We start from the raw sequence: 126,620 nt of genomic DNA, 5'->3' as shown, positions 1-126,620 counted from the left end.
CTGAAATGGAGTGTTTTGCCTTTTTTTCAATTTTGTGGGTTTTTTTGAGGCACTTTTTTTTATTGGTTAATGCTTCTCTTGGGTTTACTGCATTTAAAGTTCCTTCCTGTTACTGCATACACACTTAAGTTTTTGACCTACTTAGGATAAATCTCATCATGTCACTGCATAGTCAGATCAGCATAAATGCCATCTAATCTTCAAACAATGAGCTTAAGTGAGGCACTTGTGCCCATAGGATGTGGACAAGTTTATAAGCTCTGGTATATTTCTTTGAAGTCTAACTTTTCATGCTCTTTGGCCATTTGTTAATATCACATCACTGTTCATGTTTTTGAGTTCAGAGTGCAATGCAACTCTAACAAAGGAAAACAAAGATTTGGAGGAGATGGGGAAAATTGTCTTGGAGACAAGAGGCAACCATATGTGCAATGAAGTGGATGACTTGATTTGTTCCTTTGCTAAATATGAAATAGATTCTGTACCAAATGAATTAGAGGTCATGTGAAACTTTGGAGTACAACCACACCAGTATAAAATTCAAGATTTTAAATTGAAACCCTGCAATCTGTAATAATTTTAAAGTATGCAGAATGATTATGCTTTAAGTCTGAAATGTAGGATTTCAGCTTTGAGTTACCACAGTATTTAGAACCAAGTACTGAAATGGGAAGCGGTTTCCTAATCCCTACCTCCTGCCCCCCCCCCCCAACCATAAAACTGACTTCATCGATTTTGTTTCAACTTCACCAGATATGTATCTCTTAAATCTCTAATATTTAATATTTCTTAGCTTTTCTGTATGCCTTTTGGTTTGGGGTTTTTTTAAAAGAAACTAAAATTTAAGATAATCCCTAGTTATCTTCAATCTTGTTTATCATGATTTAGAGCAAATGAATCCAAGCCTGTCAGAATTTAACAGATTAATATAAACACTGATTTTAAAATCAATGTTTTCATTGTCACAGATGTGCAACTGCATCAACAGTACAAGCTGTATTTCAGTCCTAACGCAGACCTTTGACATCTGCCAACCACACTAAAGTTGTTTTATGATTTAATTAGGGCCAAATGGGTAGTTGTCCCTATTGACAACAGTAAGAGGAAGTTGGGTGATTTGCATTTTCAGCCCAGGTGTAATGGTCCAGCATAAAAATTCATGACAGTTAAACTTATTTATCGTTTAACACCCAGGCTTGGGGTAGGAACGTAAATATTCCCGGAAGTGGCCATTTTCAGATGGTTGCATTTTAGTTAATTGAATGTTCATGCATCAATTTTCTTCCTGCACCCCTACATCTCCTCCCCCCCCCCCCCCCCAAAAAGCTAATTTGAGAAAGTCACTGAACTGAGCATATGCATAAGTGAAAGATTATCTTTCTTTTTATATGGTTCCTTTACTTTTTTTTCAGAAAAAGTTTAACCTAATATAATCTAATAACAAATCACCTGCTTTGATAGGGTGGCAATTTTTGTTACATGCATAGCTTTGTAGTAATCCCCATAATAAATTTGATATGGGTATTGATACTAATAAATGGGGAATTGGCTGGACTTGGTGACAAAAACATCAAGTTTTTAGTAGGAGATAAGGGTCAAAGCTACTGCCTTCACGTGCTGACAATGATTTTAAACGAATGACAGAAAATTTAACAACAGTTGGTTATGCAGAACAGACTTTACACGCATCACTTGTGCAAAAAGTTGAAAAGAGTAAATCTAACTTGTCACATAAAAACCTAAACTGAATATCATCAGCAAATAAAGAATACATGGAACAATCACTAAGAAAATATTTGAATAGGACATCCTCACCTACACGTCAGTGCAACTGCATAAAAAGACAAAACAAATTATATTACGTTATGCTGAATGTGACAAAATTCTTTTGTATTTCTGGGACAATTGTGATTTCAAACACACTACAGTCTGCACCCAATATTTTAGAGTAATTATGCAGTTAGATCTACTAACACATGGATCCATAGGGTGGTAAATAAAACCAGCACAAGCAACATTTGTTATAGTTTTATCAATCTAAATGTAAATGTAGGTGGTTTCGTATTTTAATTGTGCCTCAAAAGAAGGGCAGTGAAATGCCCCAGGTGGACATATTACATCTTATGCAGATGTCTGCAACACAAACCTCATCACACATACAAATTAGGACATCATAATTGTGGAAGAAGTATTATGTACTATGATCTTGCACCATCTCTTTTCCCCAAATCCCCATCCACGTAAGTATACATACAGATGCTTCCTTCACATGAAGAATCAGGATGCAGAGGAGGTTAGCAGACTAACACTAATTGTGCTGCCATTTCCACCAGATTACTGAAGCAGCTGCAGACTTAGAATGTCCCAGGACACCACAACTGTGTCATGTGTTGGAGCAGCGTTTGTGCTGTAAAGCAGTGAGTGGCGTCCAGAGGCCATTGAGATAACAACAGTGCTTAATGCTTATGCAACAGGCTCATTCCAAGAATCCACTTGCGACAAGTGTGGAATATTTGGAAGTGAAATTACTGGTCATACTGGACCTCCATTTTGCCATATACAAGATTAATCAGACCAATATGTGTCATTCACCAGAACAGATGATAAGGCTCCTCAAAATAAAATTCTGATGCTTGAATTGAGCAAGAGGAGTAAAACACTCCAGATACAATATGCTGCATACTTCTGGCATGCTGTGCTTTGTATGACTGCTTTCAAGAGATTGGAGTTGAATGAACACATGATCTATTGAGTGTAGACTTCTTGTTGTGGAGGCAAGGAACCACTGTTTATAAGCAAAAGTAAATGCAGGTTCATTGTTATTTCCTTTTCTTCTCTCTTTTCCTTTTGTACGATAAAAGTTGGTGTATTCAACTGTCTGAATGCATTGTAACATCAGTTGCTCCCACATTCAAGAATGACAACATTGTCTGCTCTGATGGACATTAGGGAAAGATTAGCATTCATTCTTACAATGTTCTAACATTGTAGGGTACTAAGGTAGCTTTTACGACTTCCTTAATGTTGAGGTTTCTGAGAGCACAAGTTCTGGTCGTGGTCATTGTCTGTCTGAGGTATCCTGACCTCGCGGCCACCAGTCAACATTTAGTCTTAATTGTATGTAATTTCTCATAGACTGTGAAATGTGCATGCAATGCTTTAGTAGGTTTCAAGACAACATAAATTTCTGCAGTCAGCATTTAAAAACTCTTCAAAGCATAATAATTTCCTTTGAGTCAAAGTTTGGACGTTAGTGGGTATTGGACATTGCTCCTTCAGAAACAAATGTACAGTTGCTTATAAAACACATCAGCAGAATGAACCTTTGCCCCCAGAGAATTATGCAGTCACAAATTAACATTTCCTCACACAATACAGTCATATGTGTGGAACATGAGTGGAAAAAGATTTAGTATGCTTCTATTAACTTTGTAAACAGTAACTGCCTCACCAAAGCAGAAAATCTTATCTGCAATCATGATCTCAAGGGTTGAAAGATGTGTGAAATCTACAAGTTTCTAGGAATGTTTTGAAAAACAGGCAATGCCTTGTCAAAACAACTTCTATCCACCTTGGGCTGAATGTAGAGGCTCTTAAGTCTGATATAACATAGTTATAGTCCCACACATTAAAGGCAGTCCAGCATAGAGGTGAGGATTGAAGCTGCATATATTTACATGTATATCACCTGTGCCAACTATATGCCCTCAGATTTTTTTTCTTATATTCCCACTACGCTGCAAAGATGGAGAGAAACTATTCTGTAGTGGAACGACTTGGCCTTGAAAGTTTGGGTAAATGACCCCAAAGGCATTTGTGAATGGACAGCCCAGACACAAGAGACTAGCCCATCCAGATTCAGGCTCATCCTCCTTGCCTGCAACTTCTATCGAGTTGGAGATTACAGGCAGGATGGAAATGGCGGGGATAGTCATCTCTGGAATGTTCTGGCAGAAAACTTCTGGGGGCTTGTTAGCACCAGCCTGTTTTCTTAAGGGGCAGGGGCACTTGATGAAAGGTCCAGATCCTTCATCTTTTTCTCACTATGCCATTGATACCGACTAACAACAGCTAAAGCACTGGACATGCAAGTCTGTGGACATAACCAGCAGCATTTGGGCACTTTGCTGAACCTGGCCTTCCAGGGTTGCATGGAGACAGCCAGATGCATTCAGAGTGAGCATAGTACTTAAAAAGGTGGTGCTCCAAACCTCTCTCCCATTTACTGAGTATCAATGACAAACCAGCCTGACGCTCTGTCTCTATCTTTGCACTTGTATGAAGTTATTAATGGCTGACACCACATGATCATATCCTGCCTGGAGCTTAGCAAATGCTTTTTCAAATAATGCCGTGCAGTCCTCTGAGTTCCAGCAATCTAGGGAGTTTCTTCCTGAACCAACTATATGACTATGCCAGTGATGTGTTCATTACATTCTGCTCCTGAGTCTAATCTAGATAAAATACTGAATGCTGTGCAAGTTCAGCATGTCTTTGGCAAATACAATGTTTTTTTGTTAAAATGGAATAGAATATAAAAATGGTGAAGTCTTGCTAAAATTATACAACTACAGTTTGACCACACCTGGAATACTGTGAACAGTTTGGTCCCCCCATCTAACGGAAGACACACGGGCATCGGATGAAGTCTATAAAAATAAAACGCACAATCTCTCTTGTCCCAAAACGAAAACAAAGAACTGCAGAGCTGGAAATATGAAGCAAAAATAGAAATTGCTGGACCAACAACAGGTCTGCTGCATCAGTGGAGAGAAAACAATTAATGTTTCAAGTCCAGCGACACTTCTTCAGAAAATCCAAAGAATTGCAAATACTTGAAATCCTTTTTCAGAACCTTCTTCAGCAATTTCTGTTTTTATTCCACGTGCCTCTTGTAATTCTTTTTGAGGACAGTTAAAATGTCTTATGATTTATTTTACATTTCTTATTCTTTTCGCGTTTATTAACATTTTTGTTCATCCACCTCTTTTCTGCTATTGGTTGATTCATTGGTTCTGTTGATTCTTTCCTACTTTTTTATATCAAGTTGCATAGATTGTGATTCTAACCTTATGTTAGTTTTGTCTTTTTTTTGTAGTGCAGTTTCCAGAGAAATGCTAAACCCACTCGGCTGAATTCCCATTAGCGGGAACCAGGTGTCCACATTTGCCTCGATCAAAGATGGCTGCCGTAACAGATGCTGCGGCCCTTGTCACGTGATCGGGACGGCGCCCGCGCGAGGCCGGGGGAAAGGGCGAATGAGTTGAACTGGTGTCGTTGAAGTGCGAGGGTTGCAGTCATGTCTTACAACTATGTAGTGACAGCGCAAAAACCGACGGCGGTGAATGCTTGTGTTACTGGTAAATATTTCCAATGTCGAAAGAATCGTCAGTCCCTCTTCTGCTCACTTCACCGGCCGGGAAAGAAGCTTGGGTTTTGGGGATGGAAGTGCGGTGGGTTCGGGCTGGTAGGGTCAGGCCTCAAGTAAGGCCTAGTCACAACATTGAACATAGTGTGTTAGCAGGTAAATGCTGTAGCACTCTTCGGAGCAGTTAGGAAGTCATAGTTGACGCCGTTCTTGATATTTATGCGACTTAATAATTGGTGCTAGATGTTAATATTTTAAATGAGCATTCACTGTAAAAAAACATATGATAAGTCCTTTTACTCTTAACTTCTAATTAAGTTAAGATCTTGGCATGTGGAGCATTTGCGGGAAATTTCTCTCCAAGACAAAAAATGAATGAGGTCAGTTCTTGAAAAATATAGCTACTTTTAATTTTCCTTATTGGAAGTCCAGATTATTTGTTTGGGTTGTTCCTAGTTATTTACTCAAATACTGTGCACTGTTGGAGTAGTAAATTGTACAGAGAACAGGGTAGTGAGGGTCTGAAATCAGACAACATAACACAAATTTCTTCCTTGCTGAATGTTGCTGAATAAAAATGTCTATCAATTGATTACCATGTTGCAAGAATCTATGGATGTCAGTAACCGTTTTATGTTTAAAGGGGGCATCCATATTTTGTGAGCTTAGATATTTTCTAACCACCCTGTTCAGATATGTTATTACAAACCTCTGAGCAGGTGGGACTTGAAGCTATACTGTGACTATTTGTAGGCAATCACGTTGTAATGTTTCAGGGCCATTCAATTACATTTTCTACCCATCTAATTTTCAGGTAGGGAATGCTGGAATTTTGGAATTGATACTTTCCTTAGCTTTTGGATGCGAAGCCTACTATTAATTCTTGCATTGCACCATTTCCCCTCCATCAGGTCTAACTTTTATATATGAGTTTCATTAACACGGTCTTCAAATCAATAGATGTACTGAGAGATTGCTTGAGGAACTTTATCATATTATTTCTACCACAAGGTATTTATGGACTTTGTGTGTTTTGCTATTTCTTTTAATTTAAATATTTTGCTTTTTTTTCCCTCTGTAAGGTGGTGACCTTTGTGCCAGTTTGTTGTATATTTAATGTTAAATCTGATATTTTCCATTGTGAGATGATTTGTTATATTTTTAAATATTTATTAAATATTATTTTTAAATAGGATACTATCTTTAGAATGGCTTAGTGGTCAGCAGACAGTATAGAGTAGGAGACCTAATGTGTCAGTTTTAGGGTTGACAAGGTGTGATTAATGGGATATGGCAAAGATAAGTGTTTTTGTCCCAGGCGTTCGCAGTCTGTGCGAACAATTTTATATGTACAGATAAGATGTAAAGATTTGACAGTCAATGTCAAAATGACAGTTGACGTCAAAAGTGTCGCTGTCGATGTGACACCCGCAGGGCTGAAGTGCCTGTTCCTGTACAGTGTTGTTCTTTGTTTGTTCTAAAACTACTGTGGAAATGTGAGTTGTGAGAAAGATGCAAAGAAGTTTCAGGAGGATTTGGATAGGAAAAAATGAGTGAGCAACATTTTTGCACTTAGAATACAGTTCAAAAAATGTGAGGTTCACCATGGAAAAGGAGAGTTTCTTAAATGGTGAGAGACTGGGAAGTGTTCAACTTAGAAAGGACTTTGGGTGGCCTTGTTCATGAGTCATTAGAAATGAAACACATTTTTGGAGGGGAGTGGGGCTGTGTGGAGAACATATTATGCAAAGTAACAGTTAATGAAATGTCTATCAATTGATTTCTCCGAAGGCCAATATTCTTAGGAAAGCCTTTAACAAAAATATTAAAGTTGAAATAAATGGTCTCCATAATCGTTTGGTCAAAATCCTGGAACTCACTACCGAATAACACATGAGCTGTAACCACACGAATTCAAGATCCATCACCTTTAGTCGGCAGCTGCGAATACACTGTTGATGCGATAATTGCCACTAATGCCCACTTCCTAATTTATGATTTTTTTAAGAAAAATCACCCGTTTCAGATTATAGGCCCAACTAGTTTAGAGTCTTATCAATAATCCACCATTATTGAGGGACCATAATGAAATATTTATTTCCTTGTCTGAAAGTGCTATGTGATATGAAGGCACTGTTCTCCAGTTCACAGCAGTGTCGAATCTCATTCACATTAAACATGGGCAATTTCTTTTACTGAGTTGCATCATGGCTGATTCTAAACCTTGTTCTTATCGTCATAGTCATACCTTTTCCAGCATGAGGTCAGAAAGGAGGAAATCCAATAAGATGTTAAGGAGGAGCAAGAAAGCTTATCTATGTTTTATAATAAGCTATGTAACCATACGAAGAAGAAAAAATAGAAGTGTATGCTGATTGGGTAAGGTAATGAGGGGTGCAAGTAAGTTTACTATCCTGCTGTCTTACTGTATTAGGCTACGCATTTGTCAATTAAGATAAGGCTCGTGAAGTCTGTGAAAATAAACAGATTTTTCATAGCTGTTTTTCTGGCGAGTTTTCAAATTATCACTTGATTTTCATTTGCTCTTTAGTGGAGTGCAGGGTTCAATTGAAGGGAAGTTTAAACAGATCATGAAAGTGGAATCAGTCTTGATGGAAGTAAGGAAAAGTAAGGGAACACAGTCACAGGTGGGAGCTGTCTATTGGCCCCTGCAGAGTTGCTTTGCAGGATAAAGTGTAAATCTGAAGATAATAGAGATGCGTATGAAGGCCCCTACAATTGTAAGAGGGACTGTACAATTTGTATATTAACTGGGCCATCAAGGTGGGTGGGGATAACATGGGCAATGAATTTGTAGGGTGCATCAGAGATTGCTTTGTTGGGTAGTTCATTGTACAACCTGCCTGGCTGTTTTCGGTCGAGCAATTTGTAATGAGGTGGGAATAATAAGAGACTTTTTAACATCAAGAATCATGTGGTATAATTTGAAATTTTGTTTGAGGGAGAGCAACTCCAATCTCAAACCAGTTTCCTCAAATTAAATAAGGGCATTTGCAGCAACCTAGGAAAATATTTAGTTCAGTAGACGGGCAGTAGTAGACATTTAGGCAGATATTCCAAAATGTTCAGCAAAGAACTATTCTGGAAGTTAGAAAGATCAGTCACAAAGACAGTCAAGGAGAGTATTTTATCCAAAATTACGGCATATAAAGTTGCATAAACTAATGCTCAGCTAGACCATTGGAAATTTTTAGGAACCTGATACAGATGACTAAAAAGGTGATAATTGAGCAAATTGATTATGAAAATAAATTTGTCAGAAATAATAAAACAAACAGAAAAGCTACTACAAGTAAATAAAAATTAGTAACCAAAGTAATAGTGGAACTCTTGGGAGGAGAATTCAGAAGGAACTGGGAAATAGCATATAATTGATACCAATATTTTCGCATCGGTGTTCACTATGGGCAAAAGGTATGAAAGATGCTAATGGATGGAACGATCTTGCAACAGTCCCTATCATGAGCAACGAAGTATTTGACAAACTAATGGTACTAAAGGCAGATAAGTCACTAGGACCTGATGGCCTGCGACCATGAGTTTTAAATAAAGTGACTAAAGAGATAGCAGAGACGTTTAATTATATTCTCTAACTTACTGGATTTCAAGAGGGTTCTAGTTGATTGGAAAATGTTTAAAGTCTCAACCTGTTCATGAAGGAATGGAGACAAATCAGGAAACTATAGGCCAGTTAGCTTAACAGCAAATGTTAGGAAAATGCTGATAACATCCAAGATGGTGGAGTAACAGTGCTGTGTGCTGGCAGACTCTTGCCCAGGGCTCATCTGCTTGCCGTTTTTATTTTTCTAAAGCACTTCATTTTTCTTTTTCTTCAGTGGGTTAGTTGATGGCATCACTGCAGCAGCGAGAACAGGCCATGCGCACGGTGGATGCAGCCTCCTGCTGGTTGGAGGCAGTGGCAGTTGTGGCACTTCTCGCCGTTTAGAGGTGATGGCAGTAGTAGCAAGGGCATCCTTGTTCAGGGCCAGCGACAGCAAAGCTCCTCCAGTGGAGGTGGCGATGGTGGCAAGGGAACAAGCTGGAGGAGGCTGGCCAGAGAGAGTCTCTTGGCATGGTGGCCTGGCAGCAGAACCAGGGACTCGTGGCATTTGCGAGGCGGCAGCTGCAACAGTAGCAGCGTGATATTCCTGGAGCAGGAACTTGAGTGACATCGAGGCGGTAGCGGAGCTGGAGACACCTGGTTTTGGGGCGAGTGGGTTTCAGCATGGGACTCAGTGATGGTGAGATGGGCCCAGTGGTGAAAAGATGATGGCTAAAGAGTGGCAACTCCTACATAGAGTTTGGCACAAATGGTGACAAGGTGGTTTAGGAGGGATGGCAACTCGGGTGTCGCCAGGTGAACAAGCTCAGCACTCATGGCGGAGGCAGTGGAACAATGACTTTCTGTTTTATCTTTTGAATAGTTTAAGAATAAAAATTAAAAATAGTGCGGGGTTATGGTGACAGTTAAAGCTTTTCACTATTTTACTGTTTTATTCACTGTAAGATGGATGTGACGAATCATCCAGTTCAATTCAGGCTGGAGTCCATTATTTGGGGTAAAATAGGACATTTAGAAAAGCCTAATGCAATTAAACAATTAACATGGTTTTGCAAAAGGCAAGTTCTGCTCAACAAATTTGCTAGAGATGTGTGAGGACATAAACTGCATGATGAGAAACCGGTAGATGCAGTGTATTTGGATTTCCAGAAGGCACTTAAGGTCAGATGGTCAATATAGAGGGTTGAAACTCATGGGATTTGGGGTAATGGATTAGTACGAAATGAGGATTGGTTAACACAAACAGAGAGTATGGATTTTTTTTTAATTTGGAAAGACATAACTAGTGGAGTGCCACAAGGATCAGTTATATGCTATCTATGATTTGGCAGAGAGGCATATTGTTATGTGACTACTGGATGTGAGTTTGCTCGCTGAGCTGGAAGGTTAGTTTTCAGCTTCCCTTCGGAGGCTCACTGATGATGTTACCTAGAATGGTGATGAAACGTCTGAAACTATCCTTCCAGCTCAGCGAGCAAACTCACATCCAGAACCTCAACCTGAGCTACAAATCTTCTCAAAACTCACTAGTTATGTGACTATGTTTGTATACAAAAATAAGAGGGCATTTTGTGATGACAATATAAGGATATGAGGAATCTTTAAGGGACTGTGATTTGTTGGTGTGCAAGAGCTTGGTAGATTGATGTGGGAATCATGAAGTTCCTACAGTGCGGATAAAAACCATTTAGCCCATCAAGTCTATACCAACTCTTCAAAGTGCTTCCTACCCAAACCCAGCCCCCTACCCTATCCTTATAACCCTACATTTATATGGCTAATTACATAGCCTGTGCACCCCTAAACATTATGGACAATTTACCAAGGCCAGTCTGACTAACCTGCACATTTTTGTCAATGTGGGTGGAAACTGAAGCCCAAAGGGAGAATGAGAGATAATGGGAACTGCAGATGCTGGAGAATTCCAAGATAATAAAATGTGAGGCTGGATGAACACAGCAGGCCAAGCAGCATCTCAGGAGCACAAAAGCTGACGTTTCGGGCCTAGACCCTTCATCAGAGAGGATGAAGGCCCGAAACGTCAGCTTTTGTGCTCTTGAGATGCTGCTTGGCCTGCTGTGTTCATCCAGCCTCTCATTTTATTATCCCAAAGGGAGAATGTCTGCGTGGAGTTTGCACAGTCACCCAAAGCTGGAATTGAACCCAGGTCCCTGGCACTGTGAGGCAGCAATGCTAACCACTGAATCACTGGCGAGCCCTCAAAGCTACAGTAAAGTCTGAGGTAATGCACTTGGATAGGAAAATCCAAAAGGAAGACAATTATTTAAATGGAGAGAGTCTTTAAAAATGAGGGAGCTGAGCATTTGGCATGAAATATAGTTAGTACACGTGTCCAGCAAGTAATTAAGGCAAATGGAATTTTAGTATTTATTGCTCGGAAGTTTGTCTTGTTGCAGCTTTCTAGGGTGGGACTGCACCTGAAGAACTATGCACAGTCTTGGCCCCTGCATTTAAGAAATAATACTTTGCCCTTGAAGACAGCGCAAATGCGATTCATTAGATAGATTAAAGCTTTCGTTCAAGGAATCAGTCAAGAGATGCTGAACAGGTTATGCCTTTTATTCATTAGTTTGGAAGAATGACAGGTGATCTTATTGAAACATAGACAATTTTGAGGGGCCTTGACAGAGTAGATGCTAAGGGGATGCTTCCAATGTGGAGTGGTGGATTCTTGAACTAGGGGAATGAGGTACATATTAGGGAGGCACTTACTAAGATGCAAAAAAAACTTCTTGTGAGTTGCAAATGAACTGAAATTCACTTCCCCAAGATATGTGGAGGCTAACTTTTTGAAATTATTTAAAGAGCAGTTCAACTCCCAGATTGATCAAAAACCTCTGAAGAACTGTCGTGAGAGAAGAGTTGAGGCCCGGAGCAGATTAGCCATGATCTTGTGAAATGTAAGGGCAGTCCCACTCCTGTTTCTTAGATTATTTAGCTTCTGTGCATTTAGTTAGGTAGATTCCATTCACAGCAAATCAGCTGTACTGAGTCCAGGTTAAACTTCAAATTTGGGTTATTCTTTGCTTAACAAACAGAATCTGAAGAAGTGACGCCTGATTGTTTTTCTCATTTTCACTTTATTTATACAGATAAATTTTGAAGGTTTTTAAAAAAAAGATTATTTGATACTAGCAGTGGCTTTCTTAGCAAGTTCACAAGATGTGATCTCACATCTGAAAACATTGGATTGCATTTATTCTAGGTCACTTCACATCAGCAGATGATCTCAATCTGCTGATTGCCAAGAACACCAGGTTGGAGATTTATGTGGTTACACCGGAGGGTTTGCGTCCCGTCAAGGAAGTGGGCATGTATGGCAAGATTGCTGTAATGGAGCTCTTCCGACCAAAGGTAAGGCAATACGTTAGGCATTGGTAATAATTTACTCAGATGTGTTGGACTAAGTTTATTCCCATAGATTCTATCACTGTTTCCCCTTTTGTCCCTCCTTTGCACATGCACTCTGTTGTTTCTTAATATAATTAGCATTTGTTTAGAAGTTAGATTTTCAACTGTGGAATGTTAAATTGTTTAATGGTCAGTATACATCAAAATGGTATCCAGTTCGATCCTCATTCCTGTCCATATCCACACTATATGTTGGAGTCATTGAATCAGGAGTGGGGGTATTAGCTGATTCGCCTTCAGTTTCCCCTAACAGCTTAGGTGATGAAACTACTCGCACGGTCGATTTAATGCTCTGCTAATTCTGCTAGTTTAGTCAAGGAATGGAAGTGATCCTGGAATCTACGAGTTACTAGGTAGATCAAATTGTTCTTTTAAGTAGGAATTTTTGAATTGACACAAGAGAAAAACATTTTTTGTGCATTAGACAGGAAGACTGTTTTCACATTAATTGGAGTGTGTGTCTTCCATACGTGCTTGTCATAGGATTATGTATTTTTAAAAACACTTTTAGTTGTTTGGTAATTTTGTTTCCCAACTTTAGGACGTATTTATACTCTCTTGTGTTATGGCGAGTGCCTGTAGAACCATACTCCAGCAAGTGTCAGTACCTTTACAAGAGGAGAGAAAATGGGAATGTATCTTGGCGCCCCCCACCCCCCAATGACCAACCAGCTCCCACTTTGCGGGTGACTGCAGCCAAAGCTATGGACAACAAATTAAATTAGACTGGACTCAGTACACCTTGCTGTTGATGAAAGCAGTGTGCTGGGTGTCAATTGAGGGATTTATAGTTCACTGAAGCAATTTATTTACAGAGCCACTGCTGTTTTATTAAACAAAATGATGTAACCATGTGCCTAATATAAATGATATCAAAAATTTTTTGAGAGGTGATAAATTTGTGGAAGACTTGTTTACAGTGAGGAAATAGATGGGTTGATCAGTGATAGATGGAATTTAAGTCTAGTGGTGAAGTGATGCTCTTTGAAAGAAGTAACAAGACAAGGGAGCACTCAATGAAAGGGAACTCAGGAACTGACGAGGTGCTCTTCCACCGATATTGACCTGTCTCGCCACCTTTGGGTATGATAGTTAAGGCATGCAGGACACTTGCCTGTGTCAGATGTGGCAAAAATATGAGCAGAGGGTTATGCTGGAGCTGTACAAAACTTTTGTTAGGTCACACGTGGAGTATTGTGTACAGTTCTGGTCATTGCACTGTAGGAAGGATGTGATTGCAGTAGAGGGGATGCAGAGGATTAACCAGGATGTTGCCTGGCATGGAACAGTTTTTCTCTGAAGAGAGGCTAGATAAGCTTGGACTGTTTTAAGCAGAGAAGGCTGAAAGAGCACCAGATTAAGGCGTATGAGATGATGATAAGCTTGGACAAAGTGGAAAGAAAAACAGCAGTTCCCTGCGATGAAGGGTCAGTAACATAGGGGCATAATTTTAAAGTCAAAGGTAGGAAGTTGACTGAGTATTTGAGGGAAAAACCTTTTTACCCAGAGGGTGAAGGGAATCTGGAATACATTGCCTGGGTGGGCAGTAGAGGCAGGAGATCAGATGCTTAACCATTTTAAAAGTTCTAGGATGAGCACTTGAAATGGCCCATAGCCTTGAATATTTATAAGTGTTAGAAAGTGACATTAGAAAGGTGGATTTAGGGAGGTCTTTGTCTGTGCATGTTGGCCAAAGGCATCTCCCGTATTGAATGATTCTTCTACGAGGGTAGGAGTAGGCTCAATCACTCAAACCCTCACTATCATTCAATATTGTTAATGACTGAGCTGTAACAGCTGTCTAGAGTGGAGATTCCAAAGGGCTGCCACCCTTTGAGTGAAGAAATTCCTCCTTGAGTCAATCCTATGTGGTTTGCCTTTTACTGAGACTCTGTTTAATTCTAGACCCCACAGCTAACAGAAACATTTTGCATTTATTCTGTTTATCACTTTGAGTTTTATAAGTTTCTATGTCACCTCTCTCTTCTGAACTAGAGAGAACATAGGCCCAGTCTGCTCAGGGCAGTTACATCATTACAGGGACCATCTGATGAACTCTGGCTACGTTCCCTCAGTGGCAAATATTCCCTTGTGTGGAAGGAGACCAGAACTGCAAAAATATCTTGGGGTGCCTTCTCAACTGTGATCTGTACAATTAAAGCAAGACTTATTTGCTCAAGTATTCAAATCATCTTGCAACAAATGCTAACGTACTGCTTGCCTTCTGAGTTGCTTGTTGAACCTGCATGCTAGCTTCTACTGAATATATCCTTTCTAAAAAAAAAGATTTGTCAAAACATGATTTTTCCTTCTTAAAACCATGTTGACTATCCAAACAAACAATTATTTTCCAACTAGTCAGTATATTCACTTTTTAATGATTTTGGCATTTCCCAGTTCCCTATTTTCTCTCTCGCTCCTTTCTTAAACCGTAGAATTCCATGTACAACCTGACAATCTGACAGTACTGTTGCAGGAAAGACGCGCACCAATGCATACACTATTTCTAATCATGTCTGTCTATTTTCTAATCAGCCTACTGGGATATTATGACGCACTTCTGGCATGGGGAACTTGAACCCATATCTCCCTTGTCCAGGGCAGGGACTTTACCACTAAGCTACAAGAGGGCCCTAATCATCTCTTTAAACATTGTAGGGTGAAGATGACCAGGTGTTAGAGATCTGTCAAATTTCAGTCCCATTTGTTCCTCCCAAACTACTTTGTTTTTTAAAAATACTAATTTCTTTCGGTCCCACACTTCTATCAGAACTATAAATCCTAAGTATTTCAGGGAAACTTCTTGAGTTTTCCTCTGAAGATGGACACAAGGTACTACTTCAAATTCTTTACCGTTTCTGTTGCTCATGGTAAATTTTATGATGGACGCCATTTGTCTTTGATCTTTTTACATAGGAGTTTTATCATCTATTTTTGCTTCTTGTTATTTTGAAATCATAATCTATTTTCTCCCATTATCAATTTGTTAAACCTCTTTTGAATTTTAGAATTTCTTCGGTCCTGAGGCTTGCATCTTTTTCTTTTGCAGCTTTGTACACCATCTTCTCTGGTCTGATACTATCTTTAATTTCCCTTTATTATACATGGGTGGCCCTCTTGCTTTTTCTGTTGGGTATTTGTAATCTTAAAGGGATTTTTTTAAACTAGGCATTAATTCTTCAGATACCAGGTGATATCCATCAAATTTTTCAGTGTATCTTCGAAACCACTGAAGCCAATTTCCTCTTCATACCTTTCTAATTGTCTTGGTTTAGGTTTAAGACCCTAGCTTCGGGTTAAACTGCATTTTTTTTTAATTTAATGGAAAATTCTGCCTTACTACGGTTTCTATTCCTTAAATGTTCTTTTACAAAAGTTTATAAGTTAGTCTTTTCTCGTTATGTAATACCAAATGATAATACAAGTAATATCATTACATGAGGTGATGTAATGGTATTATCACTGGACTGCTAACCCGGAAACTCAGATAACATTCTAACAACAGTACAGTGGCTCAGTGGTTAGCACTGCTCTTCTCAGGGACCCAGGTTCAATCCCACCCTCAGGCGACTGTCTGTGTGGAGTTAGCACGTTCTCCCTGAGTCTGCATGAGTTTCTTGGTGCTCCGGTTTCCTCCCACCTCCACACATGTGCAGGCTAGGTGGATTGACCGTGCTAAATTGCCCATAGTGTTCAGGGATGCCTAGATTGAGGTGGTAGGGTGGGAGGAGGAGGGGGAGAGGGTGGTTGAAGGCAGATGGGTCTGGGTGAGATGCTGTAAGGGTCGGTGTGGACCTGTTGGGCCAAAGGGCCTGTTTCCACTCTGTGTAGGGATTCTATGATAAATGTAAACTAAGCTGTGGCCTGGTTGGTTTGTATTACTCCAGAAAACTATCTTAAACCGATTGCAGGAATAATTACTTGGCAGTATTAGAGAGCATCAGAATGACCTATTATGTATTCAGATAAAAATTGCCTGTGATTACTATATACGCCTTGCTGTAATTTCCTGACTTATGCCATACCCTGCATTCACCCTGCTGTTTTTTGTGATTTATAGGCCACCAATTTACCTTTTGCTGTTTTTTTTTTGCTGTAGTCAGACCAATTTTAAATCCTGTTCTTCTGATTGGTGAGAGATGATCTCCATTCCACCAATACTAGGCTGTCTTATCAGTAGTACCCACCTTATCTTCCTTTTGCTTCTTCCTCCAAAATGTCCAATATCAGTACAGTTGTTATGGGAGATTTGAACATGCGGGTAGACTGGGAGAATCAGGATGGTACTGGACCCCAAGAAAGGGAGTTTGTAGAGTGCCTCCGAGATGGATTCTTAGAACAGCTTGTACTGGAGCCTACCAGGGAGGAGGCAATTCTGGATCTGGTGTTGTGCAATGAACCGGATTTGATCAGGGACCTCAAAGTAAAGGAGCCATTAGGAGGTAGTGACCATAATATGATAAGTTTTAATCTGCAGCTTGAGAGGGAGAATCGGAAGTGTCAGTATTGCTGTTGAATAAAGGGAACAATGGAGCTGTGAGGGAGGAGCTGGCCACAGTTCAGTGGTACAATACCCTAGCAGGGATGGCAGTGGAACAACAATGGCAGGTATTTCTGGATATAATGCAGAAGGTGCAGGATCAGTTCACGCCAAAGAGGAAGAAAGATCCTAAAAGGAGGCGGGGGCAGCCGTGGCTGACGAGGGAAGTTAAGGATTGTATAAAAATAAAATATAAGTAGTATAACATAGCAAAGATGAGTGGGAAGCCGGAGGACTGGGAAGCTTTTAAAGAGCAACAGCGGATAACTAAAAAGGCTATGCACAGAGAAAAAAATGAGCTATGAAGGAAAACTGGCCAAAAATATAAAGGAGGATAGTAAAAGCTTTTTTAGGTATGTGAAAAGAAAAAAATTGGCTACGACTAAAATTGGGCCCTTGAAGTCAGAAACGGGTGAATTTATGATGGGGAACAAGGAAATGGTAAATGAGTTGAATAGGCACTTTGGATGTGCCTTCACTAGGGAAGACACAAGCAATCTCCCAGATGCAGTAGTGGCTGAAGGACCGAGGGTAATGGACGAACTGAAGGGTATTTAGGCAGGAAATGGTGTTGGATAGACTGTTAGGTTTGAAGGCTGATAAGTCCCCGGGACCTGATGGTCTGCATCCCAAGGTACTTAAGGAGGTGGCTCTAGAAATTGTGGACACATTAGTAATTATTTTCCAAGGTTCTATAGATTCAGGATCAGTTCCTGCGGATTGGAGGGTGGCAAGTGTTGTCCCACTTATCAAGAAAGGACGGAGAGAGAAAACGGGAAATTACAGACCAGTTAGCCTGACGTCAGTGGTGGGAAAGATGCTGGAGTCAATTATAAAAGATGAAATTACGACTCACTTGGATAGCAGTAACAGAATAGGTCAGAGTCAGCATGGATTTATGAAGGGGAAATCGTGCTTGACTAATCTTCTGAAATTCTTTGAGGATGTATCTATGAAGATGGATAAGGGAGAACCAGTGGATGTAGTGTACCTGGACTTTCAGAAAGCCTTTGATAAAGTCCCGCATAGGAGATTGGTGAACAAAATTAGGGCACATGGTATTGGGGGCAAAATACTGAGTTGGATTGAAAATTGGCTGGCTGACAGGAAGCAAAGAGTAGTGATAAACGCGTCCCTTTCGGAATGGCAGGCAGTGACCAGTGGGGTACCACAAGGTTCGGTGCTGGGACTGCAGCTGTTTACGATATATATTAATGATATAGACGAAGGCATTAGAAGTAATATTAGCAAATATGCTGATGACACAAAGTTGGGTGGCAGTGTGAAATGTGAGGAGGGTGTTATTAGAATACAGAGTGACTTGGACAGGCTAGGTGAGTGGACGGATGCATAGCAGATGCAGTTTAATGTGGATAAATGTGTGGTTATACACTTTGGTGGCAAGAACAGGAAGGCAGATTACTATGTCAATGGAGTCAAGTTAGGTAAAGGGGAAGCACGATGAGATCTAGGTGTTCTTGTACATCAGTCAATGAAAGCAAGCATGCAAGTACAGCAGGTAGTGAAGAAAGCTAATAGCATGCTGGCCTTCATCACAAGAGGAATTGAGTATAGGAGCAAAGAGGTCCTTCTGCAGCTGTTCAGGGCCCTGGCGAGACCGCACCTGGAGTATTGTGTGCAGTTTTGGTCTCCCAATTTTGAGGAAGGACATTCTTGCTATTGAGGGAGTGCAGCGTAGGTTCACAAGGTCAATTCCTGGAATGGCGGGACTATCAGTTGTTGAAAGATTGGAGCGACTGGGCTTGTATACTGTTGAGTTTAGAAGGATGAGAGGGGATCTGATTGAGATGTATAAGATTATTAAAGGATTGGACACTGTGGAGGCAGGAAGCATGTTTCCGCTGATGGGCGAGTCCAGGACCAGAGGACACAGTTTAAAAATAAGGGGTAGGCCATTTAGAACAAAGTTGAGGAAAAACTTCTTCACCCAGAGAGTGGTGGATATATGGAATGCTCTGCCCTAGAAGGCAATGGAGGCCAACTCTCTGGATGCTTTCAAGAAAGAGATAGACAGAGCTCTTAAAGATAGTGGAATCAAGGGTTATGGGGATAAGGCAGGAACAGGATACTGATTGTGGATGATCATAACGAATGGTGGTGCTGGCTTGAAGAGCCGAATGGCCTACTCCAGCACCTATTGTCTATTGTCCATATCCTTTAAATATTTTAATATCATGTCTTGGTCACTCTACAGCCATGTCTACATGATGGCAATTTAATCCTAACAGTTTACTTCTATCTGCACTATCTATTCACCTCTTTTGTTGCAAATTCTCTGTGCATTCAGAGAGTGCTTTCAATCCTGCCTTTTTATTCAGTATTTTAGAATCAACCATGTTTTTATTCTATCTGAATTCTCTCTCTCTTGGGCTCCCACTCCCTGATAAGATGATTAAACGCTCCAACTGGACTGGCAAATCTTCATACAAGGATGAAGTCCCAATCTGATGAATGTGCCTCATCTTCCTTTCGCAATTTGCACCTGTCCAGAACCAGTCCTAACGCCTTCAAAATCTAAAACCTTGTATCCCACGGTAGTTTTTTCCATCTACATATTTTCATAATCTTAAATTTCAGTACTCACTAGCACATGGTGTAGGGAGCAGACATGAGATTACTGCCTTCAATGTCTTGCTTTTGAGTTTCTTACCATGTTCCCTAAATTCTATATGCAGGACGTTATTCCTTTTCTGCCTCTGTCATTGGTGTCAATGGGAGCCAAAACCTCTGACTTTGGCCTGCCTGAAGAGCGTCTTATAGCCTCACTGATATCCTTGGCCCTGGGACTAGGGAGGTATCTAGTACAGAAATGCTTGTTTGTTTCCCTTATTATCAATTTGCCAACCACTATTGGTATTCACTCTACGTTGCCACAACCCCCCCCAAAAAAAACCCGTGCAGCTGAGCCACCTGAAGTGCCACAAGCTTAGTTTTTGCTACATTCCTATGAACCATTGCCTTCACCAGTATAGGAAATTGAAAATCGTTTGAGTGATTTGATTTATTTTTGTCAAGTATTGAGATAAGAAAAATACTCGTTTGTGTGCTATCCAGGCAAATCAAACTATACTTAAGTGTACCAGGATAATGGAACAGAGTGTAGAATATAGTGTTACAGCTACAGAGAAGGTGCAGAGAAAGATTAGCTTTAATGAGAGGTCCGTTCAAAAGTCTGATAATAGTGGGGAGGGAAAACTGTTCTTGAATCTGTTGGTATATTTTCTACAAGCTTTTGTATCTTCTGCCCACTGGAAGAGCATATAACTAAGATGGGGGAAGTGTTCATTGATTATGTTAGTTGCTTTCTTGAGGCAGCAGGAGTATAGATGGGGTCAGTGGATGGAAGGTCACTTTGCGCGTTGGACTGGGCTGTATTCACAACTCTGCAGTTTTTTGCGGTCTTGGGCAAAGCAGTTGCCATTCCAAGCTGTGACGCATCTGGATAGGATGCTTTCTATGGTGCATCTGTATAAATTGGTAAAAATCATTGTGGATGTGTCAGTTTGCTTTCGCCTTTTGAGGAACTGGAGGTGTTGGCATGCTTTCTTAATCATAGCCTCGACGTGAACGGACCAGGACAGATTGTTGGTAAACTTTACTCCTAGGATTTGAAGCTCTCGACCATCTCCACCTGAGTACCTTTGTTACAGACAGGGGCGTGTCCTCCACTCCACTTTCTGAATTTGACCAGCTCTTTCGCTTTGCTGACATTGAGGGAGATTGTTGTCTTTACATCGTGTCACTAAGTTTTCTGCCTTTCCTGTTCTGCCTCCTCATTGTCTGGGATCCAACTAACTACGGTGGTGTCAACAGCAAACTTGTGAATGGAGTTAGAGCAGAATTTGAACCAGGAATATATGATATGGAGGTGCCAGTATTGGCTTGAAGTGGACAATGTCAGAAGTCACACAACACCAGGTTATAGTCCAACAGATTTATTTGAAATCACAAACTTTCAGAGCTGGGCCGCTTTGTCAATTGAAGTGAGAGAGAAGCACACAACACAATTATGGGCAGCGGGAGATCAAGGGTAGAAGATCAAAAGACCATACAAATAGTGAGAGTGGAGTGCCAAATAAGTCCCTGCCGGTGATCAAAAGTGTTAGACGGTGTTGTTAGGTTCGTTTTTCGGAGACCTTCACGGACTTGGTGCAATAGCAAGACACTAACCTGGCTACAAAAACACAATCATTTATTATTAAGCAAGTACAAGCTGTGGAGGATTGCTGTACTCAACCCGATACAGAGTGCTGAGTTCCATAAGCGTTCTCGCCGAACAGCGGACAGTCCCCGCTTTTTATACTTTATTTTGGCTGATACATAAAATAATTACTACATTTGGAACATAGAGAGCAGGATACAGCATTGATCGTCCATGAAGTGACTGATAACAACAGGATGCGATTTCAAGCTGCTGAAGTGTCTGGCTTGAACAAAGGTCACTGACCTGGCCTCTTCAGTAGAAACAGAAGTTTCACCCCTTTACAGAATTACAAACGTTTCCCACTCAATCCTATTCAAGCAGGAAGTTTAAGACAGTTTCCACATACCCCTGTGTGAGAAGATGAGCATAAAAATTAATGGGATGTTATCCCATTAACATCTCAATGTGAGTCAAGTGTTGACAGCTGAATAACAAACAAACAAAGGGAAAACCTTTCATCTGAAAATGAGGCAGGAAGATATTTACAGTAAATTAAAAATACTGTGGTGCTGGAGACAAACAAACTGACGGGAATAACATGATCACTATTAGATTCGCATGCCAAGGGTCTAACTAAAGTCATAAGTAAACCAAAACTGTACAAACTAATTCAAGTAAGGACGTGGTATCGATTTATCCAGGTGATGGTGAGAAAACAGGACAGCCAGGAAGATTTTACAGATACTAAAGTGTGATGGGGTCCCATGTTGCGTGACAGTCTTCATGGGTATGGAACTTGGCTATCAGTTTCTGCTTCGTGATTCTGCGTTGTGTATTTCAAAGCCTGCTTTGGAGAACGCATATCCGAAGATCAGAGGCTGAATTCCTTGACCGCTGAACTACTCCCTGACCGGGAGGGAACGTTCCTGTCTAGTGATTGTTGAGTGGTGTCCATTCATTCGTTGTCTCCATTTGTATGGTTTTGCTAATATACCATGTCTTGAGGCATCCTTGCCTGTAGTGTATGAGATAGACAACATTGGTTGAGTCACATGAATATCTACCATGCCCATGGTAGGTGGTATTCCCACGTGTAATGGTAGTATCCGCGTGGATGGTCTGACATGCCTTGCAGAGATTGCTGTGGTAGGGTTGTGGTTGATGTTGCCCTGAAGACTGGGTAGTTTGCTGTGAAAGATGGTCTGTTTAAGGTTTGGTTGTTTAAAGGTGAGAAGTGGAGATGTAGAGTTGATCTTAGCAAGATGCTTGTCATCGTTGATGACATGTTGAAGGCTGCAAAGGACATGACATCATCTCTCTGCTCTGGGGAAGTACGGGACAACAAGGGTACTCTGTCGGGCATATCCTGTATCTGTCTTCTGAGGAGGTGGTTGCAGTATTTCGCTGTGGCATGTTGGAACTGGTGATTAATGAGTTGATCATCATGTCCCGTTCTTATGAGGGTGTTCTCCAAAATCTTCAGGTTTTTTTTTGCGTTCCTCCTCATCTGAGCAGACCCAATGTATGCACAGGGCTTGTCCTTAAGGGATGGCTTCTTTAAGATGTTTAGGATGGAAACTAGAGAAGTGCAGTGATTTGTGGGCTTGTGGTAGCATGAGGTACTGAGGTGCATGTCCTTGATGGAGATGCATGTGCCCGAGAATGAGACTGGTTCTGAAGAGTAGTCCACGGTAAGTCTGGTGAGATGAACCTTGTTGAAATCACTATGTAATCGTTTCAGTGATTCCTCACCCTTAATCTAAAGTAAGAAAATGTTCATGTATCTGGTGTATAACGTTGGTCGAAAGTACTGTCCGGCAAAGAAGTGTCGCTCGAACTTGTGCATGAAAATGTTGGCATATTGGGGTGCAGATTTGGTCCCCATGGCTGTTCTGTGTGTTTGGGTAAAGAACTGGTTGTCGAAGGTGGAAGACATTATTGTCGAGGATGAGTTGTAGGACGGCATCTGGAAATTGGCAGTTGTTGGTATTGAGTATTGAGGCTGTGGCAACAATACAGTCATGGTCGGGTATGCTGGTGTAGGGTGTTGAAACATCAATTGTGACTCGCATTGCTCCTGGTTTGGCTGGTCTGTGGGTGCTGAGTTTCTAAGAAATCCACAGTGTTGTGATAGAAGCTAGGGGTTCCCTGTATAATGGGTTTCAAGATGCCCTCGACATAGCCAAAGGGGTTCTCTCTGAGTCCCGTTGCCGAATATGATGGGGCATCCAAGTGTGTTGGTTTTGTGGATCTTCAGAAGGCAGGAGTCTCCTATGCAAGAAGTATGCGGGATGAGAGTGCATAGGATATCCTGAGGGTTTGGATCAAAGGTCTTGATCAGTCTGTTCAGTTGCTGGGCCTGTTGTTTGGTCAGATTGGTAGGCAGATATGTCGTGTTTGAGGTTTAATTGTCAGTATGCTTCTTTGCAGTAGTCTGTTCTACTCTGTATGACGATGGCTCCTTCTTTGCTGGTTTGACAATGTTATGATTAGTCTTGAGAGCATGGATGGTGTTGCGTTGTGCTTGGGTCATGTTCTGCACTATCTTGTGAGCGTGGCTGATAAATCTGGCATTAATGCACCTCTTGATGGCTTGAGCACATGTCTTGAGCCTAGGGCAGCGGCCTGTTGGTCGGTCCAACTCTCTTCTTTGGCCATTGCACTGTGGATCTGTCGACTGTTGCAGTTCGTTGGTTGTCTCATTGGGCTCACTGCTGACACCTTGGGGCTTGTGGAAGAATTTGTGGAGCCTCAATTGCCTGATGATTTTCTGTGTCTGCCACCAGATCAGTAGGGTCTGCTCTGGTAGTAGGGCAGAAATTGAGCCCTTGGCTGAAAACTTTGTCATCCGTTTGAAGGATATGGTCAAACAATTTGATGTTGGATTTCCCTATTGGTGGTCCTGGTTTCAACCGTGGTACCAGAGGAGGCTTGGTTATGTCTGGTGGTGATGCCAAGTTTCTCTAGTTTCTTGTTCTTAGTGTTCATGTAGGTGGTGTAGTTCCATTGCCTCATCTACTTGGCAGTGTCTTGTAGCTGGTCCACTGTAATGTTGTACTACATGTGACCTCACCACACTGCTCTGTATCTGTAAAATCTTCCTGACTCTCCTGTCATCACCACCTGGATAAATTGTTATGATCTTTCTACCTTTAATGAGTTTGTACTGTTTTGGATTACTTATGACTTTGGTTTGGCTGTTGGCATGCAAATCTTGTTATTCCAGTCAGTTGGTTTGTCTCCAGCATCACCTCAATTTTTTTTGTAATTATCTGTCTGTCTCACTTAATTGGATTATAAGCAATCACTTTGCTATTCAGCTGTTGATATTTCAGTCACGTTGTCTAACACTTTGGATCACTGCAGGAACTTAGTATTTGGCACTCCACTCACACCATTCATATGGTCTTTTTGATCTCTCTGCCCTTGATCTCCCTTTCCCCATAAATTCTGTGTTCTTCTCACTCACTTCACCTGATGAAATGACTATGCTCCAGAAGCTTGTGATTTCAAATTAACCCTGTTGGATTATAACCTGGTGTTGTGTGACTTCTGACTTTGTCAGGAATATAGTAAGGAGTCGAGTACACTGCCTTGTGGGAAACCATTGTTGAGATTATTGTGGAAAAGATGTTGTTGCCTATCTTTACCCATTGTGGTTTACAGGTCAAGAAGTTGAGGATCTGGTTGCAGAGGGTGGAGCAGAGCCCTTGATGTTGTGAGTTTGGTTGGGATTATGGTGTTCAAGGCAGAGCGAAAATCAGTAAGTTAGAAGTCTGAAATAAGCATTCTTGTTATCCAGATTTTTCTTGGGATGAGTGTGGGGTCAAATAGCATCTGCCGTGGACCTGTTGCAACTGTAGTTGTAGTGGGATCAAGGTAGTATGAGAGGCCGGAGCTGGTGTGTGCCATGACTAGGCTCGTGAAGTTGTTGATAATGATGGATGTCTGAGCCATTGGGCGGTTGTCATTAAGGCATACTGGCTGTTTTTTTTTGTTTTTGTTCACTCTACTGGGATGATAGTCGCCTCCTTGAAGCAGGTGGGAACCTCCACATCAGAGTAAGGAGAGGTAGATGTCTGCAAATACTCCTGACATCTGGTCCATGCAGGATCTTAGTGCATAGCTGAGTTGGACTGACCAGAAGGCCGCTGCCCTAGGCTCGAGATGTGTGCTCTAGCCATCAAGAGGTGCATTAATGCCAGATCCAGGCCAGTTGTTTTCTGTGGGTTCACTGTCAAGAAGGTTGATCTGATAACAGTGACATCATTTGCTGATGATACGAATATAGGTGGATAGGCAGGTAGTACTGAGGAGGTGGGGAAGCTGCAGAAAGATTTAGACAGTTTAGGAGAGTGGTCCAGGAAATGGCTGATGAAATTCAATGTGAGTAAATGTGAGATTTTGCACTTTGGAAAAAAGAATACAGGTATGGACTATTTTCTAAATGGTGAGAAAATTTGCAAATCAGAAGTGCAAAGGGATCTGGGAGTGTTGGTCCAGGACACTCTAAAGGTTAACTTGCAGGTAGAGTCCGTAATTAAGAATGTAATGTAATGTTGTTGTTTATCTCGAGGGTTGGAATATAAAAGCAGCGATGTGCTTCTGAGGCTTTATAGAGCTCTAGTTAGGCCCCATTTAGAATACTGTGTCCAATTTTGGGCCCCACACCTCAGGAAGACATACTAGCCCTGGAGCGTGTCCAGCGGAGATTCACACACATGATCCCTGGAATGGTAGGTTTAGCATATGATGAACGGCTAAGGATCCTGGGATTGTACTCATTAGAGTTTAGAAGGTTGAGGGGAGATCGAATAGAAACTTAGAAGATAATGTAAGGTTTAGATGGGGTGGACGATGGGAGGTTGTGTGCGTTAGATGGGGAGTCTAGGACCTGTGGGCACAGCGTTAAAATTAGAGGGGGTAAATTTAAAACTGAAATGAGACGACATTTCTTCAGCCAGAGAGTGGTGGGTTTGTAGAATTCATTGCCGCAGAGTGCAGTGGAGGCCGGGACGTTGGATGCCTTCAAGGCAGAGATTGGCAAATTCTTGATCTCAAAAGGAATCAAGGGCTACGGGGAGAGTGCAGGGAAGTGGTGTTGAAATGCCCATCAGCCATGATTTAAATGCTGGAGTGGACTTGATAGGCCGAATGGCCTTACTTCCACTCCTACGTCTTATGGTCTTATGGACTGGGTACTGGTGCATCTGAGTCTCTCAGTGCAGAAAAGGCTTTCACTGACCTTCTGTTCAAAATGATCATAGAATGTACTGAACTTATCAGGGACGGTTGTATGGTTGCCAGCGATTCTGCTGGACTTCACTTTGTCGCCCATTACGTAGTGTAAACCTTTGCTCAATTGACATGTGTTTGTGTAGTTAATCTGGGACTGTATTGTTTGGTATTGTTTCTTGGCGTCCCCGATGACTTTGCAAAAGTCATATCTAGATTTCCTGTATAGGTCATGGTCACTCAACTTGAACATCTCAGACCTAGACTTCACTAGGGAGTGGATCTCCCAGTTCATCCATGGTTTTGGGTTGGGGAACATTTGGGTTAACTCCTTCGGCACGAAGTCCTCTACACACCTACACAAAAAGTCGGTGACAGTAAAGGCATGTTAACTTAGCTTTGTTTTATATGAGTTTTATCCATGTTTGAGAATTTCATACCTGTATTCAACAGGGAGAAGGCAAGGACTTGCTTTTCATTCTGACTGCAAAATATAATGCCTGTATTCTGGAGTACAAACAGAATGGGGAAAACATCGATATCATCACACGAGCTCATGGAAATGTACAGGTAAAAGATTTTATTTCTGAATCTTTAAATTATATGATAAATTGGAGTTATTTGGAGTAATAAAATACCCTCAGTCTTTTCGTGGGATTAGGATGCGTTTCAGCATTTAAAGTTGATGTAGGATTTACATGGACTGATCGGATGTGTGCTAGGGTCATTAAAGCAGTGTGTATTTAATTCCATATCCTGGCGCTGCACCATTTGGTGGCTTCTGTAACATCAGCAAATACAGGTCAACTTCTACACAACAATGATACTCAAGTGCCAACAGGGAGTTCAGGACTGCGGTTATATGACTTGATTATCTGTTTGAGTTAAAACTTTTTTCAGCTGTGCACAACAATACTGGGGCCTTACTGTTTTGGATTTGCTGATACCCAGATCACTTGACACTAATTAGATAGACACGTCAGCCTTATTTTTTCATGAATCCATGGCACACAATCTTGGTATTCTCGCCCTGAGATGATTTCACAAATACAAATGTGCTTCATTGAAATGTGTTTGTCAGCGTCTTATTATAAAAATAAGTAGTCAGTTTGACGCAGTTAAAACTTAATAAATGAGTTAGGAATGCTTGGTGGAAAATTAGCAAACTGTACTCATGCGATGAAGGCTATTTGTATTGCAGTGTAACATGTTGGATACTACTATTCCACTTGAGGAAGAATTACACATTTTTAAAATCCATGGCAAGTCGGTGATCTTTTTTAAGCTATTTAGTAAGTCTGTTTGGCAGTTACAGTTTTATCACTCAAGCGAAGTACATATTCTATTGGCATTTTAAATAAAGGAGGATTGGATGAGTGCATATTAGATAACAGTAAACTAAAATTCAAGAAGAGTTTTCTCTTTCTTTTGATTCCTGGCTGCCTGAAAACAAACTAGATGCTGGGAAGGCCAAAGTTTGCTGCAGACCATTCTATGATTTGAGATACTGAAGCCTAGTTTTAAAATAAAAATATAGACCAAAGATCCAAAATGGAAAATTTTTGCATCACGGTCTGTAGACTCTTCTGATTCTGTTTAGAGATTACAATCCGCTGGTGAGCAAGTAAAGTTGATTGCCACTACTGGGAGCATCAGAATCAACATTAACTCTGTTTGTCCACGGATAATTCTAGACTTGCTGAGTGTCTCCAGCTTCCTCTGTGTATTCAGTATTGATTGCCCTCTTCAATTGTATGTCTATTCCCAAAAACCTTGTGATCATTCTACGGATTATGTGACTGACTCTTTGTTCCTTTCAGGATCGTATAGGCCGTCCCTCTGAGACTGGAATCATAGGCATTGTGGACCCTGAGTGTCGCATGATAGGTCTCAGGCTGTATGACGGGCTCTTTAAAGTGATTCCATTGGATAGAGACAACAAAGAGCTAAAGGCATTCAATATCCGGCTGGAAGAACTTCATGTAATTGATGTGAAATTCTTGTATGGCTGTCAGGTCCCAACAATTTGTTTTGTCTATCAGGTAAGGGTCAAGAGTTTGTGGGAGGTGACCAAAACGTGTGGTGGTCAGACATCAGACGTTTACTTGTATTCCAAAAAAATAAGATCAACACAACAGAAACACATTCAAATATGGCAGATTTTAAATACAAGATATAGGAAAGCTTGTAATAAAAGAAGCATTTGAGCAGAACGTGAATGTTAGAGGAATAGTAATCCAGAGTCATGAGTTCAAATCCTACCTTGGTGGCTGTAAAAATTTAAATTTCCTGAATAAATCTGGACTAAAAGCTAGTGCCATTAATATTGATAAGAAAACTGCTGATTGTCATAAATACCAATCTGGTTGACTAACGTTCTTCGGTGATTGCAGTCTACAGTTCTTACCAGATCTGGGGGACATTTGATTTCAGATCCGTGTCAGTGTGGTTGAATCTACTGAAATGACCAAGCAAGTCTATCAAATTCGTTTTGCCTATAATTTTTCTTTTCTTGTGTGAATCCCTAGGGTCCAGTTGCAATGTCTGAAGCCGAAGTTAACAGTGCGAACTGCATGGGCAGGCCGTTCACTGTGTGAGAACATTGGGACAGTGACTTGCACAGCTTTTAGAGGAAACATTCAGTAGGAGAAGAAGCTCATGAACACATGCTGAAGGGCTATGGGGATGGATAAAAATGCTGGTCTTACACTGACTCTTCCTAATAATAAATAAGTGACATACAACATAAGCGACACTGTCATGTCCAACTAGTTCATTCCAGCTTATATCTTCCATTCATCCTTTTCCTGGATTTTGTATCTCTGTGTGACCTCCAACCAGTTCCTTTTTTATGCTTGTAGCCACCTCGTAATGAATCAATGCAATTCACTTCTACCAATCGCTGTATGGTCCTAAGTACTCACCACTCTAGGTTAAAAAAATCTTTTGATTTCTTTCTTACCTTATTGTTTGGTGATTATTTTGTATTGATGATGTTTAGGATTTGGTTTTTTTCCCTGCGTTTGATATATCAAAAGCTTCAATAATTTTAAAGATTTTGAGTGCCCCCCACCGCGTTCTAGTTTTCGAGACAGGAAAATAAAATCCTGCACTGATTCTTCATTGGTAGATTTGCCACCATATTTCTGGTATAATTCTTAAGTCTTTTTTTAAATAATAGAATGACTGGAACTCTATGCAGTAAACTAAACTAGCCTAAGATTTGCTGCAAGTTTTAACATAACTTTCAATTTTGTTCCTGTGGAAATAAACCATTGATCTTGATTTATGTTTTGAAAGGTCTGATTAACCTCTGCTGCTAATTTTATTGATTTGTGCACCTAAGTTACTTTGACCCAATTTGGCTTTTTAATTTCTCAGTCATTTGTAACCCTCTTATTTTTCTTGCCAAAATGTAATATTTCACTTTTATCCGTGTTCCAACTGATCTGCCATTTATACATCCACTTCTGAAGTTTATTACCGATGTTATGTAATTTGCTGCATCCTTCTTGGTACGAAACTCTTGCCCTACACATTGTTCAACCTTATCCATTAGTCTGTTGTATGATACCTCATCAAATACCTAACGAAAGTCTAGGTAAGTTGCTGCAACTTATTTACACTCAGTTCTTCACAAAATTTAATTAGGTTGGTCAAGCAAGACATTGCCTTTCGAAATTCATGTCTATTGGTTATATTTTTGAAGACACCATTTTCTAGCCACCATATTATCTGTGACTGTAAATAGACTGTCTGACATCCTGATGTGTGGACTTAAGTAGGAATTGTCCTCGAAGTTTAAACGTCTGATAGGCAATTCCCCTGCTGCCCTCGACCTTGTGCTAATGTTTCCGACTTTGACTTAACATTGGAGATTTTTGGACAGTTCTGCAATACTTGCCTGAATAGTTACCCAGGATGTTAGACAAAACAAAACCTGATGTGACATGGTGAAAACCCCTCTCTGACTCAGCCTGGCTCAAGTTCCACTCACAACTCACTGTACTTACTTTTTCAACACTTTAATCTTTTAAAATTTTACCTTCAAAATTCCCACACAGCAGCTAGTGCTGTACAATGGGGGAGTGACTTATTTTCTGTGGATTCTACTTTGCCTCTGAGTTTCCCAATGGATGCCATGTATTTCTCTGACAGCTGGGACCTGCAATTCCAAAATAAATGTGCTGCATCATTTCAGCCAATGAATCTTGCATGCAGTGGCAATCCATTCCTCACTGTCACTATGAAGATTTGAGCTGTGATGTTCTCCTGTTTAGTTGAACGATGTTTTGTTTTTTGACAATGAACGTTAAGCTGACTGGTCTGTGATTCCCTGGGCATGTTCTATCTCCTTTCTTAAATTATAGCTATAGCATTTGCTATCCACTAGTCGTCTCATAAATATCATTCTCTAATGAATTATTAAGTGCATCGTAATGCCTCTGATATCTTTTCCATAAATTACTCTGAAATGTGACTAACCTCAACTGGGGCTTTTATCCTGTTAAGCTTGATTAGTTTATTTCAGTTTTTGTTCTAATTGCAGTTACTTCATTTCTTGTCCTCTAATATTATGTGCACTAAAATGGTTTCCCTGATGAACACTGAAGCAAAGGAGTTATTCATTATCGCCTTATTCTGATCATGATTCTGGTTTTTAATTTTATTATAACTCATGTATATTATGTTAGTATAATATATTTACTATTCTCTTGTCCCTGGTGACTGTTCATCGTCCTCATTTGTTTTCTTTTGTCTTGTCCCTGACATTGTGTTTTCCACGTGCTTAGTATATCCTTATATATGTAGAGAAATGCCCTGAGTTTAACAGGTCTTTCTGAAAGATGTACAAGGTGGGAAATGGTGGGGAGAAAATGTCTTCGGTACAGTTGGAAGTGCTGTGCTGAGATTGAAGGTATTCTGACAAAGTAGAGTGAGTAAAGCTTTACTTTTGGTATAATCTCTGCTGTACATGATGTTGATATTTGAACCTGACTTTTTGACCAGTGTAAAATTTGTTAAGAAAATCCAATAACTTGTGTTTACTCCCTTTATAGTTTTTATTGCTCCAGTATTCTAGTGTAAAATAGAAAGGGGGAGACAACATTCTCACCCATTTGGTTCCAACCTTGCAGGCTGTTTTTTTTTGTGCTGAGCTTCCCACTGTCCTTGGAGACGGTTCACAGATGCTATGCATAATTAGTGAAGCGTGCAGGTGAAATCATCCTGAGACATCAGGGTTTTCATAACTCACTTCAATAATGTGCAGATGAGCAACCTCGTATTTTCCTTTTTTTTTGACACTGCTTTGCTTTCACTTGGTTTCTTTCTGACTGTGACCACGATCAGGAACTTGTCATCTTATTGTCATACTTTAAGATTCTATTCTAAACCTTCTGTATGTTTGTCTTTTAGGATCCCCAGGGCCGTCACGTGAAGACCTATGAAGTGTCCTTACGAGAGAAAGAATTTAACAAGGGACCCTGGAAACAAGAAAATGTTGAGGCTGAGGCATCAATGGTTATTGCAGGTTGATATTGTTATTAAAAATAGCAGTTGGGGATGTTCTGCTTTATTTATGCTTTGCATGCTAATGGGTGAAAGAAGTGCAGGTGAGATATTGGTCATCTTCCTCAATTTCATAAGTAGGGTTCGTAGCTGTACAAATATGTCCTGACCAAGTTAACACCACGTATATAAATCAATTGAGTTTGTACTTCTACCTTTTTTGAGACATTTTATGAAAATAGACACTAATTTTGTACTTCAGTTTCAAGATGCAGGCAGTCACCAGATGCCCAAGGCAAATGATCATTCCTTGTTGAATTCTGGTCAAATTACATTGCAAAATGTTCCTTTTGAGTGTGGCTGTACAGCAATTGTGAAGCTATCAACTGATGCTCTGAAGTTACCCCCATTAAGAAACACGAGTAGCTGCACAACGTTTGAAGATACTGTTTGCTGAAATATATAGACTGCCAACAGAAAGGAAGTATTTAAAGGAATTATCGCTTGTGAGCCTAGTTACCCACAAATACCTTAACAAAAATCTTGAAGGTGCTCATGGATTTTCTGGCAGAGGCCACGAAATTGAAATCAGGATCAGCAATCATGGTCAACTCTCACTTTCTCCTTGAGTTACTTACAACACCCTGTTCAGCCAGGTATCAATAAGAGACCCTCGCAGCTGATGTACTTAAATTCACTTCTGATTTGATTCTAATGGCTCAACTACCAGTAGTGCTTTTTTTAGGACAAATAAGATTTTAATCCTGAGGATTGTGAAACTTTGGAACTTTCTGTCCAGACATTCGTGGAGGCAGATAAGTTCTTAGAGGGCAAGGGATTTAAAAGTTACTGGGGTTAGATGGGGGATAGATTCACAAATGAATCTAAAATAAATGGAAATTTGAACTCATCAGCTGAGATGTTATTGAATGATCGAACATGCATGAAACCAGTTGGCATATTTCTCATTTGTGTGTCTGTGAAATATGCTGCATAATTTTCTTTAAAAGTTCATTAGCCTAACTTCTGGTAATTCTTAAATAGTTAAATGAAACTGGACAATATTGAGTAAAAGCTCAAATGGAAAGAATAATTACATTATACTAATAATTGATGTAGATGTGTTTTGCTTTCAGTTCCAGAACCATTTGGAGGAGCACTAATCATAGGCCAAGAGTCCATTACATACCATAATGGTGATAAGTATCTCGCAATTGCCCCACCAGCTATCAAGGTAGGAAAATAAGCATGACTGACACTAATTCCATGTGAAATAGTAGAAAATCTTTAAAACTTTAGATAGTAGTAGGTGGAGATTCCTCGGTCGATTGATCATAGCTTGATTATCGCACCGACTCTCTCTCATTTCCACTTTTTATGCATTTTAGATCTTTAGTTAGCAATCAGACAATGCTAATGTTAGCCCTTACGCCATAAACTTTTTTTTAGTGTCGCAACTTTTGTGACAGAAAATGTCGTTCAGAAGTCAAAGTTTGCAATATCGACAGATTTCCCATAATCTACCTTGATATTTCTTTAAAAATTATCTTATGGGACATAGGCATCACTGGCTGGCCAGCATTAATCCATCTCCTGTTGCCCTTGAGAAGATGGTAGTGAGCTTTCACCTTGAACTGCTGCAATCCATGTGCTTTAGGTAGACCCACAATGCTGCTATATATATTTCCAAGTCAGGATAGTGGGTGACTTGGGGAGCTTGCAGGTGGTGTTCTCGTGTATCTGCTGCTCTTGTCATTTGAGATGGAAGTGGCCGTGGAATTGAAAGGTGCTGTGTTAGAATTTTAGGTGAATCACTGCAGTGCATCTTGTAAATGGTACTTGCTGCTGGTGGAGGGGAAGGATGTTTGTGGATGTGGAGCCCCCAGATCCCTTTGTTCACTTATTAGAGCCATGCGATGAAATATATATTGCCCATCTGTACTCTTATGCCAAAATACTTAACCTCATTTCTCTACATAAAGTTCCATCATCAGTTTGGCTTTATCTGCAAATTTTGAAAATGAGCTCTCTATTTTACTATGCATCGTAGGTATAGTTTAAAAAGGTGGTGTAGCACTGGTACTATCTACTATCCTCACCTCTGGAAAAACCATTATTTGCTGCAAATTGCTGTTTTTTGCCTTGGAGCCATTTTTAAATTCCAGGTTGACATTGACTGTTTCATGAACTTCAGATTTGTCCACCAACTTTCAATATGGTCGTATTTCAAACACTTCCTTAAAAAAAAATCTATATACACCTTATTCATGTCCCTTCTGTTATTTCGATAAAGTATTAGTCTTTTATAAATCTGCTGACTCTCCCTAACATCAGCAATGAAAAGGTGACATTATTATATATCTGGGCTGTTCAGGGTGGAATTATGAAGTATTTCTTTGCGCAAAAGAACATGAAAGTTTAGAATTTCCCCTCAACAAAAACTGAAGACGTGGTCAGCTGAAAATTCCAAAGCTTGAAATGATATTTTTTTGTTCAGCAGGACACGTGAAGAGATATAAAATCAAGGCAGATAAATTAACTTTAGATATGGATCACCTTTGATCCTACCTGCTCTTCAGTTAATTCTAATAAATCAGTCAAACATGATTTCCCTTGTACATGATGATCCTGCCTGATGGTTATGATTTTCTAAATACCCTGCTGTTATTGCCTTTAAAATTGACTCTTTCATTTTCTGTATGATACACAGCAGGCTAACTGGCCTATGGTTGCCTGCTTTCTGGTTCCCTTTCTTAAACAAGTATTTCATTCTCAATTTTCTGATTCACTGGGGCCTTTCCAGAATCTGGGGAATTTTGGAAGATCATGACCACTGACTTTGAGGTCATTTCCTTGGTTGATAACAACATGACAGAAATGTAAAAGGTGACAAAGGTAAGGAGGTACACTTGTTGACAATAGAAACATTTACAGTAGGGACATTCAACTCACTTGCAGTTTCTTTAACAAACGTATTGTATTATTCTTGGAAGGAATTTTTAATTTTGATGTAATCATGGAATGTCAAAACATTTGTCATTAAGGCCTAGGAATGGTAGAAAAGTAGAGAAAGATACAATGAATTTAAATTCAAACAAATTAACTTAACTTGACAAAATATCCTTTCTCACCATTTTTCTTGAATTGAGGTTGGTTCCTTTTGAATTACAGTAGAAATAAATCTGTGAATTATCTAGGAAGAGTATGCAATTTAAGTGTTGGTTGTTACTTTGAATTAGGACTAATTGTCTTTTTGTTTTCTCTTCCTGCCAGCAAAGCACCATTGTTTGCCACAACCGTGTGGATCCCAATGGCTCCCGTTATCTTCTGGGAGATATGGAAGGTCGTCTGTTTATGCTGTTACTGGAGAGGGAAGAACAGATGGATGGAAACATTACTGTCAGAGACCTCCGTGTTGAACTGTTGGGAGAGGTCAGCAATGTAACACTACCCCTTTTAATGATCCTTTGTAGGTGTGTAACTTTGTTTGATACTGAAGCCAAGTATGTTGGGGATTGTCAGACCGTGATCTTGAGTGGCAGAGCAGACTCAGTTGGCTAAATGGCCTATACCATATGGTTTTATTTGATGTTATTTCGCACAGACTTGTACATTTAAAATATGATACTACGCTAAAACAGTGAATAAAATGTCTTATGAAAATATTGAGCATTCATCTGCCAGTATTTGCAGGTGCTAATTTTTCATCATCTCTTTAAGGCAAATCGGTAGAATTTTGTTCATGTGCTATTTATGTGGTATGTTGCATTAAGAGCAATTGTTGTGATACCAGAACTATCGATCCAGATCTTGTGGTGGCTCTAACACTCACATGTAACTCTATGGGTTTCTAATGCTGCTACATGCAAAACCTTGGACATTTCTAGGTTGTGCTCTTATCAGAAGCATTGCATGCAGTAGAATGAATAACTTCATAACGTGCTATACACAGTATATTAATCAAATGGTTTCATGTTAAATCTCACTTGTCCTTCATAGACATCCATTGCAGAATGTTTGACATATTTGGATAATGGAGTTGTATTTGTTGGATCTCGTCTTGGAGACTCTCAACTTGTCAAGGTAGATTATTCCACCATATTAGTTTCTCAGCCTGTCACAGGGTGTATCTGGTATTTAGATATAATTTTATTAATTTGACAAAGCATGCCTTTGGATGAATAACTGTGGCTTCAGTGGATGTTTTGTTGTTGTGAGTTTGTGGTCTTTTCATCTTGTATGAAGAAGGATGATAAAAAGCACTGCTTTCACATACTCCCTGTATCTGGTCCAAAACTAATAAGAGAAAGCCCTAGTGCAAAATTGCTGGTCCACTATCTGGGAGTTGTTTTATATGGAGTGGTGTGAAAGCATAACCTAATCGATATGTTATATTCATGGACATAAAAAGCTGTGCAGGAAATTGGAGTTTGCGGAGTTAATTTTTCTGTATCTAAATTGTCACATATAACGTCATGTTCTCCTGATGGATATTTTGTTACTTCTGACCTCTGTTTTCCCTGTTGAATTCACTGGTTCCTAGGCCTCTTTGACAGAGACATATAAAATGTAGACCTAGGATAATTGACCCTTTGATTTTCACTTCCTCACAAATAGGTTGGTCCTGTGCCTCTGGCATCTGACCATGGGGCCTGCTGAAATTGGGTTATAATTGTGTGGAATCCATGTATTCCTTCCACTAATTTTGATGCTGTAGAATGCTTCACACCTCTTTTCTGGAACAGTGGTTTTAAGGGGCCATGCTGATTTGCAGTAGGTTAAGATAGATTGAGCAGGTTTGTAGAGAACCCATAGTTCTGGACATGTGCGATACTTCAAGTGCAGAAACATATCGGTTTTCTTGAAATTGTACAAAAACCCATTTGTTTCACTTTAACGAGTGTATTTCAAAAGTAGAAATTCAGGATCTTCTTGTGGTTGCTCAGGATAATTTCTGACAATGATGAACGTGCAAATTACAGTGACAAAATACCTTCAGTGAAAAATATTCAGTTTAAATGTTGTCTTTGCAGCTAAATGTGGACAGCAATGAGCAAGGGTCCTATGTTGCTGGCATGGAAACTTTCACCAATTTAGGTCCTATTGTGGATATGTGTGTAGTTGATCTGGAAAGACAAGGACAGGGCCAGGTAAGGCAGACTGTTTTTGTCTACTGTTCTTGTCTACTGTTCTTTACAACTCTAACTACTTTTATTTTAAGCATTTCATCATTTAAGGGAAAGGTGAGCTGATCTGCACGGCATTTGCAAAGAACATGCATTAATGTAAAAATTTACCATTGCTTATTTCTAATGGTAAAGTGTGTTGACAAGCTTTTAAGGCACAGGATGTGGCAGAGTAGATGGTCAGAAACGCCTGAAAGCTGTCCTACATTTTCCTGGGTGCTGTTGTTGGATCATCATAGCTATGGGGTCCAAAGCCACCTTTGTTGTATTAGCTGTTCTCTTTTTAGTGATGTAGGGTTGGTTTTACTTAATTTCTGCGTGAGACTTGATGATGTTAGAACAAAGTTAGCCCTGAGAATATCTTTTGCTTTGCAACTCAGTGTTCTGCTATAATTTATTTTTCCTGCAACTGGAATACTTGTGTACTCTGCTATTACTCAGTGAGGCAGCTGACCTCATCGCTAAAGGGCACATGTGGATCGTGCTGGAGCAGGGTTGTTTGGCAGGTAGGCAGCAACAATTGGAATCATCCCTGGGATAGAGAGGGAGACAGTTGAGTCTTTAAGGAAACAACAAAAGACGACATACTTCTGTGGAAACAAAATTTATTTTCAAGTGGTTGGTTAATCAGCTGAATGTGATTTTAATTATCTGAGAGGAAATCAACCTACATTTCTGATCCATGCATGCATATGTGTGGACATCAGATGAAGACCATATTGGGTTTATGTTTGAGGTAGTTCATGGTTAAATAACTTGCGAACACACTGTCCAGATTCAAATATGAAGTGTGGCCATTATGTGAGATAGAAATGCAGCAAGTGTCCATGGATTGCGCCAGAGCCAAGTGAGGAGGGGGAGAAAAGCATGTTTTAATTTTAAAACACATCACTTTTTACTTAGTAAGTGGAAAAACAAATCTTAGCAACTTCAAATTTGTGTACTGAAACACTCAACATGGTTTAAAAACTCTTGACTGCTGAAGTGACGTTTTATGTGACTGATTGTGATCTTTCTCAATAAAGCTGGTTACTTGTTCAGGAGCATTTAAGGAAGGTTCTCTAAGAATAATTCGGAATGGAATTGGGATCCATGAGCACGCTAGTATTGATCTTCCTGGTATTAAAGGTATGTACTCAGATTATGAACCATCAAATAAAGGCATTTACTTTAACTGTGACTGTTCAAGTTTTGTGAACAGATCGGTGACGCATGATTTTGAGGTGTTTGTTAATTTTGAATTTTTTTTCCTCTTGAAAGAAGGTGCAGATCCTGTTTAGGTTGTGACTTGATGTGCTGTTACATACCTGTGATTACTTGTTAAGATTTGCTTTGCGAACGATTGGCCCGGATCAAGGACATGATCAATGTTACTTTCTGCCACTACCTGAAGTACATTCAGGCCAATCTTTTGGCTCAACTACTGTACCTGCTGTTACCGATGCGTTTTGCAAATTGTATGGATCAAAGTTGAGGGTGCAGTAGTTCGCTTTCACATTTGCTTAAAACAGTTTGCAGGAAGTTCTTCAATTGATTAAATAGAGGGGATCTAGTTAGACAGTTAGCTTTTAATGATTATTTGGGAGCTGATGAAGTAGCATTGTTGAAAAGCAAATTTTCAAAGATTTTGCAATGTGCATTGCCAAAGTTGGGTAATATTCAATGATATATTTCCTGCTATCGGTTGTAAAATTATACATTAATGCTGAGATTCATGCATGAAGATGGATGTTTTTTAAGGTACCAAAGCTTTTCTGCATATATCATGTAGTGATTTATTTGAGAGAAAATTAACAAAAGTGGATTTGTGTCCACCTTTTTAACCAGACTGCATAATTTTTTGAGTTATACTTTCTTGATTCTTGAGCCACAGAGGAAGGGTTGCATTTTTGGAAGTGCTGTTTATCATATTAGATGGTGTTGAAGCTTGGTCTACCTGTTTTTGGTTATTCAGTGGGCACACAAGCTCTAATCATATTGTTTCAGGATGATAAAGGAACAATCTTGGTTTCCAATCCTCCTTCAGCCAGTTGCATCAGCAAACAGCCTAAATTGTGTGCACAGTTAGTGTTCTGTTTGTTATTTGGGAGACGATTTTGACATGCATTGTACAATGCAAGTTTTGCTTCATTTCCTGATTATTCGGTCCTTAGGTCTGTGGCCATTGCGTTCTGATTCCACTCGTGACACTGATGATATGTTGGTCCTTTCATTTGTTGGACAGACTCGGTAAGGAGCTGTTTCATAACTGCTGCGCTTTCTTATTTTGTCCAGTGACTTCTGCTTTCAAATTTTTAACGCACTCAAATACTGTTAAATATGTGACAGTGATTAGTTGAAGTGATTTACCTTGCAAGAATTTTGGAATGGAAAGTACGATATCCAATGTTCCATACTGAAAATGAGACAAATGTTTACTTTTAATTTAGTCTCATTGGTGCTAATCTATTGAATGTAATTGATGGTCACCAGTGGTGCACAAATTTCCAATAGAAATTTAAATGGTAGTAAGTTTTTATTCAATCAGTCAAGCTCCAGTTTATTTTTCAATGTCACTTATGTTTTGTACAAAATCAAAACACTAAGCATGTATTTTGGAAGTTCCTAACAACAAATACGGATAAAAAGTCATTATTCACATCTGTTTCAGAGACTAAATATTGGCTGTAATTCTACAAAGAACTGAAAGGAAACTATTTATTTGGCACGTTTCCTTTTCATCGGTTGTTGTCTTTATTTTGTGGAAAATGCAAGGCTTTATAAGATTGTTGTTTTGGACTGTTTATTTTAATTCAAGGTAAGATGGAGTCATGCAAAATAGAAGATTTTAATTTCTACCCAACATAAACTTTGGATGGCTTGGGGTGGGGGGTGCATGTGTCACTGATGGCAGCAGCATGGCACTATCCAAAAACAATTTGCAAAATGTTCATAGCTAAAACAAAGGCAACAGCAGCAGAACTAACTAGACAGACTTTCAGAGATAATGGGAACTGCAGATGCTGGAGAATCCAAGATAATAAAGTGTGAATCTGGATGAACACAGCAGGCCAAGCAGCATCTCAGGAGCACAAAAGCTGACGTTTCGGGCCTAGACCCTTCATCTGCTTGGCCTGCTGTGTTCATCCAGCTTCACACTTTGTTATCTTAGACAGACTTTCAGCCTCTTTTCATTGTTTGTGAGAGAGAAGTCTCTCAGAAGGATACAAGACTGCAGTTAGAGTAGTCAACTTAGATGAGCATGCTGACTTTAAACTTCCAGGCAGAGTGCAGAAAGAAGGATAGTTTCGGGTTGAAGCAATCAGCTCTATTTTTCTCAAGACTCATGTAGACCTATCTAAAGGCCAGGATAGAGAATTTATTCATGTTCTTGCCAGATGAAGCTGAAACCTGAAATGTCTTTCAACTGTTGGTTAATGTTACAGACCAAGGCGATAGCGAAATGTGAACCAATTGAAATCAGAGTGTGAATTTGGGCTGTGCCATTTTAACCAATGTAGTTCTGTGCAGACCATTGTTGAAATGATGTATGCAACATGGGATTATTAGTTGTTTTATGATCGTAATAAGGCTTATCTTTTTTTAAGATATAATGTTAGTTGCCCTCTGCCCAGTGTTGAGGTTACATTACTTTTAGCCTATTTTGTTAAAAGTCTTAGTGCCTGAAAACATGTAAGCAGTTCCTCCACACAAACGTGTGATTGAGAATTCAACTGTCTGTTTGGAAGTTATCCATCCTTATGGGAACTAAATCAGTTTTTAATAAGTTAAATAGATCTTGTAGTTGCCCTTTTAGTTATCCCTTTTGTCTACATTCTTGTGCACATAGTACACTCTTCATGTGTGGTAAAAAGACAGTTCAGCTATCCTTGGTTGCTGAAAATACATGACTGAAACAGATTAGCTCCTCTTTTGTCCTCCACTTATCTAACTATTTCTGTGGAAGTAATTTCTTGCAACAGAACAAATGGGATTACAACTGTCTGAAAGAGTAATTGGAACCTTGTAGCTAGTGGTGGCTGAGTTAGATCAAATTTTAGTAAAAAATAAGTTGTCCTTACTGGAGTCTTGTATTCGATCTAAATTTGTGAGATCAGTGGTTAAATGTTCTGTTTCACGATCTTGGCATGGCAGTGGGCTCTCCATATGCCTGTCTCAAACCCAAATCACTACCATTCCAATTGCAACTTTGTGATTTGGTATCCTTGTTGAGCTGAAAATGAGCTGCAGTCTATTCTGTAACCTGAGGGTAGTGAGCCAACTGGAAAAAGAAAACAATCAGAAAAATTTGACTATCTTATTGCGCATAAATTTTCACTTTCTGCTCTGTATTGTTACTGTAGTGTGTTGATGCTTAATGGGGAGGAGGTAGAAGAGACTGAAATGCCAGGCTTTGTTGATGACCAACAGACCTTCTATTGTGGAAATGTGGCTCATCAGCAGCTCATTCAGGTGAGTGTGTTTTTGGATATAGTCTTTTGTCAAGAGGGGAAATGTATTTTATCTTGGATTTCTCTTTATCTGTACCCCCATTTTCTAATTTAGCATGGACAGTATCAGGCATCTAAAAGAAGAGTTGGTATGGCAGTACTTGAAGTTCTGTTATTCATGTAACAGGTTGTGTTAATAAGTAGATAAATATAATTAAACATAAATCTGCCATACGGTTTGAAATTCTTGCTATCTTAATTTATGCCCCATAAGCAGGATAAATTTAAACCAGCCAATGACTGCCCAATCGGCCTACTCCCTGTTAGCAACAAAATGAGGGTGCATGTTCAATAATGCTTTCAAGTGTACCTTAGCCACCCAAAATATAGTATGGATAGCTTCATCTTGCTCAACTATAGACCTCATCAAGCTTATTACAAATGTGGACATAGAACAGAATTAGAGAAGTCTGAGTGATTCTATGACATCAAGGCAGCATTTGACCAATGTGTAGCAACAGAGTGCATGAGTAAAGGCATTGGTGATGAGGCAAAACAGAAATTGCTGGAAAGGCTCAGCAGGTGTGGCAGCATCTGTGGAGAGAAATCAGAATTAACGCTTTAGGTTCCAGTAACCCTTTGTCAGATCATCAGGCAAAACCTGATTGGAATCCCACCCAACACAAAGTAAAATGGTTGTGATTCGTTGAAGCCAATCACTACAGGAATTTACCAGTTGCTATCTAAGCCCATTTACTCCAAGACCCTTCATTAATTGCCTCACCTTAATCGTAAGAATTAAAAGTGTACTGTTTGACAATTGTGTAGTGTGACTCCATTTGAAAATCTTCCTGAAGAAGCAGTACTTGAGTGCAACAAGACCTAAACAAGTTGGCTTCCTTTTCATTAGATTGGTTTGTAAGATATTTAATTTTTCTCTTGTTAATCACTACCTCTGCTTGATAACAATGTCCAGTTGGATTCAATAAAATGTTGTTATTTTGGTCCTCTTTAAAACATTAAATTTTGGCACTTTGGCTACATCTAATGTTGGTTGGGTGATTTTGCACACAAGACTGATACGTAAAGTGTCATTGCTAACACCTGAATCAATATCAGTACATCTCTTGTTTAACTCTTGTGTTAGAAAGCAGTAAGTTATAATGCTGAAAACTACATCAGTAGTATTGCCATTAATACTGGAACACTGTTGGGACATTAAACACTTGGAAAGTTGACAATCCTTTGTCATGCAAATATTACTCCACTCCAGTGCTTTGTGACAGAACTTTGCCCTTTGGGCCTTTTCATCATCATCGTCAAAATTTTTTTGTGTTATGAATGGTAGTTTTAGTGAGGTTGAGTAATTGACTTGTATCCCGTGTGTACAGTTCACTGTTTATTTTCAAGATGGAGTTCTAACATTTACTTGAAGTTTTTGCCTTTCAAGTGCTAATAATTGTTAATACTGTGCAGATAACATCTGGTTCGGTGCGACTGGTCAGCCAAGAACCGAAATCGCTGGTTAGTGAGTGGAAAGAACCAAACGGAAAGAATATCAGTGTTGCGTCCTGTAATAACAGTCAGGTTGTGGTAGCAGTAGGCCGTGTATTGTTTTACCTGGAGATTCACCCGAAAGAGCTCAAACAAATCAGGTAATCAACCCATTGCAATGGTGCCCATAGACTTTCTTCTGCTTTGCACACTATCCATCCTGTGACCCATCAATTTAAATTTGCCAGTTAGTGCTGCATTAGGATGGAGGATCGCTTTTATGATATATCCCATACCAAATAAAGAATTCAATTACGTTATATCACCCTTTTACATTGGCTGTAGTAAATCACTTAACAGACAATTTATTTCATACCTTGGATGTGTCTCTTCAACTTGTGATTTTCTGGCCAAGTACATAACTTGGTGTCTAATTTGAAATGGTGCAAACTTGTTCCTTAAATAAATAACTGACAGTAAGTACAGATTATCATTCTCTAATTCTGATCTTAATTTAAATCAGCATTTCAAGTTATAAGCCAGTAACACTGTGTATACAGCCTAATTCCGCGTTGCTTCCACTCCCCAAACTCAATAAACCTCTTCACTTTCAATCCATAACATGATGCTGTGTGGATTGGATTAACTGTAAGCATTCAACTTTTAAGGAAGAAAGTAGAATTTCATTACATGCTTTAATGATAAATAAATGTGAAAGGAAAGTATGAACAAAATGGCACTCATTGCTCTTCCATGGCTAGTGTAGCTCATTTGGGCAAGCTGTGTGCTCTACGTTTTGCTTTGGAATTTTCAATTTAATGTGTTCTCCTGATGACCTTTGTCAGAGAAGGTAAATCTGTGTGGGAGATCAAAGGGACTCTTGAATTTGTCTTGACTCTTGAATTTGTGCGAAAAACCTAAACCAATATAATTTATCTCCATTTTCAAAATAAAAAACTTTGTACTTTTTCTGACTATATGTTGAGTTTAGAGCACTCTGAGAGACAGGTAGTAGAAATTGACCAACTGCCTCTTTAAAATCCCACCTAGCTTTATAGAGATGGAGCATGAGGTTGCTTGCCTGGACATCACTCCGTTGGCTGAGAGTAGTAGTATGTCACCCCTCTGCTCTGTTGGGCTTTGGACAGATATTTCAGCTCGGATCCTCAAGCTACCATCATTCGAAACCCTGCATAAAGAAATGCTTGGTGGAGGTAAGAGATCGGCAGTACAATTTCCAATACAGCTGGGTTGTTCAGCTTTTAATAGTCTTGTGGTCTTAAAGTTATTTGTTTGTTAATCATTACAAGTAGCAATGAATTGTCACATTTTGATACCTCTTACGAAGAAATCAAGGTAAATAAAGTGGCAATATTTAAAACTTTGTTGTCTTTTGAATTAAGAGTACCTAAGTATTTGGCAAAGTTAGTCTTTATGAAACCAGTACTTTAGTTGAGTAGAAACATTTCTTTTAATCGTACATGCTGATTCACTTGCCCAGTTGAGAAGGTTTGGGAAGAGAGACAACATCAAAGCCTCCAGTTCACCATGGGCAAGAAGAATGCCATAAGCAATTTATTACAATGCAGAAAATTAAATGCCCGTTCTTGGGTTTTGCTGAGTGGATAGTGACAATCATCTCATGCTTAGTAGAATTTTTTTCTTGAGGGAACTATATGCAGTCTGTTTATAAAATATGATTGTAATAATAGTGTAATGAATAACCTTGTACATTATCTCTGGATTTTTATTCTTGGATTTCTGCTTTTGAGAAAGGTCAAAATACAACTTTATTATTGATTTGGTCTTTGTACATGCAGAAATATCCTCTCTTTCCATTCCAGAGTACAACTAATGTCTCTACTGTATTGTTCATCCGCTTCCTTTCATTTGTGCACAGTATATTGATGTTACAGCATTGAAATTAGCTAAAATAATAAACGCAGTACAGGATTTGGGAGGGAGGGAGAGTGGTGTGCTAGAACTGTAAGTTGAACTTCATTTTTGGTTTAATATCAAAATGTATATTTTTCTGCCTGATGTAATTATAGGTGATCCTTGTCTGCTGTTGGTTGTCTTTGAAAATGTAATTCCCTCCCTACTTACTTTTTATGCCGTGACCGTTTTTGCAGAGATAATTCCACGTTCCATTTTGATGACAACATTTGAAGGCAGTCATTACTTGCTGTGCGCTTTGGGTGATGGTGCTCTCTTTTACTTTGGACTTGAAATAGAAACAGGTATAGTAATTAATAGGTTTTGTTATATCATAGGTTCCTATTCTTTAACATGGAGTGAAAGTATTGTTCAGAGTGAAGTGTCTATTAGACTTGAAGGATTCATGAGCAAACTTGAAGTGAGTAGGGCGAAGGAATTGTGGTTGCATATACATGACATTGCCTATGGGCTAGATAAGAGGGTGTAATGATAAACTGTTTATTTTAGACTGGGCAAGAATTATTTCCCAAGCTGGAGGTGGTGGTCAGTGGAAGAATTGTTGCTTCTTGTGATATGCATGAATTGCCTGGACTTGGGTATACAGGGCTTAACTTCAGAGATGGTAAACTTATCTTTAATACAGCACTATCTAAACAGTGAGGAAGTTAGAAGTTAAAAAAAGTTGTTGAACTTAACAGCCAGCTCAGAACTTTTGAAATGGAGTGAGAATACTATCCTTGATCCTAAGGGCCTGCCGAAGAAAAGTAACGGGTCTGAAGAGGGCGGAGATAATGATTTTAGGATTTGGGGGAGGTGGTGGGAGAAGCAGAAGTGTGGGACTCATTGGATAACTACCCTAGTGTACAATATATCCTCTGGACACAATGGGCAAAATGGTGCTGTATGACTATGAGGAGTGAAAATTGAAAAAAAACAGCCCAATAAATTGTGCTTGCATGCATATTCAACTTTTGTTTTACGATGCAAAATGTGTCCATTTCAAAGTGAATGGAAAATTTTGGTGTTGGGCTCCTAATGGGACAAAAAAAATGTCAAAGTTTGCATAGAGTACATGTGTCTGTAATTAGCGTTGTAATTGTTTTATCCATTGTCTAACGTCAGTGTTACCATTTTTAATACATGAAACAAATGGTGTGTTATCACCATATATCAAAAAATTCAACTTTTTGTTAGTATATTATATTAGCTCTGAGCGACATTGCAAAATGCCCTAACTTTGCTGTATGGATTAGGTAGGTCTCATGTATAGTTTATTTGTAGCTTTTGAAGTGTTTTAGAATTTTAATTTGCCCATCCCCTTATACCAAATGGCTGACTCCTACTGAATTTCATCACTGCTGCATCAATTTTTGTTACCCTCATTGAATAGTACTGAATGACCCTCATAGATTTGTCAGTTGCTCATTAACTTGGCTCTCGCAGCAAATCTTTGTGTCTCATAATGCTTAAGTCCACCTGCCAGGTAAGACCATTATCATAAATCTGCTGCTTGTCCTGGTTCTCTGCCTAAATACATGCCTAGTGTTTATGATCATTGTTTCAACCATTTTCCAAACACCTCAGTTTTTGTAATGCAGCAGTTACAATATTATCTATCCCACTTCCATGTTAGCAGCCATACTTAACAATATAGGTGAATTTCTTTCCATGTGCATGTTTAAAACCCGATTTTTGCAGTACATCAGGATGCATTTATCTCTATCCCTCTCGTGCTCCGTCCTCCCTCATGTCATTCTTCCTCCTTAACAGCTGGCACCACCACTAGCAGCAACAAAACTCAGAAATCATGTTGGAATCAATGTCACCTGTTTCTCTCTGGACAAATGCTGCCAAACCTGCTAAATTTCTTCAGCAATTTCTGTTTTTTATAATTTGAAGAAATTTCAAAGTGGTCTGTTCCCAGCAGTGACCATCTTCTCCCCGAGTAAGTTTCACATAAACTAGTTTAAAAAAAATGGACTCAGTGCTTAGATGCATAGCGAAATGTTGCACACTGGAAGGTGTCTGGTTTTTCTACTGATCGCTCTTAGCTGAATTGAGTTACCAGGTATAAAAAGTACATTAATAGAAGTTACTGAGAAAGGACTAATGAGGGGGAAAAGGCTGATTTCTGAGCAAGAACAAATTTCCAGGAAAGCTCAGCAGATCTGGCAGAATCTTTGGAGAGAAATTAGAGTTAATGTTTCAGATCCAGTGACCCTCCCTCGGAACAATATCTGATCTCTGCAGAAATCACAGATACCATCAGATTTGACGGCAACCTTTCCGTGACCAAGTACTCTGCTAGCACTGTCTATATTGATTCACCAATGCAGAATGATTGTTTGAATAAGATGCAAAAGAATAAAAGCATCCTTAGGAACTGTACTCGATCATGAACTGAATTCAGCAGAGGAAGGAAAATTTGGAAAAGCAAGAAAAAAAAGTACAGTTTATTTTGGTTATGCATGTTACTGATGGCAATAACCTAATTGTTTTCCCATTGTGTTTTTAAATTAGGTTTGCTGAGTGACCGTAAAAAAGTTACACTGGGGACCCAACCAACAGTCTTAAGAACCTTCAGATCTTTGTCCACCACGAATGTGTTTGCTTGTTCAGACCGCCCCACTGTCATTTACAGCAGCAATCACAAGCTTGTTTTCTCGAATGTTAATCTCAAGGAAGTAAACTACATGTGTCCTCTTAACTCTGAGGGATACCCTGATAGGTTGGTGTTTTTACAGTCTCCAGCGTTTGTAGACTGTAAAAAGATTGATTTCCTTTACTTGCAACAATTTACAAATTCAATCTTTCATCTCCATAAAACATTAGCTGTAACACTTATTGCTGTCTGATCTTGTCTTTTTGTTTTATTCCTGTATCTAACAGCTTGGCCTTGGCCAATAACAGCACTTTAACCATAGGAACTATTGATGAAATTCAGAAACTACATATCCGAACAGTACCCCTGAATGAATCTCCAAAGTAAGTGTACCTCATCTACAATGCTTGTCACCAGAACTATGTACTGAAGCATTCCAAGGTGTTGCCTTTGTGTCTCGTATCAAATATTGTTTATGTATGCGGTTGTGCAGATGTGCTGCAGGTCATAATTGAGAAATCCTGTTTAAGCACTAAACTAGCTTACAATCCAATTGTTCTGTCTTAGAGCGGATCCACTAACTCCGTGCAGAGTACTCAACATCATGAGTAGATTCGGTGTCTCAATTGATGATAAATTGTGTTAATTAAATTATGTATTGAAAATCCCTCAGTTTAATTAAGGGTGAGTGGATAAATCACATTGTCCCAAATCATACAATTTTCATGCCATAGTTTGATATTTTGATTCTTGAACTTTGAAACCAAATTAGATTGGATTTCCAGCATTATACCTTTTTCTTGTTAATTAAACCTTGGATTATGTGTTTGGAGTTTAATAACTGTGGCATATCTTTGTGCACATAGCTTTGGTTTCCCTTTTCTTTGATCGCTCCACAAATTAGTGGGATGATATGTAAAAAATGAACTCAAATATTTGTTGCAATATATCTGTTTCTCTATTTCTTTCTGAGACTCAAAATATTGATGCAATTTAAGCATTTTAGTTGGCAAATGGCTTTTACATGACCTGGTTTCCTCTGGTCATAATAATTAATCACATTCAAGTCAATTTGGGCTGTTGCACAAACAGGCCAAATATTAATTTTGTTGAGGGCCTTTAACATTATACTCTAGAGATCTCTGATCCATGCTTCAATTATGTTGTAACTCTCTACAGATGACAAAACATTGTTCTCTCTCTCTGCCCACACACACCCCTAATGTTACAGGGAATTCTACGGGGTGTTGTTCAGAAGATTTGTCTTAAAAATATAGTCAGGTGCTGTTGGATCAATAACCATTTAGTAAATTTTACTGATGCAGCTAGAGTTGAAAAATAGAAGCCACTAATTAAGCCATAGTATGATTAATACATATTGATACTTTGGTTTCCAACTGAATGTGGGTATGTGACTTTTATTACTCATAGTCAAACTGTTAAGGAAAAATGACACCAACTTGTGTTGTTGGCTACTATCCACTCTAAATACTGAGGCCATAAATTGTTTAGTTGGTAGAAGATCCCGTTGTAATCTTTGTGTTATGATTCACTATGGCACTCGGTTTATTCATTTTTTTAAAACAGTAATGGTGTATCTGTATGGTTTCAATGCATAAATCAGTTACAAAGTGCATTTGAAAGTGACCGTTGTTTTACTTGTGCAATTCATGGGAGGACCAAAGATGACCTTTGGTCATCACCTACTTCAAGATGTTGACTCAGATTTGAAGAGATTTAAAGGCTTTCATGAAGCAGCAAAATGTAGCATCATTTGGTGAGGCCAATACTTTTCTTGAGAAATAAATAGCACAGTGCAAGTGTAGCTAATTGCTGGGCTTCATTTACAATTATTTTTGTGATTCGTGTGTTAATTGTTGTGCTCAGAGTGGTGGTGAGGTCTTTATGCTGTGGAGTAGAATGGAATACTTTCAGTTCAAGACTAAGCATCATGCCTGAGTAATAGAATGGCCTGATAATACTGTACCAAATAAGGAGAACTTTGACACTGACACCTGTGTTTCACTTAGCCATACTTCAGTGTCTAATCTTTTAATTACATTGATTTTTAAAAAAACTGGTTATAGTATTAGTTCTGCTTTATGTATACCGAGCATGGTGGTGGAGGTGTTGTCAGAAAGTATAGTAAAAATAAAATTGACAGAAGATGGGAATCACATTAGGTTGCTCTAGTATATTAACTGAATTTAAGGGATGTTGTAAGCAGAGGTGCTGAAGATGCATTTTAAAAGGCTTGCATTAAAATTTGCTCCACCTAGTTTCTTTGACCTTATTTTGTGTTTTCTCTTTACATTTTGTTTTCTTTTGCAGAAGAATCTGTTACCAAGAGGCATCACAGTGCTTTGGTCTGGTCAGCAGCAGAATAGAAGTGTTGGACCCCAGTGGAGGTACCACTGTCTTGAGACCAAGTGCTAGCACTCAGGTAATATCATGTGTAGAAACACCAATTTTTTTTAAATCTCAAAATCCTAAGCAAAACATATGCATTGAAATACTTAATATAGAGAGATGAATCTGAGTTGAAAGGAGCCAAGGGCAAAGTGATATCATGCTTTTGATTTTGCCAGAGCCTTTTCTGAAGTTAAGTTTGACTAAAATAATCGTGCAGATGGGGTTCCAAAGAAGAGAATCAAAACAGACAAAGGTTACTCAATAAAGCAGGAGTGGAACGCATACAAGCCAATAAAGTTGCAGTGCCAGAAAATTAAATAGAGACAAATTCATGCATTTGTGTTCAGTGGGTTTATTTTCTTTTATTTTTGGAAAAGGGCAATGTGTATTCTAGAACAGTGAGGATTAGGAAGACGGTGGTTTGTGTTTAGTACAGGGCAAGATGTGGGCAGCACAAATTTGATTGATTTAACAGTTTGTGTGAAGATTGGCAGAACATTGGAGGGATCAAGCCATGAGGTTGAAAAGTATTGGCAAAAGTTTCTATGGTAAAGGAAATAACATGGGGTTATGGGACGATATAATGTTATAGAGGTGGAAGTACTTGATATGGCGCGGGTTTGACACAATACTCTGGGACAAAGGAAATGCTGCAATTTGTGTGCATCTGGTTTAGCCAGATGAACACCTAGGAACTATGATGGAAGCAACAATGCTTGGGTGGATTAGTGGTTAGCCTCACAGCACCAGTGTCCTGGGTTTGATTTCACCCTTCAGTAATTGTCTGTGTCGAATTTACGAGTTTCCCCCTATGTCTGCATGGGTTTCCTCCCACAGTGCAAAGATGTGCAGGTTAGGTGGTTTGGCCATAGTGCCCAGGTATGTGTAGGTTAGGTAGATCAGTCTCAGGAAATGCAGGATTACAGGGTATAAGGTTGGGATTGGAGGAGGTGGGTAACAGGACAATGGGTCTGGGTTGGATGCTTTTGGGATGGCTGGTGCAGACTCGATTCTGCATTGTAGGGTTTCTATGATTCTAAGTCCAAAAGTAAGATGCTTTTTGACAAAGGCTGTGATCTTTCCATTGTTTGAACTGTGAAAATTATGTCCCATCCACAAGTCGGTGCCAAAGTGGTAATTGAGCAGCATGACATGATTTAAGGGAGAGATGAAATTTACCTTCAGTCTTTGAACCACTGTTACGAGTTTTGTATTTGCCTATTTATATTGAATTGTATATGCATAAATTTATATTTTTGAGCAAGAGAAAGGACCAAACATGGATTCAAGTGTAGCAAGAAAGAACTACTTCTGGGAGTGTGTTAGCTGTGTTGTGGCAGCCACTAGCTGAACCTAAACATTTTGTCATCATTCTAGACCATTCAGGGATTTTGGTGCAGTGTGAGAATTCAGTACAGAGGGAAGAGGTGCTTTTTTTTGGTTTGTAGTTTGTAAGGTCTTTTTAATGGGATAAATTGGAGACCAGGTCAAAGGCCCAACACAAAACAAGGAATAATGTTATTGTAAAACAGTAAGTTCATTGGTAGTCACTGTTAGTTTGATCATCATTTGTAGGTTACTTTCAGAACGTAAATAGGAGAAATGTTACAGGTTACAAACGAAAAGACCAGTAAGAAATGCTTTAAAAAATGAAGAACTAAGTAAATAAAATAGAATGCATGCCCTGCAATCTGTTCTGGCAGCATGATATGGGAGCTGGTGGATCCAACTGCTGTTCATAGTGACCACATCTGTAGCAAGTAGTTATTTGTGGAACTTTGGCTCAAAGCTTTTGAGCTGGAATCTGAACTTTCAATACTGCTGGACATTTTGGGGATCAGAGTTATCAAGGTGCTGCGTTTCAGGAGGCAGTCACACCCCTTAGATTAACTATCTTGAATTTGGTCAGTAGTCAGGGGCGGGACAACATTACTCTGTGAGGCAGATAGAGGGATCCAGGCGGTAGTACTGCAGGGCTCCGCAGTCCTTGAGCCAGTCTTAACAGTTTGGAGTTCATTGCTCCTCGTGTGGGTGAGTGGATGAACAAATTGACCATAGTTTTGTGGTACAGGGAGCCATTCAGGATAGGGAGAAAAGAGAGACATGGTTGTAATCGGGGAATAGAGACTCTTCTCTGTGGCCATGATCGAAACTCCTGAAAGCTGCGTTTCCTGTCGAGTGCCTGGGTTCAGGATATCTCATCTTGGTAGCAGAGGAATGGGAAGGGAAAGCTCTGTTTGTTTTGCTCCACATAGCTACCAATGATATCGGTAGGACAAGCAAAGAGGTTCTGCTGAGGAAATATAAGCAGCTGGAGGTTAAATTTAAAAAGCAGAACCCAAAATGTTGTAATCTTCAGTTTAGTCACCCATGAGTTAATTGGCACTGGGTCAGTGAGATTTATAAAAAGCACTTTGTGTGTCAAAGATAGATGGAAGAAACTGGCACAAATTTATGGGATGTTGGCACCAGTTCTGGGGAAAGAGAGAACTATGCTAATTAGCTGGGTCCCAGTTGCCCACTTGGGGCCTTTGGGTGACTTGCTACGAAACATGCCTTCAGTGCCTATATTTTTCTTTTCCTTGTTCTGCAGTACATGGGAGTAAGGAAAGTTAACACCAGGTGATGGCTATCTCAGCTTCTATTAAGTGAAGTTACTTTACTTAAATATATACATGTAATGCATCATTGGTCCAAGATCTTTATTTTCCATGTTCCTCCAGGGATATCGCTTGGCAATGGTTACATGATGTACAATGAGTGATCTCGTTCAGGGAACTATGGGATTGGGCCCATGTTCCCAGTTTTGATCTCCTTGTAATTATGTTTCTGTAGTGGCTAGTCCAGGCAAGTTGCCTGAGCAGAGCTGTACATAGAACTTCAAATTAAGTAGTGGCATGCAACCTTAAAGTTAAGGTAAAGAAGATGGTACGATTGCAGGTAGTGATGAGTTGATTCTTGCCAGAAAATTAAAGGAAGGGACAGAATGTCTGAATGTTACATTTGTACCAAGGAGAAATGTAGGGAAATTTGTTAATTAAGCAAACTTTGTGTCTTAATGCATGAAGCATTCGGAATAAGGTAGGTGAACTGACTGTGCAGATCAAACTAAATTAGTGATCTTATAGCCATTACGGAAAAATAACAAGTAGCAAGTCACCCAAAGGCTCCAAGTGGTTGGTAAGCCATAGTCATCCTAGGGGTGTAATGAATACTTGCATTTAAAAGCATTCAGATCTCTGACTATCTGCTGCTATGCCCTGTGTTGCTGCTTCTTTGTTTTGCTTTATTGAACTCTTCTTTGTTCTCTTCTCAGGCCCTTTCTACCAGTGTTAGCTCCAGTAAACTTTTCCCAAGTAGTACTTCACAGCATGAGAGCTCATTTGGGGATGAAGTGGAGGTTCACAATCTACTAATCATAGATCAACATACATTTGAAGGTAAAAGTTACTTCTCAAATAATGTCATCAGTTTTCTGGAGATTCACCAATTTTCACCAAGCGTCTTTCCATCAGCCAACAATAAATACTTCTACCACACCTGTTTTTAAGCTTCATGTTGCTGACAGGAGCATAGATACTGGTGATTACTCTGAATTATTTCTTCATTGGCGATACTGTAACATCTTACAGAACCAGTTATTTCTTGCATTATGTGATCTGGCAGTTGCAAGGAATAAAAAGTATTTTTGGAAAGAGATTGCACACTCCTGATTTGAAATAAAATTTATAGGCAAAGGAGTCGTTGTTTCAACTCTAAAATTTGTTTATTTCTCGTCATAGATGCTGAATGACTTGCTGAGTATTTCGGGCATTTTCAGTTTTTGTTTAGATTTCCAGCACAGTACATTTTTTTTTATTTGCACTCTGTTTGAATCTGAACTAACTGATCAAATTAATATCAGTAGTAATGAATGGATCATATAGTGTGGAAGTAGGCCATTCAACCCATCAAGCCTGCACCAACCCTCTGAGTATCTCACCCTGACCTATGTAATCCTGCACATCTCATGGCTGATCCATCCACCCTCCACATCCTGGGACACTTTGGCAATTTAGCTTATCCAATCCACCTAACCTGCACATTTATGAACGTGGGAAGAAACTAGAGCACCCAGAGGAAACCCACACAAACAAGAATGTGCAAACTCCACATAGATACTGGCATGAGGATAGAATTGAACCTGGGTCCCTGGTGCTGGCCATTGTGCTGCCCAGATGTCAGCCAAGATAATTAAGACCATAAGACACAGGAGTGGAAGTAAGGCTTTTTGGCCCATCAAGTCCACTCCGCCATTTAAATCATGGCTGATGGGCATTTCACCTCCACTTCCCTGCACTCTCCCCGTAGCCCTTGATTCCTTCTGAGATCAAGAATTTGTCGATCTCTGCCTTGAAGGCATCCAATGTCCCGGCCTCCACTGTACTCCGTGGCAATGAATTCCACAAGCCCACCACACTCTGGCTGAAGAAATGTCGTCTCATTTCAGTTTTAAATTTACCACCTCTAATTTTAAGGCTATGCCCACGGGTCCTAGTCTCTCCAGCTAACGGAAACAACTTCCTGGCGTCCACCCCTTCTACCCCTTTTGAATGAGTCTTCTTTTGCCGCTGTATTAATGTGAGCAACCAAAGGAAATGAATGATTTAAATAGCATTTTTGCTTCCAGATGACCTGATATTGTCAGTTCATTGGCATTTAGATTATTTTCAATATTATCACTATTGTGATGCAACAAAATTAATGCTAAAGGACTCGAACAACTTAAGTTACCCCGTTCCCAAAAATGATTGCTTGGTGTGGGTATCTGTCAAACTGCAAAAATGACTTCATCGAATTTTGTTATGACATTTTGTTTTCTCTCTATTAACTTGGGTTATGTTGTTTTGTTGGTTTTGTTCTCTATATTTTCATGTCTAGAACCTTAGTAGTGAAACTCTGGTAGGCTTATTTCAAGGAGTTGATACTTACTGAATGTTTTGGAGTGCTGTTGCTCCAAGATGTACTTTGGTGACTGTATTGCTAAGTTGAGGACTTCATTAGCCTGCTAGCCTGTAGTCCAGTTAGCTTAGTCTGCTAATTCTACCAAGGGCATGCTGTGAAAATTGTTTTGGTCATGTTTTTTTGAAAACTAACTTTGAACAGCTGTTTGGGAACCACACCATAGAATTGTTTGTTTCTTGCAGGATGACAGAAAACATGAGAAAATCATACCTCATCATTGATAAAGCAATAGCTCAAATATCACTTGCCTAACCTCTATCAATTATGGTGTATGGGTGTGTCACGGTCAAAATCATTTGGTGGTAGTGTTTCATGGAGAATTTATTTCTTCACATAACAAATGTCAGATTGGTTTGCCTGGAACTTTATATAAATATGTCCTTGAGAGATATTATGGTCAGATAGGTGTTCATTGGGCAGTTACAACTGGTTGACTGGAGAGTTTTAGTTATGAAGAGAGATTGGATAGACTGGGTTGTTTTCTTGGAACAACGGAGACTGAGGCGGTGGGTTGCTGGGGGGGCGGGGGGTTCATGACTGAGATGTGCATAAAATTGAGGGGCATAGATATTGTAAACAGGTTGGAACTTCTCCCCAGTGGCAATAAGGGGGGTATAGGTTTCAGGTAATAGGCTGGAGGTTCAAGGGGTTTTGAGGAAGCTTTTTTTTTCAAGTGAGGGCAGCAGGAATCTAGAACTGATGGCTATTAAGGGTGATTGAGGTCGAAACACTCAATGTTTAAGTGCTTAGATGTGCATTCAAGACCGAAGGCAAGTGCCGGAAAGTGTAATTAGAATAGTTAGGTGAGTGTTTTGACTACCACAGACTCAATGAGCTGAAGGACTTTTTTTCTGTGCCATAGACCACTGTGATGATGACTCCTCTATGTTTTACTTGCTTTACTTTGAAAGTGGGGAGATAGGTACAAAATAAAAGAATTGTTTACTCCTCCTAACTTTATTCTAGACATGCTAGTTAACCTCAACTAAATGGCACTGTGGAAGGCTATTGACAGGCGATTAGCACTTCAGACATTGATCCTGTTGTCACTGAACTACATTTACACTTTCCGGCAGGGATCAGTTATTTGAAGCATGTCCATTTTTTTTCTCTCTCCACCAGCAATTATGTCAGTTATAGTACCATAATTCCTAATCCTGGCTTGGAAAGGCTTCTTTAAGAATCTCTGGTGTTTTAATCTGTGTGGGCATTTATTTAGCCAGGTTGTGTTCAGATCGCCTTTTAGATTTTAACACTTAATTTGTTTCCCCCTTCCAGTTCTTCATGCTCATCAATTCCTTCAGAATGAGTATGCACTGAGTATTGTATCCTGCAAGTTGGGCAAAGATCCCAATACTTACTTCATTGTAGGTACAGCAATGGTATATCCTGAAGAAGCAGAACCAAAACAAGGACGTATTATAGTATTCCAGTACTCCGATGGTAAGACAAGTATTGGCTACTTTCTATTGTTTAGTTTCTAACAAGTCGCATTACTTGTATTTTACTTCAGGTTCCCACACCAGTTCATTCTGAATGTGAAGATTTATGGTATTGATCAGTGAAAAGCAATGGTATTCCTTCTGACCTACAGTGTTCGTCCTGCATCATCATTGACCCAAATATGATGACTTTGGGCTCCAGAACTGTAAAATTCACCTGAACTGTGACAGTGAAATCCATAGAGTTCCTGTAGTACAATTACTAAACAATACTGACTTAACCACCTCCTTGTCCTGTTGATGATAAATAATGACGATAAATAATGACAATAACTACTTCCACATGCTTTCAACTGTGCAGGTTTAGGAATAAATGCAGAACAAATCTGGATCTGTTTCTAGGTTGTTGTGGAACTGCCTTTCTTTTATTTAAATCCCTATTTTGGACATAGTAGATTTTAAATTTGTTATTCCCAGTTCTCTTCCATCCTTAAATACAGTTAGAACAGATGTGGAGACAGCATTTGTTCAACCTATTAAATACACTGGACCAATCAGTACTCTTCTAGGAGACCCCCACATCCTTCTGAATGCACTTCATTTTGAAATGTCAGGATATTTTAACTAACATATTGTTTCATTCAACAGGTAAGCTTCAGACAGTAGCGGAGAAAGAAGTAAAAGGTGCAGTGTATTCAATGGTGGAGTTCAATGGCAAATTGCTAGCAAGCATCAATAGCACGGTACTTGAGTCAAAATGATTTTCAAAATATTTCTTTACTGGTGTAGCATGAAGTCCGATTGTTCAAAAAGGTCTTTTGGTGAATGCAAATTGATCAGTGATACAGGCTGTTTTCGGTGATTTCGTGTAAGAAAAGAACTGTCTCTTTTCCTCTTTAAAAATTGGCATGTTAAGTGGTTCAGAATTGTTTTTAGTTGTTCACCTTCTAAAGCTTCAGTTGCTGCGCATACTCTCTCTCTAATCATTTTGTTGAAGCAAGAAGGTCTACAACTGCATTTAGGTTGCTTATCTATATTTTTAATTTTAAAAAAAATGCTGCCCTTGGGTTGGAGGAAGATTTTAAAGCCTCAGTTCCACTTGACTTTTGACTACATACAGACTAGCCAAAGCTAGTTCTGGCACCCTGTTGAAATTTCACAATCTGAATATAGTTACTAATTTAACCTATTGAATCGAAGTGTGCAACTGTTGTAAATTAGTTGCCTAAAATTGATGTGTTCTCTTAACTGTACCTCAAAGCTCATAACGCTTGCAAACATATAGGTTAGGAATTAGACAGCTGAGTATACCTAAGTAGTTAAAGATAAATTTCTTGCATTTATCACTTTCTGTATGTTGAAACAACTCGAGTCACTGGCAGAGGGGGCATTGTTCTGTAATTTCTTCTGTATAACTGAGTGCAGTGACGAGGTAAATGTGAACGGTATCTGCACAAGTGACATCTCACCGAACAGCTGTGGATAAATGACCTCTTGTTACAATTGGCTGACTAAGAAATGTTACGCTGGACCTTCACAAAACTTTCTGCCTCTCAACTTGTGGCATGCAATCTTGCATGAAAATTGAAAATGTTAACAGTGCCAATTAATTATAAACTTCAGTGCTGTTAGTAAGTTTATGTGCTTTGTGTAATTAATGTGTTTTTTGCATTATCTAGCTTTTAATACAAGTGGATGTCGAATGAAAATTCATATTCTTCATGATCGCTTACTAAAGTACTAGTAACAGCTTTTATTTTTCATTTGTCTCATTGATTATTTTGTGTCAGGTGGATGGGACCAAATCTTGATGTATTCACACGTAATTGTACATAAGATATGATGATCTAATAGGATTGTTTTCACTATAGGTGCGACTATATGAATGGACTGCTGAAAAAGAGCTACGTACAGAGTGCAATCACTACAATAATATCATGGCCCTCTATCTGAAGACAAAGGGAGACTTTATCTTGGTGGGAGACTTGATGCGTTCGGTGCTGCTTCTCGCCTATAAACCGATGGAAGGGAATTTTGAAGAGGTACAGTGCAGCTTGAGTTAATATTACATGTTTCTTTGTTTTTATTCCCCCAGTTTTCTGCTGTTTCGAAAGAACTAACTCACCTAGGTCCAGAGGTATTTTTAGGAGAATCTTGTGTGCATTACTGTATGGACTTATCCTCCCCTTAAGTCTGTTTGCATCCTTGTGAATGATAAAGGGTGGGATGTTTTGCTCAAATTATTTTTGCCCACCTTCCCTAATCCAAGGATGCTAAGACCACTTTTGATTGCCCAGCTGTTAGTTATAAAGATGCACAGCATAGAAACAGACACTTTGGTCCAACTCTTCCATGCTGACCGGATATCCTAAATTAATCTATTTCCATTTGCCAGCATTTGGCCCATGACCATCTAAAACCATTCTTCGACCCATCCAGATGCCTTTTTAATTTTGCAATTGTACAAGCCTCCACTACTTCCTTTGGTAGCTCATGCCATTCACCACCCTCTGCATGGCATAAAATAGTTGCTTCTTAGGTCACTTTTAAATCTTTCACCTTAAACATATGCCCTCTAGGTTTGGACTCCTGGGGAAATTACTTCGACTATTCATACCCCTCATACCTTTATAAACCTCTGAGCTCACCCCTCAGCCTTTGATTCTTCAGTGAGAATAGCTCCAACCTATTCACCCCCTCCTTATAGCTGAAACTCTCCAGTCCTGGCAACATCCTTATAAATCTCTGCTGAACCCTTTCAAGTTTTGATTTAGTTTATTGAAACCAGCAAACTGGGCGCCTCTCAGAAGTTCAATCTGCAGTCGTCTGATTTGAATATTGGTACATCACCAGATCCAGATGAAATGTATCCCAAGGCGTAAGAGAAGCAAGGAAGGGAGTGGTGTCAGCTCTGGTTGTCCTTTTTGACCACAGGTGTATTGCGAGATGACTGCTGATTTTATATCTTGTAATTACATGCCAATTGACTGAATTTCAATGCTCTGTGAACTACTGCAAAAAATTGAGGAACAATACAAAATCATCACTTAGGCATAAGATAATCAAGGAATTTGTTAAGGGGATATGTCCGAATAATGTTTGACGCATCTGAGGAAGTGTCAAGAATGCTGAATTAAAGATAGTGCTTTTGATGTAGCCCATGTGGTTTTAGCTTTTTGTTTATACACTTATGGGGCATGGCCATTGCTGGGTAACAAGATCCACATTGGCAGGTTGTTAAGTTGCAAACACATGGGATATAAGTAGTAGTAGAGAGTTAGATCCAAAGTGGACTTGATAGGTCCTTAAAGAGTAAGCTTTTTGTTGGCAGGATAGCTTTTTTCCATGGAGATTCAATATTAGATCCTTCACTCTTTGCCTTACACCAATGTCACTAAATTTGACCTAAATTTAGGAGAATAATGCTCAAATTTGCAGATGAAACAAAAAATCAAGAAAGGCTATGTGCTTGATGGTGAGAAATAAGGCTGAACACGCACAAAAAATAAGCCACTGGTCAGGTGGCCAGCTAGTTGCAACTGGAATTCAATCCAGCAAAGCCCAAGGTAAACCATGAAGAGGGCAGCAGAGTGGTGATGGTGATTGGCTGATGTGGTGAAGATCTGCATCAGTGACATCACTGCTTTCAGAAGGTGGTTTGCAGAGGGACTGTTATCAAGTGCCCACTAGAAGGGGCAGGCAGCCAGTGCATGAATCCCTAAGTGTCCTTTCTAATAAGTATACCATTTTGGATACTGTTGAAGGGGTGACCTGTTGGGACTGACAGCAGCAGCAGCTGGCAGTTGGATGGCACCATGGTTGGCTCTGTTCTTAAGAAGGGAAGGACAAAGAGCACTAGAGCAGTAGTTCTAGGGGACTCTATAGTTAGGGATACAGATAGGTCCACTGAAGTGCCTAAGAGACACCAGGATGGTGTGTTGCCTCCTTGGCACCAGGGTCCAAAATGTCTCTGAACAGGCAGGAAGCATTCTGAAACGAGAGGGTGAACAACCAGAGGTTGTGGTACGAAAGACATAAGGAGGATGAGTGACAAGGTCCTACAGCAACAGTTCAGGAATTTAGGGAGAAAGTTAAAAAGCAGGACCTCCGAGGTTGTAATCTCAGGATTACTCCCTGTGCCAAGTGTCAGGGAGGCCAGAAGTAGGAGGATAGTACAGCTCAACATGTGGCTAAACAAATGGTGTAGGAGGGAGGGTATAAGGTATCTGGGCTATTGGGAAGTTGAGGGGGGACCTGGTGGAGGTCTACAAGATGATGAAGGGCATGGACAGAGTGGACAGTCGGAAGCCTTTTCCCAGGGTGGAAGAGTCAGTTACCAGGGACCATGGGTTTAAGGTGCGAGGGGCAAAGTTTTTAAAGGTCATGTACAAGGCAAGTGTTTTTTTACACAGATTGGTGGGTGCTTCAAATTCCCAGCTGGGCGAGGTAGTGGAAGCAGATACTATAGTGACTTTTAAAGAGCGTTTTGGCAAATATATGAATAGAGGGATATTATACCCAGAGGGGTAGGGGGTTTCGGTTGTGATGGGCAGCATGTCAGTCCAGGCTTGAAGGGCTGCCTGTCCTGTAATTTTGTTTGTTCTTTGTAATGTTTGCTCTCCCCAAATACAAGTTAACTGTAAAAAGAGCAGTGCAAATAGAAATCCCTGAAGGTAGCAGGATAGTTTTTTAAAAAGGTATAAGGGCATTCTCCTGATCATAGCTAGATTAGCAGAGGAATGTTATAATACAATGTCTCTATAACACGAGCTGCAGCTAGAGGACTGTTTTTAGTTCTGTAAACAAATTTACGGGAAGAATGTGATCACACTAGAATGAGTGCAGAGGATATTCTTCAGGACACTAAAATAGGTGGCATCGTGGATAGTGAGGAAGGTTATCAGAAATTGCAGCAGGGTCTTGATCAGCTGGGAAAGTGGGCTGAGAAATAGTAAATGGAGCTTAATATAGATGTGTGAGGTGTTGGATTTCGTAAAGTCAAAACCTGGATGGGAGTTTTTCATGGTGAATGGTAGGGCCTTAAGAGTATAGTGGAAGAGAGGGAATCGAGTTCAGGTACGCAGTTCTCTGAAAGTAGAGTCACAGGTGAACAGGGCAGTGAAGAAGGCTTTTGGCACACCAGCCTTGATCAGTGGGAAGTTATGATGCAGTTGTACATGACTTTGAGGCCACACTTGGGAGTATTGTGTTCAGTTTTGGCTGCCTAGCTACAGGAAGGATTTTATTAAATTGGAAAGAGTGCCAAAGAAGTTTACTAGGATGTTGCCAGGTGTCAAGGGACTGAGTTACGGGGAGGGGTTGGACAAGCTGCGACTTTTCTCCTTAGAGTGTAGGAGACTGAGGGGATATCTTAGAGAAGTATGTAAGATCACGAGAGGATTGGATAGGGTTAATGGTCTCAGTCTGTTTCCCACGCTTGAGGAATCGAGGACTAGAGGGCATCAGTTTAAGGCAAGAGGGGAAAGAATACATAGGAAGCCGAGGAGCAACTTTTTTTACACGAAGGGTGGTACGCATATGGAATGAGCTGCCAGTGGCAGTGGCTGATGTGGGTATGTTAACAACATTTAAAAGGCATTTGGACATACACGTGGATAGGAAAGGTTTAGAAGCATATGGTCTGAGTGTGGATGGACATTTTGGTTGGCAGAGACCAGTTTGTGCCAAAGGCCTGTCTCCATGCTGTAGGACTCTGCTTTTATCACTCTATATTATGAGGAGTGGAAAATTTCAGCTTAAGTTATTTTATAACCAAGGCAGTTTGGGAAATTTAATTGAGATATAAAATTTGAGACGCCTCGAACAGAGATGATGTGAAGGAGAGAGGTAATGGGAACTGCAGAAACTGGAGAATCTAAGATAACCACGTGTGGAGAGCTGGATGAACACAGCAGATAAAGCAGCATCTTAGGAGCACAAAAGCTGACGTTTCGGGCCTAGACCCTTCATCAGACACTTCCGCCATCTACAATCCAACCCAACCACCAAAGACATTTTTCCAACTCCACCCTTGTCTGCCTTCCGGAGAGACCACTCTCTCCATGACTCCCTTGTCTCCCACTCCAAGCTCCCCTCCAACCCCACCACACCCGGCACTTTCCCCTGCAACTGCAGGAAGTGTTACACCTGTCCCTACGCCACCTCCCTCACCCCCATGCCAGTCCCCAAGATGACTTTCCACATCAAGCAGATGTTCACCTGCACATCCGCCAATGTGGTATACTGCATCCACTGTACCCGTTGTGGCCCCCTCTACATTGGGGAAACGGAGCAGAGGCTTGGGGACCGCTTTGCAGAACACCCACGCTCGGTTGGCAGTAAATAGCCTCCTAGTCACAAACCATTTCAACTACCCCTCCCATTCCTTAGATGACATGTCCATTATGGGCCTCCTGCAGTGCCACAATGATGCCACCCGTAGGTTGCAGGAACAGCAACTCCTATTCTGCTTGGGAACCCTGCAGCCCATTGGTATCAATGTGGATTTCACCAGCTTCAAAATCTCCCCTCCCCCAACTGCATCCCAAAACCAGCCCAGCTCATCCCCGCCTGCCTAACCTGTTCTTCCTCTCACCTATCCCCTCCTCCCACCTCACACTGCACCTCCATTTCCTACCTACTAACCTCATCCCACCCCCTTGACCTGCCCATCCTCCCTGGACTGACCTATCCCCTCCCCACCTCCCCACCCATACTCCCCTCTTCACCTATCTTCTCCTCTATCTATCTTCAGTCCGCCTCCCCCTCTCTCCCTATTTGTTTCAGAACTCTCTCCCCATCCCCCTTTTCTGATGAAGGGTCTCAGCTTGAAACGTCAGCTTTTGTGCTCTCAAGATGCATCTTGGCCTGCTGTGTTCATCCAGCCCCACATGATGTGAAGGATCCGTATTCCCATGAATTTTTTTTTAAATTGTTTGTGTTCTGCTATAAGTGGGTGTCCTCTGTTGTGTTATATTTGAAACCTGAGTCCATAATTGCCTGTCACCGTTTATGACTGACTCAGCCTTCACAACCATGAAGTTTTGACTCAAACCAAATAAGCATTTTGTGTTTGCATAGATATTTATTGTTTGTACCTTTCTCTTCTCTCCCCCCAAGTGTAGAACAAAATATCGTTTTGAAATACGTGACTCTTATATAAGAGGGTCATAGATATTGAACTAATAATTGTTTTGAGTGTCTTTTCTCTTCCAATGAAAAAATTTCCCAAATATGCCTTCACCATTGCAAAAGACATTTTTCTGGGTCTTTTTAAGATTCTCAAACATACTTCAGTTAACTTAAAGTACTTTGTGTAAATATTTGTGGATTCTAGGTAAATATGATGGCCAGTTTGTATAGGAGGCATTCCTACAAATAACAAAAACATAAACTACCATGGTGATAAAATGTGAGGCTGGATGAACACAGCAGGCCAAGCAGCATCTCAGGAGCACAAAAGCTGACGTTTCGGGCCTAGACCCTTCATCAGAGCGGGGGATGGGGAGAGGGAACTGGAATAAATAGGGAGAGAGGGGGAGGCGGACCGAAGATGGAGAGTAAAGAAGATAGGTGGAGAGAGTAAAGGTGGGGAGGTAGGGAGGGGATAGGTCAGTCCAGGGAAGATGGACAGGTCAAGGAGGTGGGATGAGGTTAGTCGGTAGATGGGGGTGCGGCTTGGGGTGGGAGGAAGGGATGGGTGAGAGGAAGAACCGGTTAGGGAGGCAGAGACAGGTTGGACTGGTTTTGGGATGCAGTGGGTGGGGGGGAAGAGCTGGGCTGGTTGTGTGGTGCAGTGGGGGGAGGGGACGAACTGGGCTGGTTTAGGGATGCAGTAGGGGGAAGGGGAGATTTTGAAACTGGTGAAGTCCACATTGATACCATTGGGCTGCAGGGTTCCCAGGCGGAATATGAGTTGCTGTTCCTGCAACCTTCGGGTGGCATCATTGTGGCAGTGCAGGAGGCCCATGATGGACATGTCATCTAGAGAATGGGAGGGGGAGTGGAAATGGTTTGCAACTGGGAGGTGCAGTTGTTTGTTGCGAACTGAGCGGAGGTGTTCTGCAAAGCGGTCCCCAAGCCTCCGCTTGGTTTCCCCAATGTAGAGGAAGCCACACCGGGTACAGTGGATGCAGTATACCACATTGGCAGATGTGCAGGTGAACCTCTGCTTAATGTGGAATGTCATCTTGGGGCCTGGGATAGGGGTGAGGGAGGAGGTGTGGGGGCAAGTGTAGCATTTCCTGCGGTTGCAGGGGAAGGTGCCGGGTGTGGTGGGGTTGGAGGGCAGTGTGGAGCGAACAAGGGAGTCACGGAGAGAGTGGTCTCTCCGGAAAGCAGACGGGTGGGGATGGAAAAATGTCTTGGGTGGTGGGGTCGGAGTGTAAATGGCAGAAGTGTCGGAGGATGATGCGTTGTATAGGTTGGTAGGGTGGTGTGTGAGAACGAGGGGGATCCTCTTGGGGCGGTTGTGGCGGGGGCGGGGTGTGAGGGATGTGTTGCGGGAAATGCGGGAGACACGGTCAAGAGTGTTCTCGATCACTGTGGGGGGAAAGTTGCGGTCCTTAAAGAAATTGGACATCTGGGATGTGCGGGAGTGGAATGTCTTATCGTGGGAGCAGATGCGGCGGAGGCGGAGGAATTGGGAATAGGGGATGGAATTTTTGCAGGAGGGTGGGTGGGAGGAGGTGTATTCTAGGTAGCTGTGCGAGTCGGTGCGCTTGAAATGGACATCAGTTACAAGCTGGTTGCCTGAGATGGAGACTGAGAGGTCCAGGAAGGTGAGGGATCTGCTGGAGATGGCCCAGGTGAACTGAAGGTTGGGGTGGAAGGTGTTGGTGAAGTGGATGAGCTGTTCGAGCTCCTCTGGGGAGCAAGAGGCGGCGCCGATACAGTCATCAATGTACCGGAGGAAGAGGTGGGGTTTGGGGCCTGTTTAGGTGCGGAAGAGGGACTGTTCCACGTAACCTACAAAGAGGCAGGCATAGCTGGGGCCCATGCGGGTGCCCATGGCCACCCCCTTAGTCTGTAGGAAGTGGGAGGAGTCAAAAGAGAAGTTGTTGAGTGTGAGGACGAGTTCAGCTAGGCGGATGAGAGTGTCGGTGGAGGGGGACTGGTCGGGCCTGCGGGACAGGAAGAAGCGGAGGGCCTTGAGGCCATCTGCATGCGGAATGCAGGTGTACAGGGACTGGACGTCCATGGTGAATATGAGGTGTTGGGGGCCAGGGAATTGGAAGTCCTGGAGGAGGTGGAGGGCGTGGGTGGTGTCACGGACGTAGGTGGGGAGTTCCTGGACCAAAGGGGAGAAAATGGAGTCCAGATAGGTGGAGATGAGTTCGGTGGGGCAGGAGCAGGCTGAGACGATGGGTCGACCAGGGCAGGCAGGTTTGTGGATTTTGGGAAGGAGATAGAAACGGGCCGTGCGGGGTTGGGGAACAATGAGGTTGGAGGCTGTGGGTGGGAGGTCCCCTGAGGTGATGAGGTCGTGAATGGTGTTGGAGATGATGGTTTGGTGCTCGGGTGTGGGGTCATGATCGAGGAGGCGGTAGGAGGTGGTGTCGGAGAGTTGGCGTCTGGCCTCAGCGATGTAGAGGTCAGTGCGCCATACTACCACTGCGCCACCCTTGTCTGCGGGTTTGATGGTGAGGTTGGGGTTGGAGCGGAGGGCTGCCCGTTCTGCAGGGGAGAGGTTGGAGTGGGTGAGAGGGGTGGAGAGGTTGAGGTGGTTAATGTCTCGACGGCAGTTGGAGATGAAGAGGTCGAGGGAGGGTAGGAGGCCTGGGGGTGGTGTCGAGGAGGAGGACTTGTGTTGGAAGCGGGTGAAGGGGTCAGTGGAAGGAGGGTTAGGTTCCCGATTGAAGAACTACCATGGTGAAATTGGTTTCAACAAAAATCTTGGCCACAGTATTGAATGTAGATTAAATAGTGGAATTGATCAAAGGGACATTTGCTCTGTTTAGCATGTCATTGTATTGCACAAGAATCTCTGCCTTTTGGCATTGGTGTATTAATAATGGAGATCTTAAAATCTATTTTGCTTTTTCTATATAAGATTGCCCGAGACTTCAACCCTAATTGGATGAGTGCTGTTGAAATATTGGATGATGATAATTTCCTGGGTGCCGAAAACTCTTTCAACTTATTTGTGTGTCAGAAAGACAGGTGAGCAGGTCATGAGAGATACAGTCCACTCTTGAATGCATTTAACCCGTCGTACAATAAGTATGTTCAAATCTCAGGCAGGGGTGCATGATAACAGAGGAAATATGAAAGAATACTCTTAAAATGAAGACACATAGGTAGGAAAATGTCATTCAGCCCATTGGAGTCAACCCCGTGATTCAACAACATCATACCTGAGCTGATGATCCTCTTTCACTTCCTTGCCTTTTCCTCTGTCACCATCAATTCCCTCCCTGACTTGAAAAAAAACGTTTGTCTCAGCCTTGTATATACTAAATGGTCCAGCTTCAACAGCCCCCTGTGGTAAAGTATTCCACAGATTTGTGCACTTCCAGGAGGCAACATTCCCCCTCCTCTCTATCTTCAATGTGCAACCCGTTATTCTGAGATTATACTCAGTGGTCTTAGACCATCCCACAACGGGGAGACTGCCTTTTCGCATCTACCCCATCAAATCTTATTAGAATCTTGTTCTGTTCTGAGGAAGGGTTACCAGACCCGAAACATTAACTCTTCACAGATTTTTCTTCACAGATGCTGCCAGACCTACTGAGCGTTTTCACCAACTTATGTTTTTGTTCCTGACTTAATGCATCCACAGTTCTTTTGGTTTTGGTCTTGTTAGAATCTTGTATTTTTCAAGTAGGTTGCCTCTCATTCTCCTTTATTTCAAGAAGTAGATGCCCAATCTATTCAACCTTGCCTCTGAAGACAGTCCTTCGTACTTTGGTATTTGTCTAATGAACCTCCTTTGGACTGTCGCCAGTATCAATTTATCTTAGAGAAAGGACCCAAAACTGTTCTTGGTATTCCAGGCGCAGGCTGACCTAGTGCCTTGTACAGTTGGGGCAAAACCTCCTATGTTTATATTCCATTCCCTTTTAAATAAAGGCTAAATTCCATTTGCTTTCTGAATTACCTACTGAACTTGAGTGCTAGTTTTTTGTGATTCATGAATAAGGGCTCCCAAATACCTTTTTCTGTGTTTATTCGTTTAAATTTTTTAGTTCCTGTATTTTTCCTGTCAAAATGCATTACCTCACCTTTTCCAATTTGTAAAATTCGATTTGTAAAGTTTTTGCTGACTCACTTAACCAGTCATCTTCCTGGAGACTCTCATCCTCACCATCTGCTTTTCCACGAACTTGGCTATTGTACATTCATCTTTCTCATGCAAATCCTTATTATAGATTGTAAACAATTGCAGGATGAATCCCCAACTAGTTTTAAAACTTTCAGACCAGTTTGGGGGCGTATGTTTGAAAGTTGAATCTAAAAGTGTAGTTTTGGCTGCTCCATTTAGATAGGTTATTCAGGCTTGTTTTAGAGCATAGAACATAGAAAAGCACAGCACAGTACAGGCCCTTTGGCCCACGATGTTGTGCCGTGGAATATTCCTAATCCATGTTTTATGTTCAGGTGCAAGAGCTGACTGGTATGTGTGCACAATTATAACCAGCACTGAAATTCCACCAATCTTTGGTAGAATTTTGCACTGTTCAGCCCTCATTCAACCCCAGATATTTGATTCGAACTTCGTAAAACCAACATTTAATGTTTAGTTTTGGAACCAGAAGACTGACCATAGCACTGTCATTCATAAAGACCATAATTTTTTTTAGTTCTTGAAAGCATTTATCTATTTTGTGTTAATTTCTTGATCACATTTTTAGTTTCATATTTTATTCTAAATTATACACTTTTGCACAAATTAACTTTTTATATTTTCATATTGCCACATCTGGACAGGATGGAATTGTTATTTCAAAAATTGGAGAGACAGATTCACGTCTGCCATTTTTGGGCAAAGATCTCAAGTTCTTGTATGGTCCTTTGTACTCAGCTGACCTCAAGATGACACTAAACCTAAAAAACTGCATGATGAGGTTTCTCGACTGTATGCATTGGACTACTGAGATTAATTATTTCAAAATCATCTCACTTCCCCTCAAATTAAGGTTAAGAATGAGTGTCCTCCTCCTGTCATACCACCACTACCCTGAAGCACAATGTGCAGTGACCTGGCCCTGTAGCACAGTGTACAGTATGTTTGGACTTAGTGACAGATGAGACATTCGAAGATTGTGGTTCTCATCTTAGCAGAATCAGAACTGTTGGTGTCTATGACTACATTCTTTACTGTGCTTTTAATTTGAAGCAGTGGTTCAGGCATGGCAGTGGACCCCATAGTTGACACATCTCTAAAGTGTTTTAACATGTTGCTCCACAGAATTCAAATGATTTAAAGTGGAGCAGTAAGCAAAGCTATCGACATAAACACACCACTGAAACTTATCAAGTTGTCTCACATATGAAATATCCTGTTTGATTGAGTGGAAACATTATAAAGGATGCTTACTGACATTTCTCTTGTAGAATTAGCTGCTACATCTATACAAAGTTTTATTTTGTGCAAAAAATCTAAAAATAAGTCAAGGTTGAAATATGGTTTGCTCCACTTGGCTGTCTGAAGTTTAACCACTTGTACCATTGCTGCATAATACCCTAACATGAGCTTCTGTCATTATCGAATTCAACCTTTCAAATCGATTTTTCCAGTCGGACTTAACAATTTGTACCTCCCTCAAATTAAGAACATTTATACCATCTCCCATATTGCTTCCCCTTGCCTCTTTCATTGTATTTTCCACTGGTGTCTCATAGTTGAACAATTTGGCTCAGTTACTTTTTCTGGTTGACCCAAGTTAACCCTATATCAGCAAAGATCTATTCCCTCCAGTCTCAATTACACATTAATAACTATTCCACCTACCACTATATCCTAGCCTTCAACAAATTCCCTTTCTTTGACTGAGTCTGTTTTGCTTCTAACCTACAAGTACTCATCAGGCACTTGCCTTTCTTATTTTTCTTCCAGTTGAATGTTTTCCTCACTGTGTAGAATGACAGAATATTTTTCCTCATTGGGGCAGACCAGAAATACGAATTGAGCACTTGATCTGCAGTGAATTCTGCCACCTTCAACCATAAAATGAAAGGTGATAGAAATATACATGCAGAGATAGCTCTTTGTTTGTGTTTTCAGTGCGGCTACAACAGATGAAGAAAGGCAACACCTCCAAGAAGTGGGGTTGTTTCATCTTGGCGAGTTTGTCAATGTGTTCTGTCATGGATCTCTGGTAATGCAGAATCTTGGCGAGACTTCCACACCTACACTGGGCTCGGTATTGTTTGGTACAGTCAACGGCATGATTGGTGAGTTTACACAGGAATATTGAAGGCTGCCTGAAAAGATCACATTCTGGCATAGTGTTTAATCCAGCAACAACAAAAGCTTGCATTTATGTAACTTGTTTCAGGTGATTAAATATTCCAAGGTATTTCACAAGTGATTTATCAAAGAAAATTTGAGCAATAAATGGAATTAAAAGGACAAACAGAGTTAAGGCCAAGGCTTTTAAAGTATGACCATTGATGGTAAAACAAAATATGCAGGTGATCAGACTTGGAGGATCACAGAGATAGAGTAGAAATTGACTTTTGCTTACTCATAATGCGAAAGTTTGATAGAATAGTGCCCTTTGCTCAAATTTTGAGAGATAGATATTGGGGTAGGTAGATTTATGAGGGATAGACAGAGCAAGAGTAGGGAACTATGGATGACAGGTGAAATTGAGAGACTAGCAAAGAGGAAAAAGGAAGCATACGTAAGGTCTGAATGACTGAAAACAGCCAAAGTTTTGGAAGAGTATTGGGAAAGTAGGACCAATCTGAAACGAGGAATTAAGATGGCTAAAAGGGGTCATGAAACATCTTTAGCAAACAGGGTTAAGGAAAATCCCAAAGCCTTTTATTCATACATAAAGAGCAAGAGGGTAACTAGAGGAAGGTTTGGCCCATTCAAGGAGGGAAATTATGTGAGGAGTCAGAGAAAATGAGTGAGATTTTTAATGAGTACTTCACATCTGTATTCATTGAGGAGAGGGACGTGATGGCTGTTGAGGTTAGGGACAGATGTTTGATAACTTTAGGTCAAGTCTGCATGGGGTGGGGGGGATAGTGTTCAGTATTCTAAAAGGCTTTAGGGTGGACAAGTCCCCAGGTCTGTATGGGATCTGTCCCAGCTTACTAAGGGAAGTGAGAGCGGAAATAACTGGGGCCTTAGCAGATATCTTTGCAGCATCTTTGAGCGTCGGTGAGGTCCTGGAGGACTGGAGAATTGCTAATGTTGCCCCCTTGTTTAAGAAGGGTAGCAACTATAATTCAGGTAATTATCGACTGATGAGCCTAATGTCAGCGGTGGGGAAGCTGCTGGAGAGGGCACTGAGGGATCGGATCTATTTACATTTGAAAGAAAATGGGCTTATTAGTGATAAGCAGCATTGTTTTGTGCAGGGAAGGTCATGTCTTACCAACTTCATAGAATTATTTGAGGAAGTGACAAAGTTGATAGATGAGGAAGGGCTGTAGATGTCATATACATGGACTTCAGTAAGGTACTTGATAAGATTCCCCATGGTAGGCTGATGGAGAAAGCGAAGTTGCGTGGGGTCCAGGCTGTACGAGCTCAAGGGATAGAGAACTGGCTGGGCAACAGGAGACAGTTGTAGTGGGCGTTTCTCAAAATGGAGATCTGTGACCAGTAGTGTTCCATAGAGATCTGTGTTGGGACCACTGTTGTTTGTGATATATATAAATGATCTGGAGGAAGGTATAGATAGTCTGATTAGCAAGTTTGCAGATGACACTAAGATTGGTGGAGTACCACATAGTGAAGGGGACTGTCGGAGAATGCAGCAGAATGTAGATAGTTTGGAGTGTTGGGTGGAGAAATGGCAGATGGCGTTCAATCCAGGCAAATGCGAGGTGATGCAAGATCCAATTCAAGAGCGCATTATACGGTAAATGGAAAAGCCCTGGGGAAAATTGATGCACAGAGAGATCTGTGTGTACCCTGAAGGTAGCAGCGCAGGTTGATAGAGTAGTCAAGAAGACATACGGCGTGCTTTTGTTCATCAGACGTATTATTGAGTACAAGAGTTGGCAGGTCATCTTACAGTTGTATAGGACTTTGGTTTGAACACATTTGGAACACTGCGTACAGTTCTGGTCGCCACATTACCAAAAGGATGTGGATGCTTAGGAGAGGGTGCAGAGGAGGATCATCAGGATGTTGCCTGGTATGGAGGGTGCTAGCTATGAAGAGACGTTGAGTAGACTAGGATTATTTATATTAGAAAAACAGATTTTGGGGGGTGGGGGTGGTGCTGATTGAGGTCTACAAAATCATGAGAGATATAGACAGGGTGGATAGCAAGAAGTTTTTTCCCCAGAGTGGGGGACTCCATTACAAGCGGTCACGATTTCAAGGTGCGAGGGGAAACATTTAAGGGAGATAGGCATGGAAAGCTCTTTATGTAGAGGGGGTGGGTGCCTGAAACACTATGCCAGCGGAGGTGGTAGAGGCGGGCACGATAGGGTCATTTAAGATGCATCAAGACAGATACATGAATGGGCAGGGAGCAGAAGGATACAGATCCTTGGAAAATAGGTGACAGGTTTAGAGGATCTAGATCAGTGCCGGCTTGCAGGGCCGAAGGGCCTGTTCCTGTGCTGTACTTTTCTTTGTTCTTTGTTTGTTCTATAACACAGGATACTCTTTAAAGTATGAACCCTTAAAGTTGGTTTCAGCTAGTGCCATAATTTAGTTCTCAATGGTTAAAAGTTAATGTAGAAAATGGTCAAGAGTTGGAGCTGTTTGATTTTCCTGCAGGAAATGTTTTGCATAGTCATTCACTATTCCAGATACAGATTTGGACATTTGCAGAGAAGTAGCTGGCAGTGTGATTAGAAAGGTGCAATTTAATTGAAATTCAAAGGAATGCTGACTGTTAGTTAGGTAACTGCATGCAAGTCATGGGCATTAACTGACAATTCACTTAATTCCCTGTAATTAGATAAAGACTGAAACCATGGTTGTTGAGTTACTTGTAGTATATTGTCACAACTCACTGAGGTAGCATACTGGAAAACAAGGCCCAATATTCCTGGTCTCATCACAGAAGATAAAGGTTTTAAAAAGTACGTAAAATTCACAAATTTATCTGTCTTGTCGATCCAGGTTGACAGCATGAGCCAGGTTTCCGGCTGAACAAAAAAACTGCAATTTTAACAAGTAATTAGAATCTCGCTACGGGTAACAGTTATTGATTGTCGGCATATATTTTGACTAATTAAACCTCTGACTCCCTTACACGGACAGGAAAAGAAACATGGGTTATTGTCAGAGGGAAAAACTGGAAATGCAGTTTCATGATTTAGGCTCACAAGGGTTGCCGAGATGATTCTTACGGATTCTTGTGCTGCTCAGGGTGCTGTTCTTCTGTCGTCGTTCTTTGGACAGTTTTCCTGGCTTGCATGAGGCACAGTGGCTAGTACATTTTTTTCAAAGGTCTCTGACTTACTAATTAAAAGTCACACTTTTGTCATTGGTTATCAGTCATTAATCCATAAACCAATCTGCTACTGGTTAGCAACTAAAGCTCTATTTGTACATAATAGGCTGCACTAATAGCTGGAACCCCCAGCTCTGCAAACAGTGCTCACAATGAGCATTAAGTTACATGCTTTAAACCATGCAGCAATGAATTTCAGTGGTCACCTGGCATTTGGCCACTTCCCGATTGATTCATTCAAAAGCTTTGGTTAGGTTGATGAAGGTCATGTAGAGTGGTTGATGTTGGAGTTGTTGAGCAATGAAAATCATGTTTATAATTCCGTGGTTTGTTTGGAAGCCACACTGTCTTTTAGAAGGATTTCCTCCAAGACTGGAAGGACGTACCTACTGAGGGATTCATTCAGTCTTCCCAGTGTTGGAGAATAGGGAGATTCTTCAGTAGTTTCCACAGCCCACGTTGTCTCCTATCTTGAAGACAGTGCTGATAGCTTCCCTGAAATTAGCAGGGATTTCTTATTCATCCCAGATTTTCAGGAACAGTTAATATGGATGAAGGGTAAGCTCTGCTCCTTTGGTTGAAACCAGTCTATTCCTGTGTCAAATGGAGGATGCTTCGATTTCAGCCACACTTGGGAGTCCAAGATCATCTTTGGGCTGAGGGAATTGTCTCTCAATCATTGACAAGGACGTGTGTATCGTTGTTTAGGAGCTATTTGAAGTATTCTGTCCATCCTGAGGCAGATGTATTATGCATCAGTTAAAAGGGTGACAACCTTAGCCTGCACCAGTTTGAGGCCAAGAGTGTTGGGATTGTATATTGCCTTCGTGGTACTGAAAAAATGCCTGGATGTCATGCTTGTCAGCAAGGAGTTGCAGATGCTCAGTTTTCTGAGTCCACCATTGGTTCTTGATTTCCCTTTTTCTTAGCAACTCCATTTCTGCTGTTTGCCTTGCTGGTGATGTGGTTTTGCCAGTCACTAAGAGCTTTTGTCTCATTTCCAATGAGGTCGTGGATGACGTAGCCATTCTTGGCAAACAAGTCTTGTGTTTTCTGCTCTTGTAGCAAAAGTAATTAATTTTATCCACTAAAGTACAAAAAAGTAGAACGAATTAAATCGGCAGTAATGTGTACTTCAGTTCTTATTTTTAAGTTTCCTACAGAACATGAAAAATAGTCATTTTTAGCAATGATTTACCTGCTTATTTTCCTGGTGAATATTTATGTGCAGGTACTGAAATAATACTTCCTATGGGTAATGGTGGAAAATGTTTCTTCTTTATGTTGGGAAGCTAAGGAAATGAGGAACGGTTAAAATTATTTTCCCAATGAAATATGCTGGTATGGAGACATTGGATAAAGGAATTCAATGTATATTCGAATAGATGTTCTGAAAATAGTATGCAATTTGAATGTTATAGGGTCATTGAATCATTGTCAGAAATAGGCCATTTGATTTGAGTTCATGCGGCTCTCTGGTAAACAGTCCAGTAACATTCATTTCATTGCTTAATTCTTGTACTCTTGAAGTTTATTTCTGTCAGTTTCTTTTTGAAATCATTGATCATTTCTATTCTAACTACCCTTTGTTAGCAGAGAGCTCCAGGTCAGCGATATGCAGATAATTGTACATTGTGGGATATAAGTGTACTCTACAAGAAGTAGATTGACTTTACTGACTTGAAACAAATTCTGGAACAGAAGGAAATATCAAATTAATTGTGATTATCTAAGTTACTTTTTATGAAAAGATATGCCTCTGCAAATAAACTGGTGGGCGAGGTGGAGGGCCTTTGAGAAATGTTGATTTGTAATATTTTGTACAGGCCTTTTTTATTCCTATAATTTTGTTCCGTGTGGATACTGATCAGATTGCAGCAGGCAACACCACTGCTTCTAATGTGACAGATCTAACCACTCAGTTTCTAGTTAAGCCAGTTTCTTCTCTCGTTCTTGAGATGGCTACAGAATGGTAAAATTAGACCACAGAAGGAAGCCATTTGGCTCATTCTGTTTGTGAGGGCTCATTGTAAGACCATCTCCCCTTGTGTGTTCCCCATAACCCTGTAAATCTTTTCCCTTCTCTTTTATTCAATTCACTATTGGAATTCAATTAAACACAGAAGAATTTATTGTTTAAAATCAATTCTCCATCTGGTATAACAAGTTGGCTAGTTCTGAAACAGGATTTATCAAAGGTTCTGTCTGCAGTTTAAACACAGTGACAAGTCCTGCACAGCTGCACAAAATTTTTAGCATATTTCACTTTGGATATTTAATACTGCCCACAAAGAGGGGCTTGAAACAATTTAGTACTTGGTTTTTGAGAGAAGGGGAACTGTCTGGATATGTAACTTAAGCAACTCATGAAATGATTCCTATGGTTACGATGCTGTTGACAACCAAGGATAAGGACCGGCTATCATCAGCAGTCCTTGCTTATAAGAAAATCAAAATTGCCTGACATGCTTAGTAAAACTTGGATACAAGTCCTTTCCCAAATGGAATGTCACCGTGCCAGACTCAAAGCCAAGGTGGTAATACGTACATCATCAATTGAGATAAATTCTTTTAAGTCTAAATGGGAATGGACAAAAGACTCAGTGAAGGTTAATTCCACTTTGTCTGAGTAAGTTCAATACAGCGATCTTACTACCTTTTAAAACAAATTTTGAATGTATGCAATGTTGTTTCACTCGTTTGGTTATCTCATTAATTGTTTTACAGGTTTGGTTACCTCATTGTCTGAGAGCTGGTACAACTTCCTTTTAGAAGTTCAAAATCGACTGAATAAAGTTATCAAAAGTGTGGGCAAGATTGAACATTCATTATATCCTTTCCACGAAGTCAGTTGCTCATATTAGCTTGTTGATGTTATCACTTGGTGAAGAATGGATACCCAGCTCCCTGTTTTGACCTCAGAATCTGTTGTTTGGCACATTCACTCTAGGGGCAGCCTACAATCATAGAAACTGTTGCAATTCCTCAACAGCTGCAGTTCATGCTGTTGAAGTACTCCTTGCATGGCACTGTATCTTAGATGTCCACATCAACAACATTACCCTCATCAACTCTCATTGTTAGCTGTTAATCACATTTTTCATATGATGTGTTAATTCTATCCCAAGTAATTGTTTAAAGAAGTTTCCCCACCACTGAATTTGACTAATTTCTGGGTTTATCTGTACAACCCTTCTCTTGAACGAGTGTGTACCCCTGTAATTCTCCAGTCCTCTGACACCACTCAAAGCCCAGGAAAAATTGCCGTACGTGGAACCTGGAGCAGGTATGTTGTCTGACATCTCCCAAAGGCACACTTTGTCTTCTGTGTGATAGTCGTACATCAGCCTATTGTGTCCATGCTAGTTATCAAACACCTGTCTACTCCAGTTCCATTTTGCAACACTTGGCCTGTAGCCTTGCATGCTGTGGTGCTTCCTGCATCTTCTATCCTGTAAGCAATGATTTCCTAATACCTACCAACTTCTAGTGCAAACATTTTTTTCCCCTTAAAATCCCTCTGTCTATTATTGAGAAAATGTTAGATTTGTATTATAAAGTATGTAGTAGTGGAGCATTTAAAAATAGATAGTGATCACCAGAGTCAGCATTGCTTCACGAAGGGGAAATCATACCTGACAAGTTTATTACAGTTTTTTTAAGGAAGTAGCAAGTAGAATTGATTACAGGCAAGCAATGGATATAATATTTTGGATTTCATAAGATTGGTTTTTGCTAAGATACCACAGGATTTTCGGTGGCCATGTACACAGATCCTTGAAAGTTGCCACCCCAGGTTGACAGGGCTGTTAAGAAGGCATAGTGTTTTAGCTTTTATTAATAGAGGGATCGAGTTCCAGAACCAAGAGGTTATGCTGCAGCTGTACAAAACTCTGGTGCGGCCGCACTTGGAGTATTGTGTACAGTTCTGGTCTCCGCATTATAAGAAGGATGTGGAAGCTTTGGAAAGGGTGCAAAGGAGATTTACTAGGATGTTGCCTCGTATGGAGGGAAGGTCTTACGAGGAAAGGCTGAGGGACTTGAGGCTGTTTTCATTAGAGAGAAGGTGGTTGAGAGGTGACTTAATTGGAACATAGAAAATAATCAGAGGGTTAGATAGGGTGGATAGGGAGAGCCTTTTTCCTAGGATGGTGACGGCGAGCACTAGGGGCCATAGCTTTAAATTGAGGGGTGAAAGATATAGGACAGATGTCAGAGGTAGTTTCTTTATTCGGTGAGTAGTAAGGGAATGGAATGCTTTGCCTGCCATGGTAGTAGATTTGCCAACTTTAGGTACATTTAAGTCGTCATTGGATAAGCATATGGACGTACACGGAATAGTGTAGGTTAGATGGGCTTGAGATTGGTATGACAGGTCGGCACAACATCGAGGGCCGAAGGGCCTGTACTGTGCTGTAATGTTCTATGTTCTATGATAGGTGATTTAAGATAAGAATCCATGGCATTGCAGGATGGGCTAACTAATAGACATTTAAGATAAGGATATATTTTGAGGATGGCCATTTTTCACCAATGGAGTACCACAAGAATCAGTGCAGGGGCCACAATTTATTTATAATATATATCACTGACTTGGTTGAAGGTGAATGACTATACCCAAGTATGCTGATCTCTCAAATGTAGATGAGAAGGCGACTGGAGAGGATGATTCCGTCTGCAGGTGGATAGAGACAGGTTAAGTGAGTGGGCAAAACTTGACAGATGGAATATGAAGTGGGGGAAAGGAGTTTAAGATTTAAGGGAGAATAGAGGAGCTGAATAATCTTTAAATGGAGGGAAAACTGCAGTAGGGATGACAAGTGAATGTTGGCCTTTATTTCAAGGAAATGGAGTATAAAAATTGGGAGAATTGCTAAAACTGTACAAAGTCAGATGACAGCTGGAATGTTGCGTACAGTTTTGGGCCCTTTACGTAAGGAAAGATATATTGATATTTGGAGGCAGTCCAGAGAAACTTCACAAGGTTGATATTGGGTATGAGGAGAGGTTGTTAGACCTGTCTTGATTTGGAATTTCAAAGAATGAGGAGCAACCATATTCAAACTTAGAAGATTCATAAGGGACTTAATGGGAACAGCATGGACAGGTGGTTTGTCCCTTGAGTCTAGGATCAGTGGCAAAATCTCAATGAGACACCCCCCATTTAAGACAGGTGAGGCTTTTTGAAGGTTGTTAAGCTGCGGAATTCTTTACCAGAAAGTGTTATTGAGATTGGGTCACCAAATACATTTAAGGCTGAGATTTTTAATGTAATTGACTGAAGTCACAGACTTGGGTATTAACTGGAAATCATTTTTGAATAGTTCATTAACTATAATTATAATTTACAATGGTTGCCATGTCTTTCTAGATGTTCTTTTACTAATGTTTGGAGATTCTTTGTCCTCCAAAACTTTTTCGTCAGATTTGAAAGAGAATTCTACAGCCTGTCCAATGAAATGCTCTGAACATAATGCCGCACCTTTATCAACACCCCTTATGAGCATTTCATAAAATGTTAATTTCCCAAAAAATTGTTCTGTAGTGCTCGTAAATTCAAAACACCATAGGTTTTGCACTTTTATTACTCTTTGAGAGCTTCTATCAAATAGTTCCTGGCGCACAATCAGGATTGAGGAATGTGATGGCGGAGATGGAATGGATTCTTCCTCTTCCATGTTAACAAATTGCTGTTTCAAAGAACTCTTCCATAACTTCTCTGTACCTGGAGATCGTTTCATTCGGAGAGAAAAACTGAACCTGCTGCAGGTTTCATAGACGGAGACCTTATCGAGAGTTTCTTAGATCTGAGTCGCCCTAAAATGCAGGAGGTGGCTGCAGGCTTACAGGTAATGAATGACTTTGTAACTAATCGTAAACATGATCGCTTTGGGAACGACAAATTATTAAAGATCTTTTTAGCCTGAAGATAATGTAATCATAGCAGTTTCATGTGTTTGAAAAGTCAGTCATCAAATAGAAACTTAATGGCTTTTTATGATGCAGTTGAAATGTACCTCTGAGCCAGGAGATTTGGGTTCAAGTCCCACCTGTGTAAGAGGTGCGGAATAACATCTCTAAAGATAATGACTGGAAAATATCAAATAGAAACTTCTCAAGAATCCAATCTTCAAAAGTGCTTGCTTGTAATGTGAAGTTCCTCATACACGTACAAAGAAGGTTTCACTATTCAAAACAGGAAATGCTGGAAATACTCAACAGGTTAGGTTGTTTCTTTTTAATTCACTCATGGGACAATGGGCATTGCTAACTGGGCCAGTATTTATTGCTCGCCACTAGTTGCCTTTGAGAAAGGGTGGTGAGCTGCTGTCTTGAACCACAGCAGTCCGTGTGCTGAGGGTAGACCCAAAATGTCGCTAACCAAATAATGCCAGGATATTGACTCAACGAAACTGAAGGAATGGTGACATCTTGCCAAGACAGGGTGGTGAATGACTTGACATTGAACTTGAAGTTGTTTCCATGTACCTGCTGCTTGTCCTTCTCAATAAAAATGATTGTAGATTTGGAAGGTACTGGCCTAGGGTCTTTGAATTTCAACAGTGTGGTGTGTGTATATGTACACCCTTCTGCAGTTGAGCGTTGATGGTGGATGTTTGTGGATGCGGTTCCAGTCAAGTGGGTGCTTTGTCCCGGATGATGTCAAGCTTCATGTGTTGCTGGAGCTGCACTTATTCAGCGAAGTCATTGAGTATAGGAATTGGGAGGTCATTTGTGGCTTTACAGGACATTGGTTAGGTCACTTTTGGAATACTGTGTTCAATTCTAGTCTTCCTGCCAATAGGAAAATGTTGTTAAACTTGAAAGGGTTTGGAAAAGATTTACAAGAATGTTACAACACAGCATTTCCACCACCTCCAGTGAGACACACATTCCCCTCCCCTCCCCTCCCTTGTCCGTCTTTGGCAGGGACCATTCCATCCGGGACACCCTGGTCCGCACTTCCTGTACACGTGACAAACCAACCACCCCCACCCAGCCGTACGGCACTTTTGTAACCAGCGAAGGTGCAACACTCGCCTATTTACCTCCTTCCTCCCTCATATCCAAGGGCCCAAACATACCTTCCAGGTGAAAAAACAGTTCACCTGCACTTGCCAGGATCTAGTCTACTGCATTGGCTGCTCACGATGTGCTCTACTGTACGCCGGGAAATTAAGTGTAGTCTGGGTGCCCGCTTCACAAACCTCTGCATTCTCCTCGCAAAAAAGACCCTGAACTACGTGTTGCCTGCCACTTTAATGCACCACCCTGTTTCCTGGCCAACATCTCTGTCTCGCTGCAGTGTTCCAACGAAGCTCAGTGGAAGCTGGAAGAACTACACCTCATTTTCTGCTGTGGGACCCTGCAGCCCTCCGGATTCAATATTGAGTTCAATCATTTTAGGGCCTAAACTCTCCCATGTCCCAGTCCCCGATCCCCCACACCAAGCCTTGTTATCACATAGCTTGCCATTACACACCACCTGTTGTAGTCACTAATTGTTCCATTAACAACTATTCACCCTCCCAGCCCAATCGTTATCAACTGCCTTGTCTATCCTACTGTTCATCTCTCTCTTTTTTGACTCTATCCCATTGTTTACTCCCCCCCCCCCCCCCCCCCCCCAATTTTCTGCATTTAAACTGATGTTTTCCCAGCCTCCAGCAGTTCTGAGGAAAGGTCACCAGATCTGAGATGTTAACTCTGTTTTCTCCTTCACAAATGCTACCAGACCTCCTGAGCTTTTCCAGCAACTTTGATTTTGTTCCTGATTTACAGCATCTGTAGCACTTTCAGTTTTTTCAAGAATTTTGCCTGGGTTGGTGGGTTGAGCTATAAGAAGAGGCTGAATAGTGTGGGGCTGTTTTCCCTGAAGCTTGAGAAGCTAAGGGGTGACCTTGTAGGACCTTTTAAAACCTTGAGGGTTAATGGATAGTGTAAATAGTCAAGGACTTTTCCTCAGGGTAGTGGAGTCCAGAAATAGAGGGCATAGGTTTAGGGTGAGAGGGGAAAGATTTAAGAGGGACCTAAGGGGCAACATTGTCACACAGGCAGTGCTTGTATGGAATCAACTGCCCGTGGAAGTGGTGGAGGCTGGTAAAATTACAACATTTACAAAGCATTTGATGGATACATGAATAGGAAGGATTTAGAGGGATATCGGTCCAATGCTGGCAAATAGGGCAGATCAATTTAAGATATCTGGTCAGCATGGAAGGGTTAGACCAAAGAGTCTGTTTCCATACTGTACATCTCTGGCTGCGTGTGTGAGTACTTCATCATGCTTGTGAATGGTGGACAACCTTAAGGGAGTCAGGAGACAAGTTATTTGTTGCCATATTGCAACCAGTGCATTTTTTTATTCATTCATAGGTCCCGGGCATTGCTGTTGGGCCAAAGTTTGTTGCTTGCCACTAGTTGCCATTGAGAAGTGGTGCTGACCTGTTGAGTTTCTGGTCAATGGTGAGCCCGAGGATGCTGTTAGTGGGGGTTCAGTGATGGTGATGCCACTGAAAGTCAGCACGGCAGTGAGATGGTGTAATGTAAATGTTACTTGCCACTTCTCTGTCCAGGTCTTACTGCATTCGGACAAAGACTGCTTCAGTGTCCGAAACGTTGCAAATGGTGCTAAACATTATCAACATCCCCACTTCTAAGCTAAGATAGAGGGAAGGTTATTGAAGCAGCTGAAGATTGTTGAGCCTAGGGCATTGCCTTGGGGAGGGTAAATAGGCCAACAAGAGTTGATGTTTCTGGTTAATGACCTCTTGTTGAGAACAGTTTCTCTCTGCAGATGCTGTCTGACCTGTTGAGCATTAACAACATTTTGGTTTTGATTTTCATTATTATATTTTACTTTTCCAGCTACTACAAGATTAGCCCAATGTATGAACATGTAAAGGATATTGCTGGGTGTATGTATAATATTACTGGGAATACCTTTTCTACATGATAGCATAAACATAGGTGCAACATAGAAAAACAAGAGGAAACCAAATATAACAGGACCATAGGAGCAGCAGTAGGCCATTTGACCCATTAAGCCTGCTCTGCCATTATGTGTGATGGCTGATTGAGCCCATTATCCTAATCCCCAACACCTCCAAATCCCTTTAGCCCCAAGAACTGTATCTACATCTTTGCTAAAAATGCAAGGTTTTTGGCCTCAACCACTTAACTGTAGTAGTGAATTTCACATGCTAACCAGACATGGATGAGAATTTGTTTTCATTCAATTTACCTTATCTTTAAACTATGACCCCTGCTTCTGGACTCTCCCGCTATAGGAAACACCCTTCCTATATCTACCCTGTCTCATCCTGTTAGAATGTAATACATTTCTATGAGCTATTGTACTCTAATTCTTTAAATTCTAGTCAGTACAGTCCTAATTGATTCACTCTCTCTCCTTTTACATCAGTTCTGGCATCCCAGGAATCAATTTGGTAACATACAGCTTGTCTTTATTGCCTGCTGCACCTGTGACCTTAGTTTGAGCAACTGGTGCACAAGAAAACACACAGGTCTTGTTGAACACTTCGCTCTCAATTTACAGCCTTTCAAACAATAATCTGCCTTCCTATTTTTGCGATCAAAATGGATGATCTCTTTTTTTTTTACTGCATCTGCCACACATTTGCCCTCTTAGCCTGTCCAAATCATACATCCAAACATGTAAACATGTAAGCATCCTCATCGCAGTTCACCCATCAACACAGCTTTGTATTATTCTTCATCAAAATCATAACAGCTATTGTGAATAGCTGGCATCCTGGTACCAATCTCTGCTGTGCACCCCACAAGTCATTGTCTGCCATTCAGAAAAAGACCTGTTTATTCTGTTTTTTTTCTATTCATCTCAATCGACTGCTTAATCCCATGTGCTTTAATTTTACACATCAATCTCTTACGTGAGACTCTGTTGCAAGTCCTCATCTACTCGTTCCCCCAATCACTATTTCTGGTTACATCCTCACAGCATTTCAGTAGATTGGTTGAGCATGAACTCGTTTTTGTAAATCTATCTTGACTGTCTGATTCTATTATTTTAAAGTGCTCTGCTGGAAAATTCTTGATAATGGATTCTAACATCTTGCCCAATACTAATGTCAAACTCATTGGTCTATAATTTCTTGTTTTCTCTGTACCTGCCTTTTTAAGTAATGGGGTTACATAAGCTAACCTTCCATCTGTTCTCGAGTTTTAAGAATCTTGGAAGGTGACCACCAATGCAGCCACTATTTCTACGGCCACTTCCATAAGTTCTTGGGTATTAGGTTATCAGGCCCTGGGGATTTATCAGCCTTCAATTCCATCAATTCCTCCAACGCTATTTCTCAATTAATACAGAGCTACTTCAGTTCCATCCCCTCACTAAACCTTGTGTTTTCCATCATTTCAGGTATGTAAAGGAACACGTTTGTTAGACACTAGGTTTCTGAGGATAGTAAACTTGTTCTGGCCACCTATAAAATGGTCTGTTTATCTTGCACTCTCCCAGAACAGCAAAGTGCTCTTCATGCATACTTGTAGTGTAAAATGATTGTATATCCTCATGATCTAACACTTCCACTAGAAAAAGTAGTGCAGTGCAATCACAAGTGGGGGAGTGAAATCGCAACATAAGCTCACATTTGTCAAACTCCCAATGTAAACATAAGGATTAAAAATGAAAAATGTTGAGAGTTCTCAGACCTAAGATGTATAATTTTAAAATAAGGATGATACATTCACTTTAATGTGGGATGCATTGCAGCCTGCAGTTAAACTCAATTGCAATAAAATTTCTCAAGAGTTTAAACACATCTATCCATTGATGTGTAACCAAGGAATTCACAAGCTGTAATTTCAGTGATTTTAAAATGTGTATCCCAGCTTAACGGTTTATTCTACAACAAAATAATTAGATGTCAGCAAGGGATCTATAATTTTATACTGTACCCTAAGGAGAAATACATCATCTCTATAGCTCTATAGCACATCATTGGAAATGTCATATAAGGATAAGTGGCAAAGTAAAAATTTAATGCCTGGAAGTTGATCAGCCTTCTTAACAAACTCTATTGCCAAATTTGTCTTGAAGTTTGGCTCACCGTTCTCGTTACATGCAGGTAGGTACTCCATTTCTACCTGTTTTCTGAAGCTAATGAGACATAACTCCAAAATATTCTCTGTATCCTTGTTTCCATTAATGATCCTTAATCATCTCCTTACAACAAGAAAATGCAACTGTCCTGTTATTTGATAGTCTTAATCTGCATCCAACCAGAAATCCCATCTGCAGCCAGATATTTAGCCAAGATAACAAGGTGCAGAGCTGGTTGAACACAGCAGGCCAAGCAGCATCTTAGGAGCAGGAAAGCTGACGTTTTGGGCCTAAACCCTTCAGATTGGGTCAAGGCCCGAAACATAAGCTTTCCTGCTCCTGAGATGCTGCTTGGCCTGCTGTGTTCATCCAGCTCTACACCTTGTAATCTCGGATTCTCCAGCTTCTGCAGTTCCGACTATCTCTGCAAATATTTAGCCAATTCCTTTTGAAGAGGTTTCAGCAAGATGACATTACTGTTTGGTTAGAATCTGCTCTGTCTAATTAGGATCTTTTGCTTTGCAGTTGGCACTCCTTTCTTAATTATCGTATGGTTGCACGTTTTCCCAGGGAAGAACCTTGCGTGTTGCTTGGGTTGTTGGTTGCAGACACTTACATGACTCTTTTATTTTCAGATTGATGATGGAAGTGGAATGAAGAGAGAAGCAACAGTCGATGATCTGATAAAAATTGTTGAAGAGTTGACCAGGATACATTAGTTGAGTGTTGTGAATGCAACAGTGGTATTGCTGGTATTATTGGAGGGTTGCAGTGAATCCTTTATAAACAATAAAACAGTTACAGAGCATCCATGAAAAGAGCCAATGATGCCTGGTATGCAAAGCCTCTTCACTCGCAGCTATGTTTCATCACTATATTTTGAGCTGTTGAGTTAGGACACTTTGTTTATGTGGAAGGGAATTCTGGGAACGATGACAAAAATGACATTTTCCTTCTAGTGTCTGGTTTTAAAAATGGCCAAATATTAAATGTAAAATTGTCTAATTAAAATATAGTAATAATTCTCCAACTGTCATCCCATTTAACAGGATGAATGTAATGTGTTCTACTTTTTGGAGTAACGGAGTAGGCAGAAATGACAAGTAATGATGTGGGATTGTTGGGCATTAAGTCGAAGGCTTTTCAACTTTAACCCTTAACTAAATGCTCACAGTGCAAATAAATTTGTGTTAACAGTCTGCTCTGCTCCTGGTGACTTCTTTTAAACTTTGTGATGAAAAATGTAAAAAAAGTTTCTGTGGGGAAATCTTGCAGTTTAATGTAGAAAGAAATGGCATATTAAGTTTAGCAGTCTGAGTTTTCATTTCTTGGACTTGAGTTTGAATTCATTTCGCAGTGTATGTTCTTGCTCTAGGCTGCAAATTTCAGACTAGGTATTGAATTTGAGGAGGTCTGGCCAGTGTTTACTGCTGTTCTTGTTAAATTGTGGGCTGCTTCATACTGTGAATGCATAATCATTTAAGGTGACAGTCTCATTGAGATGACTGACATGAGAAATTAAAAATACAGTGCAGTGAAAGGTATTGTTCTGGCCTTAAGGCATGGGTTTGGGACACTATAGTCTAACTTTTAATTGAACCTGTACTGTATGTAGTAAGAAGTTATTTGCACACAGTGCTGTAGTTGGCCTGTTCTACTGTACATGTACCCAGCACTCTAATATTGGCATGTCATTTTTTGTGCTTTGATGCTGAGCATGTGGGGATTTGAGACAGCTGTTGGGGGAAAAAGTGTTAGCACTCCTGGGGTTATCAAAGACCTATTTGTGATATTTCTGAACACTACTGAGTGTCAAAGTATTTCATAGAGAATTGCAGTGAATGCAAGAGCTACCATATATGCCTTAATATGACAGCATAATCATAGGCCTCAAAATAATGGCCCCCACCCAAAACTTGGACACTAGTGGTGTGCAATTTCCAATGAATATTTGAAAATAGGTTTTGTCAACTTTTTACATACATTTATATAAAATTAATTATGCATTGTAGTACTGCTAGGTGAGGGATAACTTTTGCATTGCTTTGATGAAATTCAGTGTAAAAACGTTATTTTGAGCCATGTCATTCCTTGAAAGTATTGGAGTTCAGAGATTTGTTGCTACAGTTCAATTTCAGAATTTATATCTGTACAGTTGACTTGTATCATCTGTTTTGCATGTAGTTGTTTTAAAGTCAAAAGAAAACAACTTCATGCTCCAAACCGGAAAGGAAAATAATAATGCTGGAGATGTACACAGAAATTTCAGTATCTTGGGGAAGAAAAATTAATTAACACCAGTGGAATTGTCTTTTAGGCCATACTCTGGTACTTTTAATTTTGCTGATCTCCCTTTATCCAAGAGGACTGTTTTTAGGGTGTAGTATATTTCCAAACGTTGTAGAATGCCAAGTTAAAATATACCCCTTTCCCCAATGAACAGAAACATTGGGTTTAGCGTGACAGCACTGACCAGGGCATATCATTTCATGTGGGTTGATATTTTTGTTACTATAGAACATCATTCAACAGGGAGATGATCTGATGGTTGCTTTTATTTGCAGCTGTTTCTCAGGCTTACCGTGAACTGGGCCTCATCTCTTGAAAGTGAATCACTGTGAAGATAGTATGTGGGCAGTGGTATAGAGTTATGTACCTATTTACTTTAGTTTATAGGTAGAGTCCCCTTCTTATTACTTGGAAGAAAATTTTGAGTCTCTCCATTGTGGCTGTTGAAAAAGAAGTGTCCTTTTGTAGGCTGACCATAAAACTGCTTTATAAATAATGAACAGATGTGCAAAGTGCTTGAACATTTTAATGAATATTTGTTACTTTCTTCAATAAATTTCAGTTTAAAAGTGTATAAAGTGCATTTTTATTTTGTAACCAAGGGGGACTTGATGCATGTGAATTGTTAAATATGGGAGTTCTGAGTTCAATGCTGACTCAAATGGGATGAAAGGATCCTTGCTGTAGCATCGAAGATCCTGTGTGCCGCTGTAATGATCTTAATCATGTTGGTAGGAATGGATGTGCATCACAAACTCGTCTTAATAGCACTAAATTGACATCAGAGACACGCTGGGAAATGTAAGGATGTTACTGCGTGAAGAATATTTTGAGATTGAACTGAGGAAACTTTACCTTCTAACAATACCAAAACAAACTAGATACCCAGAATAGAATTTGTTCAAGACCCTAAAACTTTATGTTGCTATCTTTATAGGCACAGAATTTATTATTTTCTAAATCACCATTGAATATGATATTGGATTAGATTCCCTTCATGTGGAAACATGCCCTTTGGCCTAACAAGTCCACACTGCCCCTTGTAGCATCCCACCCAGACACAACCCTCCTATAACCCACACACCCCTGAACACTATGGGTAATTTAGCATGGCCAAATCCACCTAGCTTGCACATCTTTTGGACTTTGGGAGGAAACCAGAGCACCCGGTGGAAACCCACGTGGACATGGAAAACGTACAAACTCCACACAGACAGTTACCCAAGGCTGGAATTGAACCCAGATCCCTGGTGCTGTGAGGCTGCAGTGCTAACCACTGAGCCACCATGCTCCCCATTTGCCCTGGAGCGAAATCACTATTACTCATTTGATTAATTAGTATGTCATACTGCAACACATTCTGCATGTATGCTAGGGAATGATTGGGAGAGGATCACGAATGTTCCTAAATGGGGATTGTTTTCTAACTCCTCCGAGGGGGAACTCCTAGTTTAGTAGAAAGTTTTCAAACTTGCATATGCCCGAATCTTGACTGAAGTGTGGAAAGATTCCAGCCTTATCTGGGTGTACTAAGCAAGGAAACCTCACTTTCACCTGAGTCTTTTGAGTTGTGCATACCTGTACTTGCTGCCTCCAGATTTAGCACAGGCAGGAAAACATTTGCTGAAGGTAGAAAAGTTCTGGATTATTCGAATTAACTAGAACAGTATGATTTTACTTACCTAATGAGATGTATAATTCCTGGTTTTATTTCTAAATATCAACTATGCTGGGCTTTATATAGATTGCAAGATTCCATTAATAGTTGGAAATAAGGTGGTGAAAGAAGAGAATAACTTTGTAAAATTGCAGTCACTAAGGAAATGGTATTATTTGATGGCGGTGCAATGTCAAGCCCCTGGATTATGATGGACTCATCCCAGAGTATTAAAAGAAGCGGCTAATGAGTTAGTCGGTGCATTGGTGTTAACTTTTCAAAATATGCTAGATTCTGGAAAGGTTCCATCAGGTTGAAAAGTAATAAACATAAACTTTAGTCAAGAAGGGTGGGAGACGGGAAATAGGCCAGTTACCTTATACCAGGTGTGGGCAAAGTGTTTGAGTCCATCATTAAGAAAATTGTAGCTGGGTACCTCAAAACACGAGATAATCGGGAAGACCTGATACAGTCATGTGGAAGAATATCATTTTGAACCAATTTATTTGAGTTCTTTGAAAGTCTACCATGTGTTGTTGTCAAAGTGGAGTCTACAGGTGTACTTGGATTTCCAAAAGACATTTGACAAATAAAAGGTTATTGTTCAAAGTCTGAGCTTATGGTACAGGAAATAATATTAGGAATTAACAATAAAGGATTAGCAAGCTGGCAGAAAACCATAATATACAAAAAGGGTCTTTTCCTGACTAGCAGGTAGTAACAAGTAGGACCTGCAAGGATCTGTTCTAGGGCCATAGTCTTCTCCAATTCATATTGATTACTTAGATGAGTGAAGCAAAGACATGGTAGCTAAATTTGCAAATGTCCCCTAAGATTGACAGGAAGGCAAATTGTGAAGAGGACATAGGGTGCAGACAGGTATAGATAAGTTGACTGAGTGGGTAAAAATCTAGCAAATGAAGTATAATGTAAAGTTATTCAAAAATCAGATTGTTACTTAAATGGAGAATGACTGACTGCAGAGTTTTAAGGTACAGAAATCTAGGGGTTCTAGTACGAGACTTAAGACATTAGTATGAGGGTAGAGCAAGTAATTGATAAGACTACCAGAATGATACTTTTTATTTTCATTTCCTCTTAGAATAAAGGATAAGAATCTAGTTGTACATGACATTAGAGAGACCAATATCTAGATTGGTGTATGGAGTTTTGGACTCGTTATTTAAGGGAAAAAATTCATTGAAGGTTGTTCAGCTTTACTAAATTGATTGAATTGAGTGGGTTGCCTTATTAGGAAAGGTTGGACATATTGGGCTTATTTGCACTGCAGGTTAGAAGAATGAAGGTTGACTTCATTGAAATTTATAAGATCCTTAATAGCCTTGACAAGGTGCAAGTGCTAAATATGTTGGATCTTGTGGTTAAGTCTAGGACTATGAGACACTAATTAGAAAATAGGGGATGCCTTTTTAGGACAGAGATGAAAAGAGATTGTTTCCCTCGGAGGTAGTGCAATTTTAGAACTCTCTGCTCAAGGTGATGGAAGTGGGATCACTGAATATTTACAAGATGGAGGTACACAGATTCATGTTAGGCAAGGGTCTCTGACGTTATCAGGGCAGATGCAAATATCAAATTCAGAACACATGATGTTATTAAGGGATGTGGCAAGCTTATGAGGCCAAATGGCCTACTTTTTCTTCTAATTTATATGTTTGGGTTTGTAAAAATACACACATTTATTTGTTTTTCAACCAAATCGATGTTTGTGGATTGTTGATTCTTATTGAAAATTCAACAAACAATTTATTTGACTTTTTAAGTCACTGACGACCTTGTAAATTCAAATGCCTGAAAATTTCTCTTGAGGGAACTTTAACTAATGAAATGCTATACATCTTTAGTTTTTTCTGACTAAAATTAGTATTCAGGTGATTTTCTTTCTATCTGTATTGGACGTCCATTTGGTGTTCGTGTGCCCAAGACCTTTAATAGGATATGTGTTGATACACTTCTCTAGCATTGAGAATGAAGGTACAACTCCAGTGCAGACTGAAAGAATGGGCTGTTCCTCTCACTAATAATATTTAAATAATTTTTTTCCCTGAGGTTGCTGATGGATTATTTTATCAATTTCTGGAACAGTCCTACAAGCAATCTGCTGGCTGGTGTGGTAAATGAAAATATTGCATTTGTGCATTGGCATGCATTTTTTCTGATAGTAGTCAAGTTTTAAATTGAAGAATCAGACCAATCCCACACAGACAGTAACAACAGCATGGCCCTTCTAACAATATTATGAAAGACATCTGCAATGGATCAGAAGGGTAAGTGGTTATATAATGATCTGATAAAATTATCAAACAGATTAAATAAAGTATTGTCATACAGTAAAACTTTCCTCAGGCATTCTAGAAATTATTTTTACTCCCTTGGGAAATAGAAAATTTCCCATCTCGTGAAAAATAATGTGATTCCATAATGGCAGGAGTGGCTCCAAATAACTGGTACTACTGATTCAGTTAGCATTAGACAATGGATATCAAATAGCCTTTTAAGCCCCTGCTGGCTTTATGCAACAGCAATTTAGTTAGTCCTGCTGTTTTTTTCTCCGTAGCCATGTAATTAACTTGCTTTCAAATACGTATCCAATTCCGTTCTTCTTTGTGTCTCATCAAAGGCAAGATTAAATGGGTTCGGTAGATTCAGCCCTAAACGCTCGTTGTGTAAAATATTTTCTTCATAGTGCCTTTAATTAATTTGCCAATCATCTTATGTTTTTTTTAAACCTTTGCACAAATTAGAGTAGTTTTCCCTACTCTTGATTTTTCAAGCTTGAAATCACCTGTCAAATCTTCACAAATCCCTTCAGTAAGGAGGTTAATCACCATAGCTCGGCGGTGGCAGGAGTGGTCCCCTTCCCCGAACGTGAGCAGCAAGAATGCTGCCCTTCCTGGAGTGTTAGCAGCGGCAGCAGCAGCAGGAGTGATCCCCTTCCCAGATGGTTGGCAGCGGCGGGTTCCTTTGCTGAAATGGCGGTCCCAGGTGGTAGCAGCTGGCAGCTTTGGCGTGGTAGGCCCGGTGTCAAGTTTGGGCCCGGTCCGGGATCCAGCAGCGGCTGCATTGCCCGGATTGCGAGAGCTCATGGTGGCAACACTGGTGGAGGCAAAATGTCACGTTCTTTCATACCATGGTTCCAACAGCAGCAGCGTGGCTCCAGTACCTGGCTGGGCCCAGGGTACCTGACGGTGAAGGCGGTGGTATTGCGGGGACTCGGGGCACCTGAGTGTTCATTGACCGAGGGATGGACTTTGTGGCTTTGTTTTTCGGGCAGCAAGGATTCATGGCTGAGGCGGGGAGTGATCTGGACTGCCTTTTATTTCTAATCCTGTCTTTTGTATACTAAAACTGCACTGGAGAATGGTGACTTTATACGCTTTTCACTGTACTCCTGTATTCGAGTACATGTAACAATAAAATCTAACTAAAGTTATCCCATCCCTGGAACTATTTTTATAAAATCTTCACTGCTTCGCTTGAAATCGTTTACATCCTAAAGCGCAGTGCCCAGAATTGGAAGCAGTACTGCGGTTGAGGAGGAACCAGTATATTATCAGAAGGTTCCTCACAATTCCCGTAATTTCTTCATACTCCATTCCTCCATTTACAAACCCTGCGATCCTGCATATCTTCTGTTTTCACAACCTCCCACTATCCGATAATTCGTATACGTATCCCCGCTGATCTGTTTGTAGCCTCTCAATTCTGTGTTCTATTTCATCTGGCATGTGTGGGTGGTTTCACCAGTCTTTCTATGTCCTACGGTTCACAATTCTTCCAAAGTTTGTGTCTCCATCAAATTTTGCAGTTCTAATCACTAATGAACATGAAGGAAAGCAGATCCCAGAGGTCACCGCTGTATACTTTGCTCTGGTGTCGTCTTAATAAATGACCATTCATCGATACTGTTTACTGTCACATCCAATTTTATAGCCCTGCTGTCGTCACACTTCTCACCAGGGTCTTTAGCTTTATTTACTTTATCAAATGTCTTTTTGAAGTCCATGTGCACATCAACCACTCCTTACCAAAAAATCTAAATTGGGTGTTAGACATAATTGTCTTTAACAAATCAATTTTAGCATTATTTGATTTATCCACATTTATTCAAATACTTATTAATTTTAAATTCCTAAAAGGTCACAAGATATACAATTGGGGAAAGGAGTGCTGATTGGCCAAAATATTGCCATGGCGAAAGCAAGGAACTATGGGATCCCTAAATTTCTACGTTCTTCAAGAAGGTGCAGGCTTGATTTTATTTGTAGTGAATCTGCTTTAAGCGAGTTGATGATCTCAAATCAGTCATTATTGCAGCTCTTTGTATACAGGATTGATTTGCAACTGCTCCCCAATCACAGAATCACATCCAACAGCATATGTTTTATTTTGTAATTTTGCCCCAACTAATCATTTCTAAAAGATTTTCCTCTACTAAAGTTAAACTCATTGATCTGTAATTGCTGCTTTATCCTTGCACCCTTTTGTTGAGCAAGGGTGTAACATATGTAATTTTCCAATGTTCTGGCATCACCTCCCCATACCTAAGGAAGATTGGAAAGCTATGTTCAGTACATCCACAATCTTCACCCTCACTTCACTTGGTGTACTTCAATACAACTATTCTAATTATGATGACTTTTCAATTTTCAGTACAGCTAGCCTTTCCAGCTTTTTGAAATTAATGGGATGTGAGCATCAATAGTAAAGTCAGCTTTTCTCGTTTATTCTTAATTGCCCTTAAGAAACAAGTATTTAGCTGTCTTTTGGAAACTCTGCAGTCCTTCTGATGCAGGTACTCCTGCAGTGGTGTCAGGAAAGGATTTCCAGATTTTTGGCCTCGTGACAGCAAAACATCAATGAATTAATGACATCAAGGTTATATGGTTTGGAGGGGAAATTTCATTCTGCCCTTATTCTTGGTGGTAGTTTGACAGCTTGGAAGGTGCTTTGGTTAGTTGCAGCAGTGTATCTTGTAGATGGTATGTACTGCCATCACTGTAACAGTGGTGATGGAATTCAGTATTTAGGGCGGTCAACAGAGTGGCAATTAAGCGGTTTGTGTGTCATGGATAGTGTTGTTGGAGCTGTACTCATCCATACGCCTGAGACAGTCTTACGTAAAACGTCTGACTTGTGCCTTCACATAGTGGACAGAAAGTGAATTACTTGCCATTCATTGCCAAACTCTGACCTGCTCTTACAGCTAAGTATTTACTGGCTGCTGCAGTTAAAAAACTTCCAGGATACTGGAGAGGAATTCAATGATGTCAATACCATTAAATGCCATGGGTGTATACGATTAGATTCTCTTTGGTTAGAAATGACTATTGTCTGGCATTTTGTATTGGCCAGATCTTGCTGCATGTGAACACAGATTACTTCAGAACCTGAGGAGTCATGAATACTGCTGAACATTCTACAATCACTGACAAACATACCCTCTTCATGACATGATGATGGAGGGAAGGTCATTTCAGAAGCATTTGAAGATGGCTTAACTTAAGAGACTAATCTGAGAAAGTCTTGGGTCTGAGATATTCAGCCTCTGTTGACCACAGATACTATCAATTTTTAGCTCATCCAATGTCATAATATCTCAACTATTTCCTCTTTTGTTATGACTTTGTATGTCTTTACCCAGATAGGAGTTCCTGCCATAGAACTCCTTTAGTAACTCAGCCAATACTCACTCAATCCATTGGAGGACCCCTTTGCAGTTTATAATTGGCCCCCAAAACCCCTCTTGCTACTCTTCGACTACTTGTACAACAGTTGACCTATCATGGATTCTTATTTATGTTAACCACCAATCTCTTCTCAATCTATTAGTTCCTCATATTTATTTTTCCAAATTTCTCTCTGAACCTCCTATTTTAAGCTCGGTTCTTACTCAGCACCCTCACAAATGTCACGTGTCTTCTCCATCTGACTCTCCCTTCCATCATCTAGAGAGACCTGGATTTGGTTGTCAAACCTTTTCCATTGTCAGAATGTATTTGACTGTTCACACAATATCACTCCAGAGACAGCCCATTGTTTGATTATTTTACTTGCCAATTTTTAATTTCAATTTAGCCATATCTCTTTTTCTATTAAATGAATTGGGCCACTAATTACTTTTAAACTAGGCTGCTCCTTGTTCTCCTCCACAGCTAAATCTAAATCTTACAATACTATGATAACTGTTTCGTAAATTTTCATGTCACTTTATCCACCTCGTTCTCCAGAAACAAAAAAAAGTCTCCTTCCTCATCGAAGTAAAACCACATGTTCAAGAAAGCTTCCATGTTCAATTTTTTTTCTTCCTCTCTTACCCCACTATACACTGGGGCGAAAAAAAGTCCTTCATTATCAGAGTTTATGCAACTCCTATATCTCCATGTGTAGTGAAAGCTTTTCTGTGGAAGAATACATTGTACTACAAAACTCTTCCAGGAAATTTCATGTGTTCTTCTTTTGACAATATGTTCTTCTTTTTGTATGAAAAGTGACTAAGTTTACAAGATAGATTAATTTCCTGTTGTGTATGTCTCCTTAGAAATTGTGACAGACCCTAATGTTAAGTGCAAAATGTATGTTCCATATAGTCCCAAATGAAAGATTAGTATCGTTGAAACACCTATCAATGTCCTTGACGTTCAAGTAGTCCTATTATAATATCAAAATTACAGTTTCACAGTCAAATTACACTTTTGATTATGAAGTTGAGCAGGTTTTTTGATGCAGGAGGTGGTTGCATGTGCAAATTGTACTGAACAATATATGGCACAATATTTTTCTTGTATATTAAGTACCTGCTGCAAGGTTATGGTTGCTGGTTTATTTATTGCAATAAAAGTTTCTGGTAATTATTATGCAACTAGTATATGGCACAAAATCACTGCTCCATACCCAAATATGGTGCAAGGTCATTTATGCATGTCACCTACTGTGTAACTGCATAAACCTTATGATTGCATTATTTAGACAGTTTGAATTCATAAATCAAAAGTAAACACAGGGTTGTGAGGTTTTTTCCTATTCCATCCCATTCTCAAATGTTACCCAACCAATTGCAATGTTGACTAATCTTAATGTTCTTAAGTTTTGCTTTCCTGTTCAAGGAAAATGCTTTTCTCAAAAATTAAGAAACAGCTCCATATTGTGAGTTTAATCATCATCGAAGGTTTTTAATTTTTTTAGTGTAACATGAAAATGATAACGGTAAATATGAATTATGCACTATAATGATGAATCCATTGTGGAGCTAAAACTCCCAGTAATTAATACATTATTTCTCATAGCCAGTGGGTAATGGGTTCACGTGCGAGTTGTGGAATAACGTATGATTCCCATCGCCCCAAGGAAAAGGCTGTAGAAGAGAAACAGAGTTGCATTTGTATTACAGTATGATAGCAAAATGATCTGAAATGACTACAGCATTTCATTCTTTATTTGCCAGTGTGCTGCAAGGAACTTGTGTGAAATAGCTATGGCATAATTTGAGTAAAGGACTAGCACATAAAACTATTTTCCTTTATTTACACATGCTGGTTATAAATACATCATACTGAATGGGGACTTCGATATATTTTAACCAACCTGTTCAGATCTGGTATGAAATATGGGATTTGAACTCAAGTCTTCTCTGAAATTTCCACTCTCACTTCCTTTGCATCTTTCCTAGTCATAAGAACTAGGAGCAGCAGTAGGCCATCTGGGCCCTCAAGCCTTTCCCACCATGTAATAAGATCACGGCTGATCTGTTTGAGACTCAGCTCCACTGACCCGCCCACTCACATTAACCCTTCATTCTTTTACTGTTCAAAAACTTATCTAGCCTTGCCTTAAGAACATTCAGTAAGGTAGCTTCAACTGCTTCACTGGGCAGGGCATTCCACAGATTCACAACCCTTTGGGTGAAGAAGTTCCTCCTGACCTCAGTCTCACTAGTCCTGTGCCCTATCAATTTTATGTTTACGCTTAGAGGCAAGAGGCATGGTTGATTTGTTGAATGAAGACTTAGCATCTGCCTCACAGGTAACGATGGATGCAGTCCAGGCCGTGGTGAATAAGGAGGAAACTTGATCACTAGAACAGTTAAAGTGATAAGCTTCTAGCACAAAACTGTTAAGGCACCAGGACTGCATAAGATGCTTCCAAGACCACTGAAGAAAGTGACAGCTGAAATTGAAGAGGCATTGGCAGTTATCTTTCAATGTTCTCGGGGACACTTAGGTTGGTTCCAAAGGATCAGAGGATTTCCCATTTTTTAAAAAATAAGTCAAGATGGGCCCGGCAATTATAGCTCAGTATTTTAGCTTGAGTGCTGGGGGATCTTCTAGAAACAATCGCAGTGTTGAAACAGGCCATTCAGCCCACTGAGTCACACCAAACCCCTTAAGACCTTCTGATCCAGATCCATCCCCTTACCTTACAGCCCTGAATTTTCCATAGCTCATCCAACTAGCCTGCACATCCCTGGATACTATGAGCAATTTAGCATAGCCACCCCACCTAACCACCATATCTTTGGACTGTGGGAGGAAACCCACACAGACAGAGAGAATGTGCAAATTTCATACAGGCAGTCACTCAAGGCTCAGTCCCTGGCATTATGAGGCAGCAGTGCTAACCACTGAACACTGTGTTACCTCATTAGGGGTAAAATGAATAGTTATATGGAAAAATGTGAGTTGATTCAGAAGAGTCAGCATGGATACGTGAAAAGAAAATAATCTCTATCTAATTTATGTTTTGGAAAGGTAAGAGAAAAGGTTGATAAGGGGAAAGCCCATGAACTTCTAAAAGTAACTCAATATGGCGCCACATAACGGACTAGCAAAGGAAAATATAATGTTTATGGAATAAAATGGACAGTAGAAACATGAATGTTGAGAAATAGGAAACATAGAACATAACAGCACAGTATAGGCCCTTCGGCCCTCGATGTTGTGCCGACCTGTCATACCAATCTCAAGCCCATCTAACCTACACTATTCCATGTACATCCATATGCTTACCAATGACGACTTGTATATACCTAAAGTTGGCGAATCTACTACCGTTGCAGGCAAAGCGTTCCATTCCCTTACTACTCTCTGAGTAAAGAAACTACCTCTGATATCTGTCCTATATCTTTCACCCCTCAATTTAAAGCTCTGCCCTCTCGTGCTCGCCGTCACCATCCTAGGAAAAAGGCTCTCCCTATCCATCCTATCTAACCCTCTGATCATTTTATATGTTTCAAACAGATTAATGGTTCCAAAGAAATCATACCAGACTTGAGCTGTTTCTCTTGCCGGCAAGACCTGCAGAGTTTCTCGAGCATATTTGTTATACGTTAGTGGTTAATAAATATTTATCAGATTGCAAGATAGTTCCACAGGGGTTGATGTTGCAGTCCATGATATAGGTAAATGATCTGGATCTGGGTTTGCACAGTGACAATTTCAAAGTTTGTGGATGAAATCCACGACCAAGCAAACCACTTGATACCCCATCTATCACCTTCAATATTCGTTCCCTTCACCAGTGACATACAGTGGCAGCAGACTAAACTCATGCTTAAGACATATTACAGTAATTTGGAAAGGCTCCTCTGAAAGCTTCCAAATCCACAACCTCTACCACCTAGAAAGACAATGGTACTATCTATAAGTTGCAGAACAAGCCACATCATCCTGACTTCGAACTTCGTCTCTGTTCATTCACTATTAGAGGGTTAAAATCCTGGAATTTCCTACCTCATAGGATTGAGGGTGTCCCTGCATTCCAAAAACAGCACGGGTTCAAGAAGGCAGCTCACCACCAGCTTCTCCAGGGCAATTAGGGAATGAAAATAAATGCCTAGTCAGCATTACCCACTCCCATGAACGAATAAAAAACATTCAATTTAGTGAGATCAAAAGGCCCTTTGTGCCAGAACAGTGAGATCCAGTGCATCCTAGGTCTTCAAGGGAATTAGAAGTAGAAATTGTGGAGGTGCAGGTCACAATTTTCATTTTGTCCTAGATACAGGTATTGTATTGAAGGTATTCAGGATTGAAAATGGCATATTTTTTGAGGGGAGAAGGATAAACTTCAATTACGAGTCAATCAGTTTGAGATTGGTGATAGATTTTTGGAACCTTAATGGAATAATATTTACAGCTGTTTGGGCAAGTACATATGAATAAAAGAGAGCCAGCACCAATTCGGGAGGATTTTGATAAATTATCTTTAAGCAGGTTTGTTATTCAACAACAGAAGGTAGAGGATAGTACAGTACTGATATTTTGTATACTGATGTTTAAAAGTTGTTCCATAAAGTATTACATTTTAGATTTGTTGACAAAATTGAGATACAACCAACTGCAGGGTTGATTACTGAATTTTTTAGAAGTTGCATTCAGAAAGCCTGTTTTTGGGACGGAGGGACATATACCTTTGAGTTCTCCAATGTTTGCTGCTGTTTAAACATACATTAATGACTCAGACTTGGGAAAGGGATGTGTGCAGGGCAAAATTTTTAAATTTACAGATGATATCAAATACTAAAGGTAGTCATATGCTTTTAAAGGAAATGGACATACTGTTGGAGTGCATGAAAATACAACAGATGAAATAGGGTTGGTGGGGAGGAGACACTTGATGCACGAACAAATACCATTTTTTTCATTCTAGGAGACAATCAGGTGAATGGTAAAGACTGCATTTCTACTGTTGGAAATTATGAAAGTTCACAAAGTGTGACAAAAAACTCCATGACTTTTTTTTATGCTTGTCTATACCATAATTCAAAGCCCTGGTGTTCTATTATTATTTCTGATTGACAAAATTGGTTTATCACTAAATTATTCTTTTACTATTTACTGGAATATCTCTTATAGATCATTTACTTAGTCCTGTACCTTGTTGCGGATACGGAGATGTTCATAAGGCACAAATTCAAGAGGTTCATGAGCTGACTTCAGAAAAGCATTCAGCATGAGGGCAGCAACTGCTGGTAAAGCGACTACAAAACTCATTAACTTCCACATACGAGCTAAAGAACAGAAAAAGCATCAAATGTAGATTAAACAGAATCGATGTGTAGCACTGGCAATATACAATATGGCAATGACCATACAGCTAAATGTATTTAGTATCTGCTGCATGGGATGAATTAATTATGTGTATTTCTGTTATTTTTCAAAATAAAACATAGACATATTCACTACAGACCAGTGTAGTTGGTAACCTGCTTTGAAAACTTTTTTTTAAAACCAAAATATTATTCAGGTTGTCCACTTCATCATCAATTTTCTAACAGATTTTCTCAATCGCCAAAAAATCTTAATATGTGTGCTCAACTGAATTTGCTAATATCTAAATACAGTTTGGATTTCCACCATTCTTTGAGTTTCTAATATGCTTCACATGCACAAAATGCAGCTGGTATGGCATCATGTAGCTTTAATACAGTCACTGCAACGTTGAGTGAGAATGGGTTCCTAACATTACCTGACCAGCACTGAGTTGCACAGGAAGTAACTGACATTGGAACTGACTTGTCCAGCAGAAGTGTTCATCATAAAATGAGACACAAATGCAGTTTTGTTTTTAACAAAGTATAAGCTAAACTTTTAAAGTCAGTTGGTATTTGCTATTAATGGTTGTACATATACTTCATATGAAAAGTAGTATTTTCAACCAGTATACCTCACTATCTTTTAACAATGCCTTGTGATATACTGCAACACTCTTCAGAAAATAAAGTTAAATGTTCCTTATCACAAACAGCACAACAAGAAATCTATTATTATGTATAACAGCTCAAAATTCTTACACTGATTGATATACCATTGAAATGTAGTATATCAACCTGTTTTGAGAGAATTCCAATGCTAAAATTAGCTCAGCTGAAGCTTGGTTTGGACTTGATACTTTGTTTCACAGTTACAGGTCAGTGTCAATCTGGAAAGGTTGCATTAGATTGGAAAATAGTAAATGTAACTCCTCCACTGAAGAAATCAGATAGGCAGAAAGCAGGAAAATACAGTCAGTTTGCGTGATATCTGTCAGAGAAAATGCTAAATTCTATAATTGAAGAGGTTATAACAGCACATTTAAAGAATCTTAATGCAATCAGTCAATGTGGTTTTCTGAAAGGGAAATCTTGTTTGACCAATTCATTAGAGTTCTTTGATGAAGTAATAAGCAGTGTAGATAAAGTGTAAGTTCTATTTAGATTTCCAAAAGGCATTCAAAGTGCTGCGTTAAAGGTTACTATACAAAATATGAGCTCATGGCATGGAAGGTGCATATTAGCATGAATAGAAATCTGGTAGACTAACAGTAAGCAGAGGTTGCGTTATAAATGTGTTGTTTTCAAGTTGGTGGGATGTGAGGAATGGTGTGCCACATGAATCAATGTCCTCATGTTTACAATCAATATAAATGACTCATTATCAATAACAGTAGTTAGAAAAATTCCATATTTCTACGACACTCCACATATAAATGTTTTCTAACTTCAATCTTGAAAGGTCTGGTTCTAATTTTCAATTTATGTCCTCTAACCAGATTTCCCAAACAGGATGATTAGTTTCTCTTAGTTCCCTTTAACATCCTGAAAACTTCAATTACAATTATTTCCTTAATCTTCTCAATTTTGGGGAATATAATCCTAGTTTGTGCAATCTCTCTTGCAATTTAAATTCCATCAGATTCATTACAATATGTATATATTGCAGCCCCAAGCCAATATAATTCCTCCTAGAGTGTAACTGATCACAGCAGATCTGAACGCAGTAGTCTGGGGATAGCTGCAGCTTAACTTCAAACACCTTGTATTCTCACTTTCTATTGGCATTGGCCATTGTTATAATTTCGTACCTCTACGACATTTAACGGTCTTTGTCCACAGACCCAAAGCCAAATCCCTCCAAAGAAGACAGTCTCACGACCGCCTATATTGAAATCTATTCGCTGTCATTTTGCCCTTTCACTCAATTTGTTACTACTGTGAGGGCAAAACTTCCATTTTCTATATTAAACTGTACTATTGTTTTACTAGCTAGAATACTTTGCTTAAAAAAGGTAGATTGCCATCTAATTATTCTCTCAGCTGTAGCCTGCAGCTAAAGTGCAAGGCCTCTTACTTATACTACCATCCATATGCCTATCTAATAGCCATTTAAATGCCCCTAATGAGGCCAACTCCACTGCCCTCTCCAGCAATGCATTCCACGCCCCGGCCACTCTCCGAGTAACGAAACCACCTCTGACGTCTCCCCGATATCTAACTCCATTCACTTTAAAACTGTGTCCCCTCATAAAAGTTACCTTCACCCTAGGAAAAAAGTCTCTGGCTGTCAACTCTAACTATACCTCTGATCATTTTGTACACCTCTATCAAGTCACCTCTTGTCCTTTGTTGTTCCAAAAAGAAAAACCCTAGCTCTCTCAACCCTTCCTCGTAAGACCTTCCCTCCATTCCAGGCAACATCCTGGCAAATCTCCTCTGCACCCTTTCCAACACTTCGACATCTTTCCTGTAATGAGGTGGCCAGAACTGGACACAATACTCCGATGTGGCCGAACCAGACTTTTGTATAGCTGGAGCATAACTTCACGGCTCCTGAACTAAATCCTTCTATTAATGAAAGCGAACACACCATATGCCTTCTTAACAACTCTATCCACCTGGGTGGCAGCTCTCAGTGAACTGTAGACATGAACCCCAAGATCCCTCTGCTCCTCCACCTGCCAAGAATCTTTCCATTAATCTTGCATTCTGCTTTCAAGTTTGTCCTTCCAAAATGAATCACCTCACACTTTTCAGGGTTAAACTCCATCTGCCACTTCTCAGCCCAGCTCTGCATTCTAACAATGTCCCTTCGTAACCTAGAACAGCCCTCTGCACTGTCCACAACGCGATCCACCTTCATATCATCCGTGAACTTGCTAATCCACCCTTCCACTCCTTCATCCAAATCATTTACAAAAATCACAAATAGAAGAGGACCCAGAACCTTGTGGGACACCACTCGTAACTAAGTACCATGTTGAATAATTTCCACCCACTACCACCCTTCATCTTCTAATAGCCAGCCAAATACGGTGACCTTGCCATATAAAAGTATATAGCAACACAGAATTTTACAGATTTTCAATGATATTTTATCTATCCACTCCTACAGAAATAATAAATCAAGCTTTCTTCCAATACAACATAGCTTTTTTGCAAAACTAATTTCATATCCAGATATCCCTCTCCTGACTTGGCATCATAAATAACTAAAACAACACCTTTAATATAATGAAACATGCACAAAAACATTATGAAATGAAGTATGTCAAGTCACAAATAGAGAAATTAGATGAGGTGCTTGGTCAAAGAGGCAGGTTTTTAAGTATCCTTAACAGTAAGAGTGTGAGGTACAGATGTGGAGAGGTGAAAGGAAGGTATTTCAGAATTTGGCACCTGTAGGCAACTGAGTTTAGAAGTAATGAAGGAATCTGAAGTAAAGGCATTTTCTCAACTCCCAACACACCTCTGTTCCTCACTTTGGGTATATATACTCTCATTCACATTACTGTGTAACAAAAACAATGAGTAAAGAGGCTTAGATAACAAGATGTAGAGCTGAATGAATACAGCAGGCCAAGCTGCATCAAAGGAGCAGGAAAGCTGACGTTTCAAGTCTAGACCCTTCTTCAGAAATTCTAGACCTGAAACGTCAGCTTTCCTGCTCCTCTGATGTTGCTTGGCCTGCTGTGTTCATCCAGCTCTACACCTTGTTATCTCAGATTCTCCAGCATCGGCAGTTCCTACTATCCGAGTAAAAAGGCTTCGTTTCTTAAGCAGCTCACAATGCAGATAGCTATATCTGAATATTTATGATAAACTGAAGATTAGCAGAAGATAACAGATGGGAGGTCAGATTTTGGGGACTACAAATGAGAAAAGAAGACAAAACTACACTGGGGGAGAAGTTAAATTGAATAAGGTTCAGAGGAAAGGCATAAGCAGAAAAAGAAATGGAAAACAATGCTGAAAGCATGTTTTTAAACAAATCATTCAGAGGAAACAGGCTTTGCAGGCTGAGCCAGCATTTATTGCCCATTCCTAATTACCCTTGAGAAGGTGGCAGTGAGCTGCTTTCTTGAATCTCTACAGTTGATCTGGTGTGGGTACACCAACAGGGCCGTTAGAGAGACAGTTGCAGGATTTTGCCTCAATGACACTGAAGAAACAATATATTTCCAAATCATAATGTTAACTTGCTTGGAGGGAAACTTCAGGTGCTGGTGATCCTATGCCTGCTGCCTTTGTTCTTCCACATTGTAGTAGTTGTGGGTTTGGAGTTGATAAATTGAGAAACATCAACTTTTTAAAGTAGAAAATTCTGATTTAATGATATTAGTTGAGGCATAAATATTGGTCAGGATGAACTTCAATATTTTTATTAAAATACAGCCATGGCACACAACCTTTTGACTCAAAGCAAAATCATTGGAAGGTTAGAGATCAGTTATCACCATTTATACTATACTGCAAGGGAGTTGTTATCTCAGGGATTCAAGCTGAAAGGATCAAAAGCAAAATTATGCTACATGCCAGTTACAGTCCAGTCATCTCTTCCCACCAACTAGGTGCATATGAGCATCTATGTTTGTTGCATCTCTTGTATGTCTGATCTTAGCACTTTTCGATCTTGCAAATTTTGGTCGTATGTGATGGGTGGGTGGAAATAATTTTAATTGGGATCACTAAAATACAGCTGTGAAGCATCCAAATGAAGTTTAAAGTCATAATTTCCTAATCTCAGGTGCCACCCCAACACTTGCCCCATCCAGTCATGCTGTCTCTGTCTCAGCCACCCTTTGTTTCTTTGGCTTCTTAACGTTGTCACTGAAGGACGAGCTACTCCCCCTAACGGTTACCTTTCAAATACTATTGTAGCGTTTGGCTACCGCGCTGACTCAGTATCAGCTTTTCACATTTTTGATCGGCGGATCAGAACATTTCAGTCTTAATGTGGTGATTGCTGATCGCTTGTTGCTGCGGGCTTTTGCTTTACCTGCTCCTGGTTGTCTACGTGCTTGGCTGGCTGTCGCCAAACTTCTGCCGATCTTCAACGCTGCTAACCTTGGCGCCATTTTCGTCCAGAGCCAGAGCTTCGACGAAGTTTTTCAGGCCACGAGCTGTATTGTCTATGACGTCATAACGCAACGTCACGTGGATCGTGTAAGAGAATTGGACAGTCGGCTCGTGAGAGTCCGCTTAGGCGTTAAAGGATTGAGAATTGAAGGATGGTAGAAATGAGCTGGAGGAAAATAACGTGAGGAGCAATGGGAAAGAATACCACGAGGAAGTGCGGACGACAAGACAGAAGTTTGATTCCATCAGTCAGTTGAAATGTCAGAATTGAACAGAAAATAAACTTACATTTATATCTCACATTTTACGGCGGCAGCGTGTCATAAATCACTCCAGCCAAGTGCCCTTTTAAAGTGTAAGAAGCACAGACTAATTTTGCACAGAGCACGCGCTCACAAACAGCAACGTAATAATGGTTAAATAATCGGCTTTTGTAATGTTGCTGAAGGATGGACATTGGCCAGGAGGTTGTTCTTCAAAATATTATAATACGATCTGCCTCAAGTCCTGCAGTCTTGAACCTAAAATCTTGTGACTTCGTAACAAATGTATTACAAACTGAGCTATTATTGACAGCAAGAGCATGGAACATGTGTAGCTAAAAGAGGAGAAGGCAAAGTGAAAGATGAAGGAAGTTACTGGAGTAGGGAGTGAATGAAATATAAGGCATATAGAAACGTAAAGGAGATATTTTAAAATTTTCAGTCATGCCCCGGCATTGTTTGTTTCCATCGCTAGCTCCTAAACTTTTCAGGGTCTTGTGTAAGTTATCATTTTGCTCTCCTCAACACGAATAGAGGATGTGTGGATCTGGATTGCTTTGTCAATTTGCTATGGCCCCAAATAAACATAGAAACATAGAAGAGAGGAGCAGGAGGAGGCTATTCAGCCCTTCTAGCCTGCTCCACCATTCTTCACGATCATGGCTGATCGTACAACTCTATAGCCTAATTCTGCTTTCTCCCCGAAACCTTTAATCCCATTTGCTCCAAGTGTTATATCTAGTCACCTCTTGAATATAATCAATGTTTTGGCATCAACTACTTCGTGTGGTAATGAATTCTATCGGCTCACTGCTGTTTGAGTGAAGAAATATCACATTATCTCCATGCTTAATCATCTACCCCTAATCCTGTGACCCCTGGTTCTGGACACACCTGTCATCGGGAACATCCTCCCTGCATTACCCTGTCCAGTCCTGTTAGAATTCAAAAGTCTCTATGAGATCCCCCCCTCATTTGTTGAACTCTAGTAAAAACAATCCCAACCTAGTCAATCTCTACTCATACATCATACCCACCATCCTTGAAATCAGCCTGGTAAACATTTGATGTACTCCCTTGAGAGCAAGAGCATCCTTCCTTGAGGAGACCAAAACTGCACACAATATTCTAGATGTGACCTCACCAATGCCCTGTATAACTGCATCAATATATCCCTGCTCATGTACTTGAAAGCTCTTGCAATGAAGGCCAACATACCATTTGCCTTTTTTACCATCTGATGCACCTGCATACCAACCTTCAGCAACTCTCGCACAAGGATGCCTAGGTCCTGCTGCACACTCCCCTCTTCCAATTTATAGCCATTCAGGTAGTAATCTGCCTTCTTGTTTTTGCTTTCAAAGTGAATAACTTCACATTTATCCAAATTATACTGTATCTGCCATTGATTAACCCACTCACCCAACCTATGCAATCATGGTAATAAAGTGTGAAGCTGGATGAACACAGCAGGCCAAGCAGCACCTCAGGAGCACAAAAGCTGCCGTTTCGGGCCTGGACCCTTCATCAGAGCAATCATGCTCGAGGATTTCTGCATCCTCGTCACAGTTCCCCCTTCCACCCAAATAACTGATCAGAGATCACTTAGCAACTAAAGTAAAAAACTTTAATTTGACATGTTAAAATCTATGTAATAAGTACATCTGCCTTGAGATGATCCTGGACGTAATACTCTCTGTGGCACAATGGAGAGAGAGCATTGGACTTCTATGGATTTGAAGACCATGTGATTCAAAGGTTGTGGATTTGCATCCCATCAGAGTGAAATTGAGTTTTGGGTGGCTCAGTGGGTGGCACTGCTGCCTCACAGTGCCAGGAACCCACGTTCCATTCTACCCTCACATGACTGTCTGTGTGAAGTTTGCACATTCTCCCCATGTCTGTGTGGGTTTCCTCTGGGTGCTCTGGTTCCCTCCCACAGTCCAAAGCTGTGCAGGTTAGGTGGATTAGCCATGCTAAATTGTCCATGGTGGTCAAGGATTTGTAAATTAGGGGATGGGTCAAGTGGGATGCTCTGAGAGTCAAAGAGTCTGTTTCTATGCTGTGGGGATTCTATACTACATATCTGATCTAGTTAGAATATCTCTATTTTGCTTGTTGAATTGGATACAGGATATTATAATAGTATCTATTACAACATCCCTGCATAAACGCATTAATTTCTCTTTTAATATATATATGAATTTCAATGTACCCAATCATACTCTGTTATAGAGATAAGAATCTTAAATGTTGGGAGCTTCCAAATTAAAACCTAAAACTGACCAATCTTTCTAATGTGTAAGGTTTTCTAATCACAGCCATTAAACTCAGAATTTGTTTACTTTTACCATTAAATTTTATACTTAAAATAAGATTCATAATGATGTAAGTCAGTGGGCTGAATGGCCAGTTTCCACACTGTAGGGATTCTGTATATAAAATTACCCATCTTCTTAATAATCCAGTCCTCCAAGGCATAGAGATGTAGTTGTGCACAGATTCTTATTTAAATAGTTTGTTTGGTTTGAATTGTGTAGGCCTGGACATGTATGATTGCATATCTACAGCATTACTACTTATGAATAAACTAAAACACCATGATGTCCTATTATTGGCAACTAGAGATTGAGACACTAATACCCAGTATGAGGTCCTTGAGGAACCCTGGATACACCAAAGTGTTTTTTTTAAGAGATTTGAAGCTTGAACAATCCAACCTACACCAAGGGAATAACTTGAGCATAACTCGTAGTTGAATATTGCATTATGCACTATTAAAGTGTAATGTTCTACTCATTGTAAAACAATACTTCTTTTGACTTGTCATGATAAAGATTTTCTCTCCTTTCTGGCAGACTTTAAAAACTGTCAAGTGCTATCGTACACAATAAGCTCCAAAGTGCTGTCTGACCACTGTTGCCTCAGTGCTACCAGATATGAGTCCTGCCCCAAATCTTCCACCAAGTTCCCTTCTATACTACTGTCAAACCCCACACTGCTCCAAAAATCAGTACCCACACTTCCATACCAATATTGCAAATCTTCTGGATGCTACTCGACTGCTAGATGTTTCTCCTATTTGTTACCAAATGCCAAATGACAAGCAATTGACTATTATAAAAAATGTGAATATATTAGAATAGTCTTATAGAAACCTAGTCATGACAATTCCAGCTTTCAGAGAATTCATGAATCTAATCACTTGAGACTTGCTTAAATATAAGCACTTGCAAGGAACAGGACAAGTCTTTATAGAAGTGCAAATAAGGAAGCAGGGAAGGAATTTAAAATAAGACTTAAATGCACCCAGTACGCTGAAAGTAATAGATGTCGTTAATTGTTGGATTTAGTAACTTCCGACAATCAAGGGCACATTAGAAGATTAAACATTACACTTGTTCAGTCTTGACTTCAGAAATGGTTTTTCACTTAACTAAAGGAACATTCATTTTGTTGTTAGATAATAAAATGTGAGGCTGGATGAACACAGCAGGCCAAGCAGCATCTCAGGAGCACAAAAGCTGACGTTTCGGGCCTAGACCCTTCATCAGAGAGGGGGATGGGGGGAGGGAACTGGAATAAATAGGGAGAGAGGGGGAGGCGGACCGAAGATGGAGAGTAAAGAAGATAGGTGGAGAGGGTGTAGGTGGGGAGGTAGGGAGGGGATAGGTCAGTCCAGGGAAGACGGACAGGTCAAGGAGGTGGGATGAGGTTAGTAGGTAGCTGGGGGTGCGGCTTGGGGTGGGAGGAAGGGATGGGTGAGAGGAAGAACCGGTTAGGGAGGCAGAGACAGGTTGGACTGGTTTTGGGATGCAGTGGGTGGGGGGGAAGAGCTGGGCTGGTTGTGTGGTGCAGTGGGGGGAGGGGATGAACTGGGCTGGTTTAGGGATGCAGTGGGGGAAGGGGAGATTTTGAAACTGGTGAAGTCCACATTGATACCATATGGCTGCAGGGTTCCCAGGCGGAATATGAGTTGCTGTTCCTGCAACCTTCGGGTGGCATCATTGTGGCAGTGCAGGAGGCCCATGATGGACATGTCATCAAGAGAATGGGAGGGGGAGTGGAAATGGTTTGCGACTGGGAGGTGCAGTTGTTTGTTGCGAACTGAGCGGAGGTGTTCTGCAAAGCGGTCCCCAAGCCTCCGCTTGGTTTCCCCAATGTAGAGAAAGCCGCACCGGGTACAGTGGATGCAGTATACCACATTGGCAGATGTGCAGGTGAACCTCTGCTTAATGTGGAATGTCATCTTGGGGCCTGGGATGGGGGTGAGGGAGGAGGTGTGGGGACAAGTGTAGCATTTCCTGCGGTTGCAGGGGAAGGTGCCGGGTGTGGTGGGGTTGGAGGGCAGTGTGGAGCGAACAAGGGAGTCACGGAGAGAGTGGTCATTTTGTTGTGTTTGGTTTTTAGTTGGGTTAGGAGGTGGTGGTAAGTGAGGAAAAGACTCATGGGGGAAGATAGACCAAAGGAACTGTGTTGAGATCAACTACACATTTTACCTGTATATTGAAAACACAATACAATTCTGAAAGAAGTTTGATTACCCCTCCAGTGAAAAATTGAATACTGTGTCAATATAAAGAGATTGTACCATGTCCCAGACTAATGTTTCTGTTATGATACTCTATATTTAAACTCTGAATTTATGTAACTATTGTAATGAAAGGCCCATTTAACGCAGGAGTATAGGTTAGTGGTGTTTAGCTGTAAAATGCTACACTAAGTCCTTCGTACTGAGGTATGAAGAGACCAGTTAGCATTTCTTTTTGTACCTGGAAGTATACTGATGAACTCAGAATGTAAGAGCAATAGTTTGATGCTTAAGGGCTCCTCAGTTACTTTAGTACTGTTTTGCAGAGGAAAATTGAAAAAAAAAATTCTAATCTGTGAAATACAATTGTTGCAGCAGCTAATTTTATTGGTTTACATCTTTTCAATTTGGGAATGCAATTATTTTCACAAAGTATTCATCTTAATACTAAGTCAAAGGTACTGGAAGTTGATTGAGAATCTGGTATCAATAATCTTTGACTTGTTCACTGTAGAGGTTGAGTTGCAGTCACCAGTTCCACAGTTCATGTTCCAGAGGAGTTGTTCCAAACTATGGTTGGGGAACTTCAGATGATAACAGTGATGGCAGATTGTCAAGTGCCCCAATCTCTGAAACAAATTATATTCAGTAAGGATCAAGTTAAGAACATGAAAAAATATTATTAGTGGAGCAAAAATGAATACAATTTCAATTAAATTTCTTTTTCAGTTTCCATTGTGTAGAATTGTAATACTGTACTTGAACTTAATTCTGTATAAATATTTTAGATGAAAGCCAGACCAATCTTTTAAAAGCCACAGAGTCATACAGCATGGAAACAGACCTTCAGTCCAAGCCGACCGTAATCCCAAACTAAACTAGTTCCACCTGCACTTGGTCACTATCCCTCCAAACATTTCTTATTCATGTACTTGTCCAAATGTCTTTTGAATGTTGTAACTGTGTCCACATCCTCCACTTCCTCTGGAAGTTCGTTCACATACGAACCACTGTAAGAAAAAGTTGCCCCTATTTTAAAATCTCTCCTCTCACCATAAAAATATGCCTCTTTCACTCAAAATTCTCCACCCTTGGGAAAAGACTCCTGCAATTCACCTTATCTCTACTCCCCGCACCCCACCCCATGATTTTATACACCTTTATAAGTTCACCTCTCAATTTCCTACACTCCAGTGAAAAATGTCCCAGCATGTCCAGCCTCTACCTATAACTCAAACCTTAATTCATGGCAACGTATTGGTAAATCTTTTCTGACCTTGTCCAGTGTAATAATATCCTTGCCATAGTTGGGCGACCAGACTGGATATGACACTTCAGAAGAAACATCAGCTATGTCCTGTACAACCTTAACATGACATCCCAAATCTGATACGCAAAAGGTCTGAGGCAAGCATGCTAAATGACTTAACCACCATGTCTATAAATGATCACCTTGTGGTGATGAGATTAGCCTCAAAATCCAAGAGTGTGAAGATTTTTAACTGAGACAGTGTTCCAAGTCTAAGAAAAAAAATTGTAGCGTCCCTAATTTAGTTCATGTCATTCCATGTTATAAACAATAACTCATCCCATATTGTAATCCCAGAGAAAAAAAACAGTTTGTATATATTCAAGGTGTTAATTCATCTTTATCCTTTCACTAATTTTGGGTCGCCACTCACCAACACCATTTCTAATTAGATTTTGCTCAATCAATTCAGGCCTGAAATCACGCCACAACTTGTATCTAGTGTTGGATTTATCTCACTTTCCTACATTTTATAATTTCTAACCATGAGCCTTCATTGTTTATGTTGGGCAGGATATATAACATCCAATTGTATTAACGCTAATAGATACTAGTCAACTGTCTGATCCATCACCATTTCTAAACAAAAGATAGCAAGTCCCTGGGTTGTGAACGGATTTTATTCTGGAGTCTGTCACAAGTCTTTGCACACAAGTTGGAACACAATGCAGGGCAATGCAAAGCAGCTGTCGGTAAGTATAGGAAATGTTTGAATGTTGGGTCTTTAAAAGTTACACACTTGTATTGAATTGCGTTTGTAAGTAGAAGCGTTTTGTTTCAAAAAAATGTCAAGGACCTCCTATGTAAAACATAGGTTATTGAGTCTTGGTCATCTTGCTTTAACTATTCATTGCTTTCAGGAAAATGTTAGAACAGGAATAGGGCATTCAACTGTACCATTCAACTGGCCATTCAGCCATGATCGTCACTGATCAAATACTTCAAAGCCTTTTACCCATCCCATCCCTATAACTCTGTATACCAATGTTAATTAGAAAAATCAATCAATCACTACCTTATATATACTCAGACTGAGCTTCCACAGCCCTTTGGTGGAGAATAACAAATGTTCACATTTCAGTAAAAACAAATTTCTCATTCTGGATTCAAGTGGCATTCACTTATTTTAAAATTGAGGCCCCTGGTTCTAGACCCCAACCAGAGGAAAGCATTATCTGCATTTAGCCAGTCTATCCCTTTAGACATTTTGTAGGTTTCAAAAAGATAACCTCTCATTCATCTAAATTCCTGGGAATACAGGCCAGTTTGCCCAATCTTCCTTCATAAAACAATCCAGCCATTGTGGGAACAAGTCTGGTGAAGCTTTATTGCACTCACTGCAGAGCAAAATTATCTTTCTGGAGATAAGGACACCAAAACTGGGCATAGGTGCAGTTGAATCAAGCTCCTTTACAATTGAAGGGAGACTTCACTATGTCCAAAACCTCTTGCAATACAGACAATATATATGAGGACATCTGGGGTCCAAGTTTTGATTCTGTGGTATCCCATTAGTCACAGCCAACGTGACAATTACCCATTTATTCCTACTGTTTTCAGTCTGTTAACTAATAATTAATCCATGAAAGTATGTTAATTCCAATCTCATGTCCTTTAATTTTTCTACCCAGCCCCTAACATAGAAAACATAGAAGATAGGAGCAGGAGGAAGCCATTCAGCCCTTCGAGCCTGCACCGCCATTCTTCACGATCATGGCTGATCGTACAACTCAATAGCCTAATTCTGCTTTCTCCCCATAACCTTAAACCCATTCCCACCATGTGCTAAATATAGTTGCCTCTTGAATACATTCAATATTTTGGCATTAACTACTTCCTGTGGTAATGAATGCCACAGGCTCACCACTCTTTGGGTGAAAAAATGTCTCATCTCTATACTGGAAGGATGCTTGTCTGACTGGAGGCCTGTGACTATTGGTGTGCCTCAAGGCTCAGTAATGGGCCTATTGCTGTTTGTTATCTGTATCGATGATTCGGATGAGAATGCACAAGGCATGATTAGTAAGTTTGCAGATGACACTCAAATAGGTGGTATCATGGACTGTCAGGAAGCTTAACAGAAGTTGCAGCAGGATCTTGATGATGATTTCAGCTTGTACAAGGGGGCATAGCTACAAATTGAGGGGTGATAGATTTAAGACAGATGTCAGAGGCAGGTTCTTTACTCAGAGAGTGGTAAGGGCGTGGAACGCCCTGCCTGCCAATGTAGTTAACTCAGCCACATTAGGGGCATTTAAACAATCCTTGGATAAGCATATGGATAATGATGGGATAGTGTAGGGAGAGAGGCTTAGATAAGTTCACAGGTTGGTGCAACATCGAGGGCCGAAGGGCCTGTTCTGCGCTGTATTGTTCTATGTTCTCTGTTCTATCTCCATCCTAAATCCTCTACCCGGATCCTCATACTGTGACCCCTGGTTTTGGACACACCCACCATTGGGTACATCCTTCCTCTATCTACCCTGTCCAGTCCTAGCAGAATTTTATACGTCTCTAACTCTCATTCATCTGAATTCTAGTGAAAATAATCCCAAACTAGTCAGTCAATCTCTACTCTTATGTCAGGCCTGCTATTCCTGGAATCAGCCTGATAAACCTTCGCTGTACTCCCTCGAGATCAAGAGCATCCTTCCGCAGAAAAGGAGACCAAAACTGTACACAATATTCCAGATGTGGCCTTACCAAGCCCTGTATAGCTGCAACAACACTTCCCTGCTCCTGTACTCGAAACCTCTTGCAATGAAGGTGAACATACCATTTGCCTTCTTTACCACCTGCTGCACCTGCATGTTTACCATCAGCAACTGGTGCACAAGGACGCCCACGTCTCGCTGCACACTCCTCTCTCCCAATTTATTGCCATTCAGATAGTAATCAGCCTTGTTGTTTTTGTTTCCGAAGTGAGTAACTTCACATTTATCTAAATTATACTGCATCTGCCATTGTTCTAAGTACACTGTGTCCATTGACTCTCCTGTATCAGTTGTTAGTAACATCTTAAAAAGACTTCAAGTTAATCAAACACAATTTGCTGTTTGCAAATCCATCCTGACTATGTCCAAACAGATTGTTCAAGCGTCTATTTATCACATCCTTTAAAATAGATTCTAGCATTTTTGCTATGGCTGGTGTAAGACTAATGCCCCGTCCATCCACCTCCTGCCACTCCTCCCACCCCTGCCCCCTCTCACAGAGTGGGATAACATTTTCTACCCTCCTGTCTGGAGAATTGTTCAAAAACTATAGAATCCAAGATTACCAACGGCTCCACTATCTCTAAAATCACCTCCATCAGCACTCTGGGATTTAGTCTGTCATGTCACAGGAACTTATCAGCCCAATTAAATTGCTCCAGTACATTCTTATTAATTCTAATTTCCTCCAACTCATTCTCCCCATACATTCATTTCTAGTTCTGAGAGATTTCTTGAATCTTCAGTGAAAATCTAAGTAAATGTTTAGCTTCTCTGCCATTTTTCTGTTCCCTGTTATAAATTCTCCTGACTCTGCCTATAATGGGTCCATATTAGCCAACTGTTTCCTTTTTAAACATTTGTAGAAACTTTGATCATCCATTTTTGGTTTTTTGCTAGATTGCATTCATATTCTCCTCCTATCCTTATCGGTTTGTTGGTATATTTTAAAAGTTTCCAAATTCTCAAATTCACTGCTATTTTTGTCAAGTTTAGGCCTTTTCTATTAATGTTCTACAATCCCAAATTTTGTTTGCCACAGGAAACTAATCATGAGTTTTTGGACCTTTGGGGGATGTATAGTTGCTAGAAGTCATAATAGTTCTTTAAAGACTATTCATTGCTTATTAGTCATGCATTTTAATGTATTTTTCAAATCCATCTCAGCCGACTTTTGCCTCACGCCTTCATAGCTTTTCTTATTCAAATTTAATACCATTGCTTTAGAGTGAAATACGTCACATCAAACATAATGTAAAATTTTACTATGGTCAGTCTAAAGGTTCTTTCAGAGAATTGTCAGTTAACCCTCTTTCATTACATAACCCTCGATGTAAAACAGCATGTTCTCTAGTTGAACTAACAAGGTGTAGAGCTGGATGAACACCGCAGGCCAAGCAGCATCAGAGATCAGGAAAGCTGATGTTTCAGGCCTAGACCCTTCTTCAGTTGTTATCTCTCTGCAGTTCCTACTATCTCTGAAACAATGTTTTCTAGTTGGCTACTCAACATACTGCTTTGAGAAACTGTTCCTAATAATCTTGTTTGTGGTTTTCTCAAACGTTCCATTCCTATGCTGATGAAAAGAGTGAGCACAAAATGGCTACGGACCAAGAGATAGGCCCTACTAAATACCACCGAGCCAACAGACTACTAGTGGAATGACTAAAGGAAATGACCAGGTCATCAATGACAAAAAGAGGATCATGAATACAACGTCGCTGACAGAAGACTACTCTTGGACTTTGATCTGGGCTCTTGAACTCTGGCTTGGATTCATAGACTCTGATTTGAATTGTTCATTAATAATGATCCTACAGTTATATTGTGGCGTATAGCCAAAGAGGTGATCTGTGGAGGTGACCTGTACCTGTCCAAACAAAATGACCTGTACCTGCTTAAATTAGAAAATTGCAACTAAGCAAAATAGGAGATAGCAAGGATCGCAGACGATGCAATTCAGAGTTGATAAAGGGTGGAGCTGAAGGGGCACAGCAGGTCAGACAGCATCAGAACAGCAGGAAAGTTGACGGTTCAGGTCAGGAGATCTGATAAAGGGTCCCAACCCAAAACGTCAACTTTCCTGCTTCTCTGATATTGTCTGACGTGCTGTGCTCCTCCAGCTCCACATTTTATCAACTAGTCAAAATAATGTTCACAGTGAAACATAGTGGTAACTTTGAACAAATACTAGAAGGTCAGTAAAAGAATGCTGTACATTCCCATCTGAGACAGTTCTGATAAGAGGGTGCCTAAGGATAGATAGGTAACTAATCTCAGCCTCATTAATAAAAGAATGATTGTCCCAGTAAAATGAAGAACACCAGGTATGAGTCTCAGCCCATGAACCAGCCAGATTAATTCCCTAAGTAGCTGCAAAGGGAACAGCGAAAGTTGTTTTGTAGTAAATTGTTTCTATGAAGTTACTCACAATATTAAGAAATAGGTTCTTGTCAAAGCTTCTTCAGATAATCATAGAAGTAGTTTTCAACACAAAGGATAGATACACATAACCAAAGTATAATACAAGGATTAGAAAAAAATACTTAAACCTAGATGTGAAACTTAGTCTTAAGAAAGATCTTCTCTTACATCCTGAGCAAAATAGATTGTTCACAACCCATTAATTTAAAGTGTTAACAGTAGAAGTAGCTGAATATTTTTACCTTCTAACAGAAATCAACCATATAGCAATTAGTTAAAATTAACTGGCTTTTGTATTTTTATATACATAATTAGGATAATGGGAAATAAGGAATGGCTGAAGTTGATAAAAGAAGGCATATGTAATACAATGAATAATAGAATTCAAGCTGTCCTTAGAGGTAAGGAGTATAGCCACTAACTTTGGAATGTGAATGAATAGGATGCATAGAAAGATTCCAAGGGCCAGAGATTACAATGTCTAGTAAACACCACGAGATCATGGGAACCTGGCGCTGTTCATAGGAATAAACATCATTAATTAGGTGTCCCACGAGACTGAATATATCGATTAAGGGGGAGGAACAGTGACTACGCTGAATTTGTTATTGTAACAGAAAATGTACAAAAGTGCTGTATTTCACTGTTAAAATCAGAGCGTGCCATTGATCTCTTTCTGATCTAAGCCAAAGATTAACAGAATAATTGAGTTCTCATTGTTAAGGACATATTCGTGGAAGATCTTTTGGCCCTCTCCTTGCACCAACCAGTTTCTGCTTGAATAAAAGTCTTTCACTTGCCTGAATCGTGCTTGCCTCCAGATTCTTTGTCCCCAATTGGGGGATATGCTCCTACACAAAAAATCCAGAAGTTCTGTAATTTGTGCACAGTTACTTTGTCCAGGCTATATGCACACTAAAGTCACCTTTGATAATTATGTTGCCCATGCTATATGTTTCACTCATCCCATAATAAACATTAAAGTGCCAAAACACCATTACTTCTTTTGCCTATAAATAATTTCAACTAATGTCTTCTGCCTCTTGTTGTTTCTTAGCTGTACCCAAACAAATTCCATATAGGGGACCTTAGAGCCTTCGGGACTCAAAGGTTTAACAATTTTAGAGCATGATCATCTCCTTCCAGGCCTTTTTCTCACCCCACATCCAGGTCCTATGATGATTGGGTTGCTTTCAGCAAAGTCAACCCATTTTCACCTATTTAGTTTTCTTTCCTTGCTATCAATAATTCCTTAGTCTGCCTAGACTCTCCAGAGAATTTGTGTATTTCAGGTCCCAAACATCAGGCGTTCTTTGCTCTTTCACCTGCAGAACATACCATACTAGTGTACTGATCCCATCTCTAATCACTGGCACAACTCCACTTTTTCATCCTTCTTGCTAAAATGTTGAATAGCTTTCAACATTCATTTCTCAAGCTAGTCACCACGCTGCCATATAATCTGTAACCCTATTGCAATTAGATTATATCCATGTCTCTTTGTTTGCACCTTCAGATCTTCATTTTGAGAGAGAGTGATGCATGCATTCCTCTTAAAATGTGTATTCCATGTGGCTTCATTTATCCTGTCTTTTAGTCCCTGATATTTTCTGACTTCTTGTTACCAATTTTATTTCCTTTCAGTTCAAACCAAAAAAAAAATCAGCTGGTTTCTTGTTTTACTCAAATCATATCCAAACCTCTTGGTCAATCTACTTAATCTGTCACAACACTATTTTGGAAATCTTGCATCCAATTCTCAAACACATCCACCCAAATTACATGCCAATTTTGTGTTATTTTCATTTCAAAGTCTTCTAGGTCACAATGTCAGTCTCATCCAAACCTCCAATGTGAACCAAATCATGTTCTTTTAGCTTCAGCAAACCTTGCCAAGTCATAATTCACCTTTGAATGAAAAATTATTGGATTATCATGGGTTCGATCAGGACGTCAAAATCAATCCAATATATATTGCAATATCACGCATCAATTCAAAATTCTCTTATATATATTGTATATAAAGTGGGCAAATGGATGGAAAGCAATTCTCTTGCTGAACTCACTCATATGGCAGCATGCACCTAACAAAATTCCTAAGCGGACCAACTGTTTTAAACCAAGTCCTGACTATTGGCTGTCACATGAAAAAAAAGAGTTGACAGAGTTTGAAGTGGGATATTTGGTGTAATTTCAGCTGCAGGTATGATCAACATTAACACATTTATTGACAGATTTTAAAAAACTGAAGTTTGGTAATTTCTACAATTATCAAACCAAAGGCAATGTGATTGCTTAAGTCCATTTAGATTTAACATTTTGATATATGTAAAGGCATGACACATACTGTTCAATATATAAAGAAGGCTGGTAGGACTAGAACACAATAACAGAAAATGAAATTTGAAATAAAAAACTATTTTTTTCTCAAAATGGTCAGGCTACTCTACCAGACAAAGTGGTCAAAGTTTAGTTCAAACACAATAGGGGGATTATAAAAATGCCTTATAGTATACTTAGTCATCATGTATTCAAATCTTGCTAATTTTATGTCCAGGTTAGATGGGGGCTGTTGTGGCACATTCGTAGCTCATTGTCCCGCCTGCTCCAGATATGTATCATAACAAATCTGAACAGGTTGATTAAAACTATGTCCAACTTGGTAAATTTACTATCTTATGGTTCTTATTTCACTTACTTCTAGTTGAAAGCTTAGCGTCCAAATAAGTTTTTGATTTTAATTATGTGTAGCAAATCATTGACATAAAATTTTACATTCAACTTATCTTAATCAAGTTGTGCCTAATCGGAAACCCACCCCACCTATTTGTATCCATAATAAACTAGGTTAACCTTATTTTCTTGTCACCAATCCCAGTTGTTTATTTTAGATCCTATGCTATGTTTCTATTCAAATGCCCCTTACTTGCCTTTAACCAATTCAGTGATAACTTTGCAAATTTTTTAACTAATGCAAATCACATTTATTTTATCCACCATTACCTTCGTTATTTTACATATGCAATATTTAACAAAAATGTTTAATACTACTGCTACCTAAAACATTCATTAATTCATGTAGCTCAAATATGCCAATCTTGACTATCTTCTGTGGGATCCAAATGCTTTATGATCTTCCACTTATTTATCTTCATTTCTTGTCACACTTATATGAATGGATGATGATCAATGAGTATAAACTTGGAAATTACAAGAGTCCAAAAGAGTCAGTGAACAGTTGACAGGACATAAATAGGAATGTAAGAGGAGGCGACCATACAGCCCACCTTTAAATTATGACAGGTCAGTACATTACTTCACTTGTTTTGGTTCCAAACCCTCTTCTTACTCTTTGGATAGAAAGTGATTTCAGTATCAATTAGTCCTACCTTTTAGATGCCAGTATACAAGAAATTCAATGGCTATGCGAGCAGCACTTTCATCAGCAAGGTTTTGTAGCAAGTTACCTGAAAAACATGCAAATCAAGGTTTATCATATTTAATCTACAAAAAATACTTTTGGTAAAAAAAGGTGAATTGAAGATTGCTAACATTCTATCATAAAACATTTCTAAGTTAGATTGAAGAATCAGAGTGTAAAAAGCCCAATAATATTTCAAAAAGGACAATTGACATGCAATCAATTTGTTCCAATCATTCCTATGATTTGTAATTATCAGAAAGTCAGATGCTTTTGCCCATTCTAACTCATCCTACATGCTATGCTTTTCATTGCAATGAAATGTATTATTTTGATGGAGACATCATCTAACTATTTATTTGCTCCTTCTGATTCAGAAGCACATTCAGTTTGTGAAACTAACTTGTGGCATTTGTTTTGGTCTGTAATGTAGGGACGAACAAATTGATTACTTTCTCTTACCATGTTTAAGTTCATCTTCAAGATGCAGTTCACGTTTGCCAGCAAGTCCATTCTTGTCACTTAAGGATCGGTGATTATCCACAGCATCTGTGATTAGGACAATGATCAAATTCAACATTAAGAACTTTTATTATTACTGCGATACCAAAACTGTTCAACAGAATTGTGGAAATGTAATGTTTACGGCAAATGATTTTTCTGGATAATTTAGTGCTTAACTTTGGTTTCACATTGCTTGATGAAACTTAACAGTTCAATATCCACCCATTTCTGATAAGGTCCCACACAACAGATTAGTATGTAAAATTAAAGCACATGGGATTGAGGGCCGTGTACGGACATGAATAGAAAACGGGTTGGCAGACAGAAAAACGAGTGATAAACAAGTCTTTTTTCAAATGATAGGCAGTGAAATACTGCAGGAATCAGTGTTTGGACACCAGCTATTCATTCCACATGTTAAGATTTAGATGAAGAAATTAAATGGAACATTTCCATATTTTCACACAACAAAGCTAGGTAGGAGTGTGAACTGTAAGGAAGGTAGAGATGTTTCAGTATGGTTTGGACAAGTGAAGTGAGTGGGCAAGTACATGACATATGCAGCATAATGTGAATAAATGTTGAAGTTATTCACTTTGGAAGCAAAATAAAAGGCAGATTATTAACTGAAATGGTGATAGATTCGGAAAGGGGCACAGTGCAATGAGACCCATGTGACCTTGTATACTTGTCTCTGAAAACACGTATGCAGATGCTTCAGGTGGTGAAGGCAAGTGGCATGTTGCCCTTCATAGCAAGAAGATATGAGTATACATGTTTCTTAAAGCATTTCAAAGCCTCATCTAAAATGATTGAATGTAGTCAATACACTTTGATACATTTCTGATCTTGGCCTCAATAAACAATGTACAATTTCCAGCAGTGGTCTGGATACCAACTATGACATGAATAATAACTATTTTGTCCAGTCCTTAAATCAATCTTGGATTTATTCTATGAACATAGATAATTGTACATATTTTGTGATGAAAGATATCTTCACATCCTGTGTTAACTTCACAACAACACACCAACTTGTTGAGAGCTACTAGGTCAAAACATATGATCACTATAATTGATCAAAAAGAATATGTTTGGACACTGCAATGACATTTTGTTATTTATTTATTAATCTCTTCCACCCACCACAGAACTAGCGTTTTGCTCTTTTCTCCCCCCCTTCACCTTAATACTCGCTGAAGTCCATTACTTCTAATTTTTTTTCCAGCTTTGACCCAAATATTTAACTTTGTTTCACATCCTGCATGATCATCAACATCTTCTGTTCATTTAGGATGCTCAGCATTTGCAAAGTTTTGTGTCTTTATAATGGAGGAAAGTGGTTTATTACCCCTGGTTTTTCAGCGACAATTCGAGCAGTATAACCACTACTCTACTCTTATTCATAATCAAAAAGAAATCTAGCTGCCTCAATAAATCTGTTGGTAGATGCACTGCCAAAATGATGGCACAGGGGTGAGGGGTGACCTTACGGAGGTTTATAAAATCATGACCGGCTTAGATAAGATGAATAAGCAGGGCCTTTTCCCCAGTGTAGGAAAGTTCAAAACTAGAGGGCAAAGGTTTAAGGTGAAAAGGCAAAAAAATTTGAAGGGAGCTGAGGGGCAAGTTTTTCGTGCAGAGGGTGATGCATGTATGGAATGATCTGCCAGACAAAGTGGTGGAGGCTGGTACAAAAAGGATGGGCATGTGAATAGGAAGGGTTTAGAGGGAAATGGACCAAATGCCGATAAATGGGACTAATTCATAGAACATAGAACATAGAACAATATAGCACAGAACAGGCCCTTCGGCCCTTGATTTTGCACTGACCTATGAACTAATCTAAGCCCCTCGCCCTACACTATTCCATCATTATCCATATGCTTATCCAAGGACTGTTTAAATGCTCCTAATGTGGCTAAGTTAACTAAGTACAGCAGTACATTTAAAAAAAATTCATGAGATGAGGGAGTTGCCCCTGAAAGGATGTTGATAAACCTGACAGGTGTCTTCCAACGATCGACAACGGATGCACTATCATTACACTCTTAATTCTGAATTTTTACTGAATTCAAATTCCACCATCGGCCGTGGTGAGAATCGAACTGGATCCCCAGGACATTACCTCGATCTGTGGATTAACAGTCCAGTAACAACACCATTAGGGGATTGCCTACCTTTGCGTAGGTAAAGCATTTGAGGAGAGATGCATTCAGGCAAGGTTTACTAGATACATTCCTGGGATGAATGTCTGATGAGCAAAGTTGAGTAGAGTGAGCCCATATACAAAGTAGTTTAGAAGACAAATCTTACTGAAATGCAAGATATCCTAAGGGGCACCTGGCAAGAGTAGCCATTGAAAGGATGAGACACCATATCCAATGACTTCTGAAAAGGTCATCAATGGCTTGGGATAGAGCTCACATCTCTGATTTAACATGTTGCAGTTCAGACCAGTTGAGGCCAAACATGAATTGGGTAAAATATGTCCAGGGTAGCACAACGACACATACAATTTAATGCAGGTCACTGAATATTTGTTAAAACTCCTAACACCATAGACTTTGTGAACTCAACATTTAACATGTATAACTCTAATTTTTTTGTCGATTGCTGATCTGTAGGGTGCTGGACTATGGCATGCACAAATTATGATCGGGCCTATTGTCTGAGCGAACTGTACCACAAGTACTTAGTCTTGTTTAGATCACTGATATCTATAAACAATTCGGAGAGCTGCTAGAAGGCTGACAGTAAGTGTAATGATTTTTGTGTTATTGGAAGACTGGAGAATTTTGGGCTATATGGCAAGGAGTAGTGCAAAGATCATCTCAGAAAGTGACCTCAGCTATGACAGTAATGAATATGAACTGGAAAGACAACAGTGCCAGACTCATAAATACACACTAATTCAAGTTATTTTTGAGCCCAGAGAGGGAAGAAAGAATATGAATAGGTTACAGCAAGGACAGAAAGAATCCCCAGTCTCCGTCAACACATAGAACACAGTGCCCAGTGAAAAAGCAATTTGGGGAAACAAACATTCATTGAGAACACAAAAGATATATGCAAACTTTGTCATTGCTAAAGTTTACAGTACTTGGAAGTGCATGATAAAACAGAGGTCAGTCAGCATGGCTTCGCCAAGGGGAAGTCAAGCCTAACAAATCTGTTAGAATTCTTTGAGGTGGCAATGAACAATGTTGACAAAGGAAAACCCGTTAATACGACCTATCTTGACTTGCATTATTCAGTTTAGGAAGTATGCTCAGAATGGACATGTTGGGCTGAAAGGTCTGTTTCTACAGTGCAGAACTTTATAGTTACATCTACATTTCATGCAGAGTGAGTTGATTTCAGCTGAAAAAAAGTATATGAACAATCATCTTGATCACGTAGAGAGAATAACGTTTGGCACAAAAAAACTGATTATTAATTACTGCTACTTGCAGGGAGGTGCATAAATCTAGGGGAGATACTAGGGCAGGACACTTGTACAGCTGACTAATCACAAAATAATTCGTAGGATCTCAGTTTTCAAAAAAAAAGGATAATGAATGAGATATTTCAGATTTTTCTCCTCTAGATTGGATTCCACCAATTAACTGTTATGCTACACATTACATTAAGATATAGCCACACATTACACCAAGATATAGCCAGAGAACAGATTTGTAAAATTCCAAATTAGAAATATGGACATTACTTGGAAGGTTGGCATTTATAGCCAAGTTGTAGCTGACTTGGAAGAGATGTAGTTGGAGGAGATGATAATGGACCATTTGCTTAGACTAACACCATTTAGGATAAAACATATTCCCACAGTGCTGTTAAGTTCAACATGCCACCAACTGAAATACTGTTCAGATATTTGACAGGGAACATCACAGCTTAGGAATTGAGATAGAGGATTGACATTATCTTAAACATATTACAAATTTACAATATTATTTAGCACTTGCTGAAAGAGTACTCACGTGGTCCTAGGAGATATCCTGCGCTGTTTAATGTCCACCCCCGTTTATCTTTTGCCTGCTGCAGAAATATTTCATGAACAACTTTTAGGTACCAGAATAACAAAACATCCACGTATATTTTAAAACACAAAGCTACTACTTCCAGAAGGGAAGGTTAAATTGCACTAGTTCCCTTTTGAAATGGTGAATAAAAATTAGGGTACAATACTGAAAAATAGCTACAGTTTTTAAAAGCGATGTCATCCTCCACAAATTGATGACTCCATAGTTTTCTGGTCCTCATTTACAATGAATAAAAGAAGGAAAACTGAGCCGTACAAAATACCCTATTTAATAACTTGAGGGTTGAGAATTCCAAAAACAAAACAATTTTGACTGAAAGACAAGAATGGTTGATGAGACATTTAGCAAGATGCAGTGCAAATTTCAGACTGAATCATTCGTAAAGAGATGGGTTTGACTGAATGGACAAAAAGCAGTAGATGCGCAGTGAATAGAATAATGTTTGCAAAAATAAAAGAAAAAACACATTCAAAACAAAAAAAAGGTACTGCAGGGTAGATAGCACTTAAAAAAAATCCCATCAGTGGTCCTGATGGGTAAACTGAATCAACAGAATAAGACCTGATCCGCAATTTTAAACATACATACTGCCGTTAGTTAAGATAGCCTGGTGATATACTGATTTGCGCCGTACAAATTCTGATTTGATTGTGCCGTTCTGAGGTGGCAAAGACACCTGTCCGTAGCCAGCTGGGAGCAATAAAGTCTCAGATTTATTGTTAAACCCTAACTTGAATGAATAAACTGCCACAGCTTTCTTGGTATATAAAAGGCAACGAGAACATGATCTGGGACTAAAAGAAGCCACTTTATGCTCTTGTCAAGCCAGATGAGGTGCTTTTCCAGACCTGGCAGAATATTTAGGTCACCTCTGCCTTGGAGTTGGAGTTGATTTCTTCCCTCACAAGACTGTCTCCCAAAAACTCTCGTTTATGATTCATCTTACTTGAGAGCCTTTTCTTTACGGAAACCAATATTGTCTTATTTCCTACTCCACTCGTGCACATTTTCCCAGTGTCACCTTTTGTCCATTTTGGGCAAGCAGCTACTAAAGTCTGTGGAGTTAAAACGTTGAGAGACTAGCTTTTGGTGGACACCTCGCCCCGGTACAAATCCTTTGAGTAGTTAAACTTCACCTTTCGGGAGAATCAAACCTACACGGTAGGGTTTTTCTGAACAGTTTTCACCAAGCCATCTGAAGTCTCTCTCACTCCCGTTCCGCCTTCATCGTTCCCCAATATTCCCCAAATGCTCTCAAATGCACATGTTTCGGGTGACCTTTATTGCATGGTATAGCCAAAGACCCAACGTCCAGAATTATCATACAATTTCAAAATCAGAAATAAATAGGCAGCATCAATAGTATGCCATTTCCATTTTGAATAGTAACGTTTCAACTGTTATTTAATAGATGGCAGTCTGCAGCAGAGATCCCTTAATCCTACTCTTTCTCATTTTGAGTATTTACTTTTCCCTTCTCAGTTGTTAAAATAATATCTGCCATGCGTTTAAAACACTATTTTCGTCTCGGATTAACAGTATTAACATTGTCGTCCGTATGATTATACTCTGACATTTTTAAAAACCAATCCTGTATTTATGTAGAAAAGGAGAAAGTCGCGAAATGGGCAGCGTTAGGTCCAAATTTACGCAGAGAAATTTGGCACACGATACATGGAGTATCTGAACTAAGAAATTAGGCACTTCAGAAAGAACTCACCGAAAGAACTAACCCGAAAGAATGGGAGACGGCGACACACAAGACTAGAGAGAGACAGAGGAGACTGGCAAATCGTGGCATCTGAAAAGGGAGGGGAAGAAGAAAATAATAGAATTCCTGAAGAACTATCCCAGAGAAAAATAGAACATCATTTTAAGACAACAAAGTAAATAGATACTTATTGGCATGACTATTGCGATCTTACCCTGTTTTTCCTCTGAGTGTTTTCTTCTAAATTCGACGATATGATCTGCTACATCAAATGGTTGAAGCCCCGACAGTTGCTGAATTAACAACTTTGCTTCTTGACGAGAGCAATATCTATCATCACAGAAGTTATTGTCGAGAGTGCAGCGGGCTGTGTGTTTATATGCGAAGCCGATCGGCTCACCAATCTGCCTCCAGCGTCACGAGCTCTATTTTCTCTGTATGTCACTCCCATTAGATCCAAAATTACACCAATTAAATGAAATATACTTTTAGGTAATTTGGCTGCAGAAAGACACGAAGCAGATAATTACATTTGACGAGTGCACTGTCCCAACGGCTGGCTGCCCAACGGGTAAATTGCCTGGTATATACTAGCTATGAATTGTCACATCTGACTTCGAATCAAACACTTCGTCTCCGCGAGTATTGAAATTATTTTCTTTCCTCTCCAGACCCTTATTTTTTGCCGTGTATGACACGCATACTTTCTAAAAAATACAAAAACACTGACACTCCTTTGTCAGAATTAGGTTGTAGTTTTTTAAATTCTTCCCCGTGACTAGTGAACCGATATTGCAGATCAAAATATCTGCAATTTCAATGCTTTTTAATCCTGGATATAATTGGATATAAAAACACGTCGCTCTATGTCATTACTTATTTCCACAATTGTAAATACAAGCGGTTGTCTTAAGCTGGTCACAGTTTCTGTTGTAAATCAAGGTTTACAGGCTTCAGAGACATCTTTTCATTCGTTTGGGGGAATGGGCTTTTTAAAAAATTAAATAATGGAAGTGTACAACCCAGGTTCACAGCTTACAGTTAATTAGGTCGACAAAGCAGTAATATTTAGATGACACTAAATTTAGTACTCAAAACCTTTGTAAATTTTAGATGAAAGGAACTACCGATGAATATATGAAATTTCACTGGTAAGGTACTGGAAAAACAATACAATGGTGCAATCTTCCTTGAGTTCAGCATTGTAGGGTTATGTGTTTTGAAGATCATTCAGGGAATTCACCTTGCTGCACAATGTTGTTTGTAATTATGGATAATGAAGATAGAAGCTCCAACTCTTTCCATCACACGGCTGAGCAGGAATCAAACCCATTCTTATATTGGAAAGATTCGCAGTTTGACAACAATGTATTTGGCATGAATATACCTCCTTTGATCATCAAATGGAACTCAAACCGGAGCTTCTGAATCAATGGCAGAGACCGTTGCACCACAAAATCTTCACTAGGGATCTAGACGTATTAAAAATGTAAGGCTTTAAACAGCTGCACACAATTCATCTGTGTTACAGCAAGAATTTGTTTTGGTGTTTGTTGTTCATGTCCTCAGAGTGTCATGAAGTTATTTACATCC

At 39.9% G+C, this 126,620-nt stretch overlaps 3 protein-coding genes across 5 annotated transcripts; 1 reads left to right on the top strand and 2 right to left on the bottom strand.

Moving 5' to 3' along the window:
* The first annotated feature begins 5,227 nt into the window (after nucleotides 1-5,227).
* Nucleotides 5,228-86,896, top strand: ddb1 (damage-specific DNA binding protein 1). The gene is made up of 27 exons (XM_048545251.2): nucleotides 5,228-5,360; nucleotides 12,178-12,326; nucleotides 26,777-26,893; nucleotides 28,144-28,365; nucleotides 31,742-31,856; nucleotides 32,971-33,068; nucleotides 35,108-35,266; nucleotides 35,834-35,917; nucleotides 36,868-36,984; nucleotides 38,046-38,148; nucleotides 39,174-39,249; nucleotides 41,364-41,472; nucleotides 42,927-43,105; nucleotides 43,995-44,158; nucleotides 45,077-45,184; nucleotides 47,403-47,610; nucleotides 47,772-47,867; nucleotides 49,816-49,927; nucleotides 53,213-53,336; nucleotides 56,179-56,343; nucleotides 56,991-57,085; nucleotides 58,214-58,384; nucleotides 66,394-66,503; nucleotides 69,571-69,740; nucleotides 75,668-75,770; nucleotides 78,666-78,789; nucleotides 84,665-86,896. The coding sequence occupies exons 1-27, from the start codon at nucleotides 5,300-5,302 to the stop codon at nucleotides 84,746-84,748; spliced, it is 3,423 nt and encodes a 1,140-aa protein (XP_048401208.1). The 5' UTR covers nucleotides 5,228-5,299; the 3' UTR covers nucleotides 84,749-86,896.
* An 8,253-nt stretch (nucleotides 86,897-95,149) lies between these two features.
* Nucleotides 95,150-104,183, bottom strand: LOC125459360 (cytochrome c oxidase subunit 6A1, mitochondrial-like). 2 transcript variants are annotated; one of them, XM_048545746.2, is made up of 4 exons: nucleotides 104,028-104,183; nucleotides 98,871-99,004; nucleotides 97,725-97,792; nucleotides 95,191-95,350 (listed from the first exon to the last, which is right to left on the bottom strand). In XM_048545746.2, the coding sequence occupies exons 1-4, from the start codon at nucleotides 104,104-104,106 to the stop codon at nucleotides 95,299-95,301; spliced, it is 333 nt and encodes a 110-aa protein (XP_048401703.1). In that variant the 5' UTR covers nucleotides 104,107-104,183; the 3' UTR covers nucleotides 95,191-95,298. The 2 variants fall into 2 exon arrangements, with proteins under 2 accessions (XP_048401704.1, XP_048401703.1); XM_048545747.2 differs by lacking the exon at nucleotides 97,725-97,792 and having other exon boundaries at nucleotides 95,150-95,350.
* Nucleotides 104,184-109,275: 5,092 nt separating this feature from the next.
* LOC125459430 (galanin peptides) lies at nucleotides 109,276-125,404 on the bottom strand. Of its 2 annotated transcripts, none has more exons than XM_048545885.2 (6): nucleotides 125,242-125,404; nucleotides 125,037-125,117; nucleotides 123,254-123,308; nucleotides 119,232-119,318; nucleotides 118,738-118,815; nucleotides 109,276-109,530 (listed from the first exon to the last, which is right to left on the bottom strand). In XM_048545885.2, the coding sequence occupies exons 2-6, from the start codon at nucleotides 125,115-125,117 to the stop codon at nucleotides 109,472-109,474; spliced, it is 360 nt and encodes a 119-aa protein (XP_048401842.1). In that variant the 5' UTR covers nucleotides 125,242-125,404; the 3' UTR covers nucleotides 109,276-109,471. The 2 variants fall into 2 exon arrangements, with proteins under 2 accessions (XP_048401842.1, XP_048401841.1); XM_048545884.2 differs by having other exon boundaries at nucleotides 123,254-123,311; nucleotides 125,242-125,401.
* Nucleotides 125,405-126,620: the final 1,216 nt, after the last annotated feature.

Source organism: Stegostoma tigrinum, chromosome 17 (genome assembly GCF_030684315.1).
Source record: "Stegostoma tigrinum isolate sSteTig4 chromosome 17, sSteTig4.hap1, whole genome shotgun sequence".
In the NCBI taxonomy this organism is placed as follows: Eukaryota; Metazoa; Chordata; class Chondrichthyes; order Orectolobiformes; family Stegostomatidae; genus Stegostoma; species Stegostoma tigrinum.
The sequence above is the reverse complement of the archived record's forward strand: the minus strand, read 5'-3'. Positions and strand labels throughout refer to the sequence as shown.

Bases quoted from the DNA above. Each gene is read 5' to 3' on its own strand.
- ddb1 (XM_048545251.2), top strand. From the start codon at position 5,300: ATGTCTTACAACTATGTAGTGACAGCGCAAAAACCGACGGCGGTGAAT. The intron at 12,327-26,776 runs GTAAGGCAATAC...TGTATTCAACAG, and splicing joins TGGAGCTCTTCCGACCAAAG to GGAGAAGGCAAGGACTTGCT. The intron at 53,337-56,178 runs GTAAAAGTTACT...TCCCCCTTCCAG, and splicing joins AGATCAACATACATTTGAAG to TTCTTCATGCTCATCAATTC.
- LOC125459430 (XM_048545884.2), bottom strand. From the start codon at position 125,117: ATGCCACGATTTGCCAGTCTCCTCTGTCTCTCTCTAGTCTTGTGTGTC. The intron at 119,319-123,253 runs GTGAGTACTCTT...TCCTAATCACAG, and splicing joins AGGATATCTCCTAGGACCAC to ATGCTGTGGATAATCACCGA. The intron at 118,816-119,231 runs GTAAGAGAAAGT...CATGTTTTTCAG, and splicing joins TGAAGATGAACTTAAACATG to GTAACTTGCTACAAAACCTT.
- LOC125459360 (XM_048545746.2), bottom strand. From the start codon at position 104,106: ATGGCGCCAAGGTTAGCAGCGTTGAAGATCGGCAGAAGTTTGGCGACA. The intron at 99,005-104,027 runs GTAAAGCAAAAG...TCTGTTCTTTAG, and splicing joins ACGTAGACAACCAGGAGCAG to CTCGTATGTGGAAGTTAATG. The intron at 95,351-97,724 runs GTAGGAAATTCC...TCTCTTCTACAG, and splicing joins GACACCCTCAATCCTATGAG to CCTTTTCCTTGGGGCGATGG.